We start from the raw sequence: 103,750 nt of genomic DNA, 5'->3' as shown, positions 1-103,750 counted from the left end.
TATGTTTTGCCTCAAATGTTGTTTTCAGAAAAAAATACTTGGTCAGTGGAATCTCTTCAACAAAATAGAAAGCAGCAGTCATGGAGTGAAGAAATAAATCATCTTTGTTTCTACTCATCTGTCACTTATGCCAATACACACAAGATGTAAAAAGGAAAAATCCGTTTAATAGCCTAAGGCAACCAGCAGCTTCCACACTGGTTGGATACTAATAAATTTTTTTCTTTACTGTCAAATATACCCATCAGCTTTTCTAAAACACTTTATTTTTAAACACCAGACCTCTGTTATGACAATGTTTGATTTTGTAAACTTCAGGTCAAATCATGTCTTCTGAAAAGTAACTGCATATTAAAACACATGTTAAGACACTTGCTTAAGATGTTAATCCTGGTTTCAAGTAACAGCATAAAGGAATTCCTTTGAATTTTCTTTTGTAGTCAAGCACCCTTTACTAACATCACAAAGATGCATGCAATTCCTTCATTTAGTATTTATTGAATGTCTACTATGTGCAAGGCACTCACCCATGGCCTGACAGACCACATTCAAGTACAAAGAATCCTTAGAGCCATTCCAAATCTAAGTGTCAGAACACTTTGAAGCAGGATGTACAGTGGTCAGAATGACTTGAGGTAAAGCTGAAATACTCAACAACCAGTACATTAAAAGGTGATTTTAATTTTTGACATTCCTTGGGATATTCCTTTAGAAAGAAGTAGACTATTAAATTCACATCCATGGCACTGCTTCCTGAGGCAGTAATTCTTCAAAGCCTTTCCTTCTGTGTCAGTACCTTCCACATTTGTGTGTTTGAATGGATCTGTCTGTTTAGCCATTATGTTACTAGACTTGAAATCATTTGCACAAAAACCAAAACAAAAAACAAAAAAATCCTGTTACCATACTTGTCTGGTGATACAGAATTTTAGCACCACACAAGAGGAAAGATGTTTGGCCTGAGAGGGCCTAAACTCCAGTCTGTGTAACCTAAAAGCAACTTAAGCCTGATTTCATCATTTTAAGGGTGCTGATGGTGAGGAAGAGTCAGGAAGAATGGTCCAACAAAAAAGGCTGGCCCAGCTATGGCTGCCAAGTCTAGTTCTGGGAGTTCCTGGGCACGGAACTATTGCGTGGCCACTGCTTTCTTCAAGACACAGAATTTGCAGGGCTCTTCCCCTCCCTTGGACAGCCATCTAAGTGTTGTAACCTTGGGGCAAAGTAATTTCTCTTAAGTCTTCACTTTGTCATCTATAATATAGTGATAATTATGAAAGAACATTTGGAAGATTACATGAGAAAAAAGGAAGGCCCTTAGCCAGGTATCTGGTGTACAACAGATGATCAAATAAAAACAAGTTACCTTAATTTGACCTATAGGGAAAACACTCTGGGACTTTGTTTACCCTTAGTTGAAAACAGAATGGAACACTACTTTTCTTTCTTCTTACCCCAAGTTCCAGATGTATTTTATGTCCAGTAGTAATTTGGTATTTTAAATGAGCATATACATATTTGCTTTATCACATGTTCTGATGTCCTGGTATCCGTTGTTACAACCTGTATATAACCTGTAATCCCAAAGTGCTGGGATTACAGGCATGAGCCACCACGTCCAGCCATAAACCCAGTAATTTTGTACGATAGATAAAACATTTTATGGAATATTCTTGATGATAGCCAACTTACTGTAGGAGTCACATTTGACCTTTGATAATTTTTTTTTAATTACTTTAACTTGTGATGACAGGAAAAGGTAGACCAAAATATTTCCCAACCTGGCAGATATATATTTAATCTGTTCACCTCACAACACAGAGAAATGGTCATATTGAGATGGATAAAAATTCAGATTTGAGACTTCCATGTATATAGGCATACCTGTCTGCAAATGCCACCATTTTGGAATGTAGGACTTAGCATACAGTATGGAAGTTGAAAGCAAACAATGCCGGTTTCTAAAAGTGAATCCCTTTTCTTCACTGAACATCATCCTTAGACACCACAATTTCCAATATACTTAAAAACCATCAACCCCTAAAAAGTTATAATGATTTGCCTGTTGATACAAAATTTTTCACAAAACTAGCAAGAAAGAAAAACCCCTTGACTCCAGGAAAACCTTTTCATAACGCATCCCCAAGCTAGGGGATTAAATCGCTGAAATGTTTATTTAGAACTAAAGAAGTAAATTCAAAGTTGCCTGTGGGTAGACGTACAATAGAAGATTTGGTTGACAAACTCTGGCTTATAAAATATACTTACATATTGTTTCTTAGGCAAAATTCGGCAGCAATCTGGAATAATTCAGATTTTTTATGAGATAATTGCCAATCTTTTTATCTGTGACGATAATGCCGAAAATGACTGAGCCAATAACCTTCATCTGGCATATGGAAGAAACAATCCTAGGGCAACAGAGTTTTCAAAAGCAGAACTAACAAAGATAAGCGTTTAAAACTGAACAATTAGTTACAGGAACATGAAAGAAAGTGTTCCACAGAGAACTCTGTCTCCTAAAATCTCTTTCTTCTATCATCTACCTTACCCAGAATTTCTCAATCCAACCACATCTACCTGCTGGTCCATCAGATACCAGATGCCTTTACATCAAAATTCTCTTAATAATTTTTTTCCCCCACCAAAGTTCTCATTACAAGTAATATAAATTGGAAGTTTGGAGGATGGGCGGGAATAAAAAGGAAAGGTAAAACAAAGCCACCTTCCCCAATCCATATATAAAACTACAAAAGTTTTCCTGTATTGAAATTAACATGCTTTTGTAATGAACAACGCCTTAGTGGTAGGGTATTCAGTGAATTTAAGTTAACAGAATCTGAGAGGCAAAGAACTAAAAACAGGATTTACAGTTACCCCTTAAAATGTCATTTCTATTACCAAAAAGGCTGCTTCAGTACCAACAAGTTCCAACACATCTGAGTTATGCTATTTAACTTTTAGCCAATTCCAACTTTGATACTTTAAGAAAAAATCATTTTATTGTTTAAAAAAAAAACTTAGATCTTATAGTTCATGAACTTCTAGGACAAGATAAATTCCTCTGTTTTAGACACAAAATAGATCACGTCAGTTAAATAGACTTTGTTTTAATTCATTCACTGAAACATCTCGCAACTGCTAGCAAAAATTCCGAATGCACACTACTCTTCCTAATGTGGGGAGACAACTGTGTGCTTTGTATTTTTCCCACTCAAATTGGCGTATAAAATGAAATTATTTTAACTATCCAATGGAAAGTACATAATTTAAAACATCCTATAGAAATGACATGTTACTAGTAATTTACAATTTAAAAAAACAGCCACAAAAAAGTCAAAGCTAAAAACAAGATTTTTACTATGAATCAGTGCTTCTAGTATCCTTCTGAAAGAAGTTATATTTTAATGTGATGTAAAGGCAACATTGAAATTTCTTCTTTAAATTAACCACCTAATTTATCCCTAAAATTACAAAGAACCAAAGTCTTTTACAGGTCAAGTGCAGTAAACTAAAATGTTCTCTCAGCACAAAGCAGCACTAGAAAAAGTAACAGTTATAGATGGGAGTTGACTAGTTTTGCAGTGGCTGCTCCATCAATAACAGACATCAGACGGTATTCATCCCAGAGCACAGACACTACTACAGACTAGATGCGAAGAATGCGTCACACTCTTGGCTGATAAATGTCCTTTGTCTTTGACTCTTTCTAGTTTGAAGTGGATTTTTTAAAAGTTTAAATCAGGTCACATAAGTCGGCTGCTTAAATAACATCATGATGAGGTATGAAAGCTCTGAATATCCCTTACATTCAGCAGGATTTGCCAGAGATGTATAATAGCTTGTCAGGGGCAACTTCCAAATAGTTTTTTACACTTTGGGGTTATAATGAATTCTAGAAGAGGACAAGTCTAAAAAGGTTTAAAAGGGTATGCTCTGAAACAGAGGTGAGCAACCTTTTCCTTCAGAATTCACTTGAACAGCACATCAACAAAAAAATCTTCTCTGGTAGTGTATCCCAACATTGAGTCAAGATGGCCAACTAGCACCGAGAAGTCGTATTGAACTCATTTGCAGTTCTCTTGGCAATTAAGCGTATTTTTTTCATTCCAGTCCAAGCACAAATGTGGATCACTGAACAGAGTACTGGAAGCGCCATTTGCAGGTACAGATTGCAGTCATCATTAAATGAGCCAGAAGGCAGATACTGTTTTTATTTTTGTGGGGGGGAAGGGGAAGCGGCACAGTACTAGCAGGAGATGAAATAAAATGATTAGGGAACAATGAGGTTGTAAGATCACTGTTCTTATTTGGGTTAAGCAGGTCATGTTGAGAAGCTGGTTATTTTTTTCAGATAAGGACGCTACATTAAAGGAATTGTGTGCAGCATGAAAACATTAGAATCGAGCTGCACCTAAGAAAAAAATCCCAAAGTTACTTTCAAAAGTATGTGTTATCTGCCAGTCACAGAGGGGGAAAGCACCTAGGGTGAACTGCAATTTTTTAATGAGGACCTTGATCAGGACCACAAAGCCTGAAACATTTGTTTTAATGCAGAAACACAGCCTCTAGTTACACTGATTGCATTTGGGAAAATTGGAGGGTTTTTTCTTCCTTAGTTTTTTTTAATTAAATTATAGGATATGGTTTTCGATTACTAAGTATTCGAAATCCTCATACCAGCAATAGAAATGAACCACTTCCAAATCCTAAGACACAAAAGACCAAAAAGAAGCAAAAGCAATACAAATTAATATGTGCCCCTCTCCTTTCTGCTCTAAGGAAATCTGCAAACCAGTATCACATTTAAGAGTCAAAGCGTTAAGTCTTCAGCATTCCTGACAACTAGAAAGCACATTCACTGAAGGCTGAAGGTGAGGGAGTGGATGGTTTAACTTTAATATCTGAAGAATGGCGCCAATAGAGAAAAGAAAACCATCCAATCTCAGTAAGGATTAATGCAAATCTGGCTAGAAAAAGCCACCAGGTAATCCAAGGGTTCACTGTGGAAGAACTCATGAAAAGTACTCTGAAGTATACACAACAGGTCTAAACTTCTCCCTTGTCGTAAGTAGTTGTGTAAAATTCAAGATAAAGATTTAGTCTCATCTTTTAATGTCAGTTTTTTCCCCCATGTTAAAGGGAATGAGGAGGAGTCCTCTTTTATTCCCCCACAAGAAAAAGGGAGCCACATTAATACGTGTATATTCCCATAACTCTAATGTAAGTGCGGATCTCCAAAGCCTAGGGATTTTTCCATAAGAGTGGGCCGTTCTGGTTACCCTTTTATTAGAAGGGTACTCCACCACAGAGAGCCGGAGGTTTTCCAGATGTGTGTAAGAGAGCAGGTGCGCAAGGCAAGCAAATGAGCGCAAACAGTATTATGGAAAACATTTGAGAAGTTAGCTCCATGAGGACTGTGGGCTCCACAAGAGGACTTGACTGGGCAGCCTGGTCTGACACAGGAACGTGAAAGCAGAGTATTGCTTCAAAGCTGGAAACCTTCCATAGGAGCCTCACACTGTTGGAAGATGTACTGCTGCTGGTTAAGGTCAACCTGGGGTGCAATGCTGCTGTCTTCATCTTCGGTCCCGAAGTAATGCTCAATAAGATCAAAGGCCTTCTGGTAGATCTCCTGGTTTTCATGACTCTGTAAGAACTCAATTTTATCCAGACCTAAAATGGAGAATAAAGGAAAATCTTTATTGAAAACTTCAATAAATACTGGAAATTCCATAACTATATGTTCCCAAACTATATTTTGTCATATATCTCTGTTCTTGATGTAAAGAAAGATTATGTGTTATCTCGTAAGTATTTTATAATAGCACAGAAATGACTGCTGGAATTACATCTGAAAGCTAATATTATAAACTGACATCTTAAATACATATGCAAGCAACATCCAGTCTGCAGAAGCAGCAATTTCTCTAACAGTCCTCTTTTCATCCAGTGCCTAGCAGCAGTATTGTTTTTATTGAACTGTTTATGACCCAATTAATTCTTCGCCATAAACTTCTTCAACCAAAGCATCTTACCATAAGCTTCTTCAATCAAAGCACAGTAAGGGTTAATGCCAGTGCCATTCCTTTTGGCTTCCTGTTCTCCAAGCCTCAGGATATTTTCCAAGCCATTTAGGGCAACCTGTACAATCTTAGAGTCCATGACCGTGAGGAGATCACAGAGCGGCTTGATACAACCCAGTTCTACTAGGTACCTAAATACAAAGAATAATGTAGTCAAACAAAACTTTAAATTTTGTTAAACTTATGAAATTAGTGAACAAGTCATCCTCAACCTTACTGCAAAGACTTTAAAAAAAAAAAAAAAAAAGGCACTCTTTCAACCATACAAGCTATACCTTTTCACAAAAACAAAACATCCTCTAAATAAATTATCCCAAACCAGTTCTCTGGCACCTTTCTCCATTCTTTTCCCTTCACAATTTATGCATTACAAAAACAGAAACACTCACCTATTAAAACTTTGAAATGAGCAACTCATCAAAATAGTATAGTTTTGAGCAATTTCATCTTTGTTTCCATAGAAAGCCACACCTCTCAAAACATGACACTCTTGGTGCTAAAAGCCAGCACAAGCCTGATAGGCCAAATCTTTCAAACATGATTCGAATTTTAGTAAAGTAAGTTGTGGGAAGAATAAACAAATGTCAGAGGATTCTAGAGCTAGTATTTTTCCTTTAATTCAAGCAGAATGTATAATCATATGTAATCAAGATCAATCATACTTGAACTGCAGAGACATGATTACATTCACAGTAAATAGTCATGTCATTTTTTATCATTCTGGTTTCTCAAGTTGAGTACAGAGAGGCAGGGATAATGAATCCAGTTGCATTCTGTGGATGGGTAAGGTCATTTTGAAACTTACTGCTAGTGCTAATCTATTTCTCTCTCACATGTTGCTTTTTTGTGTGGGGGAGGAAGAATTCAAAAATATATAAAAATAAATGTCTAGCCAAACAAAAAAAAAAAAGGAGAAAAGACAAAATTACTAATATCATGAAAGAGAATCATCACTTGATCTCATGGATAGTAAAAGAATAATGAATACTACAAACAACTCTATGCTCACACATTTGATCATTCAGATAATAAAATGAACAATTTCTTGAAAGACACAAGCCACCAAAACTCAATCATGGAGAAATGAATGATGTGAACCGGCTTACATGTATTAAATAAATTGAATCATTAATTAATAACTTCCCAGAATAGAAAACACCAGGTTGAGGGTTTCACTGGTGAATTCTCGCAAACATTTAAGGACAAAATGGTACTAGTATTCTACCATCTCTTCCAGAAAACAAACAGTGGGGATACTTCCTAACTCAATCTATGAGGCCAGCACTTCCTCAATACCAAAATTAAATAAAGACATTATAAGAAAGGAAAATTAGACTAGTATGTCTCATGAACATGAATGCAAAAATCCTCAACAAAACATTATCAAATCAAATCCAAGAATGTGTATGAAGAATTATATACCAAGTGGATTTATTCCAAATATGCCAGGCTGATCCGTCATTTTAAAAAAATGAATCAATGTAATCAACTTATGATCACTTCAACAGATGCAAAAAAGCATTTAACAAAATCCAATACCCATTCATGATAAAAACTCAGCAAACAGGCCAGGCGTGGTGGCTCACGCCTGTAATCCCAACTCTTTGGGAGGCAGACGCAGGTGTATCACCTGAGGTCAGGAGTTCGAGACTAGTCTGGTCCACATGATGAAACCTCGTCTCTACTAAAAACACAAAAATCAGCTACTTGGGAGGCTGAGGCAGAATCGCTTGAACCCAAGAGGCAGAGGTTGCAGTGAGCTGAGATCGTACCACTGCACTCCAGCCTGGGCGACAAAAGCAAAATTCAGTCTCAATAAATAAATAAACAAGCAAACATACAACCCAGCAAACAAATAGACAGAATTTCCTTATGTTAAGAGATTCTTTGATAGAATCTCAACAAAGAACATACAGTTAACATTATACTTAATGATGAGAAAGACTGGTAATAAAGCAAGGATGTACTCTCTCACCACTCCTATTCAACAATGCACTGGAAGTCCCACATAATGCAGTAAGAAAAGGGAATAAAAAGTATACAGATTAGGAAGGAAGAAATTAAGACTGTCTTTCTTTTCAGATGGTATCATTATGTAGAAGGCCCCAAATAATTTATTTAGAAGGTTGTACGATACAAGGTTAGTAACAATTCAATTACTATCCTATATTCCAGTAATTAACAATTGGAATTTGAAATTAAAAAGACAGTATCTCAATCCCAGCACTTTGGGAGGCCGAGCCAGGCGGATCTTAAGGTCAGGAGTTCAAGACCAGCCTGGCCAACATGGGGAATCCCTCTCTCTACTAAAAATACAAAAAAAATTAGCTGGGCATGGTGGTAGGCGTCTGTAATCCCAGCTACTCAGGAAGCTGAGGCAGGAGAATCGCTTCAAACTGGAAGGCGGAGGTTGCAGTGAGTCAAGATCGTGCTACTGAACTCCAGCCTGGGAGAAAGAGCGAAACTCTGTCTCAAAAAAAAAAAAAAAAGACAGTATCTCATTTACATCAGCATCAAAAAAGTGTAAATCTAATAAAATACGTACAACAGGGTATATATGAGGAAAACTACAAAACTGATGATCTAAACAAAAAAAAAAGAAATATTCCATGCTCATGGACAAGAAGACTCAATATTGTTAAGATGGCAATTCTTCCCAACTTGATCTATGGATTCAATGTGATACTCCCAGACAAAACCCCAACAATAGATACCCACAAACTGATTCTAAAGTTTATATGGGAAGGCAAAAGGCCCAGAATAGTCAATACAATACTGAAGAACAAAGTTGGAGGAATGACATTATCAACTTACTATAATCTAATCAAGACAGTGTGGTATTGGTGAAAGGACAAACAAAAAACCAATGGAACAAAATAGAGGGCCCAGACATTCACAATACTTGAATGTCTGTTCCCCTGATGGTATCCTAGATGCCATTTAGGCTTTCTTTTCCTCTCTTTTCTCTTCCCTCCCTCCCTCCCTCCTTCCTTCTTCTCTTTTCTTTTGTTTCTTTTCCTTCCTTCCTCCCTCCCTCCCTCCCTTTCTTTCTCTCTCTCTCTCTTTCTTTCTTGTATGTCTGACTGGGTTATTTCAAAAGACCTATCTTTAAGTTTAATAATTCTTTCTTCTGCGTGATCTAATACACTGTTGAAGGTCTCAACTGCATTTTTATTTCACTCATTAAATTCTTTAGTGCTGGGAATCCTTTTGTATGTTATTATTGCTTTTTTAATTGTGTGGTGGTAGGATGGTAGGAGATGCTCCTAATAACTTTTGTTTTGTAAATATGTATTCTTTGATTTAACCCACCACCACTACTACTGCCATCATTCACGGATTCACCAAAAATTGGATGATAATTATACTTGTTTTTATTAATCTTTCTTACATTTATGTATAACTCACATCTGTTTCAATGGTTAATATTAGAAGGTTTGGGGGTCTATATTTTGAAGGTTGGTGATGTTTCCTTAACTGATTTATATTAATTAGCCTATGGTAAAATTGGTTTTAATATACAATGTTTCTCTTAAAGTCAAAGTTTCCTGGAACCTATCAATGACATTAAGTGAGGACTTCCTATACTGTACTACCAGAGTGTGTGTGTGTGTGTGTGTGGTGTGTGTGTGTGTGTGTGTTTGGTTTCTCAGATAAACTGCAAATTCAGCACGCACACACACAAAAAGAATAGAGGGCCCAGAAACACACCCACACAAAAACAGTCAACTGATCTTTAACAGAAGAGCAAAGGCAATTTAATGGAGAAGGGATTCCACCTTTTAAACAGTGCTAAAACAACTGAACATCCATACAGAAAAATAATGAACCTAGACACAGGCCTTACTTTGTGTTACTCGTGAGGTTAGACAGGCCAAGTCTTCCCAATACCCAAGACTGAGGCTTTCATCCCAGTATTCAGCAATCAATTACTTAATCATCCTTGTGAAAGAATGACCTATAGCAAGACTGACCCGCCACTTCTAAAAACACTGCATTCTCTCACTTTTCCTCATGCTATTCTCCCCTCCAAAACTGCCAAATCTCTATACAAATGTTAAGTTTCACTTCTTTGACGAATCTTTCTCTAATTTCAGTTAATAATCCTTATCTCTCATTAAGAACATGTGTTATATATGTATTAACATTTGATTATATTCACCCTACAATTCTAGGTATTTCCTAAAACATTCTATCTTTTGAGACAGAGTCATTCTGTCTCCCAGGGTGGAACGCTGTGGCACGATCTTGTCTCACTGCAACCAACGTCTGCCTCCTCTCACTTCAGCCTCCCAAGTACCTGGAACTACAGGAGAACACCAACACGCCCAGCTAATTTTTGTAGAGACAGGGTTTCTCCATGTTGGCTAGGCTGACCTAGCCTAGGTCTTGAACTCCTGACCTCAAGTGATTCGCCTGCCTTGTCCTCCCAAAGTGCTGGAATTACAGACGTGAGCCACCATGCCCGGCCAAGATATTTCCTAAAATATTCTAATTGTTTCTTGCATCGAAATGTGGTATCTGCAACAAGAGTAAGCAGAAGCCAGATAGATGTCTTTTATAAGTGGTAAGGTCAGTTTGTTTTTGTAATTTGGACTGTAATATTTTTGTGACATTCTTTCAAGATAACTCTTCTTGTGGGGAAGAAGAAACTGCTAGGAGATTGACAATTTTATTATAAACAGCTATGCTGAATTTTACAAAGGGACAGTAGCAATTCTATGCTTCTCTAACACAGCAAAATACTCCCAAATCTTTTCTCATGAAAGATGGCCTAATAAAATATATATGTTTATGGTTTATTTCTTCTTCTTCTTCTTTTTTTTTTTTTGAAGCGGAATGTCACTCTGTCGCCCAGGCTGGAGTGCAGTGGCATGCTCTCAGCTCACTGCAACCTCTGCCTCCCAGGTTCAAGAGATTCTCCAGTCTCAGCCCCGCAAGTAGCTGGGATTACGGGCGCACGCCACCACACCTGGCTAATTTTTGTACTTTTGGTAGAGACGGGGTTTCACCATGTTGGCCAGGCTGGTCTCAAATTCCTGACCTTGTGATCCACCGCACCCAGCCTGATTTATTTCAATTAAGAAAATATATTTACTATAAAATACAGAGAAAATAATTATGAATGTGAATTTGCACATAAAGCTTATTCAAATAACTATAGTACTTCATTATTTTTGCCATCTGGTGACAGCATAATTAAAATCATAGTACCCTAGAACCAGAATTTTGGAGGTTGGAAAAAACCTACAAGACAAATGCGCTATGTGTCCCTGAATAACTTGCCCATGATGAACTCTACCAAAATAGCTACTGCATGTGTTAATTTGTTTGTAATTTTATTATTTCAGGTACATATTTCTTATTTTCTCTACCTGATCAATTACTGCATTTTGTTACGACTATTTTTATTTTTTAATTCCAAATAGAATACTCAAAACTAGTATCTGATGAATGCCTACCTTCAGTCCACAAAGCAACAATATAAGTAGCAGCTATGTTTGTCTGATATTACATATGAGCAAGCAGTTAATGTTTTAGCACTCATTTGAAACCATCTTTCCCTAATTTTGGATTCCCCATAAAGAAAGTTAAGAAAGGCTGGGTCTAGGCTCCATTTTTCTCTTCATCATTACTTTTTTCCCTGTCTGAAATACTAGATGTCCTGAATTCTACATTTAATTATATGATGCTCCTTTGAAGAACTGATTCCCATCCATATTTATGTTTTCTTCCACTCATTAAGCTTATAAGCTGCTCATCGGACATGATGGCTCACACCTGTAATCCCAGCACTTTGGGAGGCCGAGACGGGTAGATTCCCTGAACTCAGGAATTCAAGATAAGCCGCCTAGCCAACAGGGCAAAACTCCGTCTCTACTAAAAGTACAAAAATTAGCTGGGTGTGGTGGCGCACACCTGTAATCCCAGCTACTAGGGAGGCTGAGGCAGGAGAATCGCTTGAACCCGGGAGGTGGAGGTTGCAGTGAGTCGAGATTGTGCCACTGCACTCCAGCCTGGGCGACAGAGAGAGACTCCATCTCAATCAACCAACCAACCACTAAGCTGCTACCAAGGGAGCCATTTAAGTCTTGAGCTGCTACAGTTCTCTCCCTTTAACAAATGAATACCATAGTAGTTTAGAAGACACCTGCCTCTACTAAATTTGGCACTTTATTCTTAGACATACCACTCTTTCAATTCTGATCCAATTCTACTATTAAGACATCTAAACTAATAAGGGCAAGAGTAAGTTATTAAACTTGGGCTCTAGGTTCTACAAGTAACCTATACTACCCAAGGTATTTCTAACAAGTAGCTCCAGAGTAGGTTGAAGCAAGGATTTCTATTGCCTCAAGCCTCAACTATGCCTTACTTCTTATATCCCAGGATTACTTTTTAGCAAAAAGAAATGGGAGAGATATAAAGAATTAAATATACATCTAATTATGACACCAAGGACAATTTCCTAAGGACTGGAACTAAACATTCTTACTTAGTAAGATCATCTCTCACCTACCTTTCCCCTCAAATGCAGCTAATCTTTTACTCTAGGTAATATGTGGGAGGTTGTAAAGTGATAGACACAATAATTTTTCTTTAACTTACAATATGCTGCCTGATTAGTACTTACTTGATCTGTTCAGCTGATCCTCCAGAAGTTGCATTTGTGATGGCCCAAGCTGCTTCTTTTCTTGTCCGAAATTCAGCAGTTTGTAAAATACTAATGAGGGCTGGGAAGATGTTGGCATCTATCACAGTCTAAAATTAAAGAAAAACTTAAATGGAAAAACCTGTAAGATTTATAAAAACATTCACGATACTAATTGTAACTTCTAAGCTAGTTTGACTATTAACACACCTTCTCCTGTCAGAAATAAATGAGAAAGAGTTACATCATTATCCCCCACCCCCTTTTTTTTGTGAGATGGAGTCTCACCCTGTTGCCCAGGCTGGAGTGCAGTGGTTCTCAGCTCACTGCAGCTTCCACCTCCTGGGTTCAAGTGATTCTCCTGCCGCAGCCTCCCAGGTAGCTGGGACTACAGGCACACAACACCAAGCCCGGCAAATTTTTGTATTTTTAGTAGAGAAGGGTCTTCACCATGTTGGCCAGGCTGGCCTTGAACTCCTGACCTTAGGTGATCCACCCACCTAGGCCTCCCAAAGTGCAGGGATTACAGATGTGAGCCACCACGCCCGGCCTATCCCTAACCTTTATGCTATACTTGGTATCACTGAAAACATCTTCCCTAGAGTTTGTGATCTTATAATCTCCTATTTTCTCTGAATTCTTTTCTCTTTTACTGTCCTCTTTTGTTCCGCCCATAGTAACAGATTTTAAGAGTTCAATTTTCTGCTTCTCTGCTATTCCATTCTCACATAGCATGTAAACTGGCATGTGCGAGAACTCTCTAGTCCTCACTTCTCACTGGAGCATCAGCCCAGGGTAGCCAGCAGTTTACGTTAGGTCTGCCAGTCACCTCAAACACATCATCTGCCCGCTATATCAAGTTTCCTTTTCAGCCTCTCTAGTTCACAAAGGCTATTAATTTACATTCTCAATTTTTAAAATCCTGAGTCCATCTTTTTCTTTTCCTTTGGCATTGCCATGCTATTCCAAGCCACTACCTCCCAGATTACCAAAAATAAGCCTTACAGTTGGATGGAGTACTTTTACTCAATCCCATTCATGTACTAACACTAAAGTAGCCTTCCCAAAATTACTTTCTCCCTGTTTCTCCCTGGCTCAAGTACCTAACATGGGTTTATATCATTTCCTACATTAAGAAACTGGGAAGTCCTGCATAAAAAAGCCTGGTGGTGACAGGCAATCAAATACAGATGAAATCACTTCATGTGAATGTTACAGATTGTTATAGCTATTAATCTCAGTTCCTAATTCAGCATTTTGGGGACAAAATGCTTTCCTGGTCAAAAACTCTTATTATACCTGTGAAGGACGTCAACAAAGTTTGACACAGTTGATTAGTGGAAAGACACCTAATCCTGGTCCTGTCATTTTACTAGAGTTGCTCTTGAGCAAACCATTTTAATTCCATGAGCTGTTTCATCTTTTTATTCAAATTTTATTTTTATTGACAAATTGTAATTGTATATATTTTTGGGATACAATGTAATGGATGCTTCAATGCACACACACACACACACACACACATACACTATTGTGGTAAATGAAAAAGTTGGATTAGATGACCTCTCTGTTTCCATTCATCTCCAAGGCCTTCTATGTCTGTGTTGTATCTTTTCCTACCCATTGTTCCCATCCTTGATCACTGCCCAGGCTGAACACTTTGGCCCACTGCTTGTTGTCCACTTGAGTTACTCTCCCACCAATACAAAGACAAAAAGTAAAAACCAAGTAACTATTTAAAGAAAAATGGGTATCCAAAAATTCATGAAAATGTGAGGCAATCTACTACATGGATCCACTGGAAAAATAAGTATCTTACTTGGAAAGAGTAAAGCCAATTGTGTTCAGCATAAAGCCCATCAAAACATTTGGAAATACAAGACACTATTTCTTGGATCTTGGTGAAACATCAAATATGAAGGGCAACAGGAAAAATGAAGGCTTAATTTCAAAAGACTTAACATCTGTAAGCTAGGATAAAGTAAAAAGCTGACTACGAAATAAGACAACAACATTGAAAGTTAGTGGTCTTCAAAGCAATAATGAAAACAATATACATTTTGTTTTATTCTGTATTAAGATGGAGTCTTGCTCTGTCACCCAAGATGGAGTGCAGTGGCACCATCTCGGTTCACTACAACCTCTACCTCCCAGGTTCAAGTGATTCTCCTCCCCCAGCCTCCCACGTAGCTGAGACTACAAGCACCTGCCACCACGACTGGCTAATTTTTTGTATTTTTAGTACAGACAAGGTTTCATCATGTTGACCAGGATGGTCTCGAACTCCTGACCTCAAGTGATCCACGGGCCTCAGCCTCCCAGAGTGCTGGGATTACAGGCAGGAGCCACTGCACCCAGCCGAAAACAATGTATGTTTTAAAGGGTGACTGAGAGAAAAACCTTACTTTTCAATAAAAATACTGAAAGAAAAGTTAGGTCCTATGAGGTTACCTGGATCTGTGCCCTATTTCCAGCTGTAATATTAGATATCGTCCAACATGCTTCCTTTTTGATAGATTCCTTTGGGCTACTCAGCAAATGCAATAAACTCTGCAGAGCTGAGCAATTCAGAATTACCTAAAAGAAAAAGTTTGAAAATTTTACTTATTGTACTGTTCTAAATATAAATATAAATGTTTAACTTAAGGAACATATTTTATGAATTTTATGAAAGACATAACATCTCCCCTTGAAATTTTATAAATAAGTAACTTTATACAGGTAAAAAAAAGTATTCACTGTTAATAAGAATTAGTTTCTAAGATTATCAATCCAGTTTTATTGTACACATTCACAGCTGCTAAACTGTACTTAGTAATTGCAATAGCATTACTCATTCACCTTCCCATCCCAACAGCGTTAAGTCTTCTGAATGGATAAATAAATATATCAAGTGGCCAGAAAAGTCAGGAGTCTCAGATTTGTAGGTCCTCTGATAACACACTACTTGGTAGTCAATGAACGCATACATACTTAATGAGGTATATCAGGTGCTTTATAGGATACAAAGATAAAAAACATATGACCTCAGCTATCAGTTTATAAAGGTGAAGGAGGTAACACAAATACACATGGAGAAGGAGACCTACTCTACTAGAAACTAAAATTTAAAAAGTTTGATTAAAATAGTATATGGCAGGTTTAAGAATTAATCACTAAACACAGAGAATAGAGATCTATTCTAAAAGCAAATGCAGCTATTTATAAAGTTTATAATAAAAATTAATCCTTTCTCCCAATGACTGGTAGCTTTGACAGAACTGGAATAAAAAGCTAAATAGATTAAAAACAATTTTTTCAAAATCAGTTCTTAACACTGATATGGTTTGGATCTGTGTCCCCACCCAAATCACATGTCAAATTGTAATCCCTAAGGTTGGAGTAGGGCCTAGTGGGAGGTGACTGGATCATGGGGTGGATCCTCCAAGAATGGTTGTTAGCCATGGTTCTGTTCTAGTATGTAGCACCTTTCTCTACTCCTTGTTCCTACTCAGGTCACGTAAGACATGCCTGCTTTCTCTTCACCTTCCGCCATGACTTTAGGTTTCCTGAGACGTCCCCAGAAGCAGAAGCTACTATATACGGCCTGCAGAAACATGAGCCAGTTAAACCTCTTTTCTTTATAAACTACGCAGTCTTAGATATTTCTTTTTCTTTTCTTTTTTTTTTGAGACAGAGTTTCACTCTTGTTGGCCAGGCTGGAGTGCAATGGCATAATCTCTGCTCACCACAACCTCCGCCTCCCAGGTTCAAGTAATTGTACTGCCTCAGCCTTCTAAGTAGCTGGGATTACACGCATGCGCCACCACGCCCAGCTAATTTTGTATTTTCAGTAGAGACAGGGTTTCTCCATGTTGGTCAGGCTGGTCTTGAACTCCCGACCTCATGTGATCCACCTACCTCGGCCTCCCAAAGTGCTGGTATTATAGGTGGGAGCCACCGCACTCGGCCAGGTATTTCTTTATAGCAGTGAAATAACAGACTAATAAAAACCCTAAGTTACCAAAATAAATTTGCAGCTACTTAAGAGTAAATATTTTTAAAAGGAATCATAAAGCAGAATATTAGAAAATAGCTGATTTGGGGGATGGTAAAAGACTGAGCATAAAAATAAAGAAATTATAGGGGAAAATAAAAATTTCATGAAACAAATGTTTTCTTGTCAAAAATCATAAAAGATTTTAAATGTACACCATCCAATGTGAAAAATATTTGCAACAAATGAGAGGGTTGCTATCTTCCTTGTGTAAACTGAAAAGAGAAACTAAAATTTTAATAGAAAATTGTAAGTAATGAAAGAAATGCAAATTAAAATCAAGTATTTTATGCCTATTAAATAGGCAACAGGATTTCATTAGCAAAAAGAGGGACTGACACTGCACATAAGAAATGAAAAAATGCAGAGACAAGCTATTACAAAGTATCGTAAGAACAGACTACTGCGGCTATTTTTATTTTAAGAAACAGTATTGTTCTATCACTAAGGCTGGAGTGTGGTGGCATGATCATAGCTCATTGCAACCTCACACTCCTGGGCACAAGCAATCCTCCTACCTCAGTCTCCTGAAGAGTAGGTAGGACTACAGTTACATGCCATCATGCTCAGCTAATTAAAAAAAAAAAGTTTTTAGAGATGGGGTCTTGCTATATGCACAGGCTGGTTTGGAACTCCTAGGCTCAGGCAATTCTCTTGCCTCAGCCTCTCAAAATGCTAGGAATACAAGCATGAGCCAGCATACCTGGCCATGATGAGGTTATTAAGAAAGAGTTCTATGCCCCAAAAATAATAGGCTAGAAAGAAGAATGAGATTAAAATCTTAAGGAGAAATTCCTTTGAATCTTTTCAAGGTTCTTTATCTTACAGGCACTAAAGCAGCTTATTGTTTCTAAAAGAAGATAATGTAAATAACATTTCAGGAGAGATTCAGTTGTTATTAGAGGGAATAAACTGAGATGAGTAACTGCTTAGGAGAGGAGGAGGATGGGTGGGTACAGCAACAACCTATGTGTGTGACAAGGACCAAAAGAACGTAATTTGATGGGAATCTAGTAACAATAATAATCAAGAAGACCTGACAACTTGCTATACAAAGTAGAAGGGAAGACGACACCACATGTGACTGCCAAGTTTCATGTGTAGGTAAATAGAATAGTTATATCATTACTTGAAATAGGAAAAATAAAAACTTGGAACTAGCTTTGTGGGGGAAAGAAGACATACTGCGAGACGTATGTGAGATATGCAAAGCAAGCAGAAATATGTAAGAGACTACTGCAGATACAGGACTAAAACGTGAGATAGATCAGAACTAGACATATAGATTCAGAACTTCATTCCATTCAATAAATATTCTTTAGGTCCCTATATATTGTGCCAGAAATTATTAGATTTACAGAGGCACAGAAATAAACACTGACATAATCCACCTCTAGAATCTTAAAATCTAGTAATTAGTTACAATACAATGTGATTAGTATTCTGATGGATGAAGAAAAAAAAATTAAGTACCTAACTTAAAAGTTTAGGGTCAAACAGGGCTTCTCAGAGAAAATAATGATAATACCAAGAATTCAAGAACAAGAAAACATTAGGAGCAGAGAATATGGATATGTGTGAGGTGGCAGTCAGAGCACGGGGTCGCAGTGAAGGCATATGTTCCAGGCAGAGGGAATAAACCATGTGTTAAAGCTCAGAGCTGAGAGTGGCCACAGCCAATTCAAGGAACAAATATGGCAAAAGCATACAGCATATGGAGGTGGGTGACGGACAGAAAGATACTGATAGGGTTCAAAAATTCAGAGGGTATAAAAGACTCTATAGTTGTTAAAAGCCTCTTTCCCCTTCTTGTATACCAGCCAACAAGTTCCCCTCAAAGACAACCAATATTTTCAGTTTCCTGTATATCCTTCCAGAGAAATTTTATGCAAATATAGTCAAACATATATTATTTTCTTCTACTATTCTCTTCTAAAGTGTCTGAACTAAGCCCTGCAAAGGATGACTAGAGACAGAAAAACAGGACTTAGTAACTGATGAGGGAGGTGGAGGAAAGAATCAAGCTGATTGGTCCAGGTTTCAGGGGAACTGTTGGTGCCATTCACTGATACAGGGAAAATAAGCAGAAGTTCAGATAATACAAGGGGAAATGAGTTCCCTTGTGTAGAGAATAAATTTAAAGTAAATACATTACAGTTAGAAGACAACTGAGAGAACAAATCTAATCTTAATTTTAGAGATTAGAAAAGGCATTAAATGTATTGCTGAAAGTCAGAACTGGTGAAGAAAATGCTAAGGCTAAAACTCAATTCCCAATTCTCAATCCATGCACACAAGGGTGATCACTGACATTATAAAAAAGATCTATGAATGAGGCTGAAAGATTGCCCCGTGAATGATGTTCACAAAAGGAGACAAGAGGAAAAGGAGCTTGCTAGGCAGAAATAAGTGGTCATTGAGGCAGAAGAACTAAAAGACTTCAACGTCACAACACAGCTGAGATTTCAGGAAGAAATACAGCTAGAACAATGCACTGTGAATGGTGTGTCTTGATACAGAAGTCGAATGGAGAAGATGGTGACATTAGAAAGTAGGAGGGAAGAATCTTCCTCACACAGGGGACTTCCCATGTACGTAAGGAGAAAGCTATCAGAGAAGGTGATATTGAGATGACAGAGAAAAGATGCTACGAGAGGATTCCAATGCTCATGAGAACTATTTCAAATAGGAGTGAAGAAAAACAAATCTGTCTCACCAAAAAATAGTCACTATCAATAATAGGAGAACCTCAAATTACTATAGGCAACAGGTCAAGTTGGAGATACTGAAGGTATTGAGAGTAGAAGCCTAAACCAACTTTTTTTTTCTTTGACTCAGAGTCTTGCTCTGTTGCCCAGGCTGGAGTGCAGTGGCACAATCTCAGCTCACGGCAACCTCTACCTCCTGGGTTCAAGCGATTCTCCTACCTCAGCCTCCCGAGTAGCTGGAACTACAGGTGTGCACAACCATGACTAGCTAATTTTTTGTAGTTTTAGTAGAGATGAGGTTTCACCGTGTTGCCCAGGCTGGTGTCGAACTCCTGAGCTCAGGTGATCCGCCCGCCTCGGTCTCCCAAAGTGCTGGGATTACTGGGGTGAGCGACTGTGCCTGGTCCAACATTTTTAAACATTAAACACAGTATCAAGTTTCCCTAACAATATGGAGTAAAATATGATAATAGAAACATGATCATGAAGTTCAATGTACTGTTTTTAAAGGAAAAAAGAAAGTTACCACTTCTTCGTACCTGTGTCTGAATATCATCCCCTGTGACAATGTTTCCCACAGCTCGCAAAGCAGGAGAAACCACTTTATAATCATTATGCCTGCAAAAACAAAAAGTAATGTTATAGCCAACAATTCTATCCTTCGTTTCATTTCTTTAAGACCAAAATTTAAAAACAAAAAAATAGTGATAGAATTTTAGAGCAGAAATGTACCCATGGGGTTAAGGGAACACTTAGGATGATGCTGGGATGTCTGATGTTCCCTAGAATAACTGTCTTTCCCCTTATTTTAGTACATTTGGAAAAAACTACCAATCTTTCCAAAGAATCTTTCCCAGCTATTCCATCACCTGGATTTCAAGTTTCCCTCTCTTTCTTTAATATAGGTTTCATTTCCTCTTTACTTGCTCTTGTATGGTTGCTGAGATAATTGAGAGCAATAGTCAACATGTACGCAACATTTTTAAGTTTTATAAATTGTCTTAATTTTCACAGAGGTAAAGGTGACACATCAACAGCTGAACAACTTGAAAATGCAAGTCAGGAGTCACACTCCAAATACAAAGGTCTTTCAACTAAACCTACTAAACTGCCTTACTGGTCCAAAAACCACTCCACAAAGCCATATATATATATTTGAAGACAGATATTAAGTCCTTATTTCTAGCTAAGTAAGTCACTATCTTTTGATTTTCCTTAAGGGTCCTATTTTTCCCTCCACTTTAATGAGACTGATCACTCTCTAAAAACTGTGCCAGTTCCTTCAAATTTAAGATGTGATGATTAAAAAGAAATGGCTGGGTTCCATTCCAAGATGGGCAAACAGGAACAGCTCCAGTCTACAGCTCCCAGCGTGACTGACGCAGAAGATTTCTGCATCTCCAACTGAGGTACCTGATTCATCTCACTGGGACTGGTTGGACAGTGGGTACAGCCCACAGAGGGCAAGCCAAAGCACGGCAGGGCATCGCCTCATCCGGGAAGCGCAATGGGTCATGGGATTTTCCTTTTCTAGCCAAGGGAAGCTGTGACAGACTGTACAAGGAAAATCAGTACACATCTGCCCAAATACTGTGCTTTTCCCAGTCTTAGCAACTGGCAGACAAGGAGACTGTTCTCCCATGTCTGGTTCAGCGGGTTCCATGCCCACGCAGCCTTGCTCACTGCTAGCGCAGCAGTCGGAGATCGACCTGCGAGGCTGCAGCCTGGTGGGGGTACAGGTGACTGCCATTGCTGAGGCCTGAGTAGGTAAACAAAGCAGCCAGAAAGCTCCAAATGGGCGGAGCCCACTGCACCACAGCAAGGCCTACTATCTCTCTAGACTCCACCTCTGGGCGCAGGGCACAGGCTGAACAAAAGGCAGCAGACAACTTCTGCAGACTTAAACGTCCCTGTCTGACAGCTCTGAAGACAGCAGTGGTTCTCCCAGCACAGTGTTTGAGCTCTGAGAATGGACAGACTGCCCCCATGTAGCCTATCGGGGGAACCAGCCCCCAGTATTTCAATGTAGGTTCTATTTTCCCTAAGAGTTGGCTGGTCTGAGAAATAAAGTATGAAAGAGAGAAATTTTACAGATGGGTGTCTAGGGCTGACATCACATGTTGGCAGGTTCCGTGATGCCCCCAAGCGGCAAAACAAGCAAGTTTTTATTAGCGATTTTCAAAGGGGAGGGGAGTGTACGAATAGGGTGTGGGTCACAGAGATAACATGCTTCAAAAGGCAATAAAATATCACAGGGAAAATGGGGGCAGAGCAAGATCACAAGGCCAGGACGAAATCAGAATTGCGGATGAAGTTTCAGGTCCCACTGTGCACACATTGTCACTGAGAAACATCTTAACAGGAAACGGTTCGAGAGCAGACAACTGATCTGACTAGCATTTGTCAGGCTGGAATTTCCTAACCCTAGCAAGCCTGAGGGCGCTGCAGGAGACCAGGGCGTATTTTATCCCTTATCTTCAACTGCATAAGACAGACACTTCCAGAGCGGCCATTTTAGAGACCCCCCGGGACTGTATTTTTTTCCCAGGGCTGTTCATTGCTGAGAAAAAGAATTCAGCGATATTTCTCCTATTCACTTTTGCAAGAAGAGAAATATGGCTCTGTTCTGCCCGGCCCCATAGGCAGTCAGACCTTATGCTTATCTCCCTTGTTGCCTGAAAATCGCTGTTATCCTGTTCTTTTGGGATGCTCAGATTTCATACTGTTCAAACACACATTTCACAAACAATTTGTATAGATAATGCAATCATCACAGGGTTCTGAGGCGACATACATACTCATCTTACAAAGATGACGGGATTAAAAGATTAAAGACAGGCAGAGGAAATTATAAGAGTATTAAATGGGGAAGTGATAAATGTCCATGAAATCTTCACAATTTATGTTCAGAGACTACAGTAAAGACAGGCATAAGAAATTATAAAAGTATTAATTTGGAGAACTAATAAACATCCATGAAATTTTCACAATTTATGTCCTTTGGCCGTGGCTTCAGCTGGTCCCTCCGTTTGGGGTCCCTGATTTCCTGCAACAGTAGCCTAACTGGGAGACACCACCCAGTAGGGACTGAGAGACACCTCATACAGGCGGGTGTCCCTCTGGGATGAAGCTTTCAGAGGAAATATCAGGCAGCAATATTTGCTGTTCTGTGGCCTCTGCTGGTGATACCCAGGAAAACGGTCTGGAGTGGACCTCCAGCAAACTCCAACAGACCTGCAGCTGAGGGACCTAACTGTTAGAAGGAAAACTAATAAACAGAAAGGAATAGCATCAACATCAACAAAAAGGACATCCACACCAAGACCTCACCTGCAGGTCACCAACATCAAAGACCAAAGGTAGATAAAACCACAAAGATGGGAAGATTAGAGCAGAAAAGCTGAAAATTCTAAAAAGCAGAGCGCCTCTTCTACAAAGGATCACAGCTTCTTGGAACAAAGCTGGACGGAGAATAACTTTGATGAGTTGACAGAAGTAGGCTTCAGAAAGTCGGTAATAATAAACTTCTCCGAGCTAAAGAAGCATGTTCTAACCCATCGCAAGGAAGCTAAAACCCCTGAACAACGGTTAGATGAATGACTAACTAGAATACACAGTGTATAGAAGACCTTAAATGACCTGATGGAGCTGAAAACCATGACACAAGAACTTTGTGATGAATGCACAAGCTTCAACAGCCAATTCGATCAAGTGGAAGAAAGGATATCAGTGATTGAAGATCAAATTAATGAAATAAAGTGTGAAGACATGATTAGAGAAAAAAAGAGTAAAAAGAAATGAACAAAGCCTCCAAGAAAAATGAGACTATGTGAAAAGACCAAATCTATGTTTGACTGGTGAATCTGAAAGTGATGGAGATAATGGAAACAAGTTGGAAAACACTCTTCGGGACATTATCCAGAAGAACTTCCCCAACCTAGCAAGACAGGCCAACATTCAAATTCAGGAAATACAGAGAACACCACTAAGATACTCCTCAAGAAGAGTAACCCCAAGACACATAATTGTCAGATTCACCAAGGTTGAAATGAAGGAAAAAATGTTAAGGGCAGCCAGAGAGAAAGGTCAGGTTACCCACAAAGGGAAGCCCATCCGACTAACAGTGGATCTCTCGGCAGAAACTCTACAAGCCAGAAGAGAGTGGGGGCCAATATTCAACATTCTTAAAGAAAAGAGTTTTCAACCCAGAATGTCACATCCAGCCAAATTAAGCTTCATAAGTGAAGGAGAAATAAAATCCTTTACAGATAAGCAAATGCTGAGAGATTCTGTCACCACCAGGCCTGCCTTACAAGATGTTCCTGAAGGACACATTAAACATGGAAAGAAACAACCGGTATCAGCCACTGCAAAAACATGCCAAATTGTAAAGACCATCAATGCTAGGAAGAAACTGCATCAATTAACGGGCAAAATAACCAGCTAACATCATAATGATAGGATTAAATTCACATATAACAATATTAACCTTAATTGTAAATAGGTTAAATCCCCCAATGAAAAGACACAGACTGGCAAATTGGATAAAAAGTCAAGACCCATCAGCGTGCTGTATTCAGGAGACCCATCTCACATGCAGAGACACACATAGGCTCAAAATAAAGGGATGGAAGAAGATCTACCAAGCAAATGGAAAGGAAACAGAAGCAGGGGTTGCGATCCTAAGTCTCTGATAAAACAGACTTTAAACCAACAAAGATCAAAAGAGACAAAGAAGGCCATTACATAATGGTAAAGGGATTAATTCAACAAGAAGAGCTAACTATCCTAAATATATATGCACCCAATACAGGAGCACCCAGACTCATAAAGAAAGTCTGTAAAGACCTATAAAGAGACTTAGACTCCCATACAATAATAATGGGAGACTTTAACACCCCAATGTCAATATTAGACACATCAACGAGACAGAAGGTTAACAAGGATATCCAGGACTTGAACTCAGCTCTGCACCAAGTGGACCTAATAGACATCTACAGAACTCTCCACCCCAAATCAACAAAATATACACTCTTCTCAGCACCACATTGCACTTATTCTAAAACTGACCACATAATTGGAAGTAAAACACCGCTCAGCAAATGTAAAAGAACAGAAATCACAACAAACTCTCTCTCAGATCAGAGTGCAATCAAATTAGAATTCAGGATTAAGAAACTCACTCAAAACTGCACAACTATATGGAAACTTAACAACCTGCTCCTGAATGACTACCGGGTAAATAACGAAATGAAGGCAGAAATAAAGATGTTCTTTGAAACCAGTGAGAACAAAGACACAATGTACCAGAATCTCTGGGACACATTTAAAGCAGTGTGTAAAGGGAAATTTATAGCACTAAATGCCCACAAGACAAAGCAGGAAAGATCTAAAAGCAACACCCAACATCACCATTAAAAGAACTAGAGAAGCAGGAGCCAACAAATTCAAAAGCTAGCAGAAGCCAAAAGTAACTAAGATCAGAAAAGAACTGAAAGAGATAAGAGACACAAAAAAACCCTTCAAAAAAAATCAGTGAATCCAGGAGTTGGTTTTTTGAAAAGATCAACAAAATTAACAGACTGCTAACAAGAATAAAGAAGATAAAAGAATCAAATAGACGCAATAAAAAAATGATAAAGGGGATACCACCACTGATCCCACAGAAATACAAACTACCATCGGAGAATACTATAAACACCTCCACGCCAATAAACTAGAAAATCTAGAAGAAACGGATGAATTCCTGGACACATACACCTCCCAAGACTGAACCAGGAAGAAGTTGAATCTCTGAATAGACCAATAACAGGCTCTGAAATTGAGGCAGTAATTAATAGCCTACCAATCAAAAAAAGCTCAGGATGAGATGGAGTCACAGCCAAGTTCTACCAAGTACACAGAGGAGCTGGTACCACTGCTTCTGAAACTATTCTAATCAATAGAAAAAGAGGGAATCCTCCCTAACTCATTTTATGAGGCCAGCATCATCCTGATACCAAAGCCTGGCAGAGACACAACAAAAAAAGAGAACTTTAGACCAATATCCCTGATGAACATCGATGCAAAAATCCTCAATAAAATACTGGCAAACCGAATCCAGCAGCACATCAAAAAGCTTATCCACCACGATCAAGTGGGCTTCATCCCTGGGATGCAAGGCTGGTTCAACATATGCAAATCAATGAACGTAATCCAGCATATAAACAGAACCAAAGACAAAAACCACATGACTATCTCAATAGATGCAAAAAAGGCCTTTGACAAAATTCAACAGCCCTTCATGCTAAAAACTCTCAATAAACTAGGTATTGATGGAACGTATCTCAAAATAGTAAGAGCTATTATGACAAACCCATAGCCAATATCATACTGAATGGGCAAAAACTGGAAGCATTCCCTTTGAAAACTGGAACAAGATAAGAATGCCCTCTCTCACCACTCCTATTCAACAGAGTGTTGAAAGTTCTGGCCAGGGCAATCAGGCAAGAGAAAGAAATAAAGAGTATTCAATTAGGAAAAGGGGAAGTCAAATTTTACCTGTTTGCAGATGACATGATTGTACATTTAGAAAACCCCATCATCTCAGTCCAAAATCTCCTTAAGCTGATAAGCAACTTCAGCAAAGTCTCAGGATACAAAATCAATGTGCAAAAATCACAAGCATTCCTATAACAAAGGGCTAATATCCAGAATCTACGAAGAAATTAAACTAATTTACAAGAAAAAACAACCCCTCAAAAAGTGGGCAAAGGATATAAATAGACACTTCTCATAAAAGAGTTTTATGCAGCCAACAGACACATGAAAAAATGCTCATGATCACTGGTCATCAGAGAAATACAAATCAAAACCACAATGAGATACTATCTCACGTCAGTTAGAATGGCAATCATTAAAAAGTCAGGAAACAAGAGATGCTGGAGAGGATGTGAAGAAACAGGAACGCTTTTACACTGTTGGTGAGTGTAAATTAAGTTCAACCATTGTGGAAGACAGTGTGGCCATTCCTCAAGGATCTAGAACAAGAAATACCATTTGACGCAGTGATCCCATTACTGGGTATATACCCAAAGGATTATAAATCATGCTACAACAAAGACACATGCATGTTTATTGCAGCACTATTCACAACAGCAAAGACTTGGAACCAACCCAAATGTCCATCAATGATAGACTGGATTGAGAAAATGTGGCACATATATACCATGGAATACTATGCAGCCATAAAAAAGGATGAGTTCATATCCTTTGCAGGGACATGGATGAAGCTGGAAACCATCATTCTGACTAAACTATCACAAGGACAGAAAACCAAACACTGAATGTTCTCACTCATAGGCGGGAACTGAACAATGAGAACACTTGGACACAGGGCAGGGAACATCACACACCGGGGCCTGTCTTGGAGTGGGGAGCAGGCGGAGGGATAGCATTAAGAGAAATACCTAATGTAAATGACAAGTTAATTGTATGTAAATTGCATTACATTTACCTAATGTAAATGACAAGGTGACTTCTAGGGTGATTTGCTCTTCTAAAGATGAAGCAGCAAGTACCTAAGTGGCATTTCCATCTTTGGCAATGTTGTCAGCAAATCAACATGGTACATATGTATACCTATGTAACAAACCTGCATGTTGTGCACATTTACCCTAGAACTTAAAGTATTTTTTAAAAAGCCAAAAAAAAAAAAAAAAAGAAATGGCTAAAATATATAGTAGTCTAGTGACTGAAGAATACAAAGGATTACTGCCCAGATTTTGAATGATGTTCTTCAGACTCCTGCAGCATCATACTGCCATTAATTCACATTAGCACGACATTATTGATCTGCATCCAGTCTGTAGCCTGCTATAATCCCAGAGTTTTGTATTTTGTATTAATACATTATAACTATCTAATCTATTCCAAATGCCATGTTTGAGACAATGTCTCCTTGCATCTACTTTCTACTTTGAATTTCCCATGGCTTGTAACTATACCATTTCTCCATTATGTTATCACTTTCATTTTTTTCTTCTGCATTATCTAAAAATTTGATTATTACGGTCTCATATTATTTGTCACGAGTAAATCTTCCACTTTGTTATCAAAAGCATCACAGACATGATAAAGCAAAATAAGATTAAATTTCTGATACTTGTCTAAAATAAGCTCCAAATGAGACAGACAGATAAGGAATGACTATTTTAGTGGCAGTATGCCTTCTGATGTCCAGTGGTTGATCTCAGGTCATCCAGTATGAGCCTGCAACTACACATATTGGAGTTTTCCCAATGTTTCTGCTAAAGGCCTGCTAACAGCAGAGGAATAAGAGGTTCTCTATAAACCTCAATGAAACAAGACAAACGGATCTAACATCAACACAAACAAGTAACAAAAACAGTAGCCCAAAGCACAATAAATCAATTATCATGTACAATCAATTAATATTTAAGTATTAGCAGCTAGAAAACTAGTACCAAGGGGAAAAAAGTGGACACACTTTCTAAAAGATATCTTACATCAGCAGTTCCACAAGTCTCCTACATACTCCCGCATCGATGACTGCTTGAATTTTATCATTGGGTCCATCTGATAGATATGAGAGGGCCCAGCAGGCATCAGCCAGTACATCAGTGTCACTGACAAACAGCAACCAGGAAAGCACATTCAGACATGGAGAAACCTGTAAAAGGAAAATGATGATTATGAAATTTAATAGACTAAAAGCCAGAAGTGAAGTGAGATACTCAAGAAGGCAACCAGACATATACTTGGTGACTTCTAGGGTGATTTGCTCTTCTAAAGATGAAGCAGCAAGTACCTAAGTGGCATTTCCATCTTTGGCAATGTTGTCAGTGATCTTGCACTAATCTGTAGTCAAAGCCCAAGGAAAATAATTTCAGAGAGCAAAGTTTTATATACATCAATTCTTGGAGTGAGATTCCCTGTCAAAACACAATCTTTGTGGACTAAATAGGTAAAGGAACTTTCACAAATCCGCAAGCTATAAAATTCTGTATTTCAGATACTTTGTTATAGACCAAAAATGCTAAGGTTTTAAGATGAATTCAGTGAAATATGATTCCAAATTAAAAACAACTACAAAAAAACCCGTTTACTTTAATATCCAGAATCTGCAAGAAATTCAAATCTAACAAAAACAATCCCATCAAAAAGTGGGCTAAGGACACAAACAGCCAATTCTCTAAAGAAGATATACAAACAGCCAACAAACATATTAAAAAATGCAGCCAGGCATGGTGGCTCATGCCTGTAATCCCAGCACTTTGGAAGGCTGAGGTGGGTGGATCACCTGAGGTCAGGAGTTCAAGACCAATCTGACCAAGATGGTGAAACCCAGTCTCTACTAAAAATACAAATATTAGCTGGACGTGGTGGTATGCGCCTGTAATCCCAGCTATTTGGGAAGCTGAGGCAGGAGAATCACTTGAACCCAGGAGGTGGAGGCTGCAGTGTGCCGAGACCGTACCAGTGTACTATAAGCCTGGGCAATAAGAGCAAAACTCTGTCTCAAAACACCAAAAAACAAACAAGAAAAATAGACGTTGGCATGAATGTGGTGAAAAGGGAACACTTTACACTGTTGCTGGGAATGTAAACCAGTAAAACCACTATGGAAAACAGTGTGGAGATTCCTTAAAGAACTAAAAGTAGATCTACCATTTGATGCCCAATCCCATTCCTAGGTATCTACCCAGAGGAAAAGAAGTCACTATACAAAAAAGATACTTGTACACACAGGTTTATAGCAGCACAATTCACAACTGCAAATGCACAGAACCAGCCCAAATGCCCATCAATCAACAAGTAGATAAATAAAATGTGATATATATACCATAGACTACTACTCAGCCATAAAAAGGAACAAAACAATGGCATTTGCAGCAACCTGGATCGAACTGGAGACCATTATTCTAAGTAAATTAACTCAGGACTGGAAAACCAAACATCAGATATTCTCATTCATTAAGTGGGAGCTAAGCTACGAGGACGCAAAAGCGTAAGAATGATACAATGGACTTTGGGGACTCAGGGAGAAAGGATCGGAGGTGGGTGAGAAATAAAAGACTACACACTGGGTACAGTATATACTGCTTGGGTGATGGGTGCACCAAAATATCAGAAATCACCACTCAACAAGTAACTCATGTACCTAAACGCCACCTGTTCCCCAAAAACCTATTGAAAAAAAAAAAGAATCTCATGGACTCCCAGAGAACTCAAAGAACACACTTTGAGAACCACTGTTTTAAGAGAACTGAAAGGATAGTCTCTTAATACAGTATACTAATTGTATGCAGTCTAATTTCAATAAGCTTTACAAATTCTTCCTTCATGCTATGCTTTATTTGTAGTCCCTTTGTAAATGTGCACCTTCAACCTATGCTTTAAATTTGCTTTTTAAATAATAAAGAGAACCAACAAAAACAACAACACTGTTTCTCCAAAAAGAGATAAAATTCTAACATTTTAAATTTTAACAAAAATTATCTTTCTGTTCACCTTACTATTGGTTGCTATATTCTTTTAATTGTATTTTTTCTGCCAATGTCCCAAAAGCATAGTCCTTACCTTTGCAAATTCTGGAGGTGGACTTTTCCCTCTACAGAGATTAGACAAAGCCCATACTGCATTCCGGGTCATGGTCAGGCGGTTTTGCTTTGAAAATAACCTACAAGCACGATGGTATAATAATAAACTATATAACAGACAGTGATTATCTGATGACATAAATACTAAATAATACTTTTGATAAAGAGATGTCTTCAGACAGCTTTTCTCCAGAACATTAAAACTTCATTAATTCTGATGCAAGTAATTCAGAATTTTGGCATGGAAAAAGATAGGGTGCTGGAGGAAATGATCTATACAAGAAAATATCTGGAATAAAAAATAACACTAGAAAATCCAAAATGATTTCCAAAGATGTAATGCTTTCTGAGGAATCTCTTACATTTTTATTCTCAAAAAGGAAGAAGGAAGAAGAAACTTACTGCAAAAGAGGGGGAAGGATATTGCAGTCTAAGACATAGTCCCTGCACATGGTACTATCTCCAGCAATGTTGCCAAGAGCCCAGACTGCCTGTGAAAGAATCATTCATTAATAAAGGTGTAATTCCTTCATAATTCTTTCAGATGCCAGTATATCACAATAACACGTTCATTGGGGAGTCAAATGAAATAGTTGTAGGACTGGGGGAGGAAGATAAGTAATATCCAAAACTATACAATAAACAGAGGTTTTCAGTTTATTAAAGGAAAGAACTAATTCTTTTTTGTTTGTTTTTGTTTTTTGAGGCAGAGTCTCGCTCTGTCACCCCGTCTGGAGTGCAACACAGTGAAACCCCATCTCTACTAAAAATACAAAAAGCCGGGTGTGGTGGCAGGCGCCTGTAATCCCAGCTACTCGAGAGGCTGAGGCACGAAAATTGCTTGAACCTGAGAGACAGAGTTGCAGTGAGCTGCAATTGAGCCAATGCACTCCAGCCTGGGTGACAGAGATTGTAAGACAGAAAGACAGACAGAAAGAAAGACAGGAAAGAAAGAAAGACAGGAAAGAAAGACAGGAAAGACGAAAGAAAGAAAGAAAGAAAAGAAAGAAGCCGGGCACGGTGGCTCAAGCCTGTAATCCCAGCACTTTGGGAGGCCGAGACGGGCGGATCACGAGGTCAGGAGATCCAGACCATCCTGGCTAACACGGTGAAACCCCGTCTCTACTAAAAATACAAAAAACTAGCCGGGCGAGGTGGCGGGCGCCTGTAGTCCCAGCTACTCGGGAGGGTGAGGCAGGAGAATGGCGTAAACCTGGGAGGCGGAGCTTGCAGTGAGCTGAGATCCGGCCACTGCACTCCAGCCTGGGCGACAGAGCGAGACTCCGTCTCACCAAAAAAAAAAAAAAGAAAGAAAGAAAGAAGGAAGGAAGGAAGGAAGGAAGGAAGGAAGGAAAGAGAAGAAAGAAAGAAAGAGAAAGAGAGAAAGAGAGAGAGAGAAAGAAAGAGAAAGAGAGAAAGAAAGAGGAAGAAAGTGAGAGAGAAAGAGAAAGAGAGAAAGAAAGAGAAAGCAAGCAAGAAAGAAAAGAAAAGCAAGAAAGAAAGAAAAAGAGAAAGAATTTTCTTGCTTACATAAGAAAACAGTGAACAAAAAGAAGTTTGTTTTCTGTACCCTTCTGCACAAAAGTAGCAAAGACCAGCCACTTTCTTTTTTTTGAGATAGGTCTCACTCTGTTACCGAGGCTGGAGTACGGTGATGTGATCTCGGCTCACTGCAGCCTCCACCTCCTAGAGCTCAAGTGAACCCTCCCACCTCAGCCTCTCAAGCAGGTGGGACAACAGGCGTGTGCCACCATGGCCACCTACTTTATTTTCTGTAGAGATGGGGTTTCACCATGGTGCCCTGGCTGGTCTCGAGCTCCTGGGCTCAAGCAATCTGCCCACCTCAGCCTCCCAAGTGCTGGAATTACAGGCATGAGCCACAGCAACTGGTCTACTTTCAACACTTGAAATTCTACAAGAAAAAACCTCTATCAGTAACTGCTTACATGGTCTAAAAAAGAACATATACATGGCTTAAAGAATGTCAAGTTTGAAAGGGGAAGATTATTTTGTGTCTAAAAGAAATTCTGCTTACAGTCACTAAGAAATTTTCTATTTGACTAAGACTAAATTTCTAGAACACTCCCTTATGACAATCCATAGATTACCAAAGCCAACTGGCAAAACTCAGCCCCTTATTATGACTGAAGGGAAATACTGGTTTTTTGTTTTTTTTTTTGAGATGGAGTCTTGCTCTCGTCGCCCAAACTGGAGGGCAATGACGTGATCTCGGCTCACTGCAACCTCCGCCTCTCGGGTTCAAGTAATTCTTCTGCCTCAGCCTCCCAAGTAGCTGGGATTACAGACACGTACCACCACGCCCAGCTAATTTTTGTATTTTTAGTAGACACAGGATTTCACCATGTTGACTAGGCTGGTCTCGAACTCCTTGTGATCCACCCACCTCGGCCTCCCAAAATGCTGGGATTACAGGCATGAGCGACGTGCCCAGCTGAAAAATTTCTTTCATCTGCTTTTTTTTGTTTCATTTTTACCTGTTCCTGGACATCTTCAAACTCTGAGCTGAGCAACTCTATGAAGATAGGCACAGCTCCTGCCTGAATCACAATCCGGGTCTGAAGAGAATTTCCTGAAGCAATATTTGTCAGTACCCAAGCTGATTCAAACTATAAAGATAAAAATAATTTTCATTATCATTTTAGAATGTAAAAGCTTGTTTACTTACAACAGTAACATTTTCTGTACATGAAAAAAAGATTCTGAGATCATTATTTGCACATAACCTATCAGTTGAGTACTATATTAATTTTAAAAGAACATCCAGAAGAGATACCTCAACCTAGAAGTTCAGGGTGTCTAAAATTTCAGTTCAAGAAAGAGTAAACATGACACCATAAAAAGAATGAGGGAGTGTTACAGATGCTGATATGGGATGATCTCCCAAGATATACATGAAAACAAAATGCAAACAGTGTACATTAATATGGCATTATACCATATTTTCTAAAAGCGTTAAAAAGGAATACATGCATTAATTTACTTATTGCACAGATTATCTCTAGAAAGAGTTATAGGAAACTAAATACTTGCTGCCTGCATGGAAAGGTCATGGTAACTAGGGAATAAGGATGAAAAAGACACTTTTCACTGGAAAGCCTTATATGCCTTTTAACCTGTACCATGTATGTTATCTAATTAAAAAAAAAGATTTACAAACTTCTGTAGAATGGGCAAAGTCAAATAGGGAGAGAATGTTAGTGTGAAACATAAAATATAGGCACAGTGAAAAAGGCAAAAGGTATCAAATGTTAGGTAGGTGAAAGGAGTTAACAGCACATAATGAAAAGAAATGACAACTTCAAAGCATAAGAGCTTCCAATAAATAAGAGGGCTCCAAACCAAAATACAGAGACAGGACTTTTTGGGCATTCTTAATAGGGAGGGAAAAATGAAGGTAAATGGACTAAAGGTTGATATATAGCATTATAGCACTGGTAAACAGAAGATAGAAAGGAAATTATGGCCAACAAAAAATAGAGCATACTACACTAAAATCTATCTCTAAACTTGACTCTTTAGCCTAATATTGAGAAATCCAATAATGTACTCTATTTAGTTAAGAATTCTTAATTACATTTCAGGTTGTTTCTTCCTCCATTCTGTCTTCTATTTAATAAAGCACATACACAGAAAAAAAAAGAAAAATTCCATGGTATGTCCTTTAAATCAGAGACAATAACAAGTCATCATCAAATGACCTGTGATTCTTCTAAGCTTCCAGATTAACTAAAAAGGTAGCTGTCAGGTAGAAAACTAAATTCATTAATCTTTGGGAATAGAGGAAGACAGAGGAAATGGGCAATCTGATCAAATCACGTTCAAAGCTATGCTAATGATACAAAATTCATAGCAGAAGACACATAACCAGTGGATGTTCCAAAGAAAACTATAAAAGTGACACACATGAGTGAGGTAAGGTGGTTTAGCAGCAGCAGGGAGGCCCAGAGTAGGAGCACTTCAGTTAAAGAGCCCGTATCTGGTCACTTTTTGTTGTAACAAAAATTCTGGAGACTTGCAGATTAAACCCCAGGTACCATGAAATAAAAATTCTTCCCACATTTATCCCTGTGATTAAATTACTAATGAAAACAACACTCAGACCCTTTCAGTACGTCTGAATTAAAACTTGACACTTGTACTGTATATTTTCTTTTTCTGACACGGAGTCTCGCTCTTGTTGCCCAGGCTCGAGTGCAATGGTGCATTCTCAGCTCACTGCAACCTCTGCCTCCCAGATTCAAGTGATTCTCCTGCCTCAGCCTCCCAAGTAGCTGGGATTACAGGCATGTGCCATCACACCCGGCTAATTTTTGTATTTTTAGTAGAGACAAGGTTTCATCATATAGGTCAGGCTGGTCTTGAACTCCTGACCTCAAGTCATCCTCCCATCTAGGCCTCCCAAAGTGCTGGGATTACAGGTGTGATCCCGGCCACTTTATATTTTCAAAGTACTATTCACATACTCGCAGATGATCCCTACGACAACCCAGAGATGTAAGGTATCTGGCTTTTCTTGTGTACAAATCAGGAAACTATCCAAAAAAATCCAACAATTTGACTAATGATTCGAGTAATGTTACACAGTCCAAGACAAGGACTGTTACAGCCTCCTAATCTAATACCTCATGAAGCCCAGTCATAGTTTCCTGAAACATAATGCTGAACCAAAAATATTTCAATTGCTTGTAGTTTGGATATCTAGTGCAAGAAATTTTAAATAACAGTATGCCAGATTATTTATACTAAAAAAGAAAAAACAAGTTCACCTAAAATGTAGTTTCTTTTGCTTACTAGGAAAATTAATTTGTAAACCAGAGTCATATGATGTAAGTATAAAAGCAAACTGTCCCACCACAAGGCAGGCTCAAAGTTCAATAAACAGTCATCAGATACTGCAAACATCAAGTCAAATAAAAGGAAACTAAGGAAAAGTAATCTGGAAAAAAAATAAGATCAGAATACATACCATCTATATAAAAGAAAAAGATTACAGTGAGATTTGGATGCAAAGAAATTACAATTATAACCTGGGTACATAGGGATATAGTACAGAGTTATTGGTGAGAAAAAATTACTTAGAATACTAATTGGTGCCAGCATTCAAACTGCTATTTTGAGTTTAGCACCAAAGATCTCAGGGGAAATGAGGGAGAATTCCAGAAGCTACACAAGTTAATAAAATAGAAAAGCAAAACAATTCAAGTGACAATGACTAAGAAAATGAAAAATAAGTGAATAACAGCCTGAATACAGATAGTAAAAAGAGAGAGAAATTATTACATCTTAGCAAAAGAATAACATGCCAGTTATGCTCATCACTAAGTAGTACACAATGATGATAACCTCTGAATGCAATTCAGGAATGAAAATCAAGAACAGTTTTGCTATTACTGGGGACAGAAGTAAATGGGTAACTCTAACAAGAGGACCACTGAAAATACAACCATATTCATGCATTAACAAGGCAATAAAAACACACAGGATGCTGATTACTTTGCTGTTTTCACTTTGTGAAAGCTAATCAAGCTGTATTTGTGAAATTTTCTACACCCATCTATACATGTGTGATATATATGTATGTTTATGCATGTATCCATATATGTATGGGGGGGAGTAAAAAACAGAATTTCCGAGTATAGGTCTGTCTCTATTAATGTTAGAAGAAGTAACTGTTAAACATATTTAAGTATATGTTTTTTAAAAATTAGATGTACTTTAAACTACATAACTTCCCTTTCATCATAGTCTGTAATTTAAAGCTATACTCCACTGAGATTTGCCATCTATTTTTGTTTTTGTTTTTTTCTAAATGTTTCAGCCTTGGGTACTAGATTAGAATTTAACAAGAAATAGTTGTGAAATGGGAAAGCCTAGAATTGATGGCAAACACATATGCATAAAGTGATGACAGAAACAGCCAAAGAAATTAATTAAAGTAAGCAACCCTACTACGAGGAAATCATTAACCTGGAAAAAAAAAATCTAAGAAATGGTATTGCCTGAAGTAACAAATGGTGGCCAAATAAAATTTTCACTTCTTTTGTTGTTTTAAACTATTATATTCTTAACATCCAAGAATGGCACCATACAAGGAAACAAGCTATCACGCAGCTGTAACTACTTATAAACTGTAATTCCACTCATTATTTTTCACTGTCCTGAACTCACTAAATAAGGCTACAACTGAAATCTGCACACTGAAAGTTTGATGTTTTCTCTCTTCCCTTTCTTAGTCTCTACCTTCTGGCGCTCAGTTCCTTAAATAAGGAAAATGAGAATCCAAAGCTGAAGTACTTCTGACCTCCTATCAAGTTTCCCACTCCAGGTTGAGGTACGCCTGGTTCCCTTTCTCCATTTGGATCAGGACTCTGTTGCTGGCCACTTTGCCGGTTCCACTCTGGTTCCTAGCAAATGCCAGGCTCACCTGGAGAGCAAGTGAAAAGAAAGGCTCACATCAGAAAAATAAACCCAGATTGCAAACTCTGCAGAGAACACTGCCTGAGTCATCTGAGCAACTTTCCAGGAAAGGCAGAGAGATCAATGAAGATGGGAAAAGACACAGGAGGATGAAGGCTTACTGCAGTTTATCACATTAAGCTTTTAGAGGTGACAAGAAAGGCAGAAAAGGGGAAACTAAGCCAATGTAATTCAAATTTACAATTTTTCAAGGATTATCTGTCTAATATTTGGAAACAGAAGGCAATATATTTATTTCTAGCTATTTTTATAAGCTTCTATAAGAAAGTTTGGGAATGCCACATCTCAGCATTGCAAAGGACAGTACAAAGATACTGGGCCTGGACTCACAAGAACCAACAAAGTAGGCTCACAGACCATGCCATAAACCAGACCAGTCTCATGAAAAGGGCTCAAGTCTATTTGAGACCTAGATTTCACTGAGCTTGAGAATGCTCTTAGCTAAAAGGCATTGTTTGCTTCCAAAATCCTAGATTCCACCCATGTTCACCTTTAGTACCTGGGCAGCAATGCTCAAAGCAGGTACTTTTATCTCCCTGGTTTGAGGTACCTTACTGACTTGGGAAGCCAGAAAGAACATAAAAAGACCCTTCACTAGGATTCACAGTTCTTTATCTATGGAATGAAGAAATTAAGTTTGTTCATAAGATTTATTAGTGAGCTGAGCCATCAAATTTCCTCTTGGCACCACACAGTATGACGCTCCTTCTGGAAGAGAAATGACAAAAGCCCTATTCCAAAGCTGCACTATTCAACTTTTAGTAAGCAGGTAGAAGTATCAGGGATAGCTTACATCTGTGTGCTCTCCAAGAAGAAAAAGGAAGGAGTAACCTCCAAGCTTCCCAGAGCATGTCTAATTATTTGAAAACATGGCAGAGCAACAAGTCTCCTGGCTTTAAGGTCTCTCTCAATATACTTGCCCTTCTTGCTTCCAGGTGGCCAAAGGTCCCCACTATTCACAGTGGAGAAAGAACACCATGGTGTCCTTAAATGTGCACATAAAAAAGCTAGAGATGGCCCTTAGATAACAAACAGGTTGGTTATTTCTCAGTCTTAGGACAGCTAAGACTATCATCATAAAATCATGAGGTTATCACTCCCAGAGGAATCATTCTGCAATATTTCAGCCTAATTATTAGTTTGCACAAGGGTGGAATCTGGGAGTTTACGTAGAAGCAAATTAGAGATTTCTGAAGGCTTTCATCTTCAGGTGTGTTAAAATACAAGTTCTACAATTACAGAGTAATGAATTAAAAAAAGATGTAGAATGTCTTAGCCAGAAGAGGGCACTGTCTGAGAATGTACTTGTACTTTTTAAGGAGTACAAGGGAATGCAGAGATGTGGAAAGATCCATTTCTCCGACTGTTTTCATTTTAGATCTGAAAGGTTATATACCATCTATCTTTAATGCATAAAAGAACTAGACTTCCACAACCACCTAATAAAAACTGCCAGATCAAGGAGTAAATTCAGTATCTCTCATCTACTCTCATTCCCGGAGACAGGATAGAAACACTTTTTTCAGCATGAACAAAGTAATTTTCCCTACCTCCCTCTTCCTACAAAGCATTTCAAATGATAAACTGCAGTAAGGTTCCTCATTTGGTCCCTCTGGTTCTTGGCAGGTTGCTTAGGGGATCAGGCTCTGTTCTCTGCAGTGTTGGTTGTCTGGATTTCCTTTTTTCCTGAGAAAAGTCTCTCTCTTCCCTTGCTCTCAGGGTGAACGTGATTATTTTTCAGGTGTCTGATGATCCTGGCCTTAGATGGGGACCAGAATTACAATCCAGGAGGCAGCTAGCAAAACAGAACCTTAATTCAAATGAGCATGGGAACTGGTAAATGTCAAACTGGAGAAGAAAAACTGATGGGACATTGAAGTACTCTACCTTTTCTGGATTTCTTGTTTTTCCTCTGGAAGGAACTCATCACCGCAACAAAGAGTGTAAAACAAAGAGAAAGAAAGGATAGGAGGAAAGGAGAGAAAACATCAAAGCAAATCATCAAGTTGTATGAATAATCTATAATGGTGTGGACAGTAAGGAACCTGGGGACAAGAGCTATCATTTACAAAAATGCCCCAGTGTCTACATGGTTCCAGTCTCAGAGTAAAGAACAGTACACAAGGGATGGGGGATATCTTTATGATTAACTAGTTTTTGGCCAATATTTTCTTAGAAAGATAATCCCATTTTGTGATCAACTTGGCATCTAACCAATTTTTGTAGTTGCATAGTCTCAAGGTCCAAGCCTTTGAGATTAGATCCTACAGGTGAGAATTTAGGGATCACCATGTATTCGTTACTAATAAAGGCACTGACTCAGTTGGTTACTCCAGGGAAGTTTACTAAAAAATCACCAGTTTACTAAAAACCCAACTTTATCCGGGGGGGGGGGGGGGGGGAATAGTATTTTAGAATTTCTAGATAACTTCAAGGTGACAGTCAGCTGACTGTTGGTTTCTTTGCTTATGAAAATTACTGAATTCTTGGCTGGGCGCAGTGGTTCACACCTATAATCCCAGCACTTTTGAGGCCAAGCAGGTGGATCACTTGAGGTCAGGAGTTCGAGATCAGCCTGGCCAACATGGCAAAATCGCGTCTCTACTAATAATACAAAACTCAGTCGGATGTGGTGGCGGCCGCCTGTAATCTCAGCTTTATGGGAGGCTGAGGCAGGAGAATCACTTGAATCTGTGAGATGGAATTTGCAGTGAGCTGAGATCTTGCCACTGCACTCCAGCACCAGCGACAGAGCAAGGCTCTGTCTCAAGAAAAAGAAGAAGAAAAAAAAAACAAAATTCTGAATCCAGAGATTACAAAATTTCCTCTTGGAATCTCTTATATAGTAGAGTACTGAAAGCCTAAATTGACACAGCAATAAGGACACAGATTCCTGACAAAGTTATCTCCTTATCGGCTTTTTGTGGGGTGGAGGAAGAATTAATTAGGAACAGATTTGGGAATTAATGAGACTCTGATCTAGCCCATGTTACACCATCCTGAGAAAGTCACCAAGTATCATCTAAAACTCCCTCAAAACTAAAGTTTATGTAGCCCACACTTAGGTTCCTAGCTGTAATGGCTCCTCTGCTGTAAACATTTTCCTATTAGAGAAGTATTATCCACAATCAAAAAACATTTTAAACGATTAAAAATGACAAGAATTATAAAGAGTATAACGAAGGCCTACATGTTAACAAAGCTATAAAAGCAGCTTGCAATGCAGTTGTCAGGAATATCATTATAAACAAACTTAATTCTTCATACAGATAAAAATTAGTAACACATTTGTGTACAAAATAAAAATTTTCAAAGGGAATTAAGTTATGAGGCAATAAATAAAAATTATTCGCACCTGCAGTGTACAATTCTCTTTTCGTTTGAGGAACTCCACAAACCTGGCCACTACTCCTGGTGTGCTGATAACTTCATCAATAGGAGGGTTCGGTTCTGTTTCCCCACAAAATAAAAGAAAAAAAAAAGTCCTTTGATTTCAATGCAAGAAGTTTACACTCAAAACTCCTTAACATCCCTCCCTCCATTTACCATCTCTCATGTTTGAAATCTATCCAAAACAAATGAAATGTCAAATTGGGTTTATCACTTTGAGGATAGGGTAGTCTGAAAGGTTTCACAATGAAGACAAGTCTCAATATGGGAATAACGGATGGAAAGAATTCTTAAAAATTAAAATTACTGCATCCACTTTTTAGAAAACCTAGAAAGCAGGGGGCAAAAAAACCCTCAAAAGACCATTGTTACTGTTCTGGTATACTTCCTTTTAGCCTGTTTCCTATACATGGGTTTTAAGTCTAACTGCTCTTGTCTGTTGTAAATCATCTTAAGGAACTGCATTACAAGATTCTCAGTAGGCCTGCAGAATTTAATTGTGTATTTGTAGGAGCTAGCAAGAATTTATGAAGACTGACTTGCCAACTTAATCTCACTTTCATTCATGATAATACAGTATCCTATAAATGATGTCACTCAATAAAAACTTATAAGGCAAATAGGAAGGAATGTCATAGACAATCAGATTAATAACTTCAGTCAGAGACTGACAAAGTTACTGATAATATGAATGTGGCAATGCCAGAAAACCGGCAATTAGATCACCATACTACTAGGGAGACTCTTACCCAAGTCAATGGCCTTACTGAAAGAGATGATTAACAGTTCAATGTTAATTTGGAGAGGACTCTAATGACATGTCATTTACCTGGTTCAACATTTCTATTAACCACTCAGATAAACACAAAAAACAAATTTGATGATTACAATAAACTAGTTAATATGCTGAGTTACAGAAATAACACAGAAAAAGAACAACAATAAGTCAGAATAGGCAACAACAACAACAAAAAAAAACAGAAATAAAGCATCTAAGTTGTTTAAAACACAATTTTAAAAAATCTACATGACTTCACGAACAAAACCTACAACAGTTCATGAAGAAAAGCACTAGGGAGTTTAGTTTGCTTAAAATTCAGTAAAATATTACTATGCCACAACTATTAAAGTAACTAGCTACCTTGGACTACATTATCAAAATAGACACTCTTAGGGCAAAGAAGGTAACCTCTCACCATAACCTAAATTAATAACAACATATCTGAAACACTGGATTCTAGTTACCACATTTTTAAGAGTGATGCTGGCAAACTAGTAGAATGGTGAAAGCCCTTAAAAAAAAAAGCACATTACAGAAGAAAACCATTAGGTTTAGCATGTTGAAAGAGATAAGACTTTTTTTAAAGGGGTGAGGAAGTATACATTTCCTTCAAATATTTTTAATAAGCAGTCTGCAAAAGACAATTTTTTTTTTTTTTTTGGTCTATAGTGGTAGCTTTTTATTCCACTTAACCTCAAGGGATATATTAAATTTTTTTTAATCACCAATGACTCTAAACAACCGTTAAGTTAATACTGGAGGGTTTAAATATTTACTACCAACATTATAATCTGGTTCAGAATTCTTTTTACTTGCCCAGGTTGATAACAAATATCAGATTCCATTCTACACTAATTATACCAAAAAAAGTAACTACTGGCTGGGCGCAGTGGCTCATGCCTGTAATCCCAGCATTTTGGGAGGCAGAAGCAGACGGATCACGATGCCAGGAGATCGAGATCATCCTGGCCAACATGGTAAAAACCTCTCTCTACTAAAAAATACAAAAAAAAAAAATACAAAAATTAGCTGGGCGTGGTGGCATGTAACTGTAATCCCAGCTACTCAGGAGGTTGAGGCAGAAGAACTGCTTGAACCAGGGAGTTGGAGATTGCAGTGAGCCGAGATCGTGCCCAGCCTGTGCTCCAGCCTGGTGACAGATCCGTCTTAAAAAAAAAAAAAAAAAAAAAAAGTAATCAGCCTGCCTACCAGTAAATCCATTCTTAACTTTCAGTGGTAAATTGCTGACATTAAAATCAACAATCATAGCTCTTTCAAGGAATATTTTTAAAGTTACTCTATAAAAAAAAGTTAATCTCTCAATTTGAATTAACATGAGATACTGACTACTATTCTCCATAAGGTCTTTTATAAAATAACCTAAAAATGAAAATAATTTTGCTTTCTGATCCTAGTAAGATCCCACAAATACATAGGAAACTTAAAATTTGGGCATGGTTCACAATTACATGTATGTCTACATTTTTATCCTTTTATTGATAAATATACTCCAAAACAAATTATCTGTGGTATGAAAAACAGATTATGGGAAAGTAATTTTGTAGAGAGATGAAAAAATATACTCACATATTCATAGCTCACCTTTTGAAAGCAGTTTCCTGAATTTCTGCGTTGCTGAAAGCTGTTGCTCTGGGCTTTTGGAAAATATCATTTCAATCATGTCAGAAGTGATGACACCACCCTGGGATCACACACAAAAAGAACATATAATACATTATCAACCTTAATTCAAAGGAAACAAAGATAACAGATATCATGGCCAAGTTATTAAGTTAATCATACTTCCCCAGAAGTTACACAAAGGTAGGACAATCTTTACATGTAGAAATTGTAAGATGATTAATAATATAATGAAGCCATATTCTCTATCATTAAAAAGCTCACAGTAGAAAGTAATCTTACTAAGTAAATAATAAGACAAGGAGCTTATTGCTCTTCCCCTCCTTGTTCATCACATAGCTGGCTATTCTTTGTTATCAAAATTAAATGTTAAGTTTTAAAAGATGGCTTTTCAAGACCTCCAAGCCTAAAGCAGCCACTCTATCTCTATCACATCACCCTATTTCAATTGTATGCCCAGCCCTTACTACACTCCCAGCTATTTTTCTGTGTTCCTCCAGTATACTGCAACCTCCTTGTAAGCCCAAGACTGTCTGTCTGTCTTACCACTCTATCACACTGAGGGCTGGTGTACTGCAAATGCTCTGCAATATTTACTGAATGAGCCTACAGAGTGGTCCTGTATAAATCTAGCCACTGACAAATTCAACAGCTGACTCTTAAACTTATTTAAAATTTATTTCTTGTTATAAATAAAGTTTCCCACTACCTCCTTGCTTTATTAGAATGTTTCCATTTCCCACCATAACTCATCCCCAGTATTAGCAGTTAATTTTCTTCTCAGGATTGATTATTTGTCACAAAGAAACAAAGTTCTTATTTCATGAAGGGTAACAGTCAACAAGATGAATTGTGAGGAAAGCTGCACTAAGCTGCAAATGCTGGATGACTGGTAAGCAATATCTAAAAATCCTCATAGGGGAATATATGAAGCATTCTACTCAAGAATCAGAAAAGTATTTTCTTTTTTTTGAGACGGAGTCTTGCTCTGTCGCCCAGGCTGGAGTGCAGTGGCCGGATCTCAGCTCACTGCAAGCTCCGCCTCCCAGGTTTACGCCATTCTCCTGCCTCAGCCTCTGAGTAGCTGGGACTACAGGCGCCCGCCACCTCGCCTGGCTAGTTTTTTGTATTTCTAGTAGTGACGAGGTTTCACCGTGTTAGCCAGGATGGTCTCGATCTCCTGACCTCGTGATCCGCCCGTCTCGGCCTCCCAAAGTGCTGGGATTACAGGCTTGAGCCACCGCGCCCGGCCAGAAAAGTATTTTCAAAATTGCAAGACTGATTCCTAAAGGTTTCTATATGATTTATGAATATGTTTGCATAAACACATTCATATATATATATATATACACACACACACACACTAAGCAAATATCTTTTTCTTCCCTCTCTTATCCTCTTATAGCAAGCTGTACTGACTTTACATCACACTATTTAAGTACTGTTAACATTATAATATTTAAGTCACAGGCTATCAAGGGCAGGAGTGAACATCACTCAAAGATTTTGCATCCTCTTCTGCAGAGTAACTACAGATGTGCCTCAACTTACAATGAATGGGGTTATGCCCCACTAAATCCATCATAAGTTGAAAACATCATAAGTAAAAAATACACTTAATACACCCAACCTACCAAACTTCATTGCCTAGCCCACCTTAAATATGCTCAGAACATGTACATTAGCCTAAGCTGAACAAATGATCTAACACAAAGCCTATTTTATAATAAAGTGCTGACTATCTCATGTAATTTACATGAGATAGTCACTGTACTGAAAATGAGAAACAGAGTGACTGTATGGGTATTCCAAATACGGTTTCTACTGATTGCATATCGCTTTCACACCACTGTAAAGTTGAAAAATCCTGACTCGAACCCTCTTAAGTCAAGAACCATCCATATATTTTCAGTTGCACAAAAGAAAGTTGTCATCTGGCTGGATGTGGTGGCTCACGCCTGTATTCCCAGCACTTTGGGAGGTCAAAGGGGGTGGATCACGAGGTCAGGAGTTCGAGACCAACCTGGCCAATATGGTGAAGCCCCACCTCTACTAAAAATACAAAAAATTAGCTGGGGATGGTGGCGTGCACCTGTAGTCCCAGCTACTCAGGAGGCTGAGGCAGGAGAATCACTTGAATCCGGGAGGCAGAGGTTGCGGTGAGCCGAGATCATACCACTACACTCCGGCCTGGGTGACAGACCAAGATTCCTGTCTCAAAAAAAAAAAAATGTTGTAATCTTAGATGAGGTACAGCTTTGCTGTTACCTTTATTTGAGACAAAGCATATGGTGTAAGGAGATGTGTATGGATACCAACTGGCAAGGCATAGACTATGATGGTTAATTTTATGTGTCAACTTGACTGGATTATATCCTGGTATCCAGTTATCTATTCAAACACCAGTCCAGATGTTGCAGTGAGAGTTAATTTTTAGATGTGATTAAAATTTAAACCAGTATGCTTGACGTAGACGGCCCCATAATGCAAGTTGGCCTCATCCAATCAGTTGAAACCCTTAAGACCAAAGACTAGGTTTTCTGAAGAAAAAGGGATTCAACAACATCAACTCTTAACCTGAATTTATACTGGGCCAGTATGTCCTATAGATTTCACACTTGCCAGTTCCCAAAGACATGAGCCACTTTCTTAAACTAAATTTTTTTCTCTCATTAGTTCTGTTTCTCTGGAGAACCCTAATACAATCCATAAAACACTTTATATTCACTTAACAGTTCCTCTTTTAAAAAATTGGAAAGACTGGCTTTCTGAAGGGCCTAGAAACTTTCATTACAAAATGATGGCATTGGCTATGTCTGTATGAATTCCAAAGGAAATAATACTACTACCCCCCCAACTCTCAAAGAAAGTTGGTTCATGTAAACTGGAAATCAATGAAATGAAATAAAAACAAAAATGACAAAATACTATGAATAGTACGCCACCATTTACCAAAAAAAAGGTGGGGGAGAAGGGAACATTTTAATATACAAAAGTTCTCAGAAAGAATAAATAAAAATTAAATCTAGATAGGTCTAATCCATACAAATAAAGCATGACTTTTATCTCTTCATGTTAACTTCAAAAAAGTAACAAAATGGTTTACAACAGAAAAATCCAACAGTTCTGATGTGGAATCAAGTTTTTAAATCATACAAACACGTCAATTTTGTAAATGAATTAAAAAATCATTATTTTCTTTAAAGTATCTCTTATGGCTGGGTATGATGGCTCAAGTCTGTAATTCTAGTACTTTGGGAGGCCAAGGCAAAAGGATCACTTGAGGCCAAGAGTTCACCTGGGCAACACAGTGAGATCCCGTCTCCACAAAAAATTTATTTGCCAGTCATGGTGGCACATGCCTGTAGTCTCAGCTATTTGGGAGGCTAAGGCAGGAGGATCACTTAAGCCCAGGAGTTCGAGATTGCAGTGACCTATGATTGTACCACTGCACTCCAACCTGGGCAACACAGCAAGACTCTGTCTCTTCAAAAATAAATAAATAAATAAATAAGGTATCTATTACTATTCAACTTTTAAAGAACAATTTTACCTTATAATTAGCTTTATAAGTTTTTATAGCAGAATTAATCCTTATAGTCTAACTGCACTTTATCGAAAATATAATAAACATTTAATGATCCATGAAATTAAGCATATTCTTTTTAAAAATGAAATGCCAAGTACTTTTTGTAGCCATCTAACCTTTTTTTAAAACTCAAAAGGAAATCTACATCTCATATCTTCATCACAAAAACACCAAAAAGAGTTCATTATCTTACTGGTGCCATCTCCATGTTGTTGATCTGGGCCTCATGAAAGCCTCCATCTGACATAACTTCTTCTTCTGTTTCCTCTTCTGCTGTAGCAACATTTCTCCGCTTGAATAACTGAAATATAAAAGATTGGTAGTAATGTAAATGTAAATTCTAACACAAGGGAGTTCAACATTCAACTACTAGGCACCCCATTCAAAGTGGAGTCTTTGAAAATCATTTTTAAAATTCTAAAGTCATCGGCTTTTACTGATGAGTAACCATTTCAGATTTCTCCATAGTCTTATAATCAAATACAATTAACTATCACAATGTGTTATAAACAACACTTGATAAGGTAAAACTTACTAAGAGAGGACTGATACTACATGACATGAAAAAAAAAAGTTGGAAAAAGGAGCTGGGTCATGCTTGGACACTTTCCTCATCCCTTTATGTAAAGTATACATCAGGACAGTCCTAACAATGTACCAGGGAAAATGAAAATAAAAACTATGTTCAAATGACTTCATACTTCCCTCCTAATCTCCAAAGACGGTGGACTGAGGCTTCTGACCTTCCCAACCTATCCAGCAACCAGTGGCAACAAATGATGACTGCTTAAGCACTACCTTTAAAGCAGCCCCGTTAATTTGTATAGGCAAAGGAGACTAGTTCTCTCCAAAGTCAGCCAACTAGGGAGATTACCATTATATTCTTATGAATCCTGGGCAGCACACTTATTCATTAAGCCATGATGCAGTAACAGTAACTTATCCTCTCTAACCCTAAACAACTGAAAACAGATAAAATAATGTTTCAGCCATTGGACAACAAGAAGCACAGAGCAGTGATCTCTCAGAAAGCAACACCCAAGATAAGCCTCATTACTGCCTGAGATTACTACGCAGACAGTTCCAGGCTGCACTGCAGGGAAGGTAAACTCAAACAGAGTTTAGATGCTCCTTGAATTTGAGGAAACACAGTTCAGAGCTGAGAAGGCCAAGAGACCTAAAATTCGCAAGGCAGAGTACAACACAGAGAGAATATCCAAGATCTACAGGAAGTTCCCTCTGAGATTTAACTTAATACTAATCAGCACATAATCATATTCTTCCAGAAGACAGAAGCAGATATAGTACTTCTCAACTCATTCTAGGAGATCAGCATTACTCTAATACTAAAACCCCTACTGAAGACCTATTTAACAGTAGTTTCTTTTACCCAGTACATGTCCAGTTATCAAGAAAAAAATACAAGGCATACTAAAAGATAAAAAACACATATTAAAGCGACAGAGCAAGTATCAGAACCAGATTCAGCTACGGCAATGATATTGGGATTATCGGACCAATAATTTACAACTACGATTAATATGCCGAGGGCTTTAAATGAATAAAGTGGACAGCATACAAGAACAGATAGGCAATGCAAGGAAAGAGATGGAAATTCTAAAAAAGAACTAAAAAAATGCAGGAGATCAAAAACAACAGAAATAAAGAATGCCTTTGATCGACTTTTTAGTAAACAAGACACAGCTACAGAAATAATCTCTGAGCTTAAGGAAATCTCATTCAAAATCTTTAAAACTAAAAACAAAACAGAAAAAGGACGACAAAAGTAGAATAGAGTATCTATGAACTGAAACAACTACAAATGGTATAATAAACATGGAATGGAAATATCAGGAGGAGAGGAAAGAACAAAAGAAATATTTGACACAATAATGACCAAGAATTTCCCCCAAATTAGTATCAGACACCAAACTGTGGCAGGCCACGGCTCACTAATGCAGGGCTCATAACAACTGTTGCAGTACTGACTGAATGGTTAAGTTAAATATTAAAAGCTAAAAAAAAGTCAGTACCCTTATACAAAGGCTGGAATGTAACAAAAGCCCACCAAGAGTTTTACTTGGGCCTTTCCTGGGCCTTAAAGCATAACAAAGAAACTCCCCAGGCCTCCACAAACAGGTTTATTGGAGGTCTGAAAGACCGCAACAAACCTCCCTGAGCAGGAGACAAGATAAGGGTAATCACCCCAGCACCTGGATTAAGTAAATTTACTGAGACTCCAGAGGAAGATCTTCAAGACTCGGACCTTAGTTATAGATTAAAAGAAGTTAATCACTTATGTCTTCAGATGAATACACACTTACACGTAGACATATAGCTTAAAAGGCATATAATATCTAGAAAACTTTGTAATTTTGAGTTGGTCTGGCAATAATTTCTAGGCCTTCTCCCTGTAACCGGTTACAAAAATAAAAATTCTCTTCCTCCCCAGTTCATCTGCAATCTCGTTATTGGGCCACGAGAAATAGCAGCCCAACCCTCAGTTTGGTCTGGGAACAAAACCACAGGAAGCCCAGAGAACACCAAGCTGGACAAACGCCAAAAAAATCCCACTAAACCTAGGGATGTCATTTTCAAACAACAGAAAATCAGAAATAAAGGAAAAACAATCCTAAAAGACAGGGGGAAAAACACTGTACTTACACATGAATAAAGATAAGAATGATAACCACACATGCCAGAAGAAAGTGAAGTGAAATATTTGAAGTGTTGAGAGAGAAAACCACCAAACTAGAAACTCTGAACCTTGCAAAATCATCCTTCAAAAGTGAAGAGATGAAATAAAGATTTTTTTCAGAATACTAAGGAAATTTATTGTCAGTAGACCTGCTTTCCAAGAAATGTTAAACGAAATTCTTTAGCAAAAAGGAAAATGATATAGGTCAGAAACTTAGATCTACATAAAGGAAGAACATCAAAGAATCAATAAGTGAATGTAAAATTAAAACATTTTAAAAATTGATTTAGCAGGTAAAATTTCGTTTAAAATAGCAACAATGCATTTGATTATGTATGCTAATGTAAATATACATAAGATTACATACATTTCTGTATAAGTTAAATGAATAACAGCAATGATACAAGGAATGGAAGGGAGAAACAGGATTATCTCATAGTAAGATACACTACCTGTGAAGAGGTATATAGTGTTATTTTAAAGCAGATTTGAGGTAGTTGTAAATATACATTTACAATCTAAGACATTCTAGGATAACCACTAAGCAAAGTAAAAAAGTACAACTGATATGCTAAGAAAGAGAAAATGGAAATCATATAAAATGCTCAAATAAAACCACAAAAGCAGAAAAAGAGTGAAAGACATAACTAGAAACAAAAAACAAGGGTAACAAATCGAAATCAGTAACGAATACGGTGAATATCAATCCAACTATCTTTGCAATTTCTTTGACTGTCAATAGTCTAAGTGCATCAATTAAAAGAGATTGTCAAGATACATCTTGGAGTCATCTTATTCAGGGGTGAGGGAACTGGGGTATTATTTATACATCATCTTCCATCATTGGTTCAAGGTTGTTGGGGAATGTTAATTTTCTGGTACCTGCAACCTGCTACACAGATGCAAAATTGGAATTCAGTGGTCACAGAAAGTCCTCAGGTAAAGAAACACAGGTTCTGACATGTAGAAGTTGGGCCTGCATACAATGCAGGGGTGACAGTAAGGGCAGGAAATGGAAGAGGTCAACTATAAAATACCTTTATATTTGTCAACATAATCACTCTACACCTTTACATTTAGTCCCACAATTCCTTGAAAGTACGCAGTATGTCCCACAATGCAAATCATTTTGCTTATACAATGTATTCCTTCACTGATTTCAATTTAATTGACTGAAATATTCAGTTCAATATTCTAAATAAATCAGCATTTTGGCAAAAAATAAAGACTAAAAGACAGTGTCAAAGTGGATCACAAAAACAAGAACCAACTGGATGTGGTTTACAAGAAACCCACTTTAAATAAAAACACAGATTAAAAGTAAATACATGGAGAAATATATATCATATTAACACCAATTAAAAGAAAGAAGAGTTGGCCAGGCATGGTGGCTCATGCCTGTAATCCCAGCACTTTGGGAGGCCAAGGCAGGCAGATCACATGAGGACAAGAGTTCAAGACCAACCTGGCCAACATAGCGAAACCCCATCTCTACTAAAAACACAAAAATTAGCTAGGCATGGTGGTGCATGTCCTGAGAGACAGAGGTTACAGTGAGCTGAGACTGCACCCCTGCGCTTCAGCTTGGGCCACAGAGTGAGACTCTGTCTCAAAAAAAGAAAGTGGAGTTATCTGTAATAATTTCAGACACAGCAGATAAGGCAAGTTATCAAGGATAAAAATAATGATAAAAAGGTCATAAAAATAAGGATAAAAAGACATAACAATGCTTAGCGTGCATAAGCCTAACAACAAAGTGTCTATGTAGGCAAAAATTGACGGAATTGCAAGGAGAAATAAATGAATTCACTATTATAGTTGGACACTTCAACACCTATCAGAAATGGACAGATCAAGCAGGGAGAAAACCAGTAAGAACATAATTGAACTCAACATCAATCAACTGAATATAATGAACATCCACAGATTATGTCACAGAAGAAATAACAGAACACACATTTTTACACTCACATCAGATATTCATCAAGATAGACCACATTCTGGACCATAAAACAAAACTTAACACATTCAAAAGAACAAGTCATAAAATGTCTCCTCTCAGGCCACAATAAAATTAAATTACAAATCAGTAACAGAAATATAATCGGAAAAAAAAAAACCCAAATACTTGGGAGATTAAACAACACACTTCTAATAACACACAGGTTGAAAAAGAGATCTCAAGATAAATTTTAAAATATTTTGAGCTAAATGAAAATAAAGGCACAACTGATCAAAATCTGTGGGATGACGTGAAAGCAGTGCTTAGAGGCAAATTCATAGCATTGAATGTATTTACCAAAAAAGACAAAAGATCTAAAATCACCTAATCAATCATCACCTTAAAAAAACAGAAAAAGAAGCAGCAGATTAAATCTAAAGTTAGTAGAAGAATAAAAATAAGAGCAGATATCAATGTAACTGAAAACAGGAAATCAACAGAGAAAAATCAATGATAAAAACCGAAAGCTTGTTCTTTGAAAAGATCAATTAAACCATAAACCTCTAGTCAAGCAGACTAGCAAAAAGAGAAGAGGACACAAACTCCTAATATCAGAAATCAAAGAAAGAAATCACTACAAATCTCATGAACATTAAAAGGACAATAAAATAATACTGGCCAGGCACAGTATACTGGCTCACATCTGTAATCCCACCACTTTGGGAGGCCGAGACAGGCAGGTCACTTGAGGACAGGAGTTCAAGACCAGCCTGGCCAACATGGCGAAACCCCGTCTGCACTAAAAATATAAAAATTAGCCAGGTGTAGTGACAGGCACCTGTAATCCCAGCAACTCAGGTGGCTGAGGCACCAGAATTGCCTGGATCCAGGAGGCAGAGGTTGCAGTGAGCCAAGATGGCACCACTACACTCTAGCCTGGGTAACAGCGAGGCGCTGTCTCAAAAACATAAAAATAAAAAAAGAATGCTATGAACAATTCTATTGCTACAAATTTTATCACCTGGATAAAATGAACCACTTCCCCGAAAGCCACAAACTACCAAAAACTCACACAAGAAACAATCTGAATAGGCCTGTATTAAAGAAACTGAACCAATGATAACCTTCCAAAACAGAAAACACCAGGACCAGATGGGTTCGCTGGTGAATTTTATAAAACACTTAGGAAAGAAATTATACCCATTCTCTATCATCTCCTACACAAGATAGAAGCAGAAGGAATACTTCCTAAGTCATTCGGTAGAGGCCAACATCAGAGTATTCCAAAACTCGACAGAGACATTGTAAGAAAACTACAGACCAACATGTTTTATGAACACAGGTGCAAAATCCTCAACAGAACATTAGCAAAACAAACCCAACAATGTATAAAAAGAATCACATACTATGATCAAGTGGGATTTATCCCAGGTGTAAATTACTGGTCCCACATTTGAAAATCATTAATAAAATCCATCACATCAACAAACTAAGGAAGAAAAATCACACAACCATATCAACAGATGCAGATAAAGCATATGAAAAAAAATTCCACACCCATTCATGATTTTAAAAATTCTCATTCCTCAACTTGACAAAGAATATCCAGAAAAAACCTACAGCTAACATCATACTTAAATGGTATGAAAATAGAAACTTTTCTGCTAAGATCAGGAGCAAGACAAGGAGATTTCCTCTCACCACTCCTTTTCAGCATTGTATTGCAAGTCCTAATGGATTCATTAAGACAAGAAAAGGGAAAAAGGCATGCTGATGAGAAGAAATAAAACCACCTTTTTTTCTCAGATGACATAGTTGTCCACATGGAGAATTCAAAAGAATCAATGAAAAAACCTCTGGAACTAATAAGCAATTATAGCAAGGTTGCATGATACAAGGTTAATATATAAAATTCAACTGCTTTCCTATACACCAGCAATGAACAAGTGGAATTTGAAATTAAAAAGTGTCATTTACATTACACTCCCAAAAAACAGAATACTTAGGTATGAATCTAACAAAATATATATGAGATTTCTATGAGGAAAACTACAAAGCTCTGATGAAACAAATCAAAGACCTAAATAACTGCAGAGGTATTATTCCTGTCTATACAGGAAGACTCAACATTGGCAAGACGTCAGTGCTTCCCAACTAGACCTATATATTTAATGCGATTACAACCCCAGAAAGTTATTTTCTATCACCAAGATGATTCTAAAATTTATATGGAGAGGCAAAAGATCCAAAATAGCCAACAAAATACTGAAGGAAAAGAACAAAGTTAGAGGACTGACTCTACCCAACTTCAAGCTTTATTGTAAGCAAGACAGCGTGGTACTGGCAAAAGAATAGACAAACAGATCAATGAAACAGAATAGAGAGCCCAGAAATAGACCTCATAAATCTAGTACAATGATCTTTGACAAAGAAACGGATAAAATACAACAGTGCAAAGGTAGTCTTTTCAATAAACAGTGCTGGAGTTCAACAAAATATTAACAAAATTCAACAGCACATTAAAAGGATCATTCAATATGAACATGTAGGATTTACCTCAGGGATACAAGGATGGTTCAACATACACAAATCTATGAATGTGAATCACATTAACAGAACGAAGGACAAAAACATATGATTGTCTCAATAGATGCAGAAAAAGCACGAGACAAATTTCAACATCCTTTCATAAAAACTCAACAAATCAGGTATAGAAAGAATTTACCTCAACACAATAAAGGCCATATACGACAAGCCAACAGTTAGCATCATACTAAACAGTGAAAGGTTGAAAGCTTTTCTTCTAAGATCAGAAACAAGACAAAGATGCCCCCTCTTGCCATCTTCACTCGACATAGTGTTGGAAGTCCTAGCCAGAGTAATTAGGCAAGAGAAAGAAATAAAAGGCATCTAAATTAAAAAGGAAGAAATGAAATTGTCCCTGACTGCAGAACACATGATCTTACATAGAAAGAACTCTAAAGACTCTACCAATAAACTGTTAGAAATAATACACGGATTCAGGAAAGTTGCAGGATATAAAATCAATAAACAAAAATGTGTACCATTTCCATATACTAACAACAAACTATCTGAAAAAGAAATTAAGAAAACAATTCCATTTACGATGGTTACAAAAATAAAGTAAAATACTTAGGAGTTAATTCATCCAAACAGGTGAAAGACCTGTATATTAAAAATTTTATAAAACACGGATGAAACAAACTGAAATTAATGAATGGAAATATACTCTTATGTTCACGAATTAGAAGAACAGTATTAAAATGTTCATACTAACCAAAGCAATCTACAGATTCAATGCAACCTCTATCAAAATTCCAATGACATTTCTCACAGAAATTTTTTAAAATCCTAAAATTCATACAGACCCACTAAAGACCCCAAATAGCCAAAGCAATCTTGAGCAAAAATGAACAGAGGAGGCTTCACACTGACTGATTTCAAAATACAACTGACCCTTAAATGACACAGGCATCAGGGGAGCCAATCCCCTATGCAGTCAAAAAGCTGCGTATAACTTTTAACTCTCCTACAGCCTAACTACAAATAGGCTACCATTGACTGGAAGTCTTAGCAATGACACAAACACTAAATTAATATATTTTGCATGATATATATATTATACACTGTATTCTTACAATAAAGTAAGCTACAAAAAAGAAAATGATATTTAGAAAATCATAAGGAAGAGAAAATATAGTTACAATTCATAAAGTGGAAGTGGATCATCATAAGGGCCTTCATCTTCTCGTCTTCAAGTTGAGTAAGCTGAGGAGGAGGGAAGAGGAAGGGTTGGTCTTGCTGTCTCAGAAGTGGTAAAGGCAGGGGAAAATCTGCATATGAGTGGACCCAAGCAGTTCAAGACCTTGTTCAAGGGTCAACTGTATGCTACACACTATAGTAATCAAAACAGCAAGGTCTTGGCATGAAAACAAACACATAGAGCAATGAAAGAGAATAAACAGCCCAGAAATAAATCCACACATTTATGATTAATTGATTTTTCTACAAAGGTGCCAAGAACACACAATAGGGGAAGAACAGTCTGTTCAATAAATGGGGCTCAAAAAATTAGATATCCATGTGCACAAGAAAGAAACTGAACTCTTATCCCACACCATAAACAAAAATTAATTCAATATGCATTAGAGACTGAAACGTAAGACCTGAAACTGTAAAACATAGGTAAAAAGCTTCTTGACATTGGTCTAGGCAATGATTTTTTGGATGGGACCCCAAAAGCACAGGCAACAAAAGCAGGCAGACAAATGGGGTTACATCAAACTTTTTAAAAAGCACAGCAGAGGAATCGAAAGAGTGAAGAGAATTTAAGCAACGGAAGAAAATATTTGCAAACCGTACATCAGATAAGGGGTTACTATCCAAAATATATAAGGAACTCAAAAATAACTCAATAGTAAGAAAACAATCTGATTTTAAAATAAGGAAAGAACTTAAAGAGACATTTCTCAAAAGAAGACACAAAATGGCCAATGGGTATATGAAAAAATGCTCACCATCACTCATCACCAGGGAAATACAAATTGAAGCCATAATGAGGTATTACCTCATACCTGTTGGAATGACAATCATCAAAAAGATGAAAGATGGCATGTTGGTGAGGATGCTGAGAAAAGGAAACCCTTGCACATTGCTGATGGGAATATAATTTATTATAGTCAGTATGAAAAATAGTATGGAGGCTCCACAAAAAAAACTAAAATTACCATATGATCCAGCAATCCCAGTACTGGGCACATAACCAAAGGAAAGTCAGTATGTCAAAGAGATATTTGCACTCCCAGGTTCACTGTAACATTATTCACAATAGCCAAGATATGGAATCAACCTAAGTGTCCATCTCAGATGAATGGATCAAAAAAGTGTGGTACAGACCAATGTTCTTAAAAACAGACCAATGTTCTTAAAAATGAAAGAAATCCTATCATTTGCAACAACATGGATGAACCTGGAGGATATTATGTTAAGGAAATAAGGCAGACACAGAAAGACCACATAAACATCTCACTTTTATGTGGAATCTAAAAAAGTCAAACTCATAGATGTAGAGAGTATAATGGTTGTTAATAAGTGTGGAGGGTTGGGGACAGGAAAGACTGGATAGATGTTGGTGAAGGGATACAAAATTTCAGTTAGGAAGAGTAAGTTCAAGAGCTCTATTGTACGACAAGGTGACTATAGTTCATAACGGTATATTGTACATTTGAAAACTGTTAAGACAATAGATTAGCCAGGCATGGTGGCTCACACCTGTAATCCCAGCACTTTGGAAGGCTGAGGACAGAGGATCATTTGAGGCCAGGAGTTCAAGACTCATCTGGGCAACATAGCAAGACCCTGCCTCTACAAAAAAGCAAAAAATCAGCTGGGCAGGGTGGCACTGGCCTGTAGTCCCAGCTACTCGAAAGGCTAAGGTGGGAGCTCCAGGCTACGGTAAGCCACGATCACACCACTGCACTCCAGCCTGGGTGACAGAGTAAGACCCTGTCTCAAAAAAACAAATCCTGCTGAGACTGTAGATTTTATGGGTATATGAGATGATCTGTATATTAATTTGCTTGATTCAGCCATTCCACAACATACACATATTTCAAAACATCATATTGTACACCATAAATATATACAATTTTATTTGCCAATTGAAATATCCGTATAAAAAAAAAAAAAAGGTCCAAGCCGAGTGTGATGGCTCATGCCTGAAATCCCAGCACTTTCAGTGGCCAAAGTGGGAGAATCACGATGTCAGGAGATTGAGACCATCCTGGCCAACATGGTGAAACCCGTCTCTACTAAAAATACTAAAATTAGCTAGGCGTGGTGGCACCAGCTACTCGGGAGGCTGAGGCAGAAGAATTACTTGAACCAGGGAGTCGGAGGTTGCAGTGAGCCAAGATGGCACCACTGCACTCCAGCCTGGGGACAGGAGTGAGACTCTGTCTCAAAAAAATAAGAAGAAGAAGAAGAAGAAAGGTCCAAAGGGGGAAAATGGTGCTGGAACAACTGGACACACACAGACAAAAATAATAATAATAATCTAAACCACAGGTCTTATACCCTTCATTCACAAAAATTAACCCAAAACAAATCACAGTCCTAAATGCAATAAAATAAAAAACTAGGTCAGGCACACTGGCTCATGCCTGTAATCCCAGCACTGTGGAAGGCTGAGGTGGGTGGATCACCTGAGGTCAGGAGTTCAAGACTAGCCTGACCAACATGGTGAAACTCCATTTCTATTAATACAAAAATTAGGCCGGGGCAGTGGCTCACACCTGTAATCCCAGCACTTGGGGAGGCTGAGGCAGGTGGATCACAAGGTCGGGAGTTCAAGACCAGCCTTGCCAACATGGGGAAACCCCATCTCTACTAAAAATACAAAAATTAGCTAGGCATGTTGGCACATGTCTGTAATCCCAGCTACTCAGGAGGCTGAGACAGGAGAACTGCCTGAACCGGGAGCCAGGAGGCGGAGGTTGCAGTAAGCCAAGACTGCACCACTGCACTCCAGCCTTGGCTACAGAACAAGACTCCATCTCAACCAACCAACCAACCAACCAACCAAACAACAACAAAAAAAATTAGCCAGGTGTGATGGAAGGCATCTGTAATCCCAGCTACTCAGGAGGCTGAGGCAGGAGAATCGCTTGAATCGGGGAGGTGCAGGTTGCAGTGAGCCAAGATTGTGCCATTGCTCTCCAGCCTGGGCAACAAGAGCAAAACCCCATCCCCCTCCCAAAAAAAAAACTGAAAAACTCCTACAAGGTAATACATGGGAAACGCTGGAGTTCCTAGGATTGGTAATGATATTTTAGATACAACACCAAAGGCATGATCCATGAAATAACTGATAAGCTCAACTTTGTTAAAATTAAAACATTCTGCTCTGTGAAAGACACTACCAAGAGAATGAAAAGACAAGCCACAGACTGGGAAGAAATATCTGCAAAATATCTAATGAAAGACTAGTATTCAAAATATATAAAAAAACTTAAAACTTAACAAGAAAACAACCCACTTAAAAATGGGCCAAAGACCTTTATAGACACTTCACTAAAGAAGATATATAGATGGCAAACAAGCATATGAAGAGGTAATCCATATTATATGTTATCAGGGAAACGCAAACTAAACGAGATACCACTACCTACCTATCAGAATGGCCAAAATCCAAAACCACTGCTAACACCAAATGCTGGCAAGGCTGTGGAACAGGAACTCATATTCATTGCCAGTAGAAAAGGCAAAATGGTACAGCCACTTTGGAAGACAGGTTAGCAGTTTGTTACAAAATTAAACATACTCGGCCAGGCGCGGTGGGTCATGCCTGTAATCCCAGCACTTTGGGAGCACTGTGGATCACCTGAGGTCAGGAATTCAAGACCAGCCTGAGCAACATGGTGAAACCCTGTCTCTACTAAAAATACAAAAATTAGCCAGGTGTGGTGGTAGGCGCCTGTAATCCCAGCTACTCGGGAGGCTGAGGCAGGAGAATCACTCGAACCTGGGAAGCAGAGGCTGCAGTGAACCAAAATCGTGCCACTGCACTCCAGCCTAGGTGACAGAGCAAGACTCCATCTCAACAACAAAAATTAAACATACTCTTCCAAAAAATCAGCAACAATATTCCTTGGTATTCATAAAAAAAAAAAAAAAAAACTGAAAGTATCTATCTACACAAAATCCTGCCCACAAATGTATATAGGAGTTTTATCCATTAACTGTCAAAACTCAGAAGCAACCAAGACGTCTTTCAGCAGGTAAACAGATAAACTATGGTACCTCCAGACAATGGAATATTATTCAACACTAAAATGAAATGAGCTATGAAGCCGTGGAAAGACATGGAGGAACATTAAATACATATTATTAAGTGAAAGAGGTCAATCTCAAAAGGCATACACATTGCATGATTCCAGCTATATGACATTCTGGAAAAGGCAGAACTACAGAGACAGTAAAAAGATCAGTAGTTGTTGGAGGTTGGGGGAAAGGGGGACAAACAGGTAGAGCACAGATTTTTAGAGCAGGGAATCTACTCTGTGTGATATCAGACCCACAGAATGTACAATACCAGGAATAAACTCTAATATAAACCATATACTTTGAATGACAATGATGTGTCAATGTAGGTTAACTAATTATAACAAAGGTACCATTCCATGGGGGATGCTGACTATGCATATGTGGGGGCAGAGAGTATATAAGAAATCTCTGTACTATCTGTTCAATTTTGAGGGGAACCAAAAACTGCTTTAAAAAAATTAAATAAGGTCTTTATAAAAATAGTGAAATTAACTTTTTTCAGACACACACAAACTGAATGAATTTATCACCAACAGGCCAGTCCTGTAAGAAAATGTCAAAGGATGTTCCTTAGATAGAAGGAAACTAACACCAGATGAAATACAGATCTACAAAAAGGAATAAAGACCATCAGAACTAGTAATAATGTGGTACAATATTTTTTTAAACTTTTCTCATTAGAAAAAAAAAGTATTTAAAAGAAACCACTGAGGCCAGGCACAGTGCCTCACACCTGCAATCCTAGTGCCTTGGGAGGTTGAAGCAGGAGGATCACTTGAGGTCAGGAGTCTGAGACCAGCCTGGACAATATAGTAAGACTCTGTGTCTACAAAAAATAATAAAAAATTAGCCAGGCACGGTGGTGTGTGCCTGTAGTCCTAGCTACTTGGGAGGCTGAGGTGGAAGGACCACTTGACCCCGGGATCTCAAAGCTGCAGTGAACCATGATGGCACCACTGCACTCCAGCCTGGGCAACAGAGGGAGACCCTGTCTCAAAAAAGACAGATAATAACAAGTGTTCCAAGAATGTGGAGAAACTGAAACCTTCATACGTTGCTAATAAAAATGCAAAATGGTACAGCTTTTGTAGAAAACAGGTTGGCAGTTCCACAAAATATTAAATGTAGATTTACCACATAACCCAGCAATTCCACTCTCAGTACACTGTACTAAGAGTTGTACTTAGCATACTGTGTAAGTACATACATAGAAATAAAAACATACATCCACAAAAAACTTGTAGGTGTTCACAGTAGCATTATTCACAATAGTAAAAAAGTTAATCCAAATGTCCAACAACCGAATCAATGAACAAAAAGTGGTATATCTGCACAATGGAATATTTAGTGAGAAAAGGGAATGAAGTACCAATACATGTTACAACATGGATCAATCTGTAACACACTCTACTAAGTTAAAGAAACCAATCACAAAAGACCACATATACTGTATGATTCCACTTACATGAAATGTCCAGAATAGGCAAATCTATAGAGACAGAAAGTAGATGAGGGTTGAGGGGTGCTAAGTGGGAAGCAGAGGGAATGGAGAGTGACTGCTAATGGGCATAAGGGTTTTTTTAGTGGGTGACCAAAATGTTCTAAAACTGGTTGTGGTGAAGTTCTGGAACTCTATGAATATACTAAAAACCACTGAATTACACACTTCAAGTGGGTGAATTGTACAGTATGTGAATTAAATATCAATGAAACTGTTTCAAAGTCAATGCTAGCTAACAGAAAGCTGGAGTGACTGTATTATAATGTCAGACAAGTTGGTTTAAGATAAATAATATATCAGAAAGTAGGTAATTTCATAATGATCAAGGAGTCAATTAATCAAGAAGATATAAGAACCCTAAACGTTTATACATCTATTCAACTAGGAACAGAAGAGAACTTCCTTAATGTCATATGACATTTTGGGCTCAATGAAATTTTTTTAAAGTTTTTAAAGAAACTCCTTTTATAAAAAAGTTTTTCTTTAGTATACTGTATAAGTACATACACAGAAATAAAAACTTTTTAAAAAGAGAGAGAACTTCCTTAATCTCACAAAATATACACATGCATCACTTAACAAGAGTCTGAGAAATACATCAGACGACTTCATCATTGTGTGAACATCACAGATTGTAGTTACACAAACCTAGATGGAAGAGCCTACTACACACCTAGGCAATATGATATAGCCTATTGCTCCTAGGCTACAAACTTGTACAGCATGTTACTGTTCTGAACACTGGAGGCACTTTTAACCCAAAGGTAAAAATCTGCATATTAAAATATAGTAAAGGTACAGTAAAAATAAGGTAATTATAATCTTAGGGGACCACATCATATATATGGCCCATAGCTAATGGAAACATAGTTATGTAGTACATGACTATACATGAAAAACCTGTAATTAACATCATAAGTAATGAAAGACCCACTACTTTTCACCTAAGGTCAGGAATAAAACAGATAGGTCTGTTTTTATTATTTTCATTCAACACTGCACCATTAAGTTCTAGTCAATACAACCAAACAAGTTAAAGAAATAAAAGGCATCCAGATAAGAATGGAAAATAAGGAAACTTTTTTCTGTAGATGACATGATTACCTATGTAAAAAACCCAATGGAATCTGTAACAAAGGGACTAGAACTAACAAGTGAGTTCAGCAAGCTTTAGGAGATCAGTATACAAAATTAAACTGCATTTCTACATATTAACAACGAACAACTGAAATCTAAAAAATAACAATTACAATAGCATCAATAAAAATGAAATACTCAGGGAAAATGTGACAAAAGATAAAAATCTGTTAAGACCTACACACCAAAAGCTACAAATTGCCGAGAGAATTTAAAGATGACCTAACCCCCGCAGCAGGTCTCAGCAGCTGGCACAGAGTGGAGAGGACGGGATGGGACAAGACGGGACAGCAACGGCCAGGCAGCCTAGCTTCACAAAGGCTCTCAACGCCTCCCCAACACCAAAATATCCAAGAGGAAGGAAGGTCAGCTCAGCTGAAGGGATAGGGAAGGAAGAGCCCAGGTGGAGATCCGGCAGAGGTCTCAGCTAACCCTGCTCCTACAAAAGTGGAAAGGAAGCCAAAAAAGGCAGCAGGAAAGGATATACCTTCAGACAAAACAAAAGTGAAAAGGAAGGCAAAGAGAAAATACACCGAAGTGGCTAACCAAGAAACTAAACATTTACCTACAGAAAACAGAGAAACTAAACTGAGAAAGCCAGAGGAAAAAAGCCAAGTGTGGTTAATATCATATACCTTGTCTGATGAGTCATTCCTGTCTCCCTTGTACTATCCACAGGAATTTTCTGGGTTTTTTTTTTTTTTTTTTTAATTGGAGTTTCACTCTTGTTGCTAAGGCTGGAGTGCAATGGCATGGTCTTGGCTCACTACAACCTCCACCTCCCGGGTTCAAGTGATCCTCCTGCCTCAGCCTCCCAAGTAGCTGGGATTACAGGCGCCTGCCACCACACCTGGCTAATTTTTTGTATTTTTAGCAGAAATGGGGCTTCAACATATTGGCCAGTCTAGTCTTGAACTGACCTCAGCTGATCCGCCCGCCTCAGCCTCCCAAAGTGCTGGGATTACAGGTGTGAGCCACCGTGCCCAGTCCAGAGGAATATTTTTATAAACTATTTTGTAAATGTAAGTTTTCTAGTAGCTCTAGAAACATTTTTAGAAGGAGGGAATCCCACCTCATCCCATTTTTTAGGTGTAAATGCTTTTTTTAAGAGGTGAAATAATTTTCTGGTTGTTTATTTTTTGGTACAAACAAAATAGTGTGGGATATTGAATTATGGCAGGCTTTGACATTCCATATATGAGGGGTTAGTTTTTATATCCTACAATAAAAAGCATACAAAATGGCAACATGGAATCACAGTCCTGCATTTAATGTCTTGAATATTTTAAATTACTTCTATTCCTATGTTGTTTTTTTAGCAGAATTGTTTCCTAAAGAAAACCCCTCCTTGATCATGGCTCTCCCTATCAGAATTGTGCATACTCTGTAAAATCTTCAGTCATGGTAGTGCTGTTTTTCTAATAACTTTGTTAATGCACTGCAAAAGATTGAAAATTTGAATATGTAGTATATATGCTATTAAACTGTGAATTGGTGGGATGTACGTAGTAACTTAACATTTTAAGATACTGGTACCTGACAGCCTCTTAAAAATTTGCCTCCAGATTTTAAGCTGGAAATTCACTGGAATAACTGTTTAAAAAAGAATTGCAATACACAGCTTTTTAGATTTTCAGTACATATGTTAAGAATCGTGTACAAATTGAAATGTCTGTATACTGATCCTCAACACAACCAATAAAATCTCAATTATAAAAAATAAATGTGGCTGGGCACAGTGGTTCACACGACTGTGATCCCAGCACTTTGGTAGGCCAAGGCAGGCAGATCACCTAAGACCAGCCTGGCCAATATGGTGAAACCTCATCTCTACTAAAAATACAAAAATTAGCTGGCATGTTGGTGGGTGCCTGTAATCCTAGCTGCTTGGGAGGCTGAGGCAGGAGAACTGTTTGAACCAGGGAGGCAGAGGTTGCAGTGAGCTGAGACTGCGCCATTGCACTCCAGCCTAGGCGACAGAGTGAGACTCCATCTAAAAAAATAATAATAATAATAAAATAAAAAGAAAGAAAGATGATATAAATAAATGAAGATACTGTGCTCATGGGTCAGAGGACTCAAGATTGTTAAGAGTATCAATTCTCCAAACTGATTTATAGATTCAACATAATCCCAATCAAATTCCCAGCAGGCTTTCATGTACAAACTGAATAGCTGATTCTAAAGTTCATATAAATGTGAAGGACCCGTAATAACCAAAACAATGTTTTACTTTTTAAGGGATGAGATCCCGCTTTGACACCCAGGCTGGAGTGCAAGGGCACAATCATACCTCATTGCTGCCTCAAAATTCTGGGCTCAAGCAATTCTCCCACCTCAGTCTCTTGAGTATCTGGGACTATAGGTGCATGCTAATTGGTTTTTGTTGTTGTTGTTGTTTTGTTCTTTCTGTAGAGATGGTGTCTTGCCATCTTACCCAGGCTGGTCTTAAACTCCTGTGCTTAAGCGATCTTCCCGCCTCAGCCTCCCAAAGTGCTGGGATTACAGGCATGAGTCACTGCGCCCAGACCAAAACAATTTTGAAAAAGAAAAAGCGCTCTAACACTACCTGATTTGAAACTAATCTTAAGGCTACAGTTATCGGCCAGCATGGTATTTAACCTATATAAATAGACCAATAGAACAAAGTAGAGGTCCAGAAACAGACCTATACAGATACGGTCAATGGTAAGTATTTCCAAGGAAATTCAATAGGGGGGAATAATCTTTACAATAAATGGCACCTGAACAACTGGACAGCCATATGAAAAAAAAAAAAAGAACCCTTAACATGTACCTCACATCAGAAATAAATGCTTGTTCTTTAAAATATACTTTTGTAAATGAAAAAGGCAAGCCACTGACTGGGAGAAAATATGTGTAAAACATGTACCTAGCAAAAGACATATCTAGAAGACAATCAACTCAATTAAAAAATTTAACTGGAAAGGAATTTTTTTACCAGACTTCACTAAAGTGGATACACAGCAAATAAGCCCATGAAAAGATGCTCACTGGTGATCTATTGTATAGCATGGTGACTACAGTTAATAATAATGTATTACATAAGTCAAAATTGCTAAAAGAGTGAATATGAAATGTTCGCACCACAAAGAAGTATATAAGATGATAAACATACACAATTATTATTTGCCAATTAAAAATAAACTTTTTTAAAAAAGAAAAGATGCTCACAACTTTATTTATTAGGTGAATGAAAACTGAAACCATCATGGAGTACTTCTACATATCCCTCAGAATAGCTGAAATAGAAAAGACTGACCATACCAAGTGTGAACAAGGATGTGTAGCAACTCAAACTCTCATACACTGCTCATGGGAAGGTAAAATAGTATAACCCATTTTGGCAAACAGTTGACAGCACCTTAAGTATATACCAGCTATACAACCCAGCCATATCACTTCTAGATATTTATCTGAGGGAAAAGAAGTTATATCCACACAAAAAGCTGTCCATGAGTGCTCCTAACAATTTTATTTGTAATCAACAAAAACTGGAAATAATCCAAATTTCCATCAACAAGTGAATGGATAAACCAATTGTTGTTTATCCATACAATAGAATACTACTCAATCATAAAATGGAATGAACAATTCATATATAAAACAATAAGTGAATACCAAAATGATTAAATTCTGTGAAATGAGAAAGAAAAAGAATACACGTTGCATAATTCCATTTATGGTAACTAATCAGTGGTAACAGAAAATAGATCAGAGGAAAGGGGTAGAGAAAAATGTACTAAAAAAGTGTACTAGGAAACCTCTGGGTGAGATGAATATGCTCACAACTTAATTATGGTGATGGTTTTCATAGACTGTCAACCAGACTGTCATAAACCTATTTTTAAAAGATTCCATGTTAAATTCTGTGCATTCTTAATGATATTAAAGCACACACTATTTCATCCCTTTGGAGGATGCTAAGAAACCAACTCATTATTCTGAAAAAAAATACAGGAAGAGAATCAAGCATTTCTCTGTCCTATGTGAACTGTAGCTAAGGGAAAAGTCTTCTTTTGAGTGACCTTCCAGCTAATAAAAGCAGAAGGAATGATCACTGTAACCTCTACAAAAGTAATGGATCTAGGCAGAGACCACCAAACACTGCCAAAACTTGAGGAAAAAAGCTATCGGGGCTCTTTATAATGACAGATCAGGCTGACAAAACCAGAATGTAAGGATTAGCCAAGTAATGAATTAAAAAATAGGCAAAACAACCAAATAGACATTTCTCCAAAGATATACAAATGCCAACAAGCGTATGAAAAGATGCTCAACATCACTTATCGTTAGACAAATGGAAATCAAAACTACCATAAAATGTGCAGCCACTATGAAAAACAGCAGGGAGGCTCTTGAAAATATTAAAAACGAAATTATCATATGATCTAGACATCCCACTTATGTGTATATGTCCAAAGGAATTCAAAACAGAATATCAAAAGAGATATTTGCACACTCATGCTCATTGCAGTATTATTCACATGGGCCAGGAGGTGGAAGCAAACCAAATGTCCATTAACAGCTGAATAAACAAAATGTGGTAATACATACAATGGAATATTATTCAGCCTTAAAGAAAAAGGGATCCTGTCATAAGCTACAACAGAGATGAACCTTGAAGTCATTATGCTGAGTGAAATAAGTCAGTTACAAGAGGACAAATATTGTATGAGTCTACTTATATGAGTTATCTAGAGAAATCAAAATCATGGAAACAGAAAGCAGAATGTCAGTTGTCAGAAGCTGGGAAAGGAGAAATGAGGAATACTTGTTTAATGTGGTATAGAATTTCAATTCTGCAAGATGAAAAAGTTCTAGATATATGTTATATAACAATGTGAATATTGTTAACAGTACTGAACTGTACACCTAAAAATGGATAAGAGGAAGAATTTTGTTTTCACCAATTATTAATAAAAAATTTGTAAAACGGTTAAGAGACAGCACCAAATACAATGTATGACTTTAGTTTCTGACTCTAAGAAACAAACATAAGATTTTATGACAATGTAGAAAATCTGAATGTTGACTAGATGCTTAATATTAAGAAACTAACTCTTTAAAGTATGATAGCACTATTCTGAATGACCTTCCAGCTAATAAAAGCAGAAGAAATGATCACTGTAACTCCTATAAAAGTAATGGAACTAGGAAGGGACCATCAAAGACTACTAAAACTTGAAGTGAAAAGCTGACAGGGCTCTTTGATGATTTTTAAGCTTAAAAATCTTTATCCGGGGCTGGGCACCGTGGCTCACTCCTGTAATGTCAGCACTTTGGGAAGCCAAGGCAGGAGGACTGCTTGAGGCCAAGAGTTTGAGACCAGCCTAGGCAACATAGTGAGACCCCATCTCTACAAGAAAAGTTTTGAATCAGCCAGGCGTAGTGGTGCGTGCCTGCAGCCCCAGCTACTAGGGAGGCTGAAGTTGATCACTTTGAGCCTGGGAGATTGAGGCTATAGTGAGTTGTAATCACACCACTACACTCCAGCCAGCATGGGCAACAGAATGAGACCCTGTCTCCAAAAAAAAAAAAAAGAATCTTTATTCTGTAGAGATACATATTGAAGTATTTACAGATAAAATAATTTGATAGCTGGGACTTGCTCAAGTAATCTAGGACATTATTTTACTTCTGTCTCAGTGCAACATCTGGTGGTGAAGAATTCTTTGGTTGACAGTTTCCTTCTTTAAAGATGCTTCTCCACTGTCTTCTGGCTTGTATTGTTTACAATGAGAACTCTGATGTCATCCTTATCTCCGTTCCTCTGCATGTAACATGTCTTTACTCTGGGTGTTTTTAAAGAGTTTCTTTTTAAGATGAGGTTTGAGCAGTTTGGCTATGATGTGCCATGATGTAGTTTTCTTCATCTTTCTTGTGTTGGGGGTTCACTTAGTTCCTTCAATCAGTGGATTTACAGTTCTTCATTATAAAAGCTTTTCAGCCATTATTTCTTTAAGTATTTTTTCTCTTCCACCCTCTCTTTTCCTTTGGGGACTCCAATTGTCTGTATTCAGGTTTCTTGAAGTCGTCTCATAACTCACTTGTGGATGTTTTTGCCCTCATGTGTGTGTGTGTTTGTGTGTGTGTGTTGGGGCAGGGGGAAAGGGGGGGTATCACCTCTTTTTCATTCTTGATAGTTTCTATTCCTATGCCCAGAAGTTCACTAATCTTTTCTTTTGCAATTTCTAATTGCAATTAATCCCATTTGTGAATTTCTCATCTTGGACATCACAGTTTTCATCTCCAGGAGTTCAAATTGAGTCTTTTCATACCTTTTTACTTCATTAGTTTTTTTTTTTTTTTTTTAAAGAGAGTCTCACTCAGTCACTCAGGCTGGAACACAGTGGCACAGTCATAGGAATAAGCCTCAAATTCCTGGGCTCAAGCCACCCTCTCACCTCAACCTTGGGGCTTAGGACCATAGCGTGCGGCACAAGTTTTTTTATTTATTTATTTACTTTCTGGTAGAGACAGGGTCTCGTTATGTTGCTCCTGGGCTCAAGCGATCCTCCCACCTCAGCCTCCCAAAGCACTGGGATTATAGGCATGAATCACCATGCCTGGCAGAGTCTTTATCTTCCGTATCTCTAACTTTTTGAACATATGGAATATGATATGGTTATAATAACCATTTAAATTTTATTACCCGCTAATTCTAACATCTTTATCAGGTGAGTCAGTTTCAACTGATCATTCTCCTCATTGTGTTGTGTTTTCCTGCTTTTTTGCATATGTCACAATCTTTGGATGCCAGACAATGTTAATTTTACCTCGTGTACTGGGTATTTTTGTATTCCTATAAACATTCCTGAGCTCCATTTTGGTATACAGCTAAGTTATATGGAAACTTTTTGATCCTTTTGGACCTTGCTTTCATTTGTCAGGTTAAGTCTGGAGCAGTACTAAGTATACAGCTCATTAATCTTAACTACTGAGGCAAGGCTCTCCTGAATACTCTACCTAATCCCTCATGAATTACGAGTTTCTCCAGTCTAGCTAGTGGGATAGGCACTATTTCCAGCCCTGTGTAAGTACCAGACACTGTTCCCTCTAAACCTTTAAAATGATATTTTCTCTAACTTTGGGTAGTTTCCTCAAACACGTGCTAATCAACATTCTGCTGAATATTTGTGGAAAGCCTTTGAAGATTTTCAGGCTTCACTCAATATACAGGTCTCTCTTCTTTGATATTCCATCCTATGAACTCTATTTGCCTGGTCTTCACAGACTCTCAGCTCTGCCTCAAGGCAGCAAGGCTGTGGGCTCTGCCTTAGCGCCTTGTTCTATGTTTACAACTAGAAACTCAAAACAGTAAGCTGAGATAATCACAGGATTATCTCATTTGTTTCCCATCTTTAGAGATCACTATCTTCCACTGCCTAATGCCTAGTGTCTTGAACTGCTGTTTTCATGCATTGTATCTGTTTACTCCTGGTTCCTTCAGGTAGGAGGGTAAATCCTGGTCCTAATACTCCATTTTGGCCAGAAGCAGACGTCTTTATAACCTTTCCTGATACTCAAAATACCCCATTTTTGCCCAATGGGAGCTAGTTCAAGTTAGCTCTGAGTCTTTTCAACAAAACTCCAGTGGTCTCAGATAACTTCTTTGCTTTATAAAATATTCCCTATCTTTAACCAAGAACCAGTTATTTTTGTAAGGAACCTGGTTCCTTTGAGAGAAAAATTCTAAATACCTCCGAATGCCAGTGCTCACTGCAACAAGGTAATTTACTATTTCTAGGCCCTCTCAGGACAGGGCTGGTATTTTGTTTTATTAAAGAAAATAGATCATAAATTCCCAGTGATATTACCAATTCAAACTTAACTTCTTTAATTTTCTTACTTATTTTCTTAAACTAAACGTATCAGGTTTCTAATATTAATATAAATATGAATTTCCTTTATTCAAATACAAATATATATAGTTTTATAATAACTACCAGTTTTATATGATTACCAAAAGCAAGTGAAGATTCATTTATACTTCTCTTTTGTCGTTAAGATATAAACTAGCAGAGGAAATTAGTCAAATTACCATAGTTTAACGGTATATTAAATTAATTCTTCTCTGTGTGGCTTAGCCATAAGCATGACAAACCAGGTCACTTGTTTCCTTCTTTTTAATTTGAAGATTTCTTCTCTCATTTTGATTTAATTTTCTTTTACAGTTATTTAAAACATTTACATGATTCCAAAATTATACCTAGTCACTAACATTACATCTATTGAACATGCAGTTTACATGCACAGGCAGTTTGGTACGGTGGGATGCTGTTAGTAATCTTTTAAGTACTATAGGTCACGAAAAACACAACTGCTTGTGCGATATTTGACTCAGAACAGCAAAGCTATGTCAACAGTATTCAAAACTGCTAGAAAAAAAATTAGCAACAGAAAATATTTTTAAAATGTACAACCACTTTCAAGATACGCTAAGTGTTATTAATGCAGTGATAAAAACTGTAGCGGCTGTTGGTTAAACAGCAGGTGAAAAATCAAAGGGCAAACTGACCAACATGCAACTAATACTACTAGCCAAAAGAAGCACTAACAAGAACTGGTTTGATAAAAGTGGAAGAATGAGATTGATTAACATATTAAATTTGTCAAAGACAATTTATAATGCAGTAAAAGGTTGGAAAACATGCAAGTTATGCAGTTACTCAAGCAAAAATGTCTCAGCATGACGGACAACTGTGAAAATCTTTAAAATGGCATTAAATGAAATAATCCCAAAAGGGTAACAGAGGTCATACAGAATAAGAGACGTACCATGGTATCCAAATAGCTATAATCAATATCATTTAATCGTTAGTAGTTATAAGAGGTGGGCTAAGCATGCAAAGCAATGCTGTGACCATCACATTTTAATTATGCTTTCTTTCCAATCCTGCCCCGCAAAACAATCACAAGATTTGTGTCACAGCATGCCAGTACAACTTTTATCAGGTGGACCTCATGCTGCAGGATCCTGTGGAAAGAACACTAATTCAGATATGAAAAGATCTTGGTTCTACTTATCTGCTACGTAATCTTGGCCAAATCATTCAAACTCAAAATTCTGGTATAAAATAGAAACATGGTTTGTACCTGCACTGCTCTACAGAAATATAATGAAAGCCACAAATGAAATTTTAAAAATTTCTAGTAGCCACATTTAAAAAAAGGAAATAAAATTAATTTTAATATTTTATTTAATCCATGTCTAGAATATTATTTCAGTATAAAAATTGAGATACTTATTTTTTCATACGGAATCTTCAAAATCCCATGTAAATTTTACACTTACATATATCAGTTTGAATTAGCCACATATTACTCAATAGCTAACTGTAGCTGGTGACTATCTCGTATTGGACAGCATAGCTCAACCATTTTCAAACTTTTCATGGGGAAACAGAAGCAGGAGACTCAACTGAGCCTCAAAGCTCCACAGAACATAATTTTAACACTGCTGGTCTAGATTATTGCAAAAGTTCTTTCCAGTGAAAAAGACTATTATTCTTTATGGCAATGGTCACTTACACTGAACTGCTGTAACCACTTAGCTGAGTTTCAGATAAAGGACCAGTAATGCTATGAATTTATTTTCTATCCTTTTCAGTATTTTTACATACATATGCTTTATCTTGTCCATAATTAGACACTTAAAGACATTCACAATTATTGTGTAACTGTAATATATCAGAAAATAATAACCTACCTCAGAGTTTGGTTGAGATGATTAGAGAGGTTAATTCATTAAGTGCTTAGAAGAGCAAACACTCAACAGTTACCTGTTATCATCAATACTTCATCATTAATCCACTACACTATTCTAGAACTGTCCAGCTCTATCCACAACAGGATTAAAACATATTATAGCTTTTCTTCCCAAGGTCAGTAAAATTTTCATGCCAGTTGTAAACTAATCAACATAATAATCTACCTTATACAATGAGACATACAGATCAAAAATAGTAGAATCAGGCCTTCCCATCCTTTTAGTCTCAGAAATACTACCCCACAATGACAAAAGGCACAAGAAACAAAAACAGTATGTGTAGCTCCCAGCCATATCTACGACAATGGAAAAACAGATTGAGAAATGACATATGAGTTAGAGTGGAGGAAGATCAAACCTAAGAGCCTATGGAGGAATATACTGTTGAGAAGCAAGCCCACAAACCACACAGAGCCTTGGAAAGCCTCAGGAATTTTTCTTAATTGAGGTATAACGGAAAGTTGTGGTGAGGTAGCAGACTGAAACAAGGGCACGGTTTGAAAAAGAGAAAATTAAGAAAACCAGCCTAGTAAGTCCAACATTTGACTTACAGGATATGAGGAACGAAGGAGTTTCTCAATGAATTAACACAGGAAAATTCCCAAGAACATAGTCTTATATTAAAGTACCCTCCTTTACCCTATCACCACCCTGGCTAAATTTTGTATTTTTAGTAGAGACAGGATTTCACCACGTTGGCCAGGCTGGTCTCGAACTCCTGATCTCAGGTGATCTGTCCACCCTGGCCTCCCAAAGTGCTGGGATTACAGGCATGAGCCACCCCACCCGGCCTCATTATAATTTTAACTTTCATTTATTTGATAATTAGTGATGTTAACCATTTTTTCATGGTCACTTGTATGTCTTCTTTTGAGAAGTATCTTTTCATGTCCTTTGCCCACGTTTTAATGGAGTTTTTTCTTGTTGTTTGAGTTCCTTGTAGATTCTGAACATTAGAACTTTGTCAGATGGTGTTAACAAATATTTTCTCCCATTCTGTAGGTTGTCTGTTAAATACATTATTGCACTTGCTGTGCAGAAGCTTTTTAGTTTAAGTCCCATTTACCTATTTTTGGTTTTGGTATGTTTCCTTTTGAGGACTTAATCATAAATTCTTTGCTTAGATCAATGTCCAGAAGAGTTTTTCCCAGGTTTTCTTCTAGGATTTTTATAGTTTCAGGTTATATATATATTTAATTATTGAATCCATCTTGAGTTAATTTTTGTATATGGCAGGCGTACACTTTCATTCTTTTGCATACCACTCTCCAATTTTCCCAGCACTATTCATTGAATAGTGTACTCTTTCCCCCGTACATACTTCTGCCAACTTTGTCCAAGATCAGTTGGCTGACAGTATGGGGCTTTATTTCTGAATTCTCTATTCCATTCCATTGACTTGTATGTCTACTTTTATACCAGTACTGCGTTGTTTTCAATTACTATAGCCTTGTAGTATAATTTGACATCAGGTAATGTGATACCTCCAGCTTTATATTTTGCTTAAGATGGCTTTGGTGATGGGGGCTCTTTTTTGGTTCCGTATGAATCCCAGATTCTTCTGTGAAGAATGACATTGGTAATTCAAGAGAAATTGCACTGAATCTGTAGATTGCTTTCAACAGTATACAAATTTTATAATGAAGTTTAATTACATGAAATCAGTAGTCACCAAGAAGAAACAGAATAAAATGAACACTGTGTTAATCAAAGAGTGCCACTGCTACACCTTCAAATGGTGTTATGCCAAATAAGATCCCTACACTGGTGGTTACATTCAGACCTATACCTGGGTTCACATGTATCATACATGTATTCCATTTAAATATATGAATATAAATATATAACCATGCTGTTATGATTTCTGAGAATAAAAGGAAAGGAAATTACTGTAATCCCAGCATTTTGGGAGGCTGAGGCAGGAGGATCACGAGGACAAGAGATTGAGACCATCTTGGCCAGGATGGTGAAACCCTGTCTCTACTAAAAATACAAAAATTAGCTGGGTGTGGCGGCATGCGCCTATAGTCCCAGCTACTCAAAAGGTTGAGGCAGGAGAATCGCTTGAACCTGGGAGGTGGAGGTTGCAGCAAGCCAAGATCACGCCACCATACTCCAGCCTGGTGACAGAGCAAGACTGTCTCAAAAAAACCACGCACACACACAAAAAAAAAACAAAAAAAGAAAGAAAAGGAAATTCACCCAAAAAATAGAAGCTAATATAAAAGCTCACTGAAAGAAAAGGATCCATTTCCAGTTCAAAAATAAATAAATAAATATATAAATAAGAGAAAATTAAGGGAATACATTCAAAGATGAAAAAGCAGGTCAAGAACTCATAACTTGCTACACTCAATATAAAGTCTATTACAATATTACAAAGTATCTTTGCCAATAATAAAGTGCTTGATTCATATATCTACAACCCTAACAAATAAAATACTGAGGTTGTAATGTACTGTTGGACTTCACCTAACTGGATTATCTAATGCAGTTTTTCATAAAATCTGTTTTGAGAATATTTCACTATGACTGCAAAATATTTATAATAGAATATCTTATTTCTCAAGCATGAGGGTTCTAATTCATCTGACTTTATGGAATTTCTATAGTGAGGATCAAATGCTCCTTCAGGCTCCAAAGTCCCTCCTTGGCAAAAAAAAAAAAAAAAAAAAAGTCACTTAAGCCTTATGTCTTTTCATTTCTTTGCCAAAAGTAATAGACCATTTGTCAACAGCAAAAAGGTTCTAAAACGTCTTTATGAATAATAAAGAATTAATCTGGAATAAAAAGACATATTCTGTGAATGAAATTTTACTTCAAAATGTTAGATAACAAAGAAATGTAAAGACAAACATGAAACAAGTGTAGCAAATTGTTGACAATTACTGAATTCAAAGGACTGGTTTATGAGGTTTCTTCTTTCTTTTTGTATATATTTTTACATTTCCAATTTTAAGTTTACAATGAACAGCAACACTTTATTGGTCACTTGTGAATTCATTAACAAAAATACACCAAAAAAAATCTTAAAGTTGCACCTTTAGAAAACTAAAATACGGCCGGGCGCGGTGGCTCAAGCCTGTAATCCCAGCACTTTGGGAGGCCGAGATGGGCGGATCATGAGGTCAGGAGATCGAGACCATCCTGGCTAACACGGTGAAACCCCGTCTCTACTAAAAAAAAAATACAAAAAACTAGCTGGGCGAGGTGGCGGGCGCCTGTAGTCCCAGCTACTCGGGAGGCTGAGGCAGGAGAATGGCGTAAACCCGGGAGGCGGAGCTTGCAGTGAGCTGAGATCCGGCCATTGCACTCCAGCCTGGGCGACAGAGCGAGACTCTGTCTCAAAAAAAAAAAAAAAAAAAAAAGAAAACTAAAATACACTAAAAACAAATAGGTGAAAATATTGAACAGTGTAGTTATGCTGAGAAAATGAGAACGTGACAGACTTCCCCATTCTTGTATACCACTTTTCAGGACCTCCTCATCCCCACTCCAAAAAAGTGAACGGGAACACGCGCGCGCACACACATACACACACACACACACAAACATTGTTAAAATAAAGGAAGGTAGTTTCAGGCTTAAAATGGAACATTAAATTCTTTAAAAGAAATGAATAAAGGTAAAGGATTTACCTGTTCTTCTCTTTTCTGCTTTCGTAACTGTAGTCCTTCTTCCTCCCTCCTTCTGCGCATCTCATCGGGATTCAGAGATTTGTTCTTGTAACTTTTTAGGCGAAAGTTCTCTTTTCCTGGGGTGGTCATGATTTCTACAATAAAAGTGGGGAGAGAACAAATGAGTTTACTGTGAAGAGCTCTGTTATTCTAGGACCTCAGTCTTTTAAACATATACATGCCCAGACATATCCCAAAGGGACATCAGAAATGGCTACTTCCCCTCCCCTCCACTGCCTTTTTTGAGACAAGGTCTTGCTCTGTCCACCCAGACTAAAGTACGGTGGTGCAATCATAGCTCACTGCAGCCTCACACTCCTGGGTTCAAGCAATCCTCCTGCTTCAGGTTCCTGAGTATCTGGGACCACAGGTGCGTGCCACCATGCCCAGCAAATTTTTTTATTATTTGTAGAGACAGGGTCTGATCATGTTGCCCAGGCTGGTCTCGAACTCCTAGCTTCAAGTGATCTTCCCACCTTGGCCTCCCAAAGTGCTGGGATTTCAGGTGTGAGCCACTACACCTGGCCAGGTCACTTTAACAGTTTTATTAAAATGTGCTATTCAACAGCTTTTAGTGTATTTACAGCTTGTACAACCTTCATCGCAGTGAATTTTGGGACATTTTAATCACCTCAAAAAGAAATCCTGTATTGTTTAAGCTATCGTCCCTATTATGGACATTTCACATGAACAGAACAGAATCATGTAATATGCAATATTCTGTGACTGGCTTCTTTCACTTAGCATGTCTTCAAGGTTCATCCATGTTGTAGCATATATCAGTACTTCATTTCTTTTTAGGCTGAATTTCAAATGGACATTTGGAATGTTTCCACCTTTCAGCTATTATGAATAACACTTCTACAAACATTTGTGGTCAAGTTTTACACGTTTTAATTTCCCTGGGTTACATACCTAGAATCGCTAGGTCATATGGTAACTATGTTTAATTGCTTAAGAAACTGCTCAACTGTTTTTCCAAAGTGGCTGTACCATTTTATATTCCCATCAGCAACATATGAGGCTTGCAGTATCTCCACAACCTTGCCAGCACTTTACTATTAAAACTTTCATTGAAACCATCCTAGCAGGTGTGAGTGGCATCTCATTGTGGTTTTGGTTTGCAATCCCCTGATGACAAATGAGATGGAGCATCTTTTCACATATGTATTTGTTAACTGTGTATCTCCCATTAAAATAAATTCTATTCAGAGCCTTCATCCATTTTTTAATTAGGTTGTCCTTTATTATTGAGTTATAAGAGTTCTTTTTACATTCTAGATAAGGGTCACTTATCAGATATACTTTTCAAATATATTCCATAGATTGTCTTTTCACTTTCTTGGTGTCCTTTGAAACACAAAAGTTTTAATTTTGATAAAGTCCAAATCAATCTGTTTGTTGTTGTTGTTGTTCATGCTTTTGGTGTCATATCCAAGAATGCTTAACCTTGTACTTCTTTCCAAGTTTTACCTGTTACATTTAAGTCTGTGATCCATTTTGAGTTAATTTTTGTTTGTAACATGATATGAGAGTCCAACTGCATTTTCTGCTTGTGTCTATCCAGTTGTCCCAACACTGCTTGTTGAAAAGACTCCTCTTCCTCCACAGAATGGTCTTGGCACCTGCTACAGACTGAATGTGTGTCTCACCCAAAATTCTTATGTTAAATCCTAACTCCCAATGTGATAGTGTTTGAAGGTGAAGCCTTTGGGAGATGATTAGCCCTTAGTGGTAGAGTCCATATAAATAGGATTAAGGCCCTTAAAAAGAGACGCCCAAAGAGTTCACTTGCTCCTTCAGCCATGTGAGGACACAAAGAAAGACATCTGTAAACCAGGAAGCAGGCTCTCACCAGACACTGAATCTGCCAGTGCCTTGATCTTGGATTTCCCAGCCTCCAGAACTGTGAGAAATAAATTTCTATTGTCTGTTAGCCACCTAGTCTCCGGTATTTCATTACAGCAACCCAAACGGATCATGACAGCACCTTGTTGACAACCAGCTGACTATATACATATATGTGGTTTAATTTCTTGACATTCAATTCTATTCCACTGATCTCTATGTGTATCCCTGTGCCAGCCCCACACTGTCTTGGTTACCATTGCTTCAAAGTAAGTTTTGAACTCGAAAAATGTGAGTCTTCTTACTTTTTTGGTTCTTTTTTCAAGATTGTTTTGGCTATTATTGATCCCTTGCAATTCCATATGAACTTTAGGATCAGTTTGTCAATTTCTATGAAGAAGTCAGCTATGATTCTGATAGGAGACTGCACTGAATCTGTAGATCAATTTGGGAAATACTGGCACCTTAATGTTAAATCTTCCACTTACTTAAGATAGGAGTTCTATTTAGATCTTAATTTCTGTCTATAATGTAATGTAGCTTTCAGAGTATGTTTTATACTTTTGTTAATTCATTCCTAAGTATTTAATTTTATGCAAATGGAAATGAAATTTTTAATTCTCAGATTGTTCATCACAAATCTAGAAAAATACGACTGATTTTGTATATTGATCTTGTATTCTACAATCCTGTTTATTTAATTGTTGCTAATGCTTTATCTGATACACATCATGTCATCTACAGATAGCTTTACTTCTCCCTTTCCAATTTTGATGTCTTTTATTTCTTTTTCTTGTCTAACTACCCTGGCTAGAGTCTCCAATACAATGTTGAATAGAAATAGAGCAGACATCCCTGTCTTATGCTAGACCTTAGAATGAAAGCAGTCTTTTACATTAAGTATGATGTTACCTTTGGATTTTCTGTGAATGCACTTTTATCGGGCTGAGAAGTTCTCTCTTATTCTTAGTTGACTATTTTATCAATAGAGTGTCAGATTTTGTCAAATGCTTTTTCTGTGCCTATTGAAATTACAATGTGTGTGTGGTTTTTTTTTTTTTTTTTTTTTTTTTTAACAGACAAGGGCCAGGTACAGTGGCTCATGTCTATAATTCTAGCATTTTGGGAGGTCAAGGCAGAAGTATCACTTGAAACCAGGAGTTCAAGACCAGATTGGGCAACATGGTGAGACTCCATCTCTACAAAAAATTTAAAAAATAAAAATCAGACAGGCTGGTGGTGTGCACTTGTAGTCCCAGGTACTCAGGAGGCTGAGGCAGCAGGATAGCTTGAGCCCAGGAGTTCCAGGCTGCAGTGAGCCATGATCACACCACTGTACTCCATCCTGGGTGACAGTGAAACCCTGTCTCTTTATAAGAAAAAAAAAAAAAAAAAAGTTGGTTTATATTTTCTTGTTATATGTTTGTCTGGCTTTGATATCAGCGATACTGGCTTCATAAAATGAGTTGGAAAGTATTCCCCAGGAAGATTTTGTGAAGAATTATATTTTTATTTCTTTAAATATTTGGTAAAATTCAGCAGTAAAGCCATATGGGCCTAGGCTTTTTCTTTGTGGGCAGTTCTGTAACTACTAATTCAATGTCTTCACATGTTACAGGTCTATTCAGATTGTCTGTTCCTTACTGAGTCAGTTTTGGTAGTTTTTGTCTTTCCAAAAATTGGTGTACTTCATCTAAGCCATTTAATTTACTGGGATACAACTGTTTTTTTGTTTTTTTGAGACAGAGTCTGACTCTGTTGCCCAGGCTGGAGTACAGTGGCGCCATCTCGGCTCACTGCAACCTCTGTACCTCAGGTTCAAGCCATTCTCCTGCCTCAGCCTCCGAGTAGCTAGGATTACAGGCATGTACCACCACACCTGGCTAATTTTTGTATTTTCAGTAGAGACAGGGTTTTACCATGTTGGCCAGGCTAGACTCAAACTCCTGACCTCAGAAGACCCACCCGCCTCAGCCTTTCAAACTGCTAGGATTATAGGCATGAGCTACCATGCCCGGCCACAACTGTTAATAGTATTTCTTTATTATCTTATTAATTTTTATAAGGTCACTAGTGATTTCCCCTCTTTCATTTCTACTTTTTTTCCCCGCCCCCGACACTCTCTCACTCTGTCGCCCAGGCTGGAGAGTGCAGTGGCACATCATGGCTCACTGTAGCATCAATCTCCCGACTCAAGCAATCCTCCCACCTCAGCCTCCCAGTTGGAACTACAGGCACTTGCCCAAATTATTATTATTATTTACTGGGGGGGGGGGGTTGGGGGGATAGAGATGGGGTCTCAGCACGTGGGCAACTGTTCTCAAACTCCTGAGCTCAAGTGATCCTCCTGTCTCAGTCTCCCAAAGTGCTGGGATTACAAGCATGTGCCACTGTGCCTAGGTAATCTGAAAAATGTTTTTTCTCAATCTAGCTAAAAGTTTGCCAATTTTATTCATCTTTAATGCTCTCTCTTGTTTTCCTATTCTCTATGTCATTAATTTTCACTCTACTCTTTGCTTCTTTCTGCTTGCTCTGCTCCTCTTACCTCAGTCACTTAAAGTGGAAAGTTAAGTTACTGATTTGAGATCTTTTTTTTTTTTTTTTTGACACAGAGTCTCACTCTATATTGCCCAGGCTGGAGGGCAGTGGCACGATCTCGGCTCACTGTAACCTCTGCCTCCCAGGTTCAAGTGATTCTCCTGCCTCAGCCTTCCAAGTAGCTGGGATTACAGGCACCTGCCACCACACCCAGCTAATTTTTGTGTATTTTTAGTAGAGATGAGGTTTCACGATGTTGACCAGGCTGGTCTCAAACTCCTGATCTCAAGTAATCCACTCACCTCCGCCTCCCGAAGTGCTGGGATTACAGGTGTGAGCCACCACACCCAGCCTCCTTTCTTCTTTTTTAATAAGGGCATTCACAACTAAGTTTCCCTTCAAGCACTGCTTTAGCTGTATCCCTAAGTATTCCTACATGATGTCTTCATTTTCATTTATCCCAAAGTGTTTTCTGATTTCCTTTTTGATTTCTCCATGGACCCATCAGTTATTCAGGAGTATGTTCTTTAACTTACACGTTATTTGTGAGTTTCTCAAACTTCTTACTGATTTCTAATTTCTTTCCATTGTGATCAAAGAACATGATTTGTATTAATTTAATCCTTTTACATTTATCTAGCTTGTTTTGTAGCCCAGTAAAATGCACACGTAACACTTCCTATCCTGGAAAATACATATTTCCAGGATATACATATTTCCATTTGAAAATACATATTTTTGACTTGCTGGCTGGTAGTGTGGTCCATACATGTCTGTTAGGTCTAGTGGGTTTACTGTACTGATTCCTTCTTGACCTTCCACCCCAAGTTGTTCTGTCCTCTATTGAAAGTGGGGTACTCAAGTCTCCAACTCTTATTATTGAATTCTCTCTGTTTCTGTCAGTTTTTGCTTCTCTCATTCATTTACTGCATATGTCCTAGGACCATTTCCAGAGGCTTTCCATGGTTGTTTTTGAAACTCTTTACCCTAAGTTTACCAGGTAGTGGGTCAGCAGAGCTCTTTATTATGCTAAAAGCTGCATACTTACACGATGATGATTTTGATGCAAACCTGGGTTGAGAATCACTAATTTATAACATGCTATCACATCTTCTATTTTACTTGGATCTCTTAACAAACCTTTATGGCAAAAATTATCATTCTCACCTTGTACAGGTAAGCAATCAGAAGGCTCACAGAGTGACTTGGCCGGGGTTACACACTTAATAAAGATAGAGCTAGGATATGAATGCAGGTCTCATTACATACCCAGTGATATACTGATATGGACTGAATTGTGTCGTCCCCCCAAAACTCTTATGTTGACACCCTAACCACCAGTGTGACTTGTATTTAGTTATAGCACTTTTTAGGAGGCAGAGTTAAAGGAGGTCATGAGAGTCCTACCCTGATAAGACTGGTATCGTTATAAGAGAATGAGACACTAGAGACTTCTCTAAAATACAGAGAAAGGCTGTATAAGCAGACAAGAATGCAGCTGTCTACAAGCAAGAGAGTCCCCAGAAATCAACTCTGTTGGCACCGTGATCTTGAATTCTAGCCTTCAGAACTGTGAGAAAACAAATTTCTGCTTAAGCCACCCAGTCTGCAGTATTTTGTTATGGTAGCCTGAACAGATTAATTATCTACTCAATGGAAATTTGGCAGAAACTTTATCAGACTAAAAGATGGGTGTAATACAGATGAGAACTTGTGAATAATTCCAAGGGAATCATATTTAAAGTTGCTGAAAAATGATATAAAGAGTGCTGGTTTCCTGAAGCATGCAGCATTTTAGCTATGAAATATCACAATATGGCACAATAATAGCAGTGTTGCAATGATGACTCAAATTCAAAATCCGGGTGGGACATGGTAGCTCACACCTGTATTCCCAGCACTTTGGGAGGCCAAGGTGGGAGGATCACTTGAGCGGAGGAGTTTTGTAGTGACCCTGTCTCCACAAAAAATACAAAAAAATTAGGCATGGTGGCAGGCACCTGTGGTTCCAGCTACTTGGGAGGCTGAGGCAGGAGCATCACTTGAGCCTGGGAGGCCAAGACTGCAGTGAGCCAAGATCACACCACTGAGCAAAATCCCATCTCAAAACAAAACAAAAAAAGATCCGTAAGTTTCAGTTTCAGGTCAAATAAAGGAAAAAGCCAACAGTAAAGTCTAACAAGACCAAAAACCTAAAATTAGACTTAAGGAAGTAACTTACAAGTCTGTATTCAATGTGGAGCTGTAAGGGTAAGCAATTAAAGCCAGTGTTGGAAGCATGCATATATATATAGAAAAAAGAATAAATGATAAATAAGGCAAAAGATGAAACGAACAACTGAGAAATGTCAATGAAGGCATAAGAAAGTCTCGTGCACTTCTAAAACGTTTTTGTAGTTTGAAATGATTTCAACCTTTTTAAAAAATCTAAAAGGAAACAAATGTTACACAAAAATTAAATATTCACCTACTTTTTTATTAAAATGTCATAGGCAGCAAGTTGAATGAAGCCTAGCCTTCCACAAGTCCCGTGTTCAAATTTGCTTCGCAGAACAATGACATACAGAAGATAGCAGACTTCTGTGAGCCTGTTTCCTCATCAGTACAATGGAGATAATGATACCTCATAAGGTGAAGAACAACATGTAAAAGCATACTTCCCACTGTGTAGCCCTTGTATAGTTTATACTTGGGAGTTATTAAAATGGTCATTATTTTTCTCTTTTGAACTATTAAATATGGTGAATTATATTAACAGACTTCCTAATACCAAATGATCCTGTTTCTTTGGATAAACACACTTGGTGATGGTGCATATCACCCCTTTCCAATTCTGTTTTTTGTATTTGCCACATTGAGAGGTGTTTGAAAAAAACACAGCTATGATTCCAATTATATGACATTCTAGAAGAGGTAAAACCAGAAACAAACAAACAAAAAATCCAGTGGCTGCCTGGTGTTTGGGGGAAGGCAGGATGAATAGGTGGAACACAGAAGAATTTTAGGGCAGGAAAACTATTCCATAGGATACAATAGTAGCTAATGCAGGCTATTACACATTTGTCAAAACCCAAAGAATGTACAACATTAAGAATGAACCATAATGTAAACCATGAACTTAGGGTGAGGATGATGTGCCAATGTTGGTTCATCAATTGTTTTAACCTGTTCAGCCTGCTGTAACAAAACACCAACAACTGGGTGTCTTATAAACAATAGAAATGTATTCCTCATAGTTCTAGAGGCTGGAAAGTCCAAATCAAGATCCTGGCTGATTCAGTATCTGGTGAGGGCCCACCTCTTGGTTCACAGATGATCATTTTTTCACTGTGTATTCACATAGCAGAAGGGGCTAAGGAGCTCTCTGGGATCTCCTAAAAGGCCACTAATTACATTCATGAGGGCTCCATTATCATCACCCAAAGGCCTCATCTTCAAACACCACCATACTGGAGACTGGGTTGAACACATGAATTGTGAGGGGACATAAACATTCAGTCTACAGCATTACTTGTAACAAATGAGCCATTCTGGAGCTTGTGCAATGCTGATGGTGGGGGAGTCTATATTCACGTGGGGCAAGCGGTTGACAGAAACCCTGTACTTTCCATTCAATTTTGCTATGAACCCAAAACCACTCTAAGAAATTGTGTGTGTGTTTGCACATGCGTGCGTGCATGTATGTGTGTATTTAGATTCCCCACCCTAAGGGGGACAACCAATCTCATTTATGAATACTAGTGAGGAGATTTTTAAGTTTCACTCCTTTCACTGTATTACTTCAATGGATGTATTTAGACTTTGGGTGAGAGAGAGATTTTTATAACATAAATATCTCCTCACCAGTATCCATAAATGAGATTGGTTGTCCCCTCTTAGGATGGAGAGGGGATTACATTTGTTCTGTTGGGAGAGAATTTTTTTTTTTTTTTTGAGATGGAGTCTCGCTCTGTCACCCAGGGTGGAGTGCAGTGGCACGATCTCAGCTCACTGCAAGCCCCGCCTCCCGGGTTCACATCATTCTTCTGCCTCAGCCTCCTGAGTAGCTGGGACTACAGGTGCGCGCCACCACACCCGGCTAATTTTTTGTCTTTTTAGTAGAGACAGGGTTTCACCATGTTAGCCAGGATGGTCTCGATCTCCTGACCTCATGATTCGCCCGCCTTGGCCTCCTAAAGTTCTGGGATTACAGGCGTGAGCCACCACGCCCGGCCGAGAATTTTTTAAACACACACCTCAAATGTCCCTCTTAAAGAGTCTAATCAATGTGTCTGAAGCAGACACCTCTGGGTTTTTCTTCCTTTTAGGATCCCGAAGTCGGCCGGGCACAGTGGCTCACACCAGTAATAACATCACTTTGGGAGGCCAAGGGGCGGGCTTGAGGTCAGGAGTTCGAGACCAGCATGGCCAACATGGTGAAAACCTGCCTCTACGAAAAATACAAAAATTAGCCAGTGTGGTGACATGCACCTGTGATTCCAGCTACTTGGGAGGATAAGGCATGAGTATGGCTTGAACCTGGGAGGCAGAAGTTGCAGTGAGCCAGGATTGTACCACCGCATGTCTCAAAAAAAAAAAAGAACAACAACAAAAAAACCCCCAGTGAATTCTGATATGCATCTGCAGTTGAAAATCACTATAGTAGAGCACAAGTTTTATTTTTAAAACAATGTAAAACACAGTTGAAAATGAAGGCTGAAGTTGGACTGAAGACAGCTTTGACAGGAAAGAAAGGAAATAAATCTCTACGTCTGTGATAAGAGGAATAACAAAGTAATTGTCTTGAGAAAATTAGTTTATCCTAAGCAAGTATTTTTAGGTGTTATCACCTAAGCTACTAATTAAAAACTGTAAGTTACCGTCAATTACTTTTCCAACTACCCTCTCAGGAATCAGAAGTCTTCAAAATTAAAGCCATTACACCTAAAATTCCTCGTTTTCTAGAGAAATAAAGCCAAAGAAGCAATAAAAACAAGATGCAATACTGGTGGTGAAATAGAAACACACTCTATATTCTTTCAAAAAAAGATCTCCCACTTTCTCCTTCATATTCACTTACTCAATTATCAAACTTTGCTTATTCTATCCAAAGTCTTTGATTTTATCTGATCCTATCTATTCCCACTGCCACCAGCCTGGTTCAAGTCTGTGTCAACTGACACCTAGGTAACTACAACAGCTCTAAATCAGCATTCTTAACCTCAGACTGTTTGCTTCTCAATTCACCCTTCACACAGCCCTCAGATTAATCTCAATACCCTTTTCACTGTATCACTTCAATGGACAAGGAACTACAGCGTTTTTAACCACTTCTTAGATCAAGCCTAAACTTCTTGGTCCTGCAAGATCCTTTTGTCTGGATTCATTCAATACCATTCTCCACCAATCTAAATCCAAAACAGTGAGTTTTATATTTTTATTATATTCAAGATGTTATATATTCAGTGCACTGAGTCAGCTCACCTAATCAGTAAATCTCAAACACATTCTAAATGTTCCGAATATTTAAAATCCTTAATACTCTTGTGGAACAACTTGAAATGCTAATACATTTAATTCTACCATATAAATCAGGTATAATTTTAGTAGAAAGTATATGATATGCATTTACTATTAAAAACCAAAACTACAAGAAAGTATGACTACAAAAAAGTTATGAATTTAAATAAGTGTGAGTGTAAATATAAAGTGTTCAGCTCATTTGAAAATATAAATTATTCACGTTAACAGCTTCTAGTCAAACGATATTAGTTCTGTTTAAGATTTTAATAGAAATTAGAGAAGAAAATTAAAATTTGAAATATCCTACCCACTCTTTTCCTACAAGATAATTAAGGAGTAGCTTTATTTTTATTAACAGCATTTCAGTGTTCAATGAAAGGAAAGTTTGAAAAACCCTACAATAAAGCCTTTCCTGTGAGAAGTCAATGTGGCAGACATATGATTCATAGGTGTTCATTTCTGGCCTCATCTTATAGCTCTAACCAATAATCCAACGGCAATACATATTTTTTTCACAGCCCAGTTTCAAATGTTTTCCTTTGAGAGGTTTATCATAACCTTTGACCCAAATTCTGACCCCCCAACTCCCAGTATCTATAGATTCCCAAGCTGGAAGTTCTCCAAAGACATTCTCAATATCAAAACACTTAAAGGAAAATATTTGTCAAGGACTTGGAGAACTCAAACCCTGAATTCAGTAATTCCACTTCTGATATGTACATAAAGGAAATAAAACGAGCAAGACTGTTCACTGCAGTGTGATTATTCTAGTGAAAGACTGTAAACAACCTAAAAGTTCCAGTATGAGGGCCTGGTTAAAGGAAATGTTCACAATATATTGAGAAAACAGAACACTAACATGAAAAATCTGAATGCTGGGAACAAAAACCCAACCTACATTATTCTCTATACTTTCGAAAAGTATTTCATGACTTAAGAAATCAAAATATAGCTGGGCACAGTGGCTCATGCCTGTAATCCCAGCACTTTGGGAGGCCAAGACGGGCACATCACATGAGGTCAGGAGTTTGAGACCAGCCTGGCCAACATGGCAAAACCTCATCTCTACTAAAAATACAAAAATTAGCCAGGCATGGTAGCAGGCGCTTGCAATCCCAGCTACTCAGGAGGTTGAGGCAGGAGAATCACTTGAACCCAGAAGGTGGAGTTTGCAATGAGCTGAGATGGCCCCATTGCACTCCAGCCTGGGCAACAGAGCAAGACTCCATCTCAAAAAAAAAAAAGAAAAAAAGATATCAGCATATAAAATTTGTATATGGAAATATTTTATCTTCCAAATTTTCTATGCTAAGCAATATACTAATCATACAAAAAAACTTTCAAAAAGTAGAGCTGAAAGCATATTTTTACTATGATAAAGCTTATCAACCTACCTAAAACACTGAATTTCTGTACTTTTCGCTAGTATTTTCTCAACTCAGTATGCTGTTATTTCATCAGAAGTTCTGATCTTTATGGTCTTTATGAAGGAGAAAAATTATCTCTTATCTAAAAGTTGAATGATTTTTTTGGAAGGGTTAAAAAAAAAAAGACAAGTCTTTCCAGAAGATGAAATAAAGGGCTCATTCTCTCAGTAGTAAAAAATTTAATTGTGAAAACTTGCCTTCATTCAATTCATATCCATTACTGAATTTAATAACCACTATAATATATCTATTTTGCGTACACTTATGAGGGCTTTCAAATTTCAAATTAGGAATTAGCACATATAGAATGCGCTTTTCTTCCCAAATCATATTAACAACTGAAAGCCAGAAATTCAATTTGAATCATCAATAATGGGCACACGGTGGTCATTCAAATGCTATGGAAAGAAATAACAGGTCAGAAAGCAAAGAGTTTATGTAAAGAAATAAAACGGTGGACATGGTAGAACACTAAAATTATAAAGAAACATATTTTTCAAATAAATGAACCAGAACCACAGCATACAGAGAATAGGTAAGGAGAGAATCAGAGATGATGTCAAAACCTAAAAGAAACCATAAAATAGACAAATTATGTCACTAGCAAAGTGGAAAACTCTGAAGCCTAACCTGCAAACAAAGAAGTCAGTAAGAAGCTGATTCACACTATCTACCCACAAACAGGAGGCTTCAGACAGATCACCCAGGTACTATCCCTCCTTAAGGTAGTGAGGAGTTGGGCTCAAAATCAGAAGGTTCATTGAAAGTCTACAAAACAGCCATCACATGCCCAGATTTCCTCCTCCACTCTTCACAACCAGACAACCATCCTTCAGTAATCCCTTCAAATGGATGCACCAATGCAGGTGAGAGGTGAGGGTAGGGGTGAAGTGTCTTATTGAAAACAGAATTACATGAGCACAACAGTAAAAACCCAAGCTCCTTTTCTAAAATGAGTTCTCAAAACATGGCAGCCAGATATACATTCTCCTGGCAAGAGACTGGAGACTCTCAGGGAAACTGACTAGTCCAAGAGAAACAAACCTATGAGTATATGCCCTCCACCCCCCTAAACACAAAAAAAGGCCTACTCTCTCCACCCTTCAAGAAGCCACACTTTTAGAGCTTCCAATTTAGTTTTTGGCCCTTCATTCTTAAATACAAATGGACAGCCACAAGACTACCAGACATCTGGGGAAAGCCTCAATAAAGAAAAGACAACAATGGTAACAAAATTTTTAAAACTATCATTAATATCCCTAAAGAGTACAGCATCTATGAAACAACACAAATATACTATAAAATAAGAATGAGAGGCTGGACGCACTTTGGGAGGCCAAGGAGCGTGGATCACTTGAGGTCAGGAGTTCAAGACCAGCCAGGCCAACATGGTGAAACCCCCTCTCTACTAAAAATACAAAAACTAGCCAGATGTGTTGGTGGGTACCTGCAACCCCAGCTACTCAGGAGGCTGAGGCAGGAGATCACTTGAACTGGAGAGGCAGAGGTTGCAGTGAGCCGAGATCACGCCACTGCACTCCAGCCTGGGCGACAAAGTGAGACTCCATCTCAAAAAAAAAAGAAATTATAATGAGATCTGTGAAATTTAAAATATGGATGGAAGTTAAAATTCAACAGAAGACTTGGAAGATAATACTGAGGAAATCTCTCAAAAAAAACAAAACAAAACAGACTAAGGGATGGAAAATAGGGGGCAAGGGAGAGAAAATTAGAACCACCTAAGAGTTCCAATATTCAAAAAATACCAATTCCAAAAAAAGAACACAAAGTTGGTAAGGATAAGACTATCAAAGAAACAAAGCATCAAAATTTTGACTCTGTTCAATGAGAGTCACTATGGACAAAATTAACAGGAAGGAGGACAGACTTAGAGAAGATATTTTCCAAGTCTGATATCAACAGACTATTCAAATCTAACCTCCACAAGGAATTTCTGCAAATCAAAAAGGAAACGCAAAGTAAAAACAAAGAACAAAACAATTATCAAAAATAACAATCAAAATGGATCCAAGAGATGCTCAAATTCACTAGTAATCAGAAAACGTAAACTGAAACAAAAAGATACTATTTTCCCCGCCCCTCCAACTTAAGGGATCCTCCCATGTCAGCCTTAGTAACTGAGATTACAGGCACACACCGTGGTGCCCAGCTGAGATTCCACTTTTATACCCATCAGACTGACAAAAACTAGAAAGCAGCGGGACGCAGTAGCTCATGCCTAGAATCCCAGCACTTTGGGAAGCCAAGGGGGGCAAATCGCCTGAGGTCAGGAGTTCAAGACCAGCCTGGCAAACTGGTGAAACCCCGTCTCTACTAAAAATACAAAAATTAGCCAGGCAAGGTAGCGGGCCCCTGTAATCCCAGCTACTCGTGAGGCTGAGTCAGGAGAATGGCTTAAGCCCAGGAGGAGAAGGTTGTGGTGAGCCAAGATCACACCATCCACCTGGGCGACTGACCAAGACTCTGTATCCAAAAAAAAAAAAAAAAAAAAAGACAAAGATAAAACCAAGTAACGGCAAAGATGTGGGCAAAAAAGAACTCTCAACCACTAAGAAAAACATCTTTGCAAGTCTGTATCACAATACCTAAACATACACACCTCGACTACATATTTCACAATGTTTTGTGTCCGGAATTGGTGGGTTCTTGGTCTCACTGATTCAAAAATGAAGCCGCGGACCCTTGCGGTGAGTGTTACAGTTCTTAAAGATGGTGTGTCCGGAGTTTATTACTTCAGACATTCAGATGTGTCTGGAACTTCTTCCTTCTGGTGGGTTCTTGGTCTCCCTGTTAGGAGTGAAGCTGCAGACCTTCGTGGTGACTGTTACAGCTCTCAAAGGCAGCGCGTGTCTGGAGTTGTTCGTTCTTCCCGGTGGGTTCGTGGTCTCGCTAGCTTAAGGAGTGAAGCCGTAGACCTTTGCGGTGAGTGTTACAGCTCATAACGGCAGCGTGGACCCAAATAGTAAACAGCAGTAAGACTTACCACAAAAAACAAAAGAACAAAGCTTCCACAGTGTGGAAGGTGACCCAAGGGGGTTGCCACTGGTTGGCTCGGGCAGCCTGCTTTTATTCCCTTATCTGGCCCCACCCACATCCTCTTGATTGGTCCACTTTACAGAGAGCTGATTGGTCCGTTTTGACAGAGTGCTGATTGGTACGTTTACAATCCTTGAGCTAGACACAGTCACAGAGTGCTAGTTAGCTAGATAGAGTACCAATTGGTGCGTTTACAAACCTTGAGCTAGACACAGAGTGCTGACTGGAGCATTTATAATCCTTGAGCTAGACACAGTCACAGAGGGCTAGTCCTCCAAATCTCCACTAAGTTAGCTGGATACAGAGTACCAATTGGTGTATTCACGAACCCTGAGCTAGACACAGAGTGCTGACTGGTGCACGTCCGATCCTCCAGCTAGATACAAAAGTTCTTCAAGTCCCCGTCCAGTTCAGGAGCCCAACTGGCTTCACCCAGTGGATCCTGCACCAGGGCTGCAGGCGAAGCTGCCCGCCAGCCCCCAGCAGGGCCTGCACTCTTCAGCCCTTGGGCTGTCGATGGGACCTGGCGCCACGGAGCAGGGGGCGGCACACATCCGGGAGGGTCAGCATGCGCGGGAGCCCACCGCAGTGGGAGGAGCTCAGACACGGGGGGCTGCAGGTCCCAAGCCCTGCGCCGCCGGGAAACAGCCAAACCTGGCGAGAATTTGAGTGCAGCGCCGGCAGGCCGGCACTGCTGGGGGACCCCGCACAACCACTGCAGCTGCTGGCCCAGGTGCTAAGCCCCTCACTGCCCTGGGCCAGCGATGCCGGCCGGCCGCTCAGTGTGAGGGGCCTGCTGAGCCCGCGCCCGCCGGAACTCACACTAGCCCTCGAGCGCAGCGCACAGCCCCGGTTCCTGTCCGCGCAGCCCCGGTTCCCGCCGGCGCCTCTCCCTCCACACCTATCCCCAAGCAGAGGGAGGAGGCTCCGGCCTCAGCCAGCCCAGAGAGGGCTCCCACAGTGCCGCGGCAGGCTGAAGGGCCCCTCAAGCGCCGCCAGAGTGGACGCTGAGGCCAAGGAGGCGCTGTGAGGGCTGTTAGCACTTTGTCACCTATCAGTTTCATATACAATCAAGGAATCTACCAACCACAATGTCATAGGAAGAGGTAACAGAAGTAGGGCTCAGAAGTTTAAGAGAAAAATTTAAAGGACCTGTATGACCTGATGTGTGACAAGAACTGAGAAGCATAATTCATTCTAAAATTGTGTTTACCTAACGTCCAAATAATAACGAAAACTTCCCAGAACTAAAGGACAAGAACTCCCAGCTTATAAAGGTCCATTGAATGCCCTTAAACAAAAAAAGACCCATACCTAGACATATCATCACAGAATTTCAAGGGTTAAAAATACCCTAAAAGCTTCTAGAGATTGGGGGTCAGTAAGGGAAGATCACATACAAATGAAGAATCAGATTGGCTTTGGATTTCAACAGTAACCCTGGAAGAAAGAAAACAATAGAACTATGACTTGCAAACTTCAAGTAAAAGTTACCTTCAGCTCAGAATTGTATACCCAAATTATTGATCAAATGCGAAGTCAGAATAAAAATTTTTTTCAGTCATGTAAGATGTCAGAAAAGTTTTTGTTTTGCATGTATCCTTTCTCAGAAAGCTACTAAAAAACGTACTCCAAGGAAGTAAACCAAGAAAGAAAATACAGGAAACAGTAAACAGGAACCAGTACTAGAGAGGGCAAATAATTTTAAGGATGATGAAAAGAGAAGTCCCAGGAAAACAACTATGAAATAGGCCTAGAAAGTAACCACTCCTAATTGCATTAAGAGGTTCCAGGTTAGCTGTCTCACGAAATGAAGCCAACAACAACAAAAAATACTAACTTCTAGAAAAACAAAAATTTATCAAGAGAAGAAATGATATCATAGTACTCTACATGGGTCAGCTGTGAACATTTATATAGTTATAATATTGTAAACACTAAATATTGGTTTAATAAACACCTGTAACTATATTTGGAGGATGGTAGAGTCAGTGTGTGCATGTGGCAGGTGAGGTGAATATATATGTGAAACACTAAGGATCATCTTACTCAGAAGAAAGCCAAAAATATCTATAATTGCTGTATCATGAAATAGTAATAAAAACAAGTCACTGTATTTGTAAATATGAAAGCAAACACAAGAAGAAACAGCTAGGAGAAAGAAAATGGTAGCTTCTCAAGTGCAGAGGCTGAGACAGGGAACAGCTGCTTTTTCAGATATTCTAATTTTAATTTTTTTTTTTAATGTTGATAAAACAAGGAACTTGAACAATCTCATGATGGTTATATTAGATTTTCAGTATTATTTCATAGTGTTAAACAAACTACATCTAGTTTGTTTTGCCAAAGAGGCTGAACGGCTAAAACCAATCTTTAATGATCAATGTGAACACAGTACAAATAGCCCTATTTGAATCCCAACTCCACTACTTTGTGAAGTAAGGCAAGTTACCCAATCACCTTGCACACGTAATCACCTCCTCAAAATGGTTTTGCAAGAACAATTAAGTGAAAGCAACTGATGCAGAACCTGACCCATTAACAGATGTTAGTATTTTCGGCAGGTCTTTCTGTTCGTTAGCTGCAAACACCTATTCTGACCGCAGGCTGCCTCACTGCTCACAGAGTATATAGAGACTCATGGACAACTCAGCACAAAACCCTCCTCACGCTAGAAAATCAATCATGATGAGTAAGCAGACTTATCTTTGTATATGAAGGGCAGCATTACTGTTGTTATATGAAGGAGATTATCCCCATTATCCACATTCTGGATTACTGCCTGCTTTCAAGAACTGTCCCAATTAGTCTACAGCACTTGGACAGAACCATTTTTTCATGTTCTGTTTTGTAGATTTGTAACATCTTAAAAAAAAGAAAGAAACGTACATTCCCATAGTCTTCATCCCTACTCTTCCAATGTACAACCTCAAAATTTTCTAATGTCGGCCCTATCTGGTCTCCAGTTGGCCTGAGGCCATCTCCTGCTTACTGCAGTAAAAGAAAGAAATCAGCCCAAATCAGCTAATTTAACTGTTCACCACTTCCAATGTTTTCTTCCGTATTATGGCTAAATTCATGACACCATGCAAAGTACAAAGATACCTTAAAACAAAACAAGGAGTTATCTTTTATCACTAGGTCAGTCATCTTTACTTGCAAGACCAATCAAACGTCTTAATTGATTTTATACACAGTATTCATACATCTAAAAACAATCTGGCAGACTTAAAAGCACAGACTTAATAAATCATTAAAACTCTATTTTATCACTGATTCAACAAACACTGCTAAAACACTGAAGATGAAAACAATAGGATATAATCCTATTCTCAAATGGAAAAGGGAAAAGGACCATTGAGAGCAACAGAGAATAAAGAAAATAATCCAGGAAACAACTGACAGCAATTCCAGATTATGTATAAAATAATTTTTAACATAGTTGAGACTAAAGAAAATTATAAAAATTGAACACAGCTCTGAGCCTCCTGACAGTCAAAAGTATGGAGAAACAGGATGGCTTACAAAACAATCTAATAAAACCAGTCATTTGTTTAAAAAAAAAAAAAAAAGCTTAATACTGGGGTCTTAGGAAGAATTTGTCTCTAAGGTCTGTATTTTACAGGAACCAATAAATAAATTAGAAATTTCTTCATTAGATATAAATGAAGAAAATGTTTTTCATGGCCCCTTTTGGTATGTATCAGTTCTAGATAAGATGTATATTAAATCATTGTTCTGTGAAGAAACTTCTATGAGAACCACTTTCTAAAGTAACATAATGCAGCCGGGCGCGGTGGCTCATGCCTGTAATCCTAGCACTTCAGAAGGCCGAGGAGGGCGGACTGCGTGAGCTCAGGCGTTCCAGACCAGCCTGGGCAAGACGGTGAAACCCCATCTACACTAAAATACAAAAAATTAGCCGGGTGTGGCGGTATGCGCCTGTAGTCCCAGCAGTCTCAGGCAGGAGAACTGCTTGAACCAAGGAGGCGGAGATTGCAGGGAGCCTGCAGGGAGCCGAGATCGCATCACTGCACTCCAGCCTGGGCAACAGAGCAAGTCCCCCCGGTCCCGAAAAAAAATAAAATAAAAAATAACATAATGCAAGAACAGTGATTTCAGGTGATACCTTTTTCATTTAGTTTATTCTAGGTTTTCATAAATGTATGTTTTGTTGCCCTACAGGACTGTAAACTCCTCAAGGCTTATGTTGTCTGCTTCCATTTCAACTGCCTTTACTATTTAGTAGAGTGCTTTACAGTTGCTACTCAACTGTAACTGATAAAATGTTATGCAGTCAATATTTGTAGTATTAGCTTTCCCCGCTACACTATAAATTCCATGAGAACAGTGACAGTGAGTTTTGATCGCGACTATATCCCCCCAAGTCTAGAAGATCACTCTATAAGTATTTGCTGATTGAACGGATTAAATAAAGAAAACACAACGAAAAGGTATGAAAGGAGAGAAATAATTTAAATGGCAGTAACTTTGGGTTCTAAGGCTGTTCTCAACAAGAGCTAGAAGACCTTAGGTAAATTACTTAACATTTGATTGTCAATGCTTTCATATGTAAAATAGAAAAATTAACAGATATTTCACAGATTTAAATATTTTTAATATATATAAAGCATTTAACACCATACCTGAAAAAGAACTCAATAAATGTTAATTCCTTAACTTTCTCTTACATCTCATCTATCCATAAAACAGTGCCTTCCAGGAATATATTATTTCAGTAAAAATACAACAGAACTCATTCTTACTTTCCTTTGAAAAATTAAATTTTCATCTCTTTAATCTTTAAAAAGGAGGAAAAAATAACTTGTGGACTGCTTTCAAAATAGTACAAATGCAAAAGCTAGTTAAGAAAAAAACAATGTCGAGAATGAGCCTTGTTGGTGGCACCCGCCCGTAGTTCCAGGTAGTGGGGAGGATGCCTTGAGGCCAGGAGTTCCAGATCAGCCGGGGAAACAAAGCAAGACTCCATCTCTTAAGAAAAAAAAAAAAAAAAACAGGAGAGGGGAAATCACCTTATCTACTAATAGAGATTTTAAAGCAACCGTTTATTTAAGAAAAAAAGGGTGAAATTCAAGTTAAGATTACTTGACAGTACTCGTTTCAGAAAAAAAAAATTACTCTGCATTGCTGGGTGTGGTTGCCCGAGACTAGTCCCAGCTACTTGGGAGGCCAAGGCAGGAGGCCAGTTTGAGCTCAGGATTTGGGAGTACAGCCTGGACAACATCGCCGAGACCCCATCTCTTTAAAACACAAAAATTCGGCAATCGTTTGTTCCGAGTTGAAACCTTAAAAACGAAGTATTTTGAACGCTTTCATTTAAAAGTGGAACACGACCCAATCCTAAAAACATTACTTCATGACGACTCCCATGACTCCAGTCATCCTTCAGTTTTATCCTCCAGTTGTAAGCTTAATCTGATACCTGGCTGTTTCCCTCGCATCGCCACTTTAACACGCGGTGTGCAGACCAAGTTCTGTCATTCCTGTAATTACCACACCCCCGATCAGCCGCTCCAGGCCCCTGTTGTTATGACATCTGTAAACTGCAGCCGGTCGTCTCCACCTCCCCTCCCCCCGCCCCGCTTCCCCTACCTCCCTCCGGACCGCCGGCTCCGACCCGGGCTGTAACTTGTGAATTCCCAAGACGGTCCCTTCTTGCCAGGGTTAGAAATTTTACACGCCACCCCTGCTCCTTCCTGCCTCTGTCACAGCGCTCTGCACGGCCCACCCCCGCCTCCCGCCCGCCGCCCAGCCGCGGCGCAGGCTCCGCGCTCGCCTCCTCTCCGCCGGCTGCCTCGGCACTCCGCAGTCCCCGGCGCCGCTTACAGCCCTGCCGCCGCGCCACGCCGCCCCACCCCGCCTCGACCGGCGTTCCCGATGGCGATCACACCAAGGCTCCCCACCCCCACCCTCTCCTCCGCCGGCCGCGCGGCCGTTAGGACAGCAGGGCCCGTGACGCACGGACGCGGGGCGAGCGTCCGGGCCCAGGCACCGCGGCTCGAAGCCCGGCCGGCGCCCGCCCTCGCCCCAGGGCCTCTCCCGAGTCCCTCCGGAACTGCCCGGATCTGCCGGCGGGAGGGGGAGGGGCCGGGGCCGCAAAGCCTCCACACTCACCAGGCTCAAGGCAACCGATCCCGGTGCCACCGCTCAAGTGAGCCCTCGCTCGCCCGCCCGCCGTGCCGCTCCCGCGCACAACCTCGAAGAGCTGGCCCGCGCCTCGGCGGTGCTCAGCAGGCCTCGCTCTCCGCCGCCGCGCACCGAGCAGCAAGACCCAGCTCAGCCGGCGTTCGCAGTGCGACTGCGTGCGGGGGCCGGCCCGAGCGCCTAAGCGCGCCCCTCCGGCGCTTGCCGCAGAGGCTGCCGGGAGACGTAGTCCTGTAACGCTCTCTCGCCGCACGTTCCTAGCGGTTCTCGCCCAGCCTGTGACGAGTCGGGGATCAGGGAGTGGAGAGGGAGGGTCTCGCTAAGAAGGAGGTTTGCAGACCATGACAAAGGTTGGAGAAAGTTATATGTACAAACCTGTCTTTGCTAAGCTCTTCCAGGGCGGATCGATGTTCACCTCTGTATAGCTTCTAACAAAGTAGGTAACTAATACGCGTTGATGGAATGAATGATGGAATGATTGAAGACTGAGGGAGTATTACAAAATTAGTAGGTCAGTGCCTCGTGTCTAAAGGGCTCACATGCAGCATGAATGCAAGAAGCTTCTGGACATTCCTTTTTTAGTTATCTCCCATCCCCTTTGCTTGATAATGTATGAGTAGTATCAAAAATAATTAAGTGCCGGTGCAGTGGCTCAGACCTGTAATCCCAGCACCTTGGGAGGCCTAGGCGGGTGGAATACTTGAGGCCAGGAGTTTGAGACTAGCCTGGGCAACATGGCGAAACCCCGTCTCTACTAAAAATACAAAAATTAGCCGGGGGTAGTGACGGGCGCCTGAAGTCCCAGCTACTGGGGAGGCTGAGGTGGGAGAATCACCTGAGCGCGGGGTTGACGATGAGGCTGCAGTGAACCGAGATCGCGCCACTACACTCCAGCCTGGACAACCGGAGTGAGACCCTGCCTCAAAAATAATAATAATAATAATAATAATAATTAAGAAACTACATGAAACACAAATACTCGTTTTACTCTCAAGTGCTCTCAAACGAAAACTTGGAGCAAATGATTGTTAATGTTAAATTTGATGGAATTCTTTGGGGGAGCAAATAAAGTAGTGGCTTCAAAAGAAAAACTGAAGCCAGCCTAGCAGGGGTCACAGAATAGTAGATAGATTTAAAACATATGCCAAGAAGCAAGGTGAAAGAGATGAGGTAGATTAATACATTTATAAATGTCCCAGGGAAGAGAAGAGAGAGGACCACTCTACCTGAATCCTAGGTTATGCAATGTTCATTTGTCCTGGACTTCACTCTGCTTCATCAGCATTCTCCCGCTATGTGTTTACTAAGATCAGAGTTGAGTTTGAGCAATGTGGCTGGGGAAAGGGAAGGTGTGTTCACCAGGAGAGACTTAAGGGCAAGTTTGCCTGACCACAGCTACACTGAAGACAGATCACCTTATTCCAATAAGGAGGTAAGATTGATTATTCAGAGCTGGTCTTCAGGTTTTGGGAAAGCTAATTTATTTCCAGTTCACCCTTAATCCTAGCTAGTCCTTGATGGTCCCATCCAAAAGTCTGGGGTATTTACTCCGGCCTCTTCTCTTTGGTGGGCCTTCTAAGGCCCATGAGACAACCATAAACTCTGCTCACTTTTTCAGCCACTGCTTTCAGAGTCAGCAATCACCTTAGCTTTGGAAAAATGATGACAAGTATCAGGCTCACCTCTGGTGGCTTCCTTTTTCTTCCAGATCTTGCACTCACAAATTCTCACTTCCTTGGTAGCTCTTCAGTACATTAACGTTTTTATATTTTGTTCAGTCGTTCTCTGTAGTGGAAAGGTTGATTGAAAACAACAGTAGGCCATTGCTGGAAGTTGAAGTCCTATGTATGTTACTTTTACAAAAGTGTTATCTTACTATACATGATGTTTTATAAGCTAATGTCTCTCTGACAATATCATTTTATATTTTGAGAAATTTGAAATTATAGAACAGTATTTTTTGTTATCACAAACAGTGCTGCTATGAACATTCTTGTACATCTCTACTGTGTATAGGGAAACTGCTAGATCCTAGACATTGCATCTTTAACCTTACTATATATATTAGGCAGAAATCTAAGATGGCCCCCATAATCTCTGGTCCCTGGTGTTGCCTATATAATCTCCACCCCTTGAGTGTAGGTGGGACCTTTGACTTACTTCTAGCCAACAGAATATGGCAAAGATGATAGGATGTCACTCCCATGATTCCTTTTCATTATATAAGACTGTCTTTCCAGACTGGAGCTAGAGATTCGCTGCTGGCCTTGAAGAAGCAAGCTGTCATGTTGTGAACTGCCTATGGAGAAGACCACATGGCAGGGAACTACAGATAGCTTCTAGAACTTGAGTGCAGCCTCCAGCTGACAACCTGTAAGAAGCCAGGGCCCTCAGTCATACAACTACAAGGAAATGAATTCTGCCAACACCCTGAGAGAGGTCAGCCTCCAGATGAGAAGACAGCCTGACTTACACCTTGATAGCAGTTTTGTGAGATCCCGAGCAAAGGAAACAGCTAAACTGTGCCTGGACTCCTGGTCCACAGAAACTGTGAGATAATAAATGTGTCTTAAGATACTATATTTATGGTAATTTATTATGCAATAGAAAACTAATATACTAGACATTGCTGGATTATTTCATAAAGTAATTGTACCAATTTGTACTCTATAAACGGTATATAAGATACTCTTCACTTGCTAACAGTTAGAAATGTCTGGCTTTTTACATTTTTGCCAATCTAACATATAAATTACTTGAATATAAAAACATGAAAAATAGATATTTACTTAGAATTATGTATTCTGTTGTATTTCTTTTCTGTTGCATAAATGCAATTAAATAAAATAGCAGGCTGGGAACAGTGGCTCATGCCTGTAATCCCAGCACTTTTGGAGGCTGAGGCAGGAGGATCACTTGAACCCAGGAGTTCCAGACCAGCCTGGGCAACATAACAAGACCCCATCTCAACACAAAAAAAAATTAGTCAGCCATGGTAAGTCGCACCTGTAGTCCCAGCTATTCAGGAGGCTGAGGTGGGAGGATCACTTGACACCAGGAGTTTGAGCACACCACTGCACTTCAGTGTGGGTGACAGAACAAGACATTGTCTCTTTAAAAAAAAAAAAAAAAAAAAAAAAGCAACTAGTAGTAATAAATAGAGGGACTAACTGAGCAAATAATATGTGTGAGAAAAATACAACAAATTCATAAGATTTCTTTCCTCTGGTGTACCAATTTAGCTCTATTGCATATTTGAATTTTGTAGGCTATATTATATTCTTGAGAAAAATAAGTGTAAGAATTTTATAAAGAATGTATACAATAGAACTAATGAAACAGGTATTACCTATGGCCTCTTCGAGGATTATCAGACAGTTTCAGAGAACCAGCAGGTTTATTTCTGTTTCATCATAAACCTTCTCTCCATTCTTATCTTCAGTGTATTTCCAAATTGAAGCAGACCATGCTGTTTTGTTCCACACTTAAAGATATTTTATGGCAAGCCAACATTTTAACATGTTTTCTGTGGCCAGCTTCAGTGATAGCCACCTTATAGGCACGTGTTTAAGCAATCTATCTCCTTCCATTTCTGTAAAATCAAAAATTTTATTAAGTGCTTCTGTACATTTTGAGGAAATTGAAATGACCAAAAACTTTCATTATCAAAGCCTCCATATCTCAGGTAAGCAAATCACAGCTCTCTTTTAGCATTGTTTAGCAGATGAGATCCTTTTATTTTATTTGGTAAGAAGTTAAGAGACTGAATAGAATTCATCAAAATTATCATTTACATCAAAAGCAGATAAATGAGCTAAGTCTAGTTTGTATTTGGCCAAGATATGATACTCTTCGTTTTATGTTTCTGTGATTTTGTGAAAATCTTAATAGACATCAAGATGACAATTTGAAACTCCAGTTTTCAAGTCAAGTCACCTAAGAGCTAGAGGGAACACATTTTTTTTTTCTTTTTTTTTTTTTTTGGAGACGGAGTCTTGCTCTGTCACTGAGGCTGGAGTGCAGTGGCATGATCTCAGCTTACTGCAGCCTCCACCTCCCAGATTCAAGTGATTCTCCTGACTCAGCCTCCCGAGTAGTTGGGACTATAGGTGTGCACCACCACAACTGGCTAATTTTTTTTTGTATTTTTAGTAGGAACAGGGTTTTGCTATGTTGGCCAGGCTGGTCTCAAACTCCTGGCCTCAAGTGATCCACTCATTCGCCTTGGCCTCTCAAAGTGCTGGGATTACAGGCATGAGCCACCGCACCCGGCCCTCTTTTCTTTCTTATTTTGTTGGACAGGAACTCTAATTGATTGCTGATGAGTAGTAACAGGAAGCATTTATCGTCTCATTATTTCATGGGGAATCATTATAATGTTTAATCATGAAATACTTGTTTTGGTAGCTATCCTTTAAAGAATTGTCTATCAGGTGATTTTTCTCTATATATTGAAATGAGCACAACTTTTAACATATTTATATGGTGAGTTACACTAATTGATTTTTGAAAGTTAAATTATCCTTGCATTTCTGAGGTAAACCCAAGTTGACTATGATTTACTTATTTACACAGAGCCAAATTATAATTGCTAATATTTTATTTAGAATTTGTACATCTACTTACATAATTTAATTCATCTATAATTTTTTTATCTTATACTGTTTTCTATTTTTTGGTATTAAGGTTATACTTGCCCTAAAAAAATTGTCGGGGAGTGTTCTCTCTATTTCTGTTCTCTGGAAGATTTTACTTAAGATTAGAATAATCTGTTCTTTGAATACGTTGTAGAATTCACTAATAAAGTCAAAATCATCTTAGCCTGCTGTATTTACCGGTTTGCTTAGTAGGTAAATTTTTAAATACCAATTCAATTTATTTAATAGATATTAGAAAATTCAGGATTTCTAGTTCTTCAATCAATTTCGGTAAATTATATTTTTCTAAGAAAGTCTATATTTTGTCCAAATTTTGAATTTATTAGCACAAAACTGTTTCTAGTTACTACTTTTAGATCTCTAGTGTGTCTTGGTTACATTCTTCCATTATTAACAATCTTCATTTGTACCTTTTCTTATATTTTCTTGATCAGTCTTACCAAAGGTTTGTCTGTTTCTTTAATCTTTACCAAAAAGCAGTTATTCATTTTATTGTTCTCTGCATTGGATATTGTTTCTATTTCACTATTTTCTGTTTATATTTTCTTTCTTCAAGTTTGTTCTGATTTTCTTTTCTTACCTTAAGTTAGATGTCTGCCTGGCTCATTGATTTATTCCTTTATTTTTCTTAATATAACCTTTAAGCTTAGAAAGAATTTAAGCACTATTTTAGCTTTATGTCACAAGCTGTGGTAATATTATTTTCATTATCATTCAGTTCTAAATAGTTTCTATTTTGTTATGTTTTCATGACCCATGGGATATTATTTTGAAGATTATATCTAACTTCCAAACAGATTTATTTTAAGCTATTTTTAAAATTGAATTATATGTTAATTGCATAATGGATGATGGCCAGACAACATAGACCAACTGAGAATGTCTTTAAAACTGTTGAATTTAGTGATTTCTTATCTAGGGTCTTTGGCAAAAAGTAAATAAATAGAAAGAAAATTGTTAAATTTGGAATATGGTCAATATACATAACTGCTCAGTGTATTTAAGAATATTCAGTGTATTTAATGTATTCTCTCGTTGTGTGAGGATTTCTATACATATAAATTAAATAAAAACTGTGTAACTCAATTCTATATTCTCACTAATTTTTTTTTACTGGGTCATCTACAAATTACTGAGAGAGCTGTTAAATCATTAGGATAGTGGATTTGTCCACTTTGCCTATAATTCTGCCAGGTTTTGCTTTAAATAGTTTGAGTCTACGCTATTAAATGCATATGGGCTTAGTTTTATGTCTATTTCTGATGAATTAAACCTTTTGTTATTATCAGGTAGCTATTTTTATCCCTAATAATCCTTTTCAACTTAACATCTATTTTGCCTGATTTTATTTTATTTTATTTTATTTTTTGGAAACAGGACCTCAATTTGTTGGCCAGGCTGAAGTGGTGTAATTTCAGCTCACTGCAGCCTCCACCTCCTGGGCTCAAGTATTCCTCCTGTCTCAGCCTCCCAAGTGGCTGGGACTACAGGCACGTGTCACCATGCCTGGCTAATTTTTGTATTTTTTGTAGAGAGCAGGACTCACTATATTGCCCAGGCTGGTCTTGAACTCCTGGGCTCAAGTGATCCACCATCCTTGGCCTCCCAAAGTGCTGGAATTACAGGCGTGAGCCACTGCACCCATCCTATTTTGTCCAATTTTAATATAGCTGTACCAGCTTTCTTTTGGTTAGTGTTTGCTAATTACATTTTTTCCATTTTTTAATTTTTGATCTTGCTGTAGTTTAATGATTTTTGTTATGTCTCCTACAAACAATATGTAGTGTTTTAAAATACAATCTCTTAATCTGTGATTTACCTAGCAAGTTTAATCCAAATTACACATATTGTGATCACATATACATTTGGAATTATTTCTACCATTTCATATTGTTTAATCTTTCTTTCTTTCTTTTTGCTTTATTTTTCCTCCTTCCCTACTTTCCCTGACATTTTCTTTCTTCTTTTTTTTTTCTTTTCTTTTTTTTTTGGTTTCCTGAGTTGGAGGTCTCTGTCACCCAGGCTGGAGTGAAATAGTACAATCATGGCTCACTGCAGCCTCAAACTCCTGGGTTCATGCAATCCTCCTGCCTTCATCTGCTGGGTAGCTGGGACTAGAGCCACACACTACCACGCCCAGCCCTGACTTTTTAAATTCAATTTTTTTTGCCTACTATTTGGAAGTTACATGCTTTATTTCTCTTCTTTTAGTGGCTGCTGTTAATTGTCAATGTGCTTAATAAACTTAACATCTCCAATCTCCTCTTGCAAGGACTTATTTATTTCTTTAGAGATGAAGTCTTGCCATGTTGTCCAGGCTGAAGTGCAGTGGCTATTCACAAGTGCAATTATAGCACACTACAGTCTTGAACTCCTGATCTTAGGGGATCGATCCCCTTGCCACAGCCTCCAGAGTAGCTGGGACTACAAGTGCCTATCATAGCACCTGGCCCAGTGTGAGGACTATTAAACATTTTAACTGTAGTCACCACTCTACCATATTACATAGTTCATTTTCCAGTCTTATTGACAAATTTAGACATTTGCAATTTAGTTCATTTTATTTCAGTCTTATTGCCAAAATTAGACATTTCTATATGCTGCTTTATAAAGACAATGGTCATCATGATGTGTCCATATTTACCGTTTCTTTGCTCAAAATGCCTTCTTGCAGCTTAAAGTTTTCTTTGATTTCTCCCCTCATCCTGAAGTATTAATATATCCTTTAAATTTTAAGTTCTATAAGTGAAAGCCCATTGTTGGTAAACTCGGTTTTCGATGATCTGTGAAACAGTATGGCTCTGTATCTGCACCCAAATCTTATGTTGAATTGTAATCCCCAATGCTGGGGGAGGGAAGGTGTGTAGTACCAGCCGCTTCACTCTCTCCCTCTCTCTCCCCTGCTGCTACGTGAAGATGTGCTTGCTTCCCCTTCACCCTTCCACCATGATTGTAAGTTGCCTGAGGCCTCCCTGGCCATGCCTCCTATACAGCTCGTGGAACTGTGAGTCAATTAAACCTCTTTTCTTTATAAATTACCTAGTCTCAGGTAGTAATTATTTACAGCAGTGTGAGAATGGACTAACACAATCTGTTAGTGTCTTTATTCAAAAATTATGGCAAAATGAAAGTTCAGCTAATTGTAGAATTCTAGGCTAACAGTTAACTTCTCTCAGCCCTTTGGAAATATACTAATGTCTTCAGACTTTCATTGTTGCTATTGAAAAGTGTATTCATTTTTTTATGGCTGTCACAAATTACCATGACTTTACTGGATTGAAAGAGCACAAATTGGCCGGGCGCGGTGGCTCAAGCCTGTAATCCCAGCACTTTGGGAGGCCGAGACGGGCGGATCACGAGGTCGGGAGATCGAGACCATCCTGGCTAATACGGTGAAACCCCGTCTCTACTAAAATACAAAAAACTAGCCGGGCGAGGTGGCGGGCGCCTGTAGTCCCAGCTACTCGGGAGGCTGAGGCAGGAGAATGGCGGAAACCCGGGAGGCGGAGCTTGCAGTGAGCTGAGATCTGGCCACTGCACTCCAGCCTGGGCGACAGAGCGAGACTCCGCCTCAAAAAAAAAAAAAAAAAGAAAGAGCACAAATTCATTGTTTCAAAGTTCTGTAGGTCAAAAGTCAGGAATGGATCTCACTGGGCTAAAATCAAGGTGTTGGTCAGCTGGCTTTATTCCTTTCTGAAGGTTCTTGAATTTGTTCCTTGCTCATGCAAGTGTTGGAAGAATTCAGTTCCATGCAGGTAAAGGACTGAGGTATGTTTCCTCACTGGTTGTCAACTGGGAGCTACCCTTTACTCTTAGAAGCTGCTCTCTGATCCTTGCACATAGCCTCCTACATCTCAGGATCAAATTCTTCCCATGCTGCCATCTCTTTGACCCACCTAGTAAGCATTCTCTACTTTTAAAGACTTTCATGATTAGATTGGGCCCACCTGTGTGGGAAGGACATTATTCTGCCAAACAAAGAA

General features: G+C 38.5%; 1 protein-coding gene and 1 long non-coding RNA gene across 3 annotated transcripts; one reads left to right on the top strand and one right to left on the bottom strand.

Moving 5' to 3' along the window:
* Positions 1 to 2,120: 2,120 nt before the first annotated feature.
* Positions 2,121 to 96,896, bottom strand: KPNA1 (karyopherin subunit alpha 1). 2 transcript variants are annotated; one of them, XM_033211028.1, is made up of 14 exons: positions 96,792 to 96,896; positions 74,534 to 74,667; positions 46,173 to 46,280; positions 42,352 to 42,451; positions 39,934 to 40,028; positions 32,576 to 32,707; positions 30,483 to 30,571; positions 30,061 to 30,160; positions 27,987 to 28,150; positions 20,019 to 20,097; positions 15,187 to 15,312; positions 12,718 to 12,845; positions 6,036 to 6,214; positions 2,121 to 5,673 (listed from the first exon to the last, which is right to left on the bottom strand). In XM_033211028.1, the coding sequence occupies exons 2-14, from the start codon at positions 74,660 to 74,662 to the stop codon at positions 5,486 to 5,488; spliced, it is 1,617 nt and encodes a 538-aa protein (XP_033066919.1). In that variant the 5' UTR covers positions 74,663 to 74,667; positions 96,792 to 96,896; the 3' UTR covers positions 2,121 to 5,485. The 2 variants fall into 2 exon arrangements, with proteins under 2 accessions (XP_033066919.1, XP_033066920.1); XM_033211029.1 differs by lacking the exon at positions 96,792 to 96,896 and adding an exon at positions 95,080 to 95,307.
* LOC117083420 lies at positions 95,246 to 97,942 on the top strand. Its single transcript, XR_004437079.1, has 3 exons — positions 95,246 to 95,545; positions 96,309 to 96,541; positions 97,350 to 97,942. It is a non-coding gene; the product is annotated as an uncharacterized LOC117083420 (long non-coding RNA).
* Positions 97,943 to 103,750: the final 5,808 nt, after the last annotated feature.

This window comes from Trachypithecus francoisi, unplaced genomic scaffold, assembly GCF_009764315.1.
Source record: "Trachypithecus francoisi isolate TF-2019V2 unplaced genomic scaffold, Tfra_2.0 Lachesis_group0, whole genome shotgun sequence".
Classification (NCBI taxonomy): Eukaryota; Metazoa; Chordata; class Mammalia; order Primates; family Cercopithecidae; genus Trachypithecus; species Trachypithecus francoisi.
Note: the sequence above shows the minus strand (reverse complement) of the source record. Positions and strands in the feature narration are given on the sequence as shown.

Bases quoted from the DNA above. Each gene is read 5' to 3' on its own strand.
- KPNA1 (XM_033211028.1), bottom strand. From the start codon at position 74,662: ATGACCACCCCAGGAAAAGAGAACTTTCGCCTAAAAAGTTACAAGAAC. The intron at 40,029-42,351 runs GTGAGCTATGAA...GTGGGGAAACAG, and splicing joins CAGGAAACTGCTTTCAAAAG to AACCGAACCCTCCTATTGAT. The intron at 5,674-6,035 runs GTAAGATGCTTT...TCTCCATTTTAG, and splicing joins TTTGATTGAAGAAGCTTATG to GTCTGGATAAAATTGAGTTC.